General features: G+C 20.6%; 4 protein-coding genes across 6 annotated transcripts in view; 3 read left to right on the top strand and 1 right to left on the bottom strand.

The window, feature by feature from the left end:
- Positions 1-1,601, top strand: part of LOC107993192 (forkhead box protein O) — a 342,583-nt gene extending 340,982 nt beyond the window's left edge. The window contains exon 9 of the transcript XR_009830489.1: positions 1-1,601. This exon is cut by the window's left edge and continues 9,453 nt beyond it. The gene's annotated coding sequence lies outside the window, so the exon portion shown is untranslated.
- Positions 1,602-19,915: 18,314 nt separating this feature from the next.
- On the top strand, positions 19,916-20,826 carry LOC133666381 (uncharacterized). The gene is made up of 2 exons (XM_062076925.1): positions 19,916-20,262; positions 20,556-20,826. Exons 1-2 carry the CDS (start codon positions 19,975-19,977, stop codon positions 20,691-20,693), a joined length of 426 nt encoding a protein of 141 aa, XP_061932909.1. The 5' UTR covers positions 19,916-19,974; the 3' UTR covers positions 20,694-20,826.
- Positions 20,827-52,600: 31,774 nt separating this feature from the next.
- LOC107993155 (sorting nexin-4) lies at positions 52,601-58,160 on the top strand. Of its 2 annotated transcripts, none has more exons than XM_017049425.3 (10): positions 52,601-52,769; positions 53,755-53,861; positions 54,262-54,478; positions 54,558-54,663; positions 54,740-54,849; positions 54,913-55,050; positions 55,207-55,417; positions 55,491-55,623; positions 56,643-56,757; positions 56,841-58,160. In XM_017049425.3, the coding sequence occupies exons 1-10, from the start codon at positions 52,692-52,694 to the stop codon at positions 56,889-56,891; spliced, it is 1,266 nt and encodes a 421-aa protein (XP_016904914.1). In that variant the 5' UTR covers positions 52,601-52,691; the 3' UTR covers positions 56,892-58,160. The 2 variants fall into 2 exon arrangements, with proteins under 2 accessions (XP_016904914.1, XP_061932940.1); XM_062076956.1 differs by lacking the exon at positions 52,601-52,769 and adding an exon at positions 53,450-53,468.
- Positions 58,161-59,066: 906 nt separating this feature from the next.
- On the bottom strand, positions 59,067-121,950 carry LOC107993137 (insulin gene enhancer protein ISL-1). Of its 2 annotated transcripts, XM_062076954.1 has the most exons (7): positions 121,055-121,950; positions 120,277-120,652; positions 76,229-76,415; positions 71,661-71,965; positions 64,478-64,779; positions 63,839-64,045; positions 59,067-62,837 (listed from the first exon to the last, which is right to left on the bottom strand). In XM_062076954.1, the coding sequence occupies exons 2-7, from the start codon at positions 120,413-120,415 to the stop codon at positions 62,601-62,603; spliced, it is 1,377 nt and encodes a 458-aa protein (XP_061932938.1). In that variant the 5' UTR covers positions 120,416-120,652; positions 121,055-121,950; the 3' UTR covers positions 59,067-62,600. The 2 variants fall into 2 exon arrangements, with proteins under 2 accessions (XP_061932938.1, XP_061932939.1); XM_062076955.1 differs by lacking the exons at positions 120,277-120,652; positions 121,055-121,950 and adding an exon at positions 91,857-91,890.
- Between the last annotated feature and the right edge of the window lie 22,229 nt (positions 121,951-144,179).

The raw sequence follows: 144,179 nt of genomic DNA, 5'->3' as shown, positions 1-144,179 counted from the left end.
ACGTATGTTTATAAATAGAATTCAATAATATAGTACTAAATGATTTTTTGCAAATAATTCGATTATGTATAAAGAAAAAAGTCTAAAATGATATCATTCATATTTCAAACTTATTAAAATCGAAGAAATTAATTTGTAAATTGATTTTTATTCAATCTCTATATTTGTAATATTATTTGCATAAATTTAAAGATTTTGAAATAATTTAATAAATTACTAACAAAAATATTCGAAAAATATTTATAGATAATCCTAATATAGATTGAATTTGATACCAGAAAGATTTAACCATCTAACAGAAAGTTGTGCTTATTTGATTGTTTCACCAAATTATTTTTTAATAAACTTTTTATAAATTTCTTAAGTATTCGACTATTCATCTAGTGCCGATCAATCGATGTCCTTATACAAAACGCAATCGATCCGAAGGTGTGAATGATCATCGATGACGCAAAACGCAACGATGCCTGTGGAACGATCCTTAAAGAAACAAAATCAAGTATATACATACTTTTCTTCACCGTGATTCAGCACACGTAAGCAAAGCGTTTGCTTAGTGAAATATCTTAAATATGTTACTATCAAAAGATACAATGAAAATATATTACGTAGTCAATGTTATTAACGCAATGGAGCAAAGTGTGGGAGAGAAATTGAATGTAAGGGGAAAAAAGTGTGAACGATAAAATGATGAAAAATGTATGAATACGATGAAAAACGTGAAATGCAGATCGTATTGAAATATAATTTACGCTTAAAATGATTACATTCTTCTCATTTTTTTCGTCTACACAAGCTGCAAACCGCGACCAGGAATGTTTTTTTTTTGTACAAAGGATAAACGTGCATTTGTTTCCTTAACGCAGACCGATCAATCGATCGATTTCTACCATCGATATTAACGTTTCGAAACGTTTCAGAAATACGATTAATACGCATCGTTCTTATGAATTAAAAACAGGAAAATTTAACATTTCTCCCTTCGTAAGCGATTTATCGAGCTTCTTTGGGTAAAACTTCCGGGTCCATTTCATGTATCGCAGTCGTAAATTTTACTTTGGTTATCGAAAATCGTATGTGTATACATGTGGATCGTGATTTTTCGATACCGATTTTGCGCTTAATGTTATGTGTCGATTGAGTCACGCTTTCTGTTGACAAGAATAATCTCGATGCAGAAAGCGTGAATATGTTAAGAAGAGAGAACGAAAGTATGCGTGTGCTTTGTGAGAGTGAGAGTATGGCTTTCTCATTGAGACATGGAGTCCATTTTCTTTCCTTCATGCGAGAATATCCTTTATTTTACAAAGAAATGTTACCGCAACAGGTCTTAAGACCACCGATTGTAACTCCTTTAATACTTTGTATCCCATTATAGTGTTATTTCTTTTCTTCCTTTTCTTCTTCTTTTTCTTTTGTTTCTTCTATTTCTGTTTTCTTTATCTTCTTTTTTGTTTTTCTTTATACGTGAGTAAGCACAAACTGTTTGAAAAAATTGTATAAGATATGTAGACACATACTTGAAGAACTTGAGTTATATATTTAACATGAATACTATTTAATATATGATTCAAGCTTATAATAAACGGGTTGTATAGAAATATTGTTATTAATGATTTTTTTTGCTCATTGATCAATAATCCTATCCTATATATTCCTATATTACTTTTAATACATATTTATAATTGTATTATTTTATAATTATAAGAAAACAATATCTTCTTCTTCATATAATAATATCTTAATAAGATAGATATAATGCAAAACTATATGATATCTATTAAAGAAAAAGATCGATGTTTTAGAAATTATTAGTTTGCATTTTTGATTTGCATTTTTATTCTTTAAAATGAGAAACAACAAGTCTAACATGAAATAAAAAAAAAAAATTTATAAATATTTAAAAATTGAATTATTTCCCGATATGAAATATATTTATTAAAAGTATCCAAAGTATTTAATTTGAAAAAATAATAATATATTTTATATATTAATAAAAATACATTTTAGAAAATAGATGATTCTCCTCTATAGAGAAATTATACTATATATATATATATATATATATATATATATATAAAATATTAATTATATATTATACATAATAATTATATATAATAATTCTCAATAAAATTTTTATTTTTTATGAACAACAATAACATGAGAAAGATATCATACTAAATAACTATATCTAATCCAACTATATCCAACATCTAATATTAATAAACAAATTTGATCTTAAAATTAAAAAATCTCAAATCTCATTACGAAAATAAATCATATATGTATGTATTAAACTACCTGATTATATACTTATAATCTTAAATTTTAATTAAAATAATATATTTTAATCGATAAAAAAAGTTAATTCTCGAAATATTTTAACTGAATAATAATCAATTACATTATATATCATATGATAAAATTGAAAACAAGAAATCATTTTTTCTAGAGAAAATATTCTTTTAAAATAGAATTGAACATATTTTATTTAAATAAAAACAATACAAAGAAATGATAATTATATAGGGTGTTAATATATTCATGATATATAATAATTACATAGGATTAGTGTATTCATGAAATATCTTTGGAAAACTTATCATATAAAAATATCATTAAATGTTATAATATAGAAGCTTATTTTTGAATTAAGTAATTAAAGTTTACATTAAACACAAATAAAATAAGACATCTTTATCTCCATATCGTCTTATATCGTCCTTCATTATATTGTCCCGTTCTCTTTTCATCTTATTTCATCTAAAAAACTTGAATTTATAATTTAATAAATAATAATAATTTAATCGATAATTTTCTATTCAAGTTTCATGTTCGTTTCAACTTCTAAAATTGATGATTCTCCAGTAATGTTCTATACTTACATTTATGTATATAAATATATAAAAATATTTTCTGAAAAAGATTACAATTAAATTTTAATGTTCACATAATATGTTTAATGTTCACTGTCTTTATTATTATAATGCTTGTTTTCTTATTCTATATATATTTTTTTTTCTATCTATTTTTGATGTCATTCGATTACATAATCGATACAACAACATGGAAAACAAACATTATACCGATCGATAATCGATCGATATGCATTTTCGATTGAACAAAGAAAAGCAGACGATGTGAAAAGACTTTTATTAAATTCTCTGTTTACAATAAAAAAAAGAGATAATCAAGGCAAATAATAGAGAATATAAAAATGACACGCGCTTGATATCAAGCGCTGACAAGTATTTCGCATCAAGTGTAGACAAGCATAAGATTTCTATTTCTTAGGTAGCGGGATATATCCGAGTTACGTTTCAAACTTTCAAGATTCTTCGCAACTTTCGAAATCTTTAAAGATCTTCACGTTTCTAGTAATATTCAGAACGATCTAGAAACTTTCCGAATCGACGATTTGCTCGAAAACTTTATTCTTATTTTTGCTTTTATCGTACTCGATTTCGACGATCGTGAACCAACTTGGTTTATCACTGATGATTATCTATAAGTTTCTCTATTTCATCAATGACACATTATCGCTGATTTATTATTTATATTAAAATAAAATAGAAAAATCAAAATTAATTAACTATTTTTTTAAAAAGAAAGAAATTTTTTTTGGTTTTTCAGAAGCATACATAAGTTAGTTTTTATACAAAAAATTTTCGCAAATATTTTAAATTTTTAATTATTATATTATTTTTTTTTATAAATATTTTTTATTTTTTTGATCTTTTTTACTAATATTATTATTAATATAAAATATTAATTATATTAACATTAATTATAATAATATTAATTTATTAATATTTTTTAATATTTTTTTTCTATTGTTAATTATTGTGCGTTTTCACAAATAATTTGTAAATAGTTTACAAACTAATTTTTTGTAAACATTGTTTCTATAACAATTTTCAATTACTAATTTATTGTAATTTTTTTAATTTCTCGAAAAAAATCGATTCATTATTTATGTTTGCTGTACTTGTTATTTTTAAAAAATCAAGATTTATAAAAAAATAATTCGCGAACAGCTTCTACATAAATCATATAAGTTCTTTAAAAAATTCTATTTCATTCTCATTTATTACTTATAATTTATATATTATAATTTATTAATTATAAATAATTAAACTATATACTGTATTTGGCTTATTTCACTCAATTCTAAAAAATCTTAACAATGAGAATTTCACTATAAATATGAATTAATCAAGTGTTTACGGAAAGATTGGATGGTAATTAAGTATTATAAAATATGAATGTTCGTTGATGAGGACATCTCTTATAACTCTGCATTAAGAACATTTGCAAATAAATGTACTGCAAATAGATATGCAAACAGACGATTTCTAGAAAATTTAATTTCTATAAATTATTATAATTCTATAATTTATAGAATATAATTATTCTATAAATTTAAGTTATATTGTACAAGTTATATTATATACGATGATAATCTTTATATTATAGAATATGCATCTTTCTTTTTTTCATATCTGAAAAAAATTTTAGAAAAACATCTAGGATTTCTGAGATAGATAATCTGGGTAATATGAAATTTCTATTCATTGCCATATTTATTTTGCTAAGAATCAAATTTAAAATATTTCAAAACTGTGAATGAATATATTAAATGATAAATTTAAATCATTTCGAATCTGATTCTTAAATCTAAAAATTATTGAAAGTTTTGAAAGTTATGAAATTTTTGATTGTCTTAGAAGATTTAAAAGTCTTTATCGTTTTATAAATCTGGAAAATCTTATTCTATCTTACTACATTATTTATTTCATACTCACTTCGAACTTGATTTTTAAAACGTGAAAATTCTTGAAAAATTTGAGAATCCAAACTATCTTGATTATTTTCTAAACTCTTGAAACTCAAAGAATATTCTATTTTATTTATATTATCTATTTTTCATTCTTCTTCTTCATTCTCTTTTACTCTCTTCTTTTAATCGGGATCAAATAATATCAATTTTCGAAATAAGTAAGAATGAAAAATAGGTAATAAAAAAAAATAACTTTCAAAAATCTTAAATTAGAATCTTTCGAGATATTCAAAATAATTAAGATTTTAAAGACTATCAACAATTTTAAAGACTTTCAACAAATTTTGAATTAGATTTTGAAAATTCGAATTATTTTACTTATTATTATTTTATATATTCAAAGTAATTCAAAAGCATTCCAAATATAATTGAAAAATAAAATATATATATTTTATTCTTTTTGTGCAATATCCAAATTGATTTTGTAAAATATATACTTACATAAAATAATATGAAATATTTATTAATCTAAAATTTCAAATTCCTTCCAAAATTATTAGAATATAAAAAACATTATTTATTAAAAATAAAACCAAATTATTATAAAATTTAGCAAAAAATTATAATTGTAATCTTTAACAATTTTTGATCAATAACAAATTTTAATAGATTAGATATAATAATTCAAAACAAGTTTCAGTTATTCATATTCATTAATAATTCATATATATCATTTTTTGTTCCTATATTAATAGTGATCAATAATTACTCCCAACAATTTTTTTTATCTGAGATTTTTAAAATCTATACTAATGTTCAAATTTCATTAAATATAGTTAGATGAAACAGGAAATGGATAGCAATGCTTTCTTCCACATATATGTATGTATATTTGGTTGGAAAGTCGTTAATCAGTGTCAAAGAAAGAGTGGAGGGGAAGAATAGTGCATTGTGGTATCAACCAAAGAAAGGTAAAATGTCGAGGGTCGAGAGACAGGAAGGAAGACTTAAAATGGAACTCTTAAGTGCAAGTGTTCTCTTCTCTCTTCATCTCTTTCATTCTATACTTCTATAGAATGCTGAATATAAGCTTTTCATAGATTTTTTTACATATTTCCTTCATATTTATCTATGAATTTCTATTAAATTTTTATAAGTAGAGTATAAAATTAAAAATCTAGCAGTGTTAATCTAAAAATATCATTTTGCATGGTAACAAAATCAATAATTAAAATAATATATCTTAAATGTTAATATGAAAGATACTTATTATAAAAATATTAAACTAAATTAATTAATATATTCAATTGTTATAAAAACAATTGTTATTATGTTTGAAATATAAAAAATAAATATATAAATTAAATATATAAATATAGTATACACTATAAATATCTTTTTATTTATATATATAAATATTTCAATTTTGAAACTTCAGAATATATATTCAGAATATATATTGAAACTTCAGAATGAACATAAAAAATTGTAAATTTTTTTTTTGTTTATTATTGTTATGTAATTCAAATTATATTGATATATATCTATATCTTATATATTCTAAATAATATATATTTCTAATTAAGAATTTAATAAAATTGTAAAATTGTAAAAAAGAAAGATATTATAACTTACAATATATATATTTCTTATATACATTTACTATATATATATATATATATATATATATATATATATATATATACTTAAAAGTTTTAGAACAGCAATTTTGATACATAAAATTTAAAAAAATTAAAAGATACAGAAATTAAAAATGTGCATATAATTGATAATTTATTTACGTATTGAATTAAAAAATAAAAATATCTTAAGATTTTTAGTGATAATGTAACTTCATTAATATTATTAGTGAAATATTTTATAAGAGTCCTAATACATAATATAAAAAATATATTAATCAATTAATAAATTATTATATATATATATTATAACATTTTATAACAAAGATATAAACATTATAATATAACTTAACTTATATTTACTTAATATTATATAAATTAATTTTTTTAATGTATATTCTTTGTATATACTTTCTACATAGCATTTTATTAGATATGATTTTCTAATTGAAGCATTTGAAATACAAAAAATATTAAATAAAATGTTTATAATGAGACTTTTCCTTGCAATAGTAAAAATTGTAAAAATTTTCTTTCAAGGGATGGAAGGAATGTTGAAAGGAGAAAGAATAAAATAAAAAATAAAATATTCTTCCAATAACAAACAATTCTTAAAATGAAAAAAAATTTTTCTCTTTTCTTAAATGATATAATATCATATTAATCTTTTTTTACCCATTTTATATACATAAAGTCAAACGATATAAGATATCGTAGTTAAAGAGATTTATGATAAAATATATTGAATTACATCAATATATTAATATATTTAAAGAATTGATTTTAGAAGTCAAAATATAAAATATAAAAGTTGATATATAAAAATATCAATTAAATCATATTTATTAATTCATAAATAATCGAAGTTTGTATTAAATGAAGCAAAACAAAGATATTTTTATCTTCATTTATTTTCTTCTCGTTCTACCTTCATCTCATTTCATCAAGAGAAAAATTTAAATTGCTTTTAACTTAATAAATAAATAATCCTCAACTGATATAACTTTTGTCTTTGTTTTGACCTCTAGAAACAATCTTTCGAAGATACCAGAAATACATTAACATTTGGTATCCATGAAGTAAGAAACCGACTGGTCGAGAAACAGTGAGATTTCTTTCAATTAAGTAGGCGCGTAGAAAAGTCGCGTGATTCGCGGAACAACGAAGCGTATGTGCCATAGCAATATAGCACTCTCCTCCATGGTAAAATTTTTAATTAAATTCTCGCTGTTTTCTCAACCATACCGCGGACTCGGTGCAGCTCCATCGGAGTTTTTTCATTCTCCGTGTCGGAGTCCAGGTTATTCAGGAAGATCTCCATTCCCCGCGTTTCTTCAGTTTCTTTTTTCCTTTCTATGAATCTCTTTCTAGTTCTCTTTGTAACCTTCCTTCGTCTACCGCCAAGCCGAATCCATCCAACTCGAGATTGCGTTTAAGTTTCTTGAGTATCGTTGCAACGAGCTTCATTCTAATCTGCCATCCTCTTTGGCCGCAAAACAATTAAGGGCCAGCGTTCTCACGACTTGCAGATTTTTCTCGTTTTTCACAACCACCACTGTTTTTTGCTCATTTTTTTCTTTCTTTCGATTGCTACTCCATACTGTGTCTAGCTTATCTAGATAATTGAACGGTGAAATTAAACGAACCACACGATAGCTGACAATATAGTGTTTTGATACGATGTTCTTTAAAGAAAAATATAATATATTTTGCTTTTCGAAGAAAAATTTTAATTCATTGTATGATGTTTGAAACACATCTTTTTTTTTTTTTTATTTGATATTTTGTAGTTCCGTTAAAAGATATTTTCTGATTCAAAAGTAAAGAAAATTGATTTTTATTTTTCTCGGAAGATTTCATATTATGGCAATAATATAATAATTCAATTACTATTCGTATTTATAATTTTCTAACAGCCTTAAATATTTATATATATATCAATCGTTTATATATATATATATATATATATATATATATATATATATATATATATATATATATATATAAACGATTGATTACTAAGATTCGATTTCGATTTAAAATAATATTTATTTAATTAAAATAGAATTTATTTAGAATTTAAATTATTGCAATCTTTTTATTTTGTATTTCTTCTTTTTTCAATTAATTATATTTTTAATTATTTATATTATACTTATAATTTTGAATTATTCTTGCAACTTAAAAATAACGAATATATGTAAAAAGAATATAATAAAATATTATTGAAAATTTTGTAAATAATTTTTTGCAAAGAATAACTGTTGATTATATCAAGAAAAAAATTACTTTAAAAAATGGTATTTTTATAAATATCAAGAAAAAAACCTTAAAAAGAAGCAATCATTGATAATCATCATTAAAATAATTAATAAAATTGTTCTTATATATATATATATTAAAAAAATCAAAAAATATGAACTTTTTTTGTCATTCGATAACGGATAGATTTAAAAATATTATTTTTAACTCTGAAAAAACTTTACATCATACAAAATTTCACGCACATTCCAATAAATGGTATATTCTGTAATTTTTTATATTTCTAACTAATAAAAATTGTTAAAAAAACAATCAGTTTTCGATTTCAATAGTTTTTAAATATATTATAGAAATCAACATATTAAATAATTTTTTCTTATATATATAATCTTAATTAGTTTTAATTTTCGAATTCGCAAAAAAAGATTACAAAGACATATGCATTCATTAGTATGCCATTTATCAATATTTAATACATATAGTAAGGATATCATGAGTTCATCACACTTATTTATTTATAGAGAATTTGAGCGAATCCGATAATAAAATATGAAATAATTTTTGAATCAAAATTATGATGATAGAAATTAAAAACGGTGATGCTAATATTTCTATCATAACTTCATATTAATTTTAATAATTATTTTATACGTAAAAAGAACTAAATTTCTGAAAAATCTTACAAACGTGAAAACTATGATCGATGAAAATTTAATAAAATTAGATAGAAAAAAGATACATATATATATATATATATATATATATATATATATATATATATATATATATATATACAATATATAATTCAGAAAATTTAATAATTTCAAAAAAATATCAATATGAACTACGAACAATCGAAGCCGAATTTTCAAAAAGTCGATCTCAATTATAGAGAAAAGGGATAAAAATAAAAAATAAAAATCATTTACTACGAATAAATGAAACTACGATTTATAAAACGAATTTACAAATATACAAAATTTAAATCAGATGAATCAGTAAATGATAGGATCTTGTTATATTTTAAATTCTATATATTCACATAGAATATGAATATAATAGTATTACATATTCGAAGGATGCTTAAATTGGATTGAGACATTTCAAGCTCAACCATTTAAAAAATCCATTAAAAAGTAACTTTATGATCGATTCATATGTTGTACATTTTGGACAATATAATATTTTATTTATAGAAATAGTAAGCAATTAATCGTATGTAATGAACATATATGTAAACGACATATATGTAAACGAAATTCAATAATAGTAATCTTTTTTTACAAATATTTCAAATATTTCAATATATATATATATATATATATTGTAAAATATTTGTTCAAAATATTGATTTTAATAGCCTATAATTATCATATATATTTAAATTTATGTAAATATTATATAAAATATTTTTTCATTAATAATATAGAAAATGATAAACTGCATTTTACATTTTTTCTTATAAAGATTGATCTCTTTATAAAATGAATGCAACTAGAATGATATACATTCAATAAATCAATGAAATATTGTTCTTTAACAATGGAAAGATTTCTTATATATTTTTATATATTCTGAATTTGTATTTACAAAATATGTAGCTAAAAAATATCGATTTTTCGCTCGAAATATTAACGAGAATATTCATAGTAATTTTTTTCGAATATTATCAATGTATAGCATAATGTTATTTCTTTTCTGTATCAAATTTTATTTATTACCATTAAAATATTTATATCAAGATATATAAATTTAAAATTATTCCTTTCAATTTATTGATGACAATGAAGGAATATATGAAGATTCATATTAATTTTCTTCAAATCGAAGATTAATAAAGTGATGATGTACGCTTATTGTTCTTTGAAAATAAAATACCGTAATAGTAAGTTTTTATGTTTAAAAATATATTTAAAAATAAAATAACTTCAAAAAAGTATATCTTAGCAAAAAAAATTCTATGATTAAAAATCAAATTTAATTCCATAGAAATATATTATATGATAATTAAAAAAAATATATTAAAAAAATAGTCTCTTTGGAATGTTCTTGATAAATATTAATTCGATATTTTTTATTCATTTATCTCCTAACCTAACATGATTTGGTAATTTTTACAGTTAGATACGGATTCACACAAAATATAAAAAATATTATCAGATAATATTTCATTAATGTGTTTTATCGAATGTGTTCTTTTAATTATATCTATGTGTTCTTTTTAATTATATTTATCATTCACATAAATCAAATTTATAAGAAATTTATCATTCACATAAATCAAATTTATAGATCAAATTTATAAGAAAAACTGTAATGAACTTTTATACTATTATACTGTATACTTTTATACTATTGAGAAAAATACTTTATACACTAAATAGTATGCAGAAATATTAAAACTTATAAAGTGTATTATGATTTTGTTGCAAATTATAATTCAAAAATTATACATATATAGAACTTAATATAATAGTATTAATATGCGAACTTATCTTAGTTACGCATATGTAAACTTAATAATTTCAGTATATTATGCAAGAAATATTACGAAATATACAAATGTTTCCATTTGATTTTTATAAAAAAGTTTATTGAAATAGATTCATTTACAATTATTCAAATGGAACAAATGCAGCGCAGACGGTATAATTATGTATAAAATATAATTGAACTCAAAAATATAATGAATTTTATTGATTTCTTTGCGGATTAAACACAGACAATATCTTATTAAATTTTTCTTTTTATATTAACTATTTAATCGGTCTTTCATATACATGTATGCTATCACTTTTCTCTTGTCGCTTCATGAAAATATAATGATTGACAATAAATGTTCGCGAGATAGAATTGAATTTCCAATGTTAATCATTCCTTAAATGATATCAATCATTTCTTTCGATTCTACAAATATTTTTTTCACAATGTATGTGTCAACGTTTACAGAATAAGTAACATTATATCACTGTTTCCACATTCCAGAATTAAATTCGTTTCCAAATGTCATTTCAATGTTACAATTTGATGAATTGCCCTACTTTTGGAATTTCTAGCGAGAGAATCACTATATTTCTTTTAGAACAAAACAAAGTATGTGTGGAGAGAGGGAAACGTTAACGGGTAAAGGTAGCTTACTTATAGACATACCTAAGTAAATATCTCCAAAATTCAAATTAGTCGTTAATTATTCATTTCTCATTGTCAAGTCTTCTGCGAATAATTATAAGTACGAGTTAGGTGGATGAAGTCCAAAATATATTTTACGCGGGAAGAAAAACATATGAAACGCGAGTTCACGAATTGTTGAACATTATAAGCATCTGTAAAGTGTGTAATGATAATAAATAGAGAGTAAGCGTGCTAACATTTTGTCGGAAGAAGACGTTTAATTGCCTAAGAAAACGTATTCCGCCTTGACTTCCGTGCAGAAAAGATATCAATATGCATAATGGTTTGAAGGGGTTGAATGCTCGAAACTCTAGCCAGATACTCCGCAAGTAAGCGAGCTATAACGAACTATGAATTATGAATTAAGTCGGAACGAAGAAACGTCTCTCTCCCTTTGTGTACCCTAGTCTACTTCTTACGACTGTTCAATTTAACGGACGATTCTCATGCTCGTATGAAAATAACAAATGTTATTCTTATTACAGTTATAACTGTAAATATTTTGCACTTGTGAAAACTATACTTTAATATCTATTAAATCAGCTCACTTTGGATGAATTATATTGAAATTGCAACTAACGCTCAATTCGCAATTCCGTGATTTTTGAAATAACATCGAATCACTGCGTACAGTAAACTTTCAGCAGTAGAATTCTTTTTTTTTATTTGTTCTTTCTTTTTTTCTCTCGTTTCTTCTTTCTTTTTTCTTTACGTTTTCAATATGAAACTATGTAATTTCTTCAAACCAGAAATTTATACGGATATTTTTTGATAATAATTCGTAAAATCTCTTGGAACATTTGATTTGATGATAAATATTGAGTGCTAATAATTAAATATATAAAATATAAAATAGATATAAAATTTAAATTGAAAATTATTTTTATTATTTATTTTTTATATATTGTTATACTAATAAAAAATTTAATATAATATAAAACTATTTTTGCTGCATATAAATATTTGCTATAATATTTCTATTAATTAAGAATAATTTGAACAATAATTGCAACAGAAATTAATTTTTTAAACAAAATTAAAGATAATTCGAAAATTAATGAATCTGAATTATTACACTTTATTATAATTTTTCAAATTTCGTGATAAAATAGTCTTGAAACATGACTATATAATTATATATAATTTATTAAAATATATTAGTAATATATATTAATATATTAATAAAATAAATTAAATATAGTAAATTAAATTAAAAATATAAAAGTAAATTTAAGTAAATACTTCATTTATAACTTTAAATGTCATTTTCTTTTATATTTCGCAAATAAACGGAAAATTACATTGTTTATAAAATTCTTTTTTAATTTTATTTAATATTTAATATTTTATATTATATGTAATATGTATTTTATTTAATTTTTAATTTTATTTTATTTTTAATATATTTTTTGAAAAATATTTTATCATGATATACTCTAAACAATTGACATAATATTAATAGAATTTTAATATTAAAATTATTTTTAATTTCTTTAACAATTTTTATTGCAATTATTTTTAAATATATTTTATTTAATATTTAAATTTAATATTTAATATTTAAAAATTCTTATGCATTTTTATTTATTGCATTATTTCTTAATATTTCCATTCATAATTATAAATAGTTCAATAATTCTATATTTTTATGATATATGATATTTTAAATAAAATTTTGTCCCTTTTTTATTTCAATAATATTTATATATATTTCGTATTTGATGAAATATTATATAAATAAATGATTATATATAAATAAATGATTAATTGTGTTTATATCATAAATATTATAAATATTTATTAATGTTTCTATAAGTTTTTTCTGAGTTATTCTGTAAATTTTTAAAGATATATATATATTTATTTCTTAAAATTTTACTAATGAATCATTTTGTTTAAAAATTAATTACTATACGATAATTTCTGTATAAACAAAGATATAGATTTTTTCCATTCATTATGTATCAAAAGAAGATAAAACATAGTTACATATTATTTTTAACATTCGTTTTCTAATATATCGAGACTTGATAAAGTAGAGATCTCTCTATGATAATAACAGACTATATGATAAATAGAATAAAATACAATACGCAATTTTTTTTGTATATATATATTATAGAAATATCAGTATATATAAATTCTAATAAGATAAATATATTAACAACAAATCAAATATAAATTTCCATTTATAAGAAGATATATTTTCATATTAATTTTAATGAAATAATTAATTAAATTAATTAATAAATTTATGCACAAAATAAAATATTACTTACATAATTAAAATGTTAATTGTATAGATATATTACAGATATGTTTTATTTCTCTGATAATCCGTATAATATATTTAATAATATAATTATAATGATTATTCAAATTGATTCAATAATTGAAATAAAAATAATTTATCAAAATAATAATCATTATTAGCATTATCGCTCACCTATAGAAATTAAAAAATAAATCTACATTAAAAAAATTCAATAAACTTTAAAGATATTATTTTATAGATTTAATTTAAAATGATTTGATTGATATTTTTATTTATCTATTATAGCAAATTATATATGTAATTGTTTATTATATATTATTTAAAAAAATAAATTATATATTAATTATATATTATTATATATTATATAATTATATATTATATTTAATAATTATATATTAATTATTTTAAAAAAATAAAGAAAATTGGAGATAAAATTATTGGGAGAAAATTGATGATTATATTTTCAAAATAAAAACTTTTACGTCCTGCTTTTAATTATCGATATACGAATTTATCATGCCATTTTATTATTTATTTTAATGATATCTGTGAAAATAAATGATATATAAATAATCTTATACCAAATAAATAAATATTTTTGATTATTATTTCGATTATTTAGCAGATAACATAGATTTTTTTGTTTATGAATCAGGTAATTATTAATATTTAATAATAACACTGATTCATTCTTTTATAATAACTTTATTTATATACTTTATACTAATTATAATTTAATATTAATTTATGATTATTTATGCAATAATTATTAATTTATCATATAATATTCTTAAGAAGAGTAACATCTCTTTTTTGATGACCGATACATGATAATAATTTTTGATTTCAAATGAATCGATATTATCATTTCCTGTATTACGGTTCATATTAGTCATGATGTTTCACACTAAGATAGCTTGTTACGTAATAATATAATATATAATAATATATAATAAATTAATATAATAATTAGTTAATAAAATATTCTTACAAATTGCATGTGCCGATGAAAGCTTGTTGAACCTACTTCTATTGCAAATGTACAAATTGTTCTGTAATACTATAATTTTAACGATCTAATGTTAAGGATCTAACGATCTAATTTTTATATAATTAACGATATAATTAACGATATAATTAACGATAAAATTCTATAAATTTCATTTCATTTTAAATTTTATATTTTTATACATTTTAACATTTCTATAATTCTATAAATTTCATTTCATTTTAGATTTTTTTTTATACATTTATTCAAAAACTGAATTTCTTATAAGTATATAAAAAAATAAATATCATATCCGAATTATGATTCTCAAATCGTATGATAATTTTGATTTTGTTTCTTTAGAAGATTTCATTATATATATATAATTAACTATATTAATTATTTAATATTATTGATGATTTGTGTAATGATTTATGTAATTATTAAGTTATTATTATTATTAAATTATATTTTTATAATTTAATAGAATTTTATTATTAATAGAATGTAATTCTAATCAATTTCTGTTTTTATACCAAAGATAATGTTCATGATTTTTATATTATTTTTATTTTTTTTTAAAAATAATACGATTTTGCTGATCTAAAACTTAAAAGATAGCATGTTGTTATTGATAACATTTTTTATATTATATATTTTTTTATTATATTTTTTTTTATATTATTAGAAAATGTAATTCATTAAAAAGATATTTTTTTAATAACAACTTATCTCAATATAGTAATCCAACTAAGATTAATTCTGCTTGAAGTGACAAATAAATGATTTCTTATAGAAAAATCTATTCTATATATATTTAATATAATATATTAAATATAAAATTTAAAATATAACATAAAATTTAACATTAAAATAGTCAATAATGAAAAGAATGTATTATTTTTCATATATTTTTTATGTTTTTTCAAAATCGAAATTCTTAGTTTCTTCGATTTTTTTAATCAAATATTTTATATTTTATATTAAATTGATCTTAAATAATTTAAAATCTTAAATAAATGTATACACTAACAATAAAATAAATATACATTATCACATTTATTATGCTTTTACTAAATATATGTATATATATTATATCTTTTAATAATTGGATTTCTGTTTTATAGATAGAAATATTTATACATATTAAGATTAAGATATTAAAGCCAATCCTTAATATCTATTCATAGAAAACATTAATCGATTATGGAATACAAAAATAAAACATAAAATGATTCTTAAACAAAGATTAAAATGATGGTAATAAATATGATAATAAGTATGATGCTAATTATCATTTATTAATATTGTTATTATTGTAATTTTGATTATTATAATTTCAGAATTGAATACAGATAGAAAATATAAAAAAAAACGTGAAAAGTTTAAATGCAATGTAGCATAAAAATTTTGATTCATATTAATAATTTAAATAGTTTTTTAAGAGAATCTTAAAAAAATATTTTAAATTTTAAAAAGATTCAGAGATTCTTATTTTACTCAATGGATTATTATAGTCTTATCTTATGTTGTATCGATAATGCAGAAAAATAACATTACTAATTTTTTTTAAATTTAAAATTTTTTTCACAAAATTTTTAATCTTAATTTTCAAAAACATAATTCTTCTCGCAAATATTGTTTTTCTGTAAAATAAAATTATTTATAAAATTTCAGGCACAAAATAACTGTAATAAATTTTTGGAAATACAATCTTTTATTGCGTAATAAAAACATCATCGAATTTTCAAATTTGTTTTATATAAATTTATTTAAACATAGTAATGAATTATAATCCTGATTAAATAAAAATAGATATTTTTATTTAAAAAAATGAAGATTATCTTGAGATTTTGAATGCTTTCATTTAGACAAATCTGTGATTATCATAAAACTTATAAAATTCTTGAATCACAAGTTTTAAAATATAATATAAATATATATATACATAAAATATATATAAGTTTCAAAAATGAATCCTAAATTGAGATATTTTCAATAATGCATAAATAATGCATAGTTTAAAATAATTAGATAGATTAAAATGAAATATTCTGTATATATATGTATACATATATCCTGTATATATGTAAGAATAACTGATTATCGACAATCATTAAAAATCAATCAAAATAAATGAATTCTGAAAACAATCAAATAAAATTTCGAACTTTGTGATCTGCATTTGTTATTGGACTTCTTCCAAAAAGAAAAAATAAATTCCATTCGAAGTATTAATTAAATTATTTAGTTTATACATTTCGTGTTTTTTCTTATTATCAATCTATTATCTCATTCTATTATCTCAAGATTTGTCTATAATTATTTAAAAAGAAAATATTATTGACTTCGATGATTTTTGAATATATTATAGAAATCCCTTAAATTTCAAAATATTTGCAAAAAATAATAATAATTATTTAAAAAAAAGAATCTTCTGATTTCGATTATCTTAAAATATGTTATTAATATTCTGTACAATTATATTGTTTTCTTTATATGTTATCATCTCTTCGACTTAGTTTCTGAAATACTTGTAAAAACTGCAATTCTACCTATATTATAACAATATATATCTTATTGTATATAAATTCATATTGATTGTTTTCCACACGATAATTAGATCCCGTGAGAAATAATAATAAATTATATAATAATAAATTAATCTAAATTTAACTTGAATTTTTTAATTTATAGTATCTATAAATTTGTAAAAGAGAATGCAGATTCTTCAAATGAAAATTTAATAAATAAATTAATTAAATAAATGTAATATTTATATTTTGGATTAGTATAATCTATCCAAATTACCATCTGATTTAACTTTAATTTCATATAAATATATCAAAAGTATACCAAAAAATTGAATATCAGAATCATACTTTTATATTTCAAATGATTTTGTAAATAATTAATTAATATTAAAAAATGATTATTATTATTACATTGAATTTTATATATATAAAAATAAATATAAATAATTAAAATGCATAATATAATATAAATAATTGATAAATGATAATTATAATCATGTGTGTGTAGAAAATGTATATATAAATGTATATATAAATAATATATAGGAGAAATAAAAAAATTAAAAAATAGCAATTTTTGCAAATGTCTCGAAAATTAAGGCAAAACAATTTGTTATTTACATAGAAAAAAGTTGTTCAAAATCTTATCCTCTATTCAAAAATATAGAAATCGATGAAATTCTTTTTCTAAATAATTACTTTTCTTCTTCTTATCTCTTAATTTATGAGTTGTAAAATTAAGTAGAATTTTCAAAAAATTAATTTTTATTTAAAATGAATTTGCATTACATATTCATATATATTTTATATATTCTCAAAATTTTGTAAATTTTAACTTTTTAAGTTTGCTGACTTTTTTTATTAGATTCTTTATAAAAATCAAATAAATATATTGGTTCTATTAAAATTTTTTTAAATAATATTTATTTATAAAGACTTAGCAATTATTTGTAAAGACTTTATTATAATAAAAATATAATATAATATAAATAGATATAAATATAATATAATATAATATAAATAGAAATTAAATATTAATAATATTAATAAAAAAAATATATCATATATAAAGTATATAATAAAATTAATAAAAATATAAAAAATTCTGTTAAAATAACTTTTTTATTCATATGTTAATTGATTCATATTATATTTATCAATCATTTCATTTTCTATTGTTTTAGCATTTATTAAAGTAAGTTTTCTACTTTTTTCAGCATTTATAAAGAAAATCAAATGATTTACAATATATTATTATAAATTAAAAAAAACTAAAATTTATTAGATTAACAATTGATAACTTATATCTAATGTGTCATTCTAGTATCATTCTTATCAAGACATTATATCTTCTGCATAAATGTTTTTTTTTTTGATACTTTGTAGTTTTATATTATTTAAAACAATAAATAAATGCAAAAATATTGTGATTATTCAATAATTGTGATTATTATACAAATTATTAAAATGTTTTTATTTCTTCTTCTATTTTGTTTTTCAAATAATAAAATAAAACAAATAAAACCAGATTTGTTCATAAAAAATTAGATAATTCTACATTATGCACAATACAAAAACATTACATATAAATAATAACAAATAGAAATAAAGAAAATTTAATTCATTTCGATTGATTAGAATTTTAAATTTTCTTTACATTTTTCTTTCTTTTATTTCAGTTTCACAATCTCATTCAAATACAGCCTTGAATAAATATCAGTATAGATTATTTTATATTTTTCTTTTTCTTCTTTAAGTTTTTCTAAGTCATAAAATTCATTTATATTAAATATATTTAATAAGATTTAAATCTTATTTTATTGAAATTGTAATGGAAATGTAATAATCAGATTTTGTTATTAGATAAACAAAATCTAACAGATATATGCTAACATATATATATATATATATATAAACAATAATATATTTATTATTTATAAATTAAATTAAAACTATTATAATTTTTCCAAAAAATTTTATTTTATTTTTCACTTATAATTCTATTTTAATAATAATTATATTCTGATTAAAATATATTAGATGATATATTATATTAAACATAATTATATTAGTTAATATAAAATAATATATTAAACATAAGTGTAAATAACATATTATCTCAGAATAATATCCTATTTCATTGTTATCACTATATAAAATAAAAAAAAAAGAGATAGAGAAAAAATTATTCAACAATGTCAATCACAATGATATATGATACGGAAGTATTATCACGGCGATAACTATTTATATACGCTAGCATCGAAAGTCATTAAGAATAAGTTGTTGAAACTTTATGTGTTCTATCCAGAAAATTGATCACGATGTATTTCATCACGGTGTCATTCATTGTGGTTTGTTCTATGCCAGGAATTTTGGCCAATATGTTATATTATGATAAACGCTTTTTAAACGCAACCATTGAAGCTTTGGTAATGACCAATGGACCTCTAAGTGGAATCAACGAAGGGTCCGATCGTTCAAATTTCTGGCTCGAATTCGATAATGGCTTACATATCATAGTTCCATGCGATTACGATCATCATTATTATAGCAAACTTAATGCTTGCGTCGACACATCCAAAATGGGAATAATCTATGATCATTGTCAGGTAATAAATGAAATTTATTATATATATAATTGTAATAAATTATAATTTGCAAAAAAAATAAAAATTATATATTTATACATCGCATAAATGAATTATTTATATAAAATGAATTTATAAATATGAATATAAAATTTTCTATATAATTAAATTAATTCAAATTATTAATAATTACATAGATTAATTTTATATATTATAATTATTTATAATATTTATTATAAAATTTATATTTATATTATATATTTGATCATTCATTTTCGATTGTAATTATTTATTTTTTTTTTATATATTTATAGTTTTCGAGAAATCCAGATTGTTGGAATGAAATGCCTTTCTGCTTTTTCAATAATGAAAATGGCAAATACAAGTATGATAACTGTCTACCTTATTTTAAACGCAACGAAGAAGAATGTCGATGTGAACTCGTAGAATAAAATAAATGAAATAGAGATATATGAAATATATAAAACAATAGAATATAATTATTATAAAAATTATTAAAAAAAAATAAATATTTCTAATTATTTGGATTAATATTCGGATATTAGAATTATTTTAAAACATTAATGCGTTCTATGTTTATTTATTGTAATTTCATTGATTATTTTTTAAAGTATTATTATTAAAGCATATTTTTTATATTTAATAAAAATATAAATTTTAATAATTATTAATAGTAATTTATTAAATTATTAAATTATAATATTTAATAATTAAATTTATTATATTTGTAATTATATTTAATTATATATATTTAATACATAATAAATAATAAATTAAATAATGGCGAAATTTAATATCGAAAAAATATATGGATATATATATTAACAAATTAAATTGAAAAAATGGATATAAAAATAGATATTTTTAAAAGATAAGAATTGTTGGTGTTTGATATTATGTTTCCTTTCTTCAGTGATACATTTTAAGCACTCATTAAAAATAACTTATTAAAAATTAATAAATAATGGATTTTATTGATAAATTTCATATCCTTTTTCTATTATTTCTATTTTAAACAAATTTATTATTTTTATTTAATAATGTATAACATTAGTTTTTTTCAATCATTTGATAATCAATTTTTGGCTTAAGAATATTTTTATGTGTTTATCATAAATTTACAATGTGCCTAATTATTCATCTATGTAAAAGATGATTTTTTAAGAGTTTTCTTTCCTTTTATTTGTAATATTCAAATAATAAATTATATAGTAGATTTAATAATTAATAAAAATAGTAGATTTTTCATTTTTGGCATTTAATAAATCGACAAATTTTTTATTTTTCTATTATCTATATATTCTATTATAAAATCACATGTAATATACTTTTATTATAAAGTATCGTAAAGTAAAGTTGAAAAATTTGCTGATTCATTATCCAAGCATTATAAAATAAACAGAAGAGAAATTTTTAATACTTAATTTGTAAATGTCTGATAATAAACATTTATTACATTTTTACTCTTTCAAATGTAAAGAATAACATCATTATTATTTTGATGATATTTTATTTTTTCAAGATTATGAAAATTCTATACAAGTTAAAATAAATTAAATGTAATTCATTGATTTATTTTGTATCTAAAATAAAGACAAATAAAAATTCTTAGAAACTCTCTTGAACATTAAATAAAATTCTTTTCTTAAGCATTATATACAATACACACACACGCGCGCGCGCACACACACATACAAATACATACAATATGTACAATACATGGACTAGATTTTAGATATGGATTAGACATTTTAACCAATTTTATTCAAATGTATTATTAAGCAATTTTTGATGTTTTATTTCTTATGATATTGCTATTAAAGTACCACTGCTCAAAGAACTATCTATTGCTGTAGGACTATATAATCATTTATATTACGAACTTTTAGTGAATGAATGATGTAACTTTAAATCTTTGCGGCTAACTGTAATGTGTATTTTGATGCAAATTATATCGTCGCTGAATTCTATCTGCTCTGTATTCTATTTCTATTGTGATTCAACTACAAGATAGTTGAGAGCCTTTGTTTTTCCTCCAATCCTTGCTTTTCGTGAAAATTGAGAGGGGGGTAAAGGAACCAATCATCGTGTTGTAGGGCGGTTTCGAAGGATGGGCCCTCGCAGAGTAGTGTCGTAGCGCGTGGGGGCCAAGACCTTTGCATTTCCACGTTCCGTCGCAAGGCGTGATGTGATATGATGATTTGTGAAGTAGTCGTGCTGTAATATCATTGTTTAAATTAAAGATTTGAAAAGAATTAGAAAAATTATAGCCGCTCATAAATTATTACTCTATTGATATGCTTGAGCTATTGAAAATAAAAACCAAGGCTATTCGACTGCTTTATAAGCCCTGAATCTGTCCTTAACAATTACTTTATTTTGACATTTTAGTATTTTCTTATTTATGCGAATAACATGATTGCAACATAATTTGATGAAAGATCATTTTCTCATTCTCATAACTTCGAAATATGATTATTATTAAAATCATTTTGAACAAAATAGAATCACACTAAGTTCAGAATAAAATACTAGAATACTAGATTTATATAAATATAGATAAGTATAAACTAGACACGATTATCCAACCTACTTTACTGTTCAAACAATTCGAATAAATAAAATTTTACTGTATTTTTATAAATATATTTATTTTCTCTAACATATTAATTTTGCTTTTATTCCATTAAATAAAATATTTTTATATTCGAATGCATTTCTATTTTTAAATTACTTTTTACACTATTTAATTTCTTATTCAATATAAGTTTTGTACTTTATTTTAAATCAGTTTTATTATTATATAATTTTTTATATGGTACATCTATCGTAAAAATCCAGATGTATATAACGTATTCTATATAATTATTATTCTGTATATTAATATGTATAGAATAATATACATAATATAATTCATAAAATAATATATACAATAAGAGTTCTTAACTCTAAATTTTTCTAAATTCTTTCTTTTTAATATCTTTTTTTTTAATTTAAAAATTGTTAAAAATATTTTAACAATTTATTTTAAATATTTTATATCTTAGAAGTACATGATGATGAATTAAGAACTATTAATATAAATCATTTAACTTTGCCATTCAAAATTATTTATCAGTTATTTCTATAAAAGATTTTAAACAAAAGTTGTTTAATATTAAAATAAGTAATAATATAATATAATAATTAGTATTACTATTATATTTATAATAATTCATAATTATATGCGCGCATATATATTAATATAATATAATAATTAGTTTATAATAAATAGTATAATATATAGTTTATAATAATTAGTTTATAATTATGTATACATATATATATATATATATATATATATATATATACACACACACATATTATATATAACTTTGTTAATGATTTATTAACAAAAAACATTAACCAATCCCTGAACGCATAATATAGTCAAACCGCTATAATACTAGGTGCCTCCTATCGAATATGCAATTATATATATATATATATATATGTGTGTATATAATTATGAACTATTATAAACTATTATAAACTATTATGAATTATTATGAACTATTATAAACTAATTATTACATTCATTAATATCCATTTTAGTACCAATTAAAAATATAAATATTATATACATGTATTATATATATATATAATATAAATATTATATTTATTCATTCGTATATAATCCGATATAATTTTTATCAATAAAAAAATATTTGTTATATTCACTTTCTTTAACATGTTGCTTAGATTTCGTGCTCAGTAATATTATTATCGGGATTCGATTAAGCTCCGTGATTTAGTATTTTTTATTAATAACACGTTCACTAAACCATAATGAAAGTTCTTGCAAGGAAAATGTTGCTTGAAATTACCTCAAGATTTTCAGTTTATGAATCTTCAACATTTTTGAAACACTGTATATATGTGTAATGTACAATTAATAAAGTAAATATAGTAATAAAGTAAATATAGTTAAAATACTCGCAAGATATCTTTAAAAAATTTAGTTTTAGTTAAAATAAACATAAAAATTAGTATATTTGTATTAGTATACAAAAATATAGGTTAAAATTTATTTATTAAATTATAAGTAATTTGTAATAAATAAGGGACAGAAAAAAGTGAAACTGTTCTTTTTTTGTTTCACCATTGTCGCATTTCGTTTCTCGCCTCATCTAATTGGAAATAAAATATCAAATTAAAATTAAGCAAATATCGATCAACGAAAAACAGAAAATATATTTCTTTTATCGAATAATCTGTCGGAAACATTTAATATACTTTCGTAAAGGTAGGAGATAGTGTATTATTTCGCCGCTATTTGCTGAAAACTGAAATAATATCAATCTGATCCAATATTATATTCATCCATGTAAATATTTTGATTTGTACGGAAAAAAAAGAAGCTGTTTGACCAGATTTATGAAATATATTGTAGAATTTATATTCTATTTGTTTTACTTACGAAAATATTTTTCGAAGTAGAGCATATTATAAGATAAAAGAATACATTTCTTATAATTATACAATGTAGTTTCATTTATCTTCTTGTATTGTTTAATTGGAAACTTTATTTTTTCTTTTTTTTTTTTAGATTTCATTTGATCAATTATGTTATTATTTAAAGAAATTTAGATTTTTATGCATTATTGAAATTATATCTTAAAAATTCTATTTATTTTTTTTTTTACATTGAAATAAATATCAGTAAATATACTATATACAAAATATTAATATATTCGTGATTTTTGGAGGATCGATTTTAAAAATTAAAATAAACATAAAATTTGGTATAAAAAATGTTGCTCAAGGCTTATTTATTTATTAAGTTATAAGCAATTAAAATTTGCATTAGATAAAATGAAATAGATCAACAGATAATAATTAAAATGAAACAGTTCTATTTTCATCATTGAAATATAATCTTCAATTACTTAATAATTTAATTCAATGTTTGCGTTCATTTTTTTTTATAATCCACTTTTCAAAAGTTAATTAATATTCTGTAATATAATACAGCTTCCTAGTTTTTAGAATATTTAACATAATTATTATTTTTTATTATAACATTTATTTTTTCCAAGTGTAACCATAATATTGTTAATTCTATCATATTAAATTTCTTCAAAAATTTTTTAAACACATGCTGTTTGATCAATAAAAATGGATAAATAATTATCCAGTGATTCGATACTAGATTATTAGAAATAAGCAAAAATCGGCAATATTGTATTATTCTTTTCTACAAACTTTAAACCAAAACATTCAGCATTTCAAATACATCAAGAATATTTACTTCAATCATAACACTTTTTTACTATATTTCAGTATATTTTTCATACTTATACTTCAATCTATATATTTCTCAATTTCATTGGTTCTCATGTATACAATTTTTTCTACAATTTTTTATATAATCATTTTAATATCGAATTATATTAATTTCATTTTTTTTAAATTACTCTTATCATTATTCTAATAATATCAAATTTAGTTATTGCATTAAAAGTTTTATGATAATCGATTTCTTTTCGTTAATATGATGGTATTTTTTTTATTAGATGATACATCTGCTTTGGTTTTGATTTTGAGCATTGCTCGTTTGTTAATAAATATAATATTGTTAGTTGCAGTTTGACTTAAAAATTCTTAAAAATACAATTTTTATTCAACGATAAGATCTTCACGGCTCTTTTCCATTTATTAACTTCTTTATAACATTCTTATATAATTCTAAAAAAATTTCGACAACATTAGCATGATAAATTGAAAATTTTTTTATCAATTCAATGTAGATTTTTTTAAATTCTAAGTTTCTAAGTAATTCTAAGATGTGAATATTCTGAATATTTGAACTATTTTCTTTATAACCACAGAAGAAAATATATAATAAATAAAATTTAATTTAATTAAATTTTAATGTTACATATATATATACATTAACATCAACATGTAGATATATATTTATATTTAAATTATTGAAACAAAATCGTATATTGAAAATATTGAAAAAATTAAAAATAAAGAGCTAAAAAATTTACAAAAATATATTGTAATATTGGAAAATCTATAATCATTAGCAAAAATGGAATAAAATAAAAAATTATTTATAATTAATTATATTATTTATAACTATTTTTTTATATATTAGAAAATTTGGCAGCTAAGAAAATGTAAAATTTTTAATTTTATAATAAAAGCTATTTCTTATCATTATCCAAATTATATTAAATAAATTTTTATTTTCTAACAATTTATTTTCTATTATTAACTTTCTAGTTTTAATAAAAATATAGAATAATTATCATTTAAAAAAAATCTATATTAACAAAAATTATTATTATATTGAATTTTATTTACATATTCATGACAATATCGACTCAATATTAATCTATTATTTTTATAAATCGTAATATTCAACATATAAAATGTACTTACTGATCTAATATAACTTACTGTTAGTATTTATTCATACAAAGTTTGAATATGGAATGAGAAAATATAAAATAAATTTTAGGAAATATTACAATCATAATTATAATATATAATAAATAATATACAATTATAATAATTATAGTGATTAAAATTATAATTATGATAATTAAAATCATAATAGCGATAGTCCAATTCTCAGCACCTATCGTTGCAACTTTGGTTATTTGATTATTTAAGAACTGTTTTATATTTTATTTTCACAGATTTGAAGAAACTTTCTATGGATACTAGTAAGTATTAATAAATATTATTAATTCATTGATAATACTAATATTCATCCATGATGAACTGTTTTCTAAAACTGAGAGTATATATTTTGATTTATTTTAATTTTTATAAAAAATTTTATACGAAACGAGTTAGCAGTTGTATTTATTATTATAAAATATGAAAATTCCTCCTCTAAAAACTAACATAAAGATTTTTAATAACAAGATTCCGATATAAAAAAATCAAAAAATAAAAAATAAGATTGCAATAATGAGAGACAATAACTAAAAAAAGAATAATCAAACTAGAATAAACTAAGTTGAATTAAAAATCATTTTATAATTCTAATCTAATCTAATCGAAAACATTTGAAAATTTTTCAAATTTAATTATTTAAAAAAGAAAATTTTATTCTATATTTTCTTATTTTAAATCATAAAATCCTAATCTTTACAAATTACAGATCACATACTATATATATATATAATATATATAATATATAGTATATAGTATATAGTATAGTGTAATATATGGTATAATTGATATGTTTAAAGATAATTATGTAATAATTAAATTGTTAATTAAATAATTTTTATGAAAATCAAACAAAATAAAATCGATTTATCATTCTCGGAATAAAATATTTTGAAAATGAAAAAATCCATGAAAAAAATCTTTACATAGTTATGAGGAATTTTATTATAGTTTATTGTCTCTAACCTATCCTTTTTAAAAAATCTCCTTAAAAAATCTATATTCCTAAATAAATAATTGAATTCCTTTCCTTCAATACAATCGATCCCTATATATTTTTTATCTATTTCGTATTTATTTGTTTAAGCAAAATAAACATCTATTCCAATTACTAATTTTAAAGTCTACAAAATTTCATTCATTATTTGATATAAATTCAATGCAACAATATATAAATTATATTAATTAATAATAATTAAATTATATTAACTGTTTGTGCTTTATATTTAATTTTCAATTGTTTTTATATTATGATTTTAATTTTATTCTATTTTCAATTATAATATTAAATAATATACAAATATTATATATTTATTACTCATTTCAAAAAGAAATCTCGCGAAACAAGATAAGAAATCCTTCGGTATATAATAGGCGGACTGCCTATTTTCACTTAAGCTTTGATGATATTAAATTCTGACACTACATAGTAGTAGAAAAGCTAATTTGAATATTTCAAATCGTAAAAATTATTTTCATTTATGAAATTATTTTAGGATAATCATTTAAGAGTAGAAGCTAAAATATTTTTAGAAACTATTAATTATTTTGATATAATATTAATATATTTATAGTATCTCTAGTTTAATATAGGTATACATACAATAATTATCTTAATTAACTTATCTTAATTATCTTAACTTGAATAAAAAATTATACTTATAAATTAAACAAATGTTACAAACAATTGTTACAAATCATAATTATAGTCTATAGATATTATAAGAAATAAAACAATTTTTATATCATATTGATGCATTAGAATACTGTGGATTTTATGTCTTTTATGTATTATTTTATTATTGTATTTTATGATATTATTGTATTAAAATTTAAATATAGATCGTCGTTTTGAATTAGTATATACGATAAATACCATGATAGAAATAAAAATGCTTATAAAAATAAGCGTTTCCTTCCACATTAATTAATTAGACTCGCATTCCTTTCGCAAAACTTCTTTTCAGTAGTGATACATATTAATTATATGTATATATTATATTCTATTATTTAATTTTTTAATCATTGAATGATATGTATTATACATATACATATATATATTACGTATTCTTGATGTAATTATATTGAATTTTATCAAAATATATCATTCAAACTTTATATTGGATTATTTAACATATATAACATAAAACATATATAACATATATAACATATATAACATAAAATATTGCAGTCAATTTTAAGAAAAGTCTAATTTAAAATAATAACATTACTCATTCATGTTTTAATAATAATGTTAAAAATAACTATAATATTAATAACAATAACAATTTAACACATTATTAATTTATTCAAACTCTATTACTCTTTTACTCTATAATTCTTTACATCATCACGACGCGTCGCGTCGCGTTGCGTCGTCTAATTCTATTTCCGCTGTATTTAACAAACTTAAATTGCTTATATATTTATTATCATATTTTAACTATAATTTATTAAAAATCAAAAATTATAAATATATAATTAGTTTTAATTGATAAAAATATCCTTAATAAAATAACTATCAGTGATTATATATTTTATGTTATATTTCAAATATCATTTTATCGATTTTTAAAAAAATCTCTAGATAATAATAATTATATAACAATATATTTCTAATATCATTTGATCTATTTTTAAAAATTTTTTCTAGACAATGACATTTTTTAAATTTAAAAAAATTACATTACGAAGCTAAATTTTGACGTTTTTTATAACCTGTCCATGTGTGATATTTTTTTTACGATATATTTGTATTTTAACAATGTTTCCATTTATAAGTAACATATAAAAAGTTATTTAATATTTATGCATCTGTTTTTATTTATCATATATTTCTATTTCTATATAGTTAAAAAAATTTTTTGATCATTTATGTATAGAACAAAATACTATATAACAAGATTTAATAGAAATACAAATAAAATAAAATGGATCAATAATTCTAGTTATATAATCAACATTTTTGTTTGTAAGAAATTATTTAATATACATTTGTTTATTATTATCAATTAATAGTTTTGCTATTGTCATCATAATTATTAAAATATTCGATAAATTTTATATATATATATGATTATTATTTTTTTTTAGTAAAAATATAAAAATATAATAATTAATATATACTTACCTATAATTAATATAAAAATATTTAAAACTTGTAAAAAGATTTATAATAAATTATAATTTATTAAAGTAAATTACAATTATAATATATGTACATTTAAAAAAAATATATAAATAAACAACTTTTTTTATAAATAAATATGCAATATGTACATTTTAAATGCATACATGTGGTTATTTTTATAAATATCGGAAATAGAATAAAATATTCTAAATAAAATATTCTAAAAAAAAGTTATATATATCGAGATATTGTGAAGATAAATGTTTGATTCAGTGATGATATATAGAGTTTCATTTAAAAAATTTAAATATAATCTTCAGAATAATTCAAGATTTGCAAAAATCAAAACTTATGATTTCAATATGTATTTCTTGATACTATACAATCTTTATCTGAAACACTTTTTCATATTTTGATTATTCAGAAATAATTGCATTTATACATTTATAATGTATTATAATATTATAATGTCTTATTGCATTTTTATATAATAAATTGTATATACATACATATATATATATATAATATATATATTATAAATATATAATAAAAATATTTTTATATAGTATCTGAATAATATTTTTATTCTATATTTATATAATATAATTATATATTATATATTTTATATATTTTTTATTACTTTATATACTTAATTATAACAAACGTTACATTTTCATTTATTTATTAATTTATTCAATATTATTAAATGAATTTTTTCTTAAATTCATGTATATTTAATGAATATGTTATTTCAATAAATTATAATGTATTATATACTTTTTTGTATAATAATATTTCTTTTTATATCTATTATTTTTTTCTACATTCGAATACTTTTGTTATTCATTGTATATTTATTATGAAATTATGAAATTAATTCTCTTAGAATTAATTTTTTTTTCATTAATATTTTATTAAAGATTGCTTGATATTTTTAATTTTGCTTACTTTGATTATATTAGTAATGAAATATATTATATACTAAATATAATATTTTTTAATTAATTCAAATTTATTAAATTTTTGAAATAATAAAAAAAGAATTTTTTCTGATTATTTTAAATAGTAATATATAACAACATTAATTCGAGTATTGAAAATTGTTTTTAAATTTTAGATTTTGCAATTTTTGTATTTTTTACTTTGTGCTTTTTAAGTTCTGTAATATTGAATCTGATGATATCTTTAAACGAATCTCATATTAATTTCATTATGTATTTAACAATGTTTTCCGATGATCGAACTATGTGTGTTTATATGGTATAATTAGCATTCATATTGATTATATTCTTCGGATTATTATCTCTAACATGCACGGAATCATTATTCAATATTCTTAATCAATTATGCGGATTGTTTAATATCATGAGGTAAATTATATTACTTCGTTGTATAAATTTACATTTATACTATATATAATATATTTATATTTATTAATTTTACATGTATACAATGTGATTTACGTAAAAAAAAAAATCACATAAATATCTCCTTCAATTGTGATATAAAAAATATTTTTCATGCAATTTATATGGCATCTCAATATCAATATTCTATGCGAATACTTCTTCTAGAAGTCATTTTTTCGAAATTTTCAATGGTGTAATAATCGTAATCTATGTATCGCTAATTTTTTAAGTTATAATTATCAAATTTATTATAATATCTTTCCATAAATGCATTGTTTGAAACGATTAATGACAGATTTTAATGATTTTTCGATTATTTCCAAGTTTACGATTGCAATTATTCTTTTTTTTATTTATTCTTTATTTTTTCTTTTTTTATTCTATTTTCAAGGATTATAGATTCATTATTTTGTTTTCTTCGTAAAAATAACTCTATATACAAAAAACATCGATGATCTTCAAATGTGAATTTGAATCAAAAATCAAAAATGAATTTGAGAAAAATATATTTTATAGGACATTCGTTTTACGAATGCGAAAAATATATTTTTCAATATTATAATTGAAGAAAATATTTATATTTATATGTATGACACATGTGATTTAGAAATTCAGGAAATATAAAAATATAAAAATATAAAATATTATTTATATGATTAAAAAATTAGAAATGAAGATTTAATGTATAAAATAATATTATTAATATTTTAATAAAATTTTAGTGAATTCGTATTTTTGAAATCTAATTTAAATAATTGTTGATTTATTTTCTTTTTGGTTCTTTTAAAGATATTTGGAAAATAAAAATAATGAATGACATAATTATAATTATTTTATAATGATATTTAAGCTTAGAATTTTTCTTTTTTGTGGTCACAATATATATATATATATGTATATTGATATATATATATATATATATATATGTATATTGATATCACAAAATATATATATGTACATATAAAGTTATGTTCAATGTTCATAGAAAAAAATATTTTTTTTTAAAATTATGAATGAAAAACCAAATCAATTTGGAAAATCAAATTAATTTAAACAACTTAAATTAAATAATCAAGTTTTTTCTTAAGTCACATTTATTTATAAATATTATATTATATTTTATATTTTATATTTTTATATTTTTAGTTATCGAATACGAAAAACTATTCAAAAACTGAATATATCTATTTTTTCATTAAAGCAGATCGAATTGAAACTTAAGAACTTTCACCAATAGCAATGTATATAATCAAACTATCAAGTTAGTAAATTAATAAAATGATAAGTAAATCATAAATGCTTTAAATAATTTTTTATTTTCAACTTGTCCTACATTATTGACTCATTTAGAATTCATTTATCAATGAAAGATTTGCATATGTGTCCGCAAGTAAAATGACAATATCTAATAATAATTCTTGTAACTACAATCTCACTTACTATAAATTTACATCGAGTAAATATTTTTTATTAATGCACACATATATATAATATTATAATGATATATAAAAAAGTGTTGTACTTAATTTTAAAGACTTTTTTAATAATATAAAAAGTAAAAATCAATCAAGACTCTTAAGTAATAGCAGGAGTGTAATAAAGACTTGCTATTCAAATTCCAATAGTTTTCATTCTTTTCATAACATGATTTCATGAAGAAAAAGTTTTGTTTTTTTTTTGTTTTATTGCAGTTGCTTTGCAACTAATATTTTTTTTAATTTGTTTAATTATTACATATAATATTCAGCTGAATCAATTTGATAACAATTTTTAATAACTTATGATAAACAGTAAATTTATAATTCCATTATAAATTTGTAGAATATATTTCCATATGGAATATATTTTTTAGTTTTTTTTCATAAATTTTGCCTTTATTATATCTTGATATTAAAAGTAATTGTTTTACGAGTTTCTTTATTTTGTATATACTATAGTATAAGCATTTTTCATCTTCTATTATTATTTAGTACATGAATTTATTTATTTAGTATATGAATTATTTTTTCCTATAGTTTTTTTCCTATAGTGAGAGTAGCAGAAAACTTTAGTATTGCTTTTGCATTAATAATTCATTCAGAATCCATTCTTATTTTTAAATTTTTTAAATTTTAAATATTTAAAAATAATTATTTATAATTCTTTTAATGTTCCTGTTGAATTTTTTATTCAAAATTTTTTTATAATTTCTCGAACTTTATCAATTGTCCTATTTTTTGTTTATCTTTTAAATTAAAATCTTCAAGTTTTGAATTGTCTAAATTAATATTCGTATGTTTCAATAGATGGACAAGTATCAAGATATATTTCATTAATAATAAATAAGTTTGAGCGATTATTTTCTTTTTTTTTTAGAAAAAAAATATGTTAAGTGTCGAAAATAACGCTTGGTATATTCTATTTTTACACGTATATTCTATTTTAAAAATATATTAATTATAATATACTAATATATATGTACTAATTATAATATACTAATATATTAATAAATATATTTATATTAGTAACAATTAAGTAACACTCAAATTCAAAAATGTTAACATAAAACAATTGCAATTGAAATAATTTATAGAATTAATAAATACTATAATATATATTAATATAATTATATTAATGATCATAAAGTAACAATATCATAAATTAAATTATTAAAATATGACATTTATTATCAATGATGCAAATGCAAAAATATGTTTGTATATGTTATTTTAAATTTCAGAAGTTCTAAATTCTTAATTGATCATATCAAAATATTGCTTTTGATATTTATTACATTTAAATAACTAATAATATTATTTATATTAAACATATTACGATTTATCAAATTAATTAATACAAATTAATACAAATTTTAATACAATCGTACTTATAGAATATTTTAAAATAAAGTTTTAAAATATAATAATGTAAAAATTTTAAACAAAATTATATATCTTATTATTAAAAAATATTATTAATAAAATAATATTATCTTATTATTAAAAAATAAATAAATGATTTATTTTCAAAATATTTTTTCAAATATAGCACACAGACTAGAAGACAAAAAAAAAAGACAAAAGACAAGAAAAAAAAAAGAAAAAAGTTAATTGCAAAAACAAATTATGAATATAAGAAGTAAAGAATATTTAAAGAAACGAAAAATTTACATAAACATTGTATATTATTAACATATTCGAGACTGCAAGAAAAATCGAAAAAGAATTCTAAATATTGATTTTCAATAAGCATAAGAAATAATTTTTAAATGATGAAAAATACAATGAAATCCTTATTAAAGATAATAATTGAATATTATAAAATAACAACTGCTAGGAATCGTTTTAAAATATAGAATACAAATATTCTGCAATTCCATGTACATAATTGAATTTAGTCAGAAATTATTTACTTCTAGCCTACATATATTTTCCAATTCCCATTGAATGATTTTTCATAGATATTTGTCTGCATAGGTCAAAATAATTATATAATTTTATCTTACATATTTCTATTAAATCGAACAGACAAGCATAGATCAATAGATTATTTACATTGCAATGTTTTAAAATTTTTTTCTCTGTAAATATATTATTTATTAATTATTAAATATAATTATAATTAATTACTGTATAAGGAATTGAAAATATCTTTTAAATTATATGTTTTTATTGATATATTAAACTAAATTTAACTAAATAAAATTAAATATTTTATAGTTATATTTGATAATTAATCAAAATAATAAGATCTATGGATGATCCATTAGAAACTTTTACTTGTATCATTGCATCATTGATTATTTACCATTTGATATTCATATTTTTCAATAATTAAAATGGACAATTGGTTATAGATAGTAGACTCAACATATTTAATGAGATATAAATTTAAATAATTATTTATTATATCAATATTTTATATATTTGAAATAATTTGAAATAATTTTCTTAATTTATTTTTTAATTGCATTATTAATACAACGATTATTGAAATAAATTGAATGATATTATAATGTGCAGATATATCAACATAGTATTGTATTCCATTAAAAGGGCAAAAAAACTAGTGCTGTTTATCATGTTGAGGAGTTCGATGGAATGTCTTTCTAATTTATTACTTCATCTTATATTCGTGTTTTTCAACGGTAATTTGTTTTCTGCTTTATCTACAATTTTTGCTAAAATCATTTTAATTTTAGACTTTTAAAAATAATGGCATTTCAGATGATAAACACATCATTTCAATATTTTATCATGGTGTTCTTTATTCAACATATAAAACATGGTTTTATATTGAATAATGTTAGTATTGAAATAAATTATTAATGCTTTATTTTAAAATAATTAATATTATTTCTTGTTATTTTTTCTCTATTTACATAATTAAATATTTTATATATATTTTCTTAAATTGCAAATTAATTAATTCATATTATTTATATTGAGTTGAAGAATGAAGAATTTTATTCTAAATTCTACTTTAAATTTTATTTTATGCTTTATCAGATAACTGATATAAAAGGCATAATAATATTTGAAACATCAAATAGAAATGTATATCATGTCAATTAAAAACTTATGATAGCAATAAATAAAGATAAGAATAATAATGATTCGAAATTCATTAAATTCAAAATATTTATTCTAATTTAAAATATATTATTATTAATACTCTATTGTATTTTATCTATACATAATTAGATTTACAGAATATAAATACGAACGTGATGCAGACATGCCGTAAAATGCAAAAATAAAATATAAAATAATTTTGTAACCGAAATTATATAATCATATATAAATAACAAAATGAAATCACATGTATTATTTATACATTCTATAATATAATATTACATATAATTTAAATTCTATAATATAATAATATAAGTATTTATTAATATTTTGGAAACTAGTAATAATAATATATTTTTATTATTATCTAGAAAACTATAAATTTATAACAATAAGACTATTATAATTCTTATTTCATAAAATTTCGATCAATACATTTTTCTAATAGATATGTCAAAGTTATGTCTTTTAAAATATTAATTTCAATCTCTTATCATTATTCTGTTGATTATACTTTCACGAATAATATTTATTGCAACAATACCATTCTATTATTTTTACACATTTAATTATGAAAAAATGATCGAAATTATTTATACAGAAAAAATAATGTCGTAATTATTATAATATAACTATTGTTCTATATCTCTGGATATAGAAGTTAAAAAAAGTTTGCTTCAAAATTGATTTTGAAATTTCAAATTTTTTTTTTGCACAATATAGTATTCACAATAAGAAACAAAAATCTTAAAAAATATTGTAGCTTGCAAATGAATCATTCTCTTAAGAAATAATTTTAAAGTTTAAAAAATTTTCATTATTAAGTTATTATTTTTAATAATATAGTTTTATGTTATAATGAAATACAAAATAAATAACAATGTCATGCTTCAAGTAAAAAATTCACTCAAATTTCAGCGAATTTTTACAACAATGTCGTGTAGAGACAGGACATCTATTACTGCTTTTTAAAGAAAAATCAATGCTCTCATATCTAAAGAAAGTCAAGTGAAATAAGTATGAATCATCATAATTCAATATATTTTTTTTTTAAATAATAAACTAATTGGTTGAGACATCTTTATCTATATCGTAATATAAATTAACGAAATTCACTTATCATCTTATCATTTATCACTTATTATATGAGACGAATATTATAAGTTTAAAGATTTCTACTAAAATATTGAGATCAAAATATATTTAAATTCAAAAATCAAAAACAAATTATTATCAAACAGAAATTATAGTATTTTTGTTATCATAAAACAATTATAGAAAAAAATCAAAAGATTAGATATAGATGGCAATAATCGGAAATGTAAAAAAGAATAAAGCAATCAATGAAAAAAAAGTGTTTAGTCATTAATTGATTAAAAGTCTTTTTAAAATTGGTATTGAAAAATTTTAGTATTTTATCTTATTTATAAAGTTATATTATTATTATATTATATTATTATAATAAAACAATAAATATTCAAAAATACAACTATTCAAATGTTACATAAAATAAAGCGAAAAAATTATAATTATAGAATAGAAATATAGCGATTTTATTTCATTTCATCTAATGCAAATTTAAGTTCTTTTATATTTGTTTTGGTTTCTCAATCTGCCAAAAATATCGCACGAATATATTAAGATTTAATATATAAGACAAAATTAGAACAATTAAATAACAATCGTGTATATCGATATGCAATTAATTCGATTCTTTATTTTCATCAATAAATGTATATTTATTGCCCAATTCAAATAATAAATTTTATTATAAATAATAATTAATTTTGAAAATTTATTTTATAATATTATTTTATAACATTATAACATTATGTACAATAATTAAAAATTGGATAAAATTATTTATAACTAATACATATAAACCGATTATTATTATAAACGTATAAACCTATCAATTTATTTATAAAAGTATTTCCATCATATTATACAAATATCTCATTCGAAAAATACGATAAATAAAATAATATAATTTCTTTCTATATTATTCTTAAATATAATTTCTTTTTTCATTTCTAAATAATATCTTCTAAATGTCATAAAATGATTGTAGTGCTTTCTGTTTGTCGAAAAAATTAATTTTATTAAAATGTTATTAAAATTAATAACAATATCTAATAAAAAAAAACAACAATAGAGATATTTTCTTTAGTAAAGAAAAGAAATACTTTTCTGTTTTTTAGAAAAAACTTTTCTTTCAGCTGCACTTCATATTATATATAGCTATATAAATATGACAATAATCGCATTTAACAATTTTACAATTTAAAATGTATATAATATCTAATAACTTGTTTTAGTTTTTGTAAAAAAAAATTTATAATAGAATTCAAATTCTGTGTTATGAAATAATAAAATAATAACTAAGAATATTGAAAATGCTTTGTTTTTGAATAAATCAAATTTTAAAATTTTTCAAAATTTTACAAGTGAAGTTAACTAATTTCTTATTGGATATGAATGATTTGTTGATAGAAAGTTATTCTACATATATGAAAATAAACAAAAAATGTATAAATTTTTTTTTTTTCATTTAAAAATTATCTATCAAAGAAATTGAATTTAAAAATTTATTGATTATATGAATTTTTGATTAATATATAATCTTGATTTTCTTAAAAACGAAGATTTAAGTGATAAAATTTTATTTCATATTTTTTGTTTATTTTTATGTATAGAGTAATCATCTATAGATAATTTATATCCAATCGAGAATTAGTTACATTTGAATAATGTTCAAATTTATTCAAAAACGAAGTCAGAATAAAAGAAAAAATTTTATTATATATTATACAATGTATATATATATAATTTTAAATTACATATATTTTCATCTTATTGTGATAAAAATTTCTTTGTAAAATAAACATTTATACAAATTATGGATTACAATATTATATAAATGTTCCAAAATATAAGGATATCTGTTAATTGGAGATTCTTAAGATTTCAAGAAACATTTTCTTTTGTAAAAACTTTCCTTAACGAGTTATATATTTTTAATTATATTAATGTTCATATATATTTTTAATATTCGTAAATTCTTAATTATATTCAATTCTATTAATATCCAAAATATGTTAAATTTTTTAAAAATAAATACAAATTTGAATAAAAATTATAATTGTAATCAATTTTAAAAAATTTTAATTCTTAAAATTTAAAAATAATACTTTATATCTTATTATATTACTTTATAAATATTATCTTATATTTTAATAATATCTTAAATATCTTTTCTTATTTGATGATCACATTTAATTCTTCTTTATCATTTCTTTTGATAAAATAAAAACACAAAGAGTACACGAAATCGTTTTGTCACAAACTTTTACCATTTTTTAATAATTAAAAAGAAAGAAAATAAAGGAAAATAAAAAAAACAAGTGAAACTTACTAAAGAGAAAAAAATATTTTGAAGATTGTTTTCTCAACATCAAAATCAATTGAAAAACTTCTGACAAATTTAAACTGAGATAGCAAAAAGTTCATAAAATCAATCGATTGCAATTTCTGTACATTAATTTCTCTATATTATAGTCTATTATTATAGACATAGGAAACATTATAAAAAAACGAGAACGAAAAATAAAAATATGAATAATATATAAAATGGAAGTGTAATAGAATGATTCTTCAAGTTTTACACAACAATTATTTTTTGATTTGTACATTTGAATTTGTATTGAACATTTGATTAGTAAAATGGACATATTTCATAAACATATATCATATTGTATCATATTTCATATTGTACTTATTGTATTTTAAATATTTTAAATTTACTGATGATGATTCGATTTATACATGGATTTAAAGATTATTATTATTAATGCTTCTTCTTTATAGTATAATGTTTTAGGTGAAAATTTTTATTATTTAATATTTCAGGTGAAAATTTTTATTATTCTTTGTTGATGTAATTTTATTCTAAAAATATTGTTATATACTATTAGGAACTTATTTATTAAAAATTATGATTTTATTTTTTTATTAATTGTATTAAAATATGTATTAAAATATGCATGTGTATTAAAATATTTTAATTTTGCATTACATTTATCTAATCTTAAAATTTTTAAATATAGTTTATTATATATATAAAATAATATAAATATAATATAAGTATAATATAATATAATTTTCTATAAAGAAAGAAAGAAAGAAAAAAAGAAATACAATATTTTATTTTTCATATCAAGAAAATATATCTAAGTATTATATGTAGTATTATATAATAGTATTATAATAGTATATAAAAGTATTATATAATATATAATATATAATAGCTAAGTATTAATATATATATTTAAGAAACATGTTTGTATTCTAGAAACATGTTTCTAGATTTAAAAAAACATATACAATTTATTAAATTATAAATAAATGAATTTGAACTAGATGAAGTGAAACAGAAGATTAAGATACAGTTTTATTATTCTATTTACATCATATCGTGTCGTCTCACTACATTTTCATTTCACTTTGTTACACACGAATTTAAATTGTTTAATATAATAAATAAATCTCAATCAACATTTTTATATAGCAACTTTTTATAACTTGAAGAAAAATAAAAAAAACAAAAACAATTTTGAAATATTTTTAAAAAGTATAATTTCATCACTCATTTTTTTTGTTATAAACTATTTCTTACTGTTTTTTTTATTATTTTTCAATTACTTATCACTTACTTATAAATTAACTATTTATAAATTATTATTTTAATAAATCAATTACTTCAAATTCATTCATCATCAGAAGCAGATCGGGATTAATTATGTATAAAGATAGATTGAATTAAATCTAAATAAAAACATTGTTAATAATATTCATTGTTAATAATATTTAATATGTGCTATATTGTAGAAAAAAATAACTTTTGTGATGTCAATTATTTATCATTGACAATATGATATAAATATTGTTATTTTTTATTCATAAATAATTTAAAATTACATTAAAATCAAAATGAGCATTTAAATTATAAGTTTCTATATGTCTTTTTATAATCTAAATTTTGTATTTAAATTTTATTTCATATTTAAATTTTAATTATTTCTATAAAGATTCAAATTGTTTTTAATATTTCTTTTAAACTTATTATAATTTATTAAATAAATATGTTTTTTATATTAATTAAAAAATGTTTAGTTTATTAAAATATGAAAAAATGATTATTAATGTTTTAATATTTTATAATAACAATTTTCTTAATATTGTATTATTTTATTATCATTAAAATAAATTGCTAATATTATAATAATAATAATATTTTTTTAATTGATTATTAATTTCTATAAAGTTAGTTAATATGTTATTATAGTTAATATAGAAAACTATAATAATATATAATTCGACTACAATAATATATAATTATATTAAATCATTTTTAATTAATTATTGAATATGCAATAATTTTTACAATTCATATTTTGTCTATAATTTTCAAAAATCAAGAATTTAAAAATTGATCTATTAATTCTCTCCTAGAATAAAATACAAATCCATATACCTATATATATTATTTCTTACACTATTTAAATTAAAAAATATCTTATTATAATATCATTTTTTTATTTTATTATTTATTTTTTTGGTATCTAATCATAAAACATATTTATTATTTATTTTATCATATTTAAGAAACTTATACGTTATAATTATTTCACTAAAAATATTCTTATTTTTACCATTTAATTGATTAATTTTTATCAACATTTTTTATTGATCGATATGTTAAAATCACTAAAATTTTTATTTTCAACACTCATCGATATTGACTTTATATTTATTTACGTAGATATTATATATCGTTATGAATAATAATTTTTTAAATATATTAATTTTATATGAAATAATGAAAATAATAATAATATGCAAAGTAAATTCAATGAAATCTTTGTTGCTGATTTCAATATGTCAATATGAATAAATAATATTGTTTTAATTAGTGTATCAATATTGTTAGTATATTATTTTATCAAATAATGATAAAAATATCTTCAATGAAATAATTATTAGCGATCGTATATTATATATAATTTCTAATATTATTTGATCCATTCTTAAAAATTCTTTTTAAATAATAGTTATTATAATTTTAGTTATTATAATAGATTTTATAAAATAGAAGTTTATAAAATCTGAAATTATATTACAAAGTTATATTTTATCTAATCAATTGTGATATTTTACAATATGTTTGTGTTTTAACAATATTTCCTTTTGTAAGTAATGTACAAAAATCAAAGTTATTCAACATTTATATATATGTTTTCATTTATCTAAATATATTTTTATTTTTGTATAGATAAAGAAATTTTTTAATTTTTTGATATCTTACGTAAAGAAAAAAATACTATACAAGATTTAATAGAAACACAAATACAAATAAAATGCATTAATGATTCCACTTATATGATTAACATTTTTCTTTGTAAGAAATTATTTAATATATATGTGTTTATGAATGAATGTTATTAATGAATAATTCTTATCATGATTAGTTATCATGATTACTAAAATATTCAATAAATTATATATATTTATATATATTTAAAATAATTTATATACAATATGTATATTTATTTTTTTTTATAAAAATATAATAATTAATATACGCGTATTTATAATAAATATCGAAAATATTCGAACACAATAAAAAATAATTCATCGTGTAAAAAGACTTATAATAAATTACAATAAATTACAATTTATTAAGACAAATTACAATTATAATATATATTATTACATTTAAAAAAATACAATAAACAATTTTTTTTATAACTAAATATACACATTTATGTATACAAATATGTACATTTTAAATGCATATACACAACTATTTCGGTAAATATCAGAAATATGAAAAAATATTTTAGATAAAATATTTGTGAAATATCGAAGCGTACATAATGATGATAATTCAAGAATAATTCAAGAATATCTCAAAATCAAATATTTATCATCTCAATATATGCTTTTCAATATCATGTAATTTTTATTTGAAATTTTTTCATATTTCTAATATTTATAGAAATAACCATGTACTAATATATTAATAATAATATGATTAATATTAATTATAATGTATTATAGGATCTTGTTATTATAGTGTTATTATAGTAGTAGGCCATTTTTAGTTTTATATGATAAATTATAAATTCTAATAACACATATGTTATGTCACGAATTATGTTTTTATTTTATATATTATATATACTCAATTGTGATAAATGTAATTTATATTTACATTGTTGTTAAATTTTTTCTTAAGTTTGCAAATATTTAATGAATGTAAATATATATATATTGTTTTAATAAATTGTAATCCACTATATATTTTCTATATCATAATTATTTTTTTTTATATCATTGGAATATTTTTATTGCACATTGTATATCTATTATAAAATTAATTTTATTTTTTTATTATAGATTGCTTGTAATTTTATTCGAGAATATATTATCGAGTACATATCGAGTATATTTGTAATGAAATATTAGATATGTTTTTTTTTAATTAATAAAATTTTGTTAAATTTTTAAATTAATTAACAAAAAAATTTTTTTGCAGAACATAAATAATAATAATATAAGAAATAATAATAATTCGAGTATTGAAAACTCTTTTTAAATTTTAAGAACATGTTCTATTAATTTTTTATTTTGACCGTACAAAATCAAAATAATTATCCAGTTCGATATATGTTCTAAGTCTGATTAAATAGATATATGCAACTAAAGATAACAAGCTATTCAAAGATTAATCATAATATTTAGGATGCTCTAAAAATTGTCTTCTCATCTGTGAATCACTTATTAACATTAATTGGAAACGTCTTTTATATCATATGTATTAAATTAAATATATATTTTTAGTTGCTATTCAAAGTAATAAAAATTATGGATGATTCATTAGAAATCTTCACTTATAATCTATTATTTGATCATATTTATCAATAATTACAATGGACAGTTGGTTATAAATAGCAATATCTCAATATGTTCAATGAGACATAAATATTTAAATAATTATTTATAATATCAATATTTTATATATTTCAGATTATTAATTCTCTCAGAATTTTCTTAGTTTATCTTTTTATTAATAATACATTATATATCTTTTTATTAATAATATATTAATAATAGAACGAAATTATCAAAATAATATATTAAGTGACATTATAATATGTAGATATATTTCATTATATTCTTTTCCGTTAGAAAACTATTACTATTTATCATGTTGAGAAGTTCAATGGAATGTGCATTTCATCTTTCTAATTTATTCACTCCGTATTATGTAAGTTTTTTTAATGGTAATTTATCTTCTGTTTTACCATAATTATTTTAATTCACATTTTTAAAAATTATGGCATTTCAGATGATAAGCATGTTATTTTAATATTTTGTTATGATATATTCTATTCAGTGAAATATCTATGGTTTCACATTAAATGTTGTATTGTATATATTAAAATAAATTATTAATATTATTTTATTTTTAGATTCAAATAATATATACTATTGATTATTTTATCTTTTTTTTTTATTTATACAATCGAATATTTTTAGAATTTTTATTTTCTCAAATTGAAAATTAATTTATTCACATATAAAATTGAAGGACGAGAAAGAATTAAATTCTATTCTGAATCTATGTTTATGTATCTATCTATGTTTCATCGTATACATACAAGGCATTTAGTATTTGAGATATTGATTAAAAATACATATTATACATTTATTAAAAACTAATGAAATATTAACATTACAATAATAATGTTGTAACAATACAATAATATAGCATTATAACAATACAATACAATATTTATAACAATACAATAGCATTTCCGCAAATTTATAATTTCTAAAATATCAATAAAAATTACTGCATTCTATCTAAATAAATTCTGCATTTATTCATTAATATTGCATTCTGTTTATACAATATACTTGGTGATACAGATGCAAACATTCAAATCTGAAGAATATGAAAATAAAATGTACAATAACCTTTGACAATCAAAGTTAAAAAATAAATAACAAAGAGAAAAAATCGTACATATTACTTTTACGGATTGTTCATTTGTTTTATTCGCGTGTAAAAATTTAATATAACCGTAATATCAATGCCATAAAAAAACGCGAACAAAAAATTTTTGGCTAAAAATTTAAACTAAATTAACTTTTAATTCTCAGATATGCATTACGGTTTTTTCAATTGTTATTTATTTCTTAAATATTTCTTTCAAATAAGCACTTAGAATAATTTACTATACTTACTATTTACATATATAATAATTTACTATCCTTCATTATAAGAAAATGTATAAATATACTGATATATAAATATATAATAAAATGAATAATTGTATAATTATACTGTATAATTATGAATAAAATGGATAATTATGCTGAATTTATTTATTATATTATATTAAAATTTTATCTAATAAATATTTTTATAAAATACCATATTAACCATAATGTTAAAATCATTTCATTTGTTTTCTGATGCAAATATGCATATAAATATTATTATATATTCATATTATTATATATATTATTATATATATTATTATATATTTATAGAATATTTCTGGAGGATTAATTTTAGAAACAAAAAATATAAAAAAATGGTTTATTTATTAAATTATTTATTAAGTAATTGAAATTGGTCTTTGTTTCTATTATATCGTCATCGCATCATTATTCCTGCTTCGCTTCATGAGAAGTAAATTTAATAAAAAAATCCCAATCAATATTTTTATTAAATAATTTTTGTATTTATTTTAGTTACTAAAATTGAAATCTTATAATTTTATTTTATTTTATCTTATAATTATCTTATAAATTTATTAAAATTTACTAATAATTATTTTTAGTTAAAATATTAAAGATTTACTAAAATTTATATGATAATTATTTTTGTTATCTTAGAAATATATTGAATTAATTGAATATCATATAAACACATATGACTATCACATTATATTGATTATAATATAAGTCATAAATATATATATTGAAATCATAAAATCAATTAAATATAAAATAATAAATGTAAAAAAATTAAAAATAATTGAACTTCTAGCCAATATATTCAGTATGATAAATACTACATAGATACTATATATAACAATCATATGACAAATATGAAATTATTTTAATAAAAGATGTAGTCAATTTGCAGATTAATTCTTTTCTCACTGATTTTAGTAAGCTAGAAATATATTATTAAAATATTATTTTATATTATTTTTTTTGCGCAAATTAGCTTTAATTTTCGAAAAATTTTTAATATTATTAAATTTTATGCTATTAAATCGAATCTATATGTCCTCATATATCCTTATACATGACAATGAACGAATATTGGAATACCATATTACTTACTTACATTTTTGAAAACCTATCATTTACGATTTAGCTGAAATTTTCCAAATATTTTCATTTTATATAAAAATAATATATTAAATTTTATTTGCAAAAAGGATTTTTGATGAAAAATTGAGATCCAAAATTTTACAAAAAATGTTTTATTTTACTCTTTATTTTAAAAACTTTTCGAATATTTTAATTTGACTTAATTGTAAAAATAAATTTTAGATAAAATCAATATTTGCAAGGATTTTTGATGACTTGAAAATTAAGACTATTAAAATTTTATAAAAAGTGTTTTATTATTACAATATCAAATATTAAAGATTTAGTCAATCCTGCATTACCTATATAAAATAAAATTATTTATAAAAATAAAATAAAAAAAGAATCTCTATAAAGACATTCTAAGATCCATCTAAGGAACTATTTACTAACTTATTAATATATATTATAAATTATTAAAAATATTCAAACTATTTATATTATATTGTGTTCAATTTTTATGTATTTTCTATTTTCTATCTGCATTTAATTTTGATTAAAAATAATTATTATATATATTTTTAGAAATATTATATATATTTTTTAATCAATCATTTTAATATATATTTTAACATATATTTCTAACATATATTTTAATTAATATATGTTAATTAAAATATAATTTTAATTAAAAAAAGAAATTAATTTCTATTTTCTAAATTTTTTGAAATTAATTATTTTTTTAAAAAATTAAAAATTAATTTTTTTTCTTTAACAATTACATTTTTATAATTAATGCATTATTTAAAAAAAAAAAATAAGAAAATTGCAGTTTCTTTTTCTTTCATCTTTTTCTTTATTTTTACCTTCCAAAAGATAATTTTTAATTGTTAATATAATATATTAATATAATATTTCATATAATAAAATATTAAAAAAATAAAACTCGTTGTAAAAAATATTCTTATTGCAATTTTTTTATAACAATTTATTATTTTATTATTTTTATTATTTTAGACGGTTATAATTTTTATTCAGATTTTAATATTAATAGATTTGTAATATAGATTTTAGATAGATGATTGACTTGAAATGATAATTTGGATTAAAAAATTATTTTATTTATAAGTATTTTCCGAAATTTATATGCTTTCGAGAGATTAAAAAATATGCTATTTTTTTTACATTTAGATTTAGATTATGATATAAAAAAAAAATAGATATTTCAAAAATAGATTTAAAAAATGATTAAAAAATATAGAAACTTGAAATGATTTGAAGCGATAAAAAAATAAAAATAAGAAATATTTTTCGATTATAATTTCAAATGAAATAAATAAAAATATAAAAAAGATATTTTTTTACATAATATTAATATATGAATGGTTAAAAAAGTAATTATATAAATAAATATTTTATTATATATTGATACAATTATTTTTAATAAAAAAAAAGTAATTATTCTACATAGAAATAATATAAATAAATAAATAAACAATTGCATATAATTATATTTCGTTTTTTTTGTACAATAAAATATATTAAATAAATTATCAGATATATTAGATAATCTTTTAAATATTTTGGATGATATAAGTTTGAAAATTGTCATTTGTAATCAAGGAATAATATAAATATAGCAGAAAGAAGATAAATTAATATTCAAAATTTTTATTATTAGAAATAATATAAAAATTTATTTTTTATTATTTATTTATTATTATTTCTATTTATATTTATTATTATATTATATTTTATTTATTACATTTTTATTTACTTATTTATTATTTAAATAAAAGAAGTATTAAGAATAATCTATTAAATGATTTCTAAATTAATAGTATGAATATTTTAGTATTTATTTAATCTATTTTATGAAATGTGAAATGTTGTTTATATATATATAAGTAATATCATTTCATATAGGAATAACATATAGGAATAAATAATAACAAGATAAAATATTTTATTATGATGACTTGAAGAATAGAATCTCAGCTTTGAATCCTGAAGATTGCGAGTTCGAAATTCGCTGATCGGTGGTATTTCCCTTATTTTTTTTCTTTCACATAAATTGAAATTTCAAATAACATGAAAAATATGTAAAGTCATATAATTTTAACAAAATGAAATATTATACACTTGCATTGTAAATATTTACAGAATTTCTTCCGCTTTATATGTTATCTCTAATACAATTATATAAAATATTATATAAATATAAAAATAATACACATTTTTTATCCTATTTTTGAGATCTTTGATAATCTAAATAATCCAATCTTTGATAATTTAAACACGTTCATGATCTTAACCTACATAAATGCGTCATTTTTAATTTATATCTTAAATTATATATTTAATTAAAATTAATTCATTGTACTAATTAGAAAGCATATTGTTTTGAAATAATTTTTTTTTATTTAAAAACTTTGTTTTATTTGAATAATCAATAAATCAAATAACTTTGATAAGATTTAATAAGACACGATGTCATATTTCTGATGACTTCTCATTTAAATGTAGATATAAAAAAAAAAATATTTATTTAAAAAATATTTTTTCAATTCTTCAAATATACAGTATTGCAATCTATTTATAAAAATGGTGAATTTAGTTAAGAAAAATATGATATTGAATTTAAATAGAATTTCCTTAGTAGTAATTGTTAATCTGACAATTATGCAACATTATTATAAGAGGATGATGTTATATAAAATAGAAGAAAAAAATTTTTAATATTGAAAATGAAGTTATGCAATTAGAAATTAATATTTATAATATTAATATTTTTATTGCATATAGCATTAATATTTTCAATATTAAAATTCTTATATATATATGTGCAATAGAATATTTTATATTGCTAAAAAAAAACAGAAAAATCTAAATGTAAAAAATATTCTAAATATTTTATTAATAAAAGTAAAAAACTTCAGTTCGACAAATAGTGCACATGTCCATTATGTGTTGACGTAGTTTACTTTCGGATATTTATTAATATCTTTTATTAATATTATATATAATATAATATAAATTTCTAATATTTTTAATATTAAAAATATATATTTAATCATTTTTATCTAACATTATATAGCAAGATATTTATTTTAGATAAATTATTTTGAATTACATTTAAAGTTATAATAAAATATATTTTATATAAATTTAAATATACCAATTTAAATATATATTAGTTTATCGAAAACAAATATGTTGCACATCATAAGAATATAATTTATTTATTAATAATAGTCAAAATTTATAAAACAATGTGGTTAACAATTGAAATGTTTTATTTATAAAAATTATAAAAATTGATAAATTTATAAAATTGATAAATATTAATATGTATATTATTATGTACATATGTGTTTTTTTTTAAGAATTTTATAGTAAAATAAAAATGTAGGATTTTGGATTAGTGATATTTATGCAAATTTATATTTATTATAAAATTCTTTATTTTGATATATAATTTTATATTTTTAAATATTTTCATATTTGAGAATGAAAATAGAATTAAATAATGGATGATTCAATTGTTTATAATTCATATCATCCAAGTTGAAAGAAGATATGGGAAATTTCGCAAATAAATAATGAGATTACTATACATATAAAAAAATTGATATTATTATATATATGACTACTCACTATTTAAAAAACTGTTAAAAAAAATTAATTCAATTATTATATATATAATATATCAATGGATTATCAACGAATATTATTACAATCAAAAATCGATATCTATTGTCATCTAGTCGAAAATCACATTGACTGATTTGATGAAATTTTATATTAGCTTCAATTTCTTTTATTAAATGCCCATATATGAGAATATCTCTATTCTATATAATTATCAATAACTTTTGTTATTCTGATAATAACTACAAATTTTTTTGAATATGAATTTCTTTCGAACTAACGAATCCGACTACATTATTTTAAAGATTTATAAACATTGTGCTAATGAAATGTATAAAATACAAAAGAATTATTTTCTCATATAATCATTAATAATTATTAACTATTTATTGAACAATATTTCGAATGTCTCAGTATATAAAAGTTTTCTGAATTTATAATTATTATAAGTTATTATTATTATTATATGTTACTTCCATTGGAAATAACATAAGTTACATTCTATAAAGAAAATTCTCTATTGTATTTATACTTTACATTGATCATGTAAGGAAGATAGAATGATTCTATCTATATGTCATTTAGTTAATTTCGATTAGACTTATAATTTAATAAATAAGTCTCAACCAGCTTTTTTTGATATCTAAAATCGATTTTCCATAAGACTTTACATTCTTCCAAAAAGATATGTTTCTGATTGAAATTTAGATAGATGAGAGGAAGAAAAGAGTTCTGATATAAAATTTTAGTTTCAGATTTTCATTAGTTTCCGAAATATTAATAAAAAACTTTTCATATAACATTAAATTCTATCTATATGTGCATACTTTTGGCAATATACGTTAGTATCAGTATGCAATCGCTTACCTATTCTTTCTATAAACATATTGCAATGGCATTTAAAATGTATAATAAATAAATCAATCAAAAAACTATTTTCTTATAAATTATGATGATAATTCCTTATAGATTACAATTAAAATAAACACTAAATAAAAATGTTAATATTCATTATAATTTTAATTATTGATTTCTGTCTAATGATTGTTTTATATTTTATGTTATTTTTTTTCCGATTCGCGAAATATCCAAGCTCAGCATTGGATTTGAGATATTTTAAGTTCATTTTTTAATTTAAATTCATAGTCATAATCTATAAATCTTTTTAACTGTTTCATTCGTTATATATTTCGAATTTTATTTGTTGCAATAGAAACAATAGATAAGCTATGATACTATACTGACACATACATTTCCAAGTTCCAAAGGCATATAGTACTATGTAATTCAATATATTATACCAAACTAATAAAAACTGGAAGTTAAAGTTTATTCAAATTTTATTATAAATATTTTATCATAAATAAATTTTATTATAAATTTTATTATAAATATTATTATAAATATTCAAGATTCCTTTTTCTCTTTCTCCTCTCACTCCTTAAAATTTTAACTCATTTAGTCAAAAATGCATATTTTATCTTTCTTTTTATATCCATTTATTTATATCATATTAAGGATATAAAAAAAAGAATTTATGTGCATATATTTTAATAACTGTACAGCGGATTTTCTCATTTTAATTTATTTTTTGGTTCCTCTTTAAATTAAACTTAAAAAAATTTAATGACTTAAAAAAAAATCAAACAAAAAAAATTGAAAAAGTTTATTTTAAAGAAAAAGATAAAACTGCTATTATTATATAAAATTTTACTTATGTATGATAGTTCGTGATAGCGTCCATTTATCTTCATTAATATTAACACATTGCGAGAGATAACTAATATGGATGTCAAAAAGCTATTTCTTCATGAATTGTAATAATTCTTAAAATATCTCATATATTTTCGACATTCCAAAAAATCATCGCACATTTTTTATCAATACACACAGTATCTATAGAGAACTTGAGAATTTTATGAATCTCTCGAATTAAGATACAATCATTTACAGAACATGATATATATATACAATCTGTTACTAAAAATATGTAAGTTTTTTTTTATACTCTCTTATATAAAATAAAATATATATTCTTCACTATAAATCATTAATTATATAGAATAAATGTTATTAAGTAATTATCAATATAATATCATTATAATATTAATTATAATATCAATAATAATTATCTAAATAATTAATATGCAATTTCATTTTAAAAGTAAAAATATCATTTTTATTATTTATCATTCCTAAAAATCGTTTCATCCTATCATTCCTAAAAAATAATTATTGAATTCTTTATACTTATCGTTTAATTATCGTTTAATATCATTTAACCCATGTAATATATATTAAAAAAAAATTATATTATCGATATCTGTAATAACATAAAAAAAAGTTTCTAACTATAAAATAGTTTATAATATTTTATATAATATATATTTGTATTAGTATTAAAATAATAAATATTAATATTAGTCTTCTGAAAGATGATTTTGCATATGAATATTTATAACATATAAAAAATATAAAAATGTGTATTCCATCCTTTATAATCAATTATTCAATTTGAAAGTTTATAATTTCTTAAAATTCCCTAGCATATAATCGAGAAATTTTAAAATATTATATTTTTTACAGAATGTAATTATATTTTAAATGTATTCTTTATATTTAATCAATAATTATAATCGAATATGTTAATTAAACTAATATAAAATATAAAAAAATTAGAGATAGAATAATTTATCAAATATTTCAAAGGGAATTTAACTTGGTACAATGTACAATACTCTAGAATAAAATACTGACAGTAATGGAGAAAGTGGACGTGATGTGAAAAGTTTCGAAGTTCCTTTGCCGCTTCGTAGATTTTTAGGCCAGTATAGAATCATGGAAGAATTATTTCAGAACGGAAATTATCAGAGGGAGGCGAATGCGAATATAACCACTATGGAAACACAAAAGGAAGTAAGAATTCTTTGATTATTTGAGCATTTTAATTCATCCGCCAAATCAATACATCACTCGACGCTCATCGTACGGTTATATTAAACACATATTCATTGAAACAGTTTTCTATGCATTACAGTTATTATCATTTCTATGAATAATGAAATTATATTTATTTAAATTAAAGAAGTGATGAATAATAATATTGAAAATTTATGTATTTATTTTATGACTCGAAATGGACGCAGTGATTCTCATGTTTTGTTATTGTCAATTTAAATTTTTCATTTTTTGTTCGATACTATTATATATTCTTATTCTTAATAAATTACCTATATATTTATTGACATTTAATTTTTTTTATCTTCCAGAGCATTGTACAAAAGATATTAAATCTAATACAAATTTTTTACTATTTCGATTACTTATATATGATCAATATAAAATCAATCGTACAAATAAAAAATAAATAAAATATTTTTTTTAAAGAAAATTAGATACATCATTAAAATAAAAAATATGAATTTTTCTATTATTATTTAAACTTTTTCTAATTTATTACCAAAATAGGTCATGATTTTACAATTGAGCACCATTACACAAGTGTTGTTAGAAGTATAATATTATGTATGCACTTATAAAAAATATCTAAATCTATATCTTAAAAGTGGTCGAATTTCAATATTATTATTGAAAATCATTTCAGTAAATCATTAAGTAATTTTCTTTTAGTAATATAAATTGAAAATATTTTTACTTTTAAAATTCAATAAATACAAAATCATTGTTATATATTGAATATAATTTAATATTAATATATAATCTTAAAAATAATAATAATATAAATAATATTGATATTAACTTTTTAATAATTATTTGTTTATTTATTATAATAAATATATAAAATTATTAATTTCAAATATTAAATGTACTTTTTATATTTTAATATTTAAATATACTTTTTATTATTAATATCATATTTTATATAAATATCATATATTAGGATTCATTGCTTGATCACATGGAAATCTCAATAGTTGAAACTGAAAAGCGAGCAAATGGAGCATTGAACTTAAGAGAGTTTTATACAGTCTACCTCATTGAGACTAAGTAAGTAAATATATTTTTTTTGTATAATATGAATAATAAAAAGAAAAAATAAAAAATGTCATAAAGCAATTTTATTAGAAAATTATTTTAATATTTGTTTATAAAATAAAATTAATTTTATTTTTTCATAGATAAGTGAAAAAACAATATGTAATGAATTTAATTGTATTATTTATAAAATGTATATATTTTAATTAAAAATAATAACTTAAATATAATAAAATAATTATTTTACAATAATTTTAATTTTTGCTTAATAGATTATCATAAAAGTGGACATTCTTTATTTTTTCTTTTTATATGATAAAAATAAAAACATTTTCAAATGAATTTAATTTTCATTTTTTAAAAATAAAAATTATTTTAACATGAATATATTAACATATATCATTACATATAGAGTTACAGATCCAGATTTTAAAGGTGCACTTACCAAAGTAAGTTCTCTCTGGCGTCGATATACGGAATTTGAACTGCTCCGAACTTATTTAGAAATTTCTTATCCATATATTGTACTGCCTCCATTACCAGAAAAAAAAGTTTTATATGCATGGCAAAAAGTTACCACTGATACATTTGATCCAGATTTTGTTGATAGACGAAGAATTGGTCTTGAGGTATGTCATTTGATATATATATATTTATTTATTTATTTTAAAATATAAATTTAACAATTATGATAAATTTGTTTCTAAGAATTTTCTATTAAGAGTAGCGACACATCCTATATTGTCAGGTGATGAACATTTTATGGGATTTTTACAACAAAAGGATGGATGGAGGGAAAGTATTAAAGAGACTGGTAAATTATATATTCTCTCATAGAAACATCACTTAAATTGTTTATATATATTGTTATAATTATTATTTTGTAATAGGTTATTTGCAATTAGTAGAATCAAAATTAAAAGCATTGAGTGTAGCAGTACGATTAAGAAAACCAGATAAAAGATTTGAAGCAATAAAAAATTATGGAATTGAACTTCAGGTATATGTATTATTGGCAAATAATTAAAATGTAAATCTTCATATTATTTTTTCATTATTTTAGAATAATTTATGTAATCTTCTTCGAGTACGTGCACGTCTTGTAGAAAAACAACATAGTTTGTATAAATTACATGCAAATTATGGTCGTGTATTTAGTGAATGGAGTGCCATAGAAAGGGAAATGGGTGATGGATTACAGGTATTTTAAACTTAATGTATATATTTTTTAACATTTTTTCTTAATAAGATTAAAATGATCAATTTTGTGAAAAAATTCTAAATAATATAACATAATTAAGATATATTATAAGTATATATATTGCAAAGCCCACTGCATTACAGCCTATTTTCTTAGAAATCGGGTCACTACTTGGATTCATTAGCAGCGACAATAGATACAACTCTTGAAGAAGAGGAATTAATAGCAGATCAATTAAAAGAATGGTTGTTTGGTGCTTCTGCATTACAAGCTGTTATCAAACGAAGAGAAGCTTTACAATTAGCCAAAGATGAAACTCATGATGCTCTAACTGCAGCATTTGAGCAAAAAGAAAAAGTCATACAAGGTTTTAGATTAAAAGTATTACTAGTATTAAATAATAAATATACTTGTTAATGTAACATACTTTATTAATATAGGTAAATCAGGTTTAATGTCAAGATTATTTGTATCTGTTGATACAGAAGAAGTTCGTGAATTAAAAATGTTACAATTAGAACAAAGGATTGTACAACATGAAGAAGCTGTTAAACGAGCAGATGAAGATTTAAAGTAATGTATTTTGATTAAATATTATACTTAATGGATAAATTGATTGAATAGAAAATTAAAACAAAAATTTATATTAATGTTTTTCTTAAACAAAAAATACGAATGAAAAATATTATATGATGAATTTAGATGATCATTAAAATATTTCCTAATTAATTATAGTACATACATTTCTTATATATGTAAATATAAAAAATTATGAAATTATGAAAAATATGAAAATAAAGCATTGCATTCTATAATTTTTGCAATATTTTGATAATTTAATTGATTCTTTATCTCAAATTAAAATGTAAATATGAAATTTTTTTTTAATGTATTTATCTTATTTGGGATAAACTTTAGAGAATGTAAAGTATATGTAGAAAAATTGTTTTTTTTTTTTATTTTTTTTTTTTAATCATTAGATTAAATAGTAATATTTGATTGAACATCAAGTCATGAAGATTGTAATCGATAAATATATAACAGAAAAAGAAAATAATTTATATATTTATGATTATTGTTTATAAAAAAATTTACCTATTTCTGGTTTTTTAATATTTTCTATATTATATTTTTAATTATATGTGTTACTCTGTTATTTACAGTTATTTTATATAGATTAATAGTTTCTAATTTAAAAAAATAAAAATTTTGCAATTTTAAACAATTTTAAGTAAATGTTTCACTTTTCACTATACTATAACTATAGCAAAAATAAAATTTTATTATTTTAGAAATATTTTTTTTTCTAAATTTCTGATATTTAGAGGTCCATTTAAAACAAAATAAATTAAAATATTACTTTGATTATTAATTTTTGCTTATTTCTTTTTTAAATACTATCATGTGATTAAATTTGTTGAAGAAATTGTATCGTTATCAAAATATTATTGATATTATTAATATAGTATATATTATTATATAATATTATATATATCATGTATTATTAATATTATTGAATTTATATAAAATAATTTGATAAAATATTTTTATAAAAATATAATATGTTTATAATTTATATATAATATTTCTAGATCTTTCTCTATCAAAGCAATGATGGATATAGAGAGATTTCAACATCAGAAAGTCGTAGATTTGAAAGAAATTCTGGCAGCTTACTGTATTTTACAATTTAAGCTTGCTAGAAAGGTAAAATTTTACCTTTTTACCTAGTATTTAATATTCTTATTGTACTTTCATACATAAATTGATATTGTTGTAAATAATTACAGGGATTGCAAGCTTGGGAGCATATCAAGAGTTGTCTGGAAAGTATGCCATAAAAATTTTTTCTTATTAAAAATTGACAGAACAATAATTGTTCCACATCTTTCGTGCGATATACATTCCTATAATTATAAACTCATATTACGCTTATTCTTACGTCAATGTACAAGATTGTTTTTATTATTTAATGTTAGATTAGGTAATATTAAATGATATATACGTATACATATGTCATATATATATATATATATATATATATATATTATATATATATATATATACGCATACATATACATATATATACATACATATATATACACAATTCATGTTGAATATAGTTATATGAAACATTATTTATTATTTAATATTTATATATTTAGTATGTTCTTGTAAGATTCAATTAATCAATTGATGAGAATATTCTGACAGTACTTAAAGTCAGAAAACAAAATTTGTGTGGTTTATATGTAATATAAATCATCAAGCAAAATTTTTCTAGAATATTAATTATTAAAGTTAGAAATATTATTGCTGTAATTTTTTATTTATTGTTTTTTATCTGCTCAATAAGCTTCAATTTCTTCATCATCGATTAAATTCTTTAATTGTATCTTACTTTTCAATGCAATTGTTGCATTTATTTTTTGTAATGCTAGAAATCTTAGTATTATTAATAATTGATAAAATTTAAGATTTAATTTAATTATTTTCTAATTTTTTTTACGTATATATATGAATAGTTATGATTTTCTATGTATATACCTGGTTAAATATATAACTTGGTATAAACTTAAAAAATGTACATATGTTAGTTTCTTTCTTTTATTTTTTATTAGAATTTTTATTTAATTAGAATATATTAGAATATATCATATTATATTATTAATTAGAATATTTTTTAAATCATATATTTTACAATATATTGTATGTAAAGTCAGTGTCTACTATATCAATCTTACAATTTTTCTATAGTAATGACAATTTTTTGAATTCTTTATTTTATTTGATTTGAATATAAAATAGATCTATATTTTTTTTTATAAATCTTTATTTGATTTCTTAAATTTTGTTTTAATATAGATATTATTTTTAAAAACATGTTATACATATGTATATGTTAAATATATTTATTTATTAATATTCTTTATAATTAATAATATAATTTAATTATGTTATATTTTTTCAATAAATATATAATATTTATAGTATAAGTAATTAATATTATTTGTAATGAATAATTAATTTGAAAAATTTATTGAATATTTTTAAATTTAATTGTAAAAAAAGTTCAAAATCATTTAATAATAAATAAAATATAGAACATATTCTATGTTTCATTTAATTATTACAAAAAATTCTAATAAAAATATTTATTGGTTTTATTGATTACATAACTTGAATGTATTGCATATGATCAAATTCCTTTAAAATTCTTTTATTATATCACAAAAGTAATTAAAATTTCGGCTATGAAATTAAATTATAATTATTGATGTTGAAATGAAACTTAATAGTTATTAATAATTATAAAATAATTTTTTTAATACAATTAATATTAAAAAATTAGCATATTGTTTTCTTAATTAGCTTACCAATTTTTATGAAATTCTAAGATTAAAAATAAAATAAAAGGAAGAAATCAATTACAATTCAATTTCATTAAAAAATTCTGAATCATATATGTCAATATAAATCTATCTATTCTAGTATATATATATCTATCTATATTCTAGTATATATCTAATATATATTCAATATCATAAATATATATCCTAGAAATTTATAAAGATTTAATATAGAGATTTAATAGAGATTTCTGAAAATAAATATGATTTAAAAATAACTTTTTCCTTTGTAAAAATTTTCGCCTTTATTAATGAGTTATTAATTATGAAAAACATTGACCAATCATAAACCATGTAAATTTGTGACGCAAGGATATATTTTGTTGACTTTGATATATTTACTTTATTATTTATTCCAATTTTATATAATATATATTATAGCATAGCTTAAAAACAATTCGATAATGTTACATAAAGAATTATTCTATTTTGATATGCTAATGGTTGATATGATTATTATTATGAATTATATAATATTCATTATTCAATTAAAATCAATTGTAATAAACTAAACAAGAAAAGAAGTAATTAAATAAGAAAAAGATGAGAAAAAATATTGAAAACATTTAAGTAATAAGGTTTTGTTATAAATTAATAAACAAGTAGTTTAATTGGATAGTTTATTATGTGCGCGCCGGTATAGAAATATTATACAAATTCGAAGACGATTCGAATAGATTACGAAAACGTTAGCTCTACGGTGTTCTCCCTTTTGAAATATACATTACAAAAGGAACAGTGGTAGAACGATTGTATACAAATATTTAAACAAATCATCACTAAAACGAACCATTAATTAGCGACAATGAGGATAGAAGCAGGAAGAAGGGAAGGATTAGTGAAGATATTTACAATTCAATGCGTTTCTGTATTCGCATGAAACTTCGCACACTTTGGTATTAATTGAATGTACATACCTGCGTTTACAATATGATTTGTTCCAACATAATTCGGAAGATAATGTGCTATCATCAATATTATTTGTATTTTTTATGTTTTTTTAAATTCTTTATATGTGACTCGGCTATTCGTGTATTCGACATTATGAATTAGCTGCATCTGGCGGTACATTGTGATTCGAAGTTTATACTGGACACATATTTACAATATGAAATGGTCACTTTCTTGTTTACAACGATGCAGTCAAGAACAGAGTTGAATATTTTTTTATTCTTTAGTATTTATTTATGTATTTATAGTATACATAATAAAACAAGTAATTTATATTTTTGACATGATAAGTATTAAGATTAATTTTAAATTCTATTATTGAAGATCTGATATAATTGAAAATAATTAATTAAAATAATTGATAAATAATATAATAATAATTAATGAATTATCAAGTTTAAGATAAATAAATCACATTATCTTTAAAACAGTAAGAAATTAAAATTTAATCATTTTTATATTATATTTATATAGAAATATATTTTTCCAGATAGTAATTTTTTATTAAAACGCGTTTCCGTACATATATACGAAAAATAATTTTGAAAGCGATAAAACAAATTTTATAAATCTTATTTAGCTAATTAAAATAAATTGCATTTAATCACATTCAGATTATGTCTCATATGTTAATTATTTTTTGCATTTAAAATGCAAAATAAATTTCTTAGATTTATTTTATAATTTTTTTTTCACAATTTGTGATAATTTCAAATTTTTATAATAATATTAATAAATATAATTAGAATTACTAGAATTATTAAAATATATATATAATACAGTTTTAAAATAAAAATTAGTAATTAAAAACAATATTTTTCAAATAAAAATATTTCATATCTTTTAGTTGTTTTAATTCGAAGGGAATAAAGATTGTATTGTAAAAGAAAAAAATCAAAATAAACATTTTATTTATTATAATAAATATTTATTTTTTTTATTTAAGTTTTTATTCTTTATTTATGCAGATTTATAAATGTGTTCAACTCTGTCGATGACTCTTATCGTTCTTTCTTTCTTTTTGTCTTTTTCTGATAAAAACATTCTTCGATCATTCGAACTGGCTGCAATAAAAATTTAGAAAAAAGAATCATCAAAACTTCACAAGTACAAAAATTGAATTATTATTTTCTAATGCAATTACTTCATTTTTCGCTGTAAAACAGAATTTCAGATACAATATTGATGAATTATGATCACATTAAATTAATTCATTCAATGTCGAAACATTAATATCTTTCGATGTTAACGTAACACTTTGACCTAAGAAAATTTTTTTATATTTATTGCACCCCTTCACCCATAAACAATACACTGAAATTGCATAAATAATGAAAAAATGAATTAATTGTTTTTCTAATTTATTAAATAATTAAATAATTAATTTTCACATATCTAATGATAAGTAATATTTAATTCTCATTCATATTGAAATTATTTATAATCACAATTTTATCAATTTACAATTCCAGTGCATAAGGATGATTTAGAAACATTAATACAGTGGTAAATTAATTTGATATATTTATAATCAACTTACAACCTTAATTCATAATTTGTTCTTAATTTGTCACGATTATTCGATTACTCAATTTGGCAGAGGATCGATTTATAGGGGTGTATTTCATTTGAAAATATTAGCGCGTTGTTTTATATAATTTTTTCGCTTTTTTTTAAATATCATTATCGTTTGCAATAAACGAGTAATTATTAAATCGACAAATTCAATTATCGATATTGTTCATGAATCATTATACATATTCTACCTGAGATTTCTCGTGAACGGATCTACATTCATTATCGAATTTCTCTCATTCACGATAAAAATGTATAATTGTGAAACATCGAGCACAAAAATTATGATCTATAAAATAATGTGTTAAATAATTATTTATTTTATTCATTCATTCTAAAAAATAATCGAAATTTTTTAGATATTTTCTTTTCTTCCGATTATTCAATAATTTTCAATTTTTTTTATTAATTCAATGAATTTCAATCATTTTCAAACTTTTATTATTTTAAGTTTATGTTTTTGCAAATTATATCATACTTATAATTTATTTATTTTTATCAAAAACATTAATGTCTTAACCCTTTTGCGCAGGAATTTTGGTTTGTTTGTTTAATTGAAAATAAATTAAATTAAATTATTATATTCTCATCTGATATTAGAATATTTATATAATTTCAAATTTCTATTTATATATCAATAAATTTTTATCAATATTCATGTTTATTTTAGTTAAACATTATTATGAAAATATAATGAAAATTTTATTTTTGATAGAGATTCAAATATTATTATATTATGATTAATAATTCATTTAATCAATAATCATCAATAATTTTCACATTTAATTTATCGAAAAATTTATTAATCTATGTCTAAAATGTTTAACATATCGCATAATAATTTACACTTTAAAAGGAAAAATTTTCTCTCGAAATGTTCTGTTCATTCATGGTAAGTCAAACAAAGAATTTTTTATGAAAAAGTAAATTGAAAAGGAAAAATAAAATTTAAAAGTTTTTTTTAAGCAAATCAAATATTTTAAATACAAATGAAATTAGTTAATTTCAACTAGATACAAATAAATTATAGATAAGAAGTTATTTTTTATATAAAAATAATAACATACAGCAAATAACATAAAATAATTTTTTTTCATTTAAAAATTAATTTTCAAGAAAAATCATTATACAACTTATGATTATAGATCTTTAATTTCGGTTTTATCAGAAATACAAATTTAAGCCAAAATTTATTTTATATTTTTTTTTATTTTCATCTAATTTTCTATCTATAATTTATTTATATTCAAAATTATTTCACTTGTATTCGAAAAATTTTAAATTTAAAATTTAATTTACAAAAACAAAAACGAAAATTTAAATGAAAAGAATATTATTCTTTCTTTTGATTGATTCATTTATTTATTGCTATCTAATTGTATAATCATCGTGTATAAAATATTTTATTTGTATTTTTTTTCAATGATTAAATTAAGCGCGAAGGGTTAAGATTTTTCAGAAATAATTTTTCAACCAAATTTTATGTTCGTTTTTCGTTTCCAGCCATTTACAATCACTCTATTTGTTCTCGCAGACTACAATTCTCTTTAAGCACTTATTGAAAATGGACCATGAAGAAAGCGGACACTTTCGTTCTGGCCACACTGCACAACACTATGGACTTCCTGTATCATGATGAAGAGAGTCACTGTCACTTTCGAGGTAAGTTACATAGCTATCTGTGCTGTCGGGGTGTTGACCCATGTCTGGACCACCACCACTGGGATGATGTGGACCAGGGGGTGGTAGAGAACCACCACCTCCACCACCTCCACCGTCGTTCATTGGTCCACCGAGCATTCCCGGTGGAGGTAATTGTGGTGGTCCACTATGAAGATCATAACCGTGCATCTGAAATTAAACATTAATATCATTTTTATAAATCATATATAAAAGAAATGATAAAAAAATGAGATGAAATGGAAATATCAGATATCAAAATTTTTTATATATATTTTTTATATATAGTAGTAAGATATTTAAAGTTAAGTTAATTAAAATTCAAGTAAAATGAAAATTATGATTTTATATGATTTTATAACAGCTATTACTATTCATTAATAATTGTTTAACTTAAAGAATTTCCTTTTTATTTGATTTGCTTAAAATCACATACATAATTAAAAGTTATTAGTAATTATAAAAAACAATAACAATTATATAAAATTTTACAATGCTGTTTTACTTATCAACTATTAAGAAAGAAGAAAATGAAATATTAATTTTTAATAATATTGACATTATTTTATTACAGTTATTTTAATCGAATAGAAGTTTTTTATTTTCATCTTATCTAAAAAATATTATATTATAATTACAATTTTAAAAGATTAATATGTATTATATTATGTCTTTGATTGTGATTTAAAAAGATATATTGTGATTTAAAAAATATTAAAAGGATAGCGAATATTAAAAAAAAAAGCTTTAGATTTTAATTAGTAAAGAAGTGAGATTTTTAATTAATCTAAGGAATATGCATCGTATACTATTATAAAGCAAAAATGATGTGCAAAAAGTTAAAACAATGATGAGAAACATAAAGAAACTCTTTTTTAGAAATAAAAAAAAAGAAATTTTTAGAAATGTTTATTTTATCTAAAAAATAATTTTATTTTACCAATTAAATTTATATTTCATAATCAAATTTTTTTATAAGATTTTCCTTACTTATATGTATGCTTAAGATCTAAGATATTATATAAAATATATCTACTAATAATAATATTAAAAATTTTTAATAGTAATATTAAAATTTTTTCTTCTCTAATTGTAAAATATTCAAATATATCAAGTATCCTATCCATTATTCTAGCATTATATATATTATATTGAAAATTTTGATTAATTACCTGTGATACCAAATGATGGAAAGAAGGAGTGTTAGGATCTAGCCTGTCTAAATCAGTGTGCAGAGCAAAATCTGAAAGAGCTTTCCACGGTGGTTGATAAGCTTGCACTTCCAATGGCGTCATTCCTATAGAACTCTCGTGTCTTACAGGACTACTGGCCACCATAGGAATGCCATGCATTCCACCAAAGCCTAATTTACGGCCATCCTGCAACATAAAATACCTTCGTTCGTTAAATTGTATCGTTCAAATGACAATTTTATGAAAATAATATAATGTAAATGATCTAATGAAATTTTCTTTTAGTTTTGTATCAGAGATCAATTCAAAATATAATAATTTCAATAATTTGTTATCCTATAATAAATCCTAAATATATTATATGTACGTAATTATAAATAATATATTTATCTACTTAATGATATGAATATGATATGAATACAAGTACATAAATATTTACGTATAATATAATTACATTTCTGTTTCAATAAAAGTTCGCATTAATTTTATCAAAAATATTTAATTATTGCAATGATAAAAAAATCTATCAATTTGATGAATTTGATAGTTATAATGCTAAAAAAAATAAAATAAATGAAACATATAATGAAAGTAAAATAGCAAAATTCAAATAGTCACCTTTTCTTGCATTTGTTGTTTCATGGCGATCGTTTTCTTTTTATCTTTGCACCGTTTGTTCTGGAACCATACCCTGATTACTCGTGGACTTAAGCCTGTCATCTCGACTAATTGTTCTTTCATCAACGCATCCGGTCGCGGATTCGCGGCATAGCAAGTCCTCAAAGTATGAAGTTGTTTCTCATTTAGAACGGTGCGAACTCTGGTTGGTTTCCCGTCAGAACCGCCGCCGCTTTTATGGCTGCCCGATCCTCGAGTACCACCCATACCAGCTTTGTGAGATCCACTCTCAGATCCGGAGTCTGCAAACAAAGCAACGTCACGATTATTCATGTCAATCTTTTGACCGTCCATTCTTTTAAAACTTTTAATTTCGATCCATTTTTTTCTTTTCGCCTTCTTTGATAACGTAAATGTTAGTTAGATACTTCATTGCTTGAATACATAATTTTTCATAGAAGTATTAATGAATTAAAGAGAAGTAAGAGTAAGTCACTCAAATAAATAAATATTTAAAAATATAACAGCCTATTGTAGAGAAATCTTAAATTAAATTTTGAATCAAAAATACTTATACATAAAAATTATATATTATAATTAATATATAATTAATATATATTAAATTTTAACTTAAATTTACAAAAGTATTTGTATTTAAAAAAAGATGAATAAATAAAAATTGAATTTCCAATTACAGAAATAATTAAAATGATTAAAATAAAAATGCAATAAAGTCTTGATTATTAGAACTTTTATTAATAAAATAATTAGTATTGAAATAATTATTATTGAAATATCGATTAACAGAAAATTTAATTATCAAAAATTTAATTTCAAATGATAAAAGCCTTTATTATTCGTATTATTTCATTTCAAAAAGAGAAATCTCATTTAAAAAAAAGAAAAATAAAATTGAATTAATTAATGATTATTGAATTTGTAAATCAACTATTTGTAATATAAAACAAAAAGAACAGAAGGAATTAAAGAAAAATTGCAATAAAAATTCTAATAAGAGAAATTACTAATAAATATTTAGATATAACAATATTTAAATGATTTTTTATAAAATTGTGTAAGATTACGAGAATAGAATAGATAATAAATAAAATTATTGAAAGCTTTAATATTTATAATTATCTAATATATTTTATAAAAAATAATCTTAATGAAAAAAACAGGTAATTATTTGATTATCTTGATTATGTTTTGATATTGATAATTGAGATTCTATTACAAAATAATATTGTAAAATAATAATATTTTTATATTTCAATCTAATTAAAATAATTATAATATAATAAAGTGTTAGTATATGTATTTATAAGATTAATTTTATCAAAAGAAACATAAAAGTTTGTAGAAAAATATCGATTGATTCAGTTTTATTAAATTATTAGCAACTTAAATATATATTAAATGAAACGAAGCGAAATGTAACAATGAATAATGAAAAACAAGATGGTTTATCTTCATTTTATTTCATTTAAAAACTTAATAAATACAGTATAACTTCGATTATCGCAACTAAACAAATATGTTCGAATAAAAATAGAACAACAGTTTTTTCTAAATTATTAAATTTCGTATATTCTAATCCAAATAATATAAACAAACGATTAAACTGGTGTATTTTTTTATCTATATTGAAAAAAATTTGTAAATATTTAATTATTTTTTGCTAGCTTTAAAATTTTTCAAATATTATTAATATCTGATAAATTAATATTCTCTATATAATTTTCTTTTGCTTATTTTTATATCACTAATTATAGATTTTCCAAATTCTTGTGCTAAATTTGTTATACATTCGCTATTTTTCAATTTCTTAATATCTTGATAATATCACGTTTTGTTTCAACATTACCTGTTTCCGATATTATTAATATATATAGATTTGTGAATACTTTAAACACAAATACTACGATACTAAATATTGTGAAAAGATTCGATTTTGATAATTAGCTTCAATAATTACAATAGAAGAAAGTACATGTAAATATAAATATAGCACGAACTATATATGGATAGTATGAAATATAATGTTCAAATGATAAAACATTTCGATAATATAGCATTTGGATAAATTCGTAAAAATACAAATTCAGATAATCAAAGTTCTACTATACTGTACCATTATTTTCGAATAAATTTTGACTTCTAGAATCAATTCTTCAAAATTATCTTACAAATGAATATATATATATATATATATATATATATATATATATATATATATATATATTGTTCATCATATATTATATTTACATTCCAAAAAAATTAACTCAAATTGGTGAAAATTTTGTATTATTTCTTAAATTACATATTAAAAATCATAAATTGAAAATCAGAAAGAAGAATTGAAAAAGTTGAAGAAAACGAATGATTCCATTGTTTTGCTTTCAGCGGCTATTGCCGATCTGATTGGTTTTGGAAAAAAGCCAACTTCTCGGGAAAGAGTAGTGGAATTAAATGAGTAGAATGCAGAGTAGAATGTCCTGCTGTGACTATCTAACCGGTCCTGCGAAACGTTCTTCGCCAACTAATGGGAGATCCGGATAGTGGTACGACATGGCGGATGGAGAACGTGAAGACGAATGCCTGCTAACTATTCGAGAGGCCAGAGACAATATTGTCGATGGGCAAACTTGGAAGGCGATTCCGTGATCGGTACCAGGTTCAGTAAGGAATATCGTGAAGGTCTTTGGAAACGTTTCAACGAGATCGAGCATGATTGAGAAAAGTTTCGAGTATTGACGCTGTTCGGACGACGGAAGTTTGCATAAAATTATATTTGAATACACTTGGTAAGATTACTATGGTTTAGAATAATTGCTATAGAATTTAAATATATTTAGAAGATTGGAAAAATATTGAAATATTGATTTGAACAATTCCTTGATTTTTTTATCTTAATTAAAAGAAATTAAAAAAGAATTAATAAGAATATTTTATTATTAGAATAATTTTAATGTTCTTTATATATATTCTAATTTTAATATTTTGAAAATGCAGCATATTTAGAATACTGTTAGTAATTTGGAATACAGAAATATTTAAACAAGTATTAATATTTTCTAATTTTTAACATTATAAATAATGACGTATTGTAATAAAAAACAAATGACTTATTAATCAATAATATTTGCACAAAATTTGTGATTTTAATATTTTTAATTTAATCCGCAGAAAAATAAAATGTTAATTTGGAAAACTTTTTTAGCAAATATTCAATCATTGAAATCATAGTCAAAATATTATCAAAACTTTGGAATATATCATTTAACTTATTCATTTACATTTTAATTTTAATTTCATATTTAATATGAATTTTACAAATATTCTAAGAATGCGATACAAGATTGTGAGTTTTAATTTCATTACTAATTTGGAATATTGATAAAAATAATTTGAAATATTTTATATTCCAAATTTAACGTTATTTAGATGAATAGAATGAAGATAAATGATGAGAAGATATAGATTAATTAACCAACTTATAAACAAAAAGATTGATAGTAGACTTGTATTTGATGAAAATTTTGAAAAACAATTGATTATATTAATATAGAAAATATATTTTATAAAAATTAAGATTAATCAATATCTATATTAATGTTATAATTTCATAACATAATATTGTGTTTTATATTTGATTAAATTGCAAGACAAAATAATTTTCAACAATTTTAAATATAATTTTAAACATTTGTTTTTTATCACTATTCCAAATTATTTATAACTTATTTTATGTTATTTTTTAATTAAATCAAAGTTTCAGACATTCTATATTTATTCAAAGTTTGAAATATAGTAATATATTAATTTCTTTATAATTTGTAATTTTATTTATTTTATATTATAATATTATGTTTAAATTATGTAATATTTTATTTAATATTAATTTATATAATATTTTATGTAATATTTCCAATTTATAATAATTTTTTATTTATTTTAAACAAATTAGAATTTCCAAAAAATATTTTCAAACATGCTATATTTTCTTTATTAATTAGAAGAAAGGAAAAGAAATATACTTAAATATATGTAAATATACAAAATATTAATATAATTATGGATATCTTCAGAGAATCGATTTTAGAGATAAAAAAAGATATAAAAAATATTGAAGTTTATTTATTAAGTTATAAGTAATTTAAGTTCATGTTAGATAAAGCGAGACGGAAATAGAGTAAGACCTTCACACGTTCTTGTCACATCCGCCGTCGCATTCTGTTCCCATCTCGTTTCATTTACAAATTTAAATTATTTATAACTTAATAAATAAGTCTTAATCAATATTTTTGTATAATAATTTTTATATTTGTGTCCTCTAAAATTGATTCCTTGAAAATATATATTTCTTGAATATAAATTTAATATCTATATTTTATTACTTGATTTGATGATGCTATAATAATTTCTTTATATGTATAGAAATAACATACATAGAAAAAAAATTACATAACATTATACGACACTAAAATTGTTTAAAAAACGAAGGAATGTTAGAGAAATATCATCGAAGCAATAATAATAACGCTCAAATGTATAGTTATTTAGCTTTTAGCTTTTAACTACATGTTCTATGCGTTGAAAATTCACATCAACACCCCATATCCATGTACTACACACTTTATCTCATCCATTATCATCGGACGAGCAAATAGAAATTATCCGATGTTTATGTCGAATCTCTTTACAAACCGAAGAAAGATGTAAAATAAAAAAGGAATGTTCGAGTTTTCAGGTTCAGCTCCCTTATTAGTCACATCGATCAGAACGAACTTCTCAAGAACGATTCCACTAAGAAGAATAAAAAAAGGAAGAGAAGAAGAAGAAGAAGAAGACGAAGAAAAAGGAAGAGAAGAAGAAGAAGAAGAAGACGAAGAAAAAGAAAAAGAAGAAGAAGAAGAAGAGGAATCTTTTGGACACTTTTTAGCCGACCAAACAGCGAAACCCATATGTAAACGGCTGGACGAGGAACGAGCGTCGAATTTCATTAACTCCCAATTAACGAGTAATAAGTAACTCGTGCCGCGATAAGGATCCAGTTTCCTTGGCGGTGTCCTTCGAAAGGATTTGGTAGTCGCACGAAATCGAATGTTTGCGGACGGTAAGACGAAAAGGCAACCGAGCAAACGAAATCCTGCGCCTATTTTTGTGTCCTAACCAAATAAGCGGTCACAAAGGAAGAACCGCGTTCGAAAAAAAAGACAGAGAGAAAGAAGGAGGAGAAGAAAGAGAAAGAAAGTTAAAATTGTTTGACAAAACTTGTAGTCGAGAAAGTATTAAAAGATGTCGACGGCAAAAATAAAAGCGTTTATTATTAATAAGCACTTTATAGCATTTATTGTTTAATTATTGGTCTTAAATCACGCGATTTAAAGAGTAATGACACATTCGTAATATAATTTACGTAATGAAGGAATTTTTATACTTAAAACCTTCAAGCGAAAAAGATTTTTTGCTCGGAAAGAGACTGGTTAATTTTAATTGAACTAATTTTTGATAGCACAGAAAATTTCTATGTTCAGTAATTTGTTAATGTTTCTAAATTCATAAATTTATATTCATTTAATATGAAATAATATTAAAAATAATATTTTATATGATGTATAATTTCTTTTTTGTTGCTTTTTATACGTGTTTTTTCCTCTTTCGAGAAAATAATCCAAAATAATAAAACTTAAGCAATATTTTCTTTTAGCGAAATAATTCGCAGCATTGTATATTTGATATCATTCAAAGTACGAATAAAATATTTTTTCTTAAGCTATATCTATATACAAGTAATAATACAATAATAAAAATATAATTTCATAAAGAACAATATTATTTTGTACATTTTCAAAAATGATATAAAAATAAAATCGTTACGATATATGAGAAATGATACTTATGATGTACGTGAATTCGTAGACATACTATCCATTAAATAAGTAAAAAGGAAGCGACTTCTGAACGGAGGTGAAAAAAAAAGTTGAATAAACGTCCATAAATAAAAAAAAGAAATGAAGGAGATCGTGCGTAGTTATGTGCCACGGTAGTTGGCAGAGAGGTGCTACATTTGACACCTTGGCTCCTCTGTAAAGAGTTGTCGAACCACTGTCGTCGCCGATGCGTGGCCCTATGGGTTTCGTGCATCGGGAAAAGACGGTTTAGGCGCAATGATTTCCATAAGGAAGCCAAGTGACAAACATCATAGAAAATATGCGGCTCGCGACGATCCTCCATCAAATTGTTTACGCGAGAATTAGGAAAGAACGTTTTAGCTTGGCCCTCTGTGTCCCATACTACACAATTTTCAATTATCATCGATTAGAATGCTCGTCCAAATATAATTTATCGTCAGTTCGTGTAAATAATGAATTAGTAATAGTAGACGTGACCGTGTATAAATAATATATCATCCAAACTTTTGACATTCTCTATGCGATCCTTGTGACTTTCCAGACTTTTTCCAATACATTTTTCAACGATTTTGCTACTTGCTTAGAGATTGTAGTATTCGATATTTGTACACTAAACGGTCACAAATATTCGAAGAATTGTGTTTTCTGTTACGCTAAACGTAATGTTTGTCAACTCGTCGATGTAACGCAATACAAATGACAGAATATGATTAAATTATTGTCTACTCTCGCGAATCTTATTAAATATTTAATCCAATCAATCTAGTCAGTCTATGCTCACATATTAGGACTAGCTCGAGGAACACTAATCCCGTATAATCCTGACGTGTAGGAGGGAAGTGGTCAAGCCTTTTGGGTCTTAAGGGCTTCAATTATCAACACCTAATTATGACCGGTGATCCTAATACAACACTATTATATCAGAACGGCCTTTGAGCTTCCCCTCGAGCGGACTCCCTTTAGCAAATTTGCTCTTTGTACTTTGATAGTCCATGTCCAGACAATGTAATCCTCAAATAAGTTAAGTCATTTGCCAACGTGATAAAAGTCAGGATGCCGTTATTCTATCAAATTGTCATTTATGGAAATAGTCAAGTTAATCTGTTAATGTCATTTTTTTCATGGATAATAATAAGTAGACATATTTTATATTATATATATATATATATATATATATATATATATATGCGAGAATAGGTAAATACTTTTATTACATGTCTTTTATATAATTCATTTCTTTTATATAATTGTAGAAATTTTTTTACCTGATATTGAGCCGTCGTTGGGATGCAGATGATGATTATTATTCATAAGGGATGCGTTGTTGTTGTTTTCACTTCCAGGAACACCACCAGGTCCAGAGCAGAGCTTTCCGCCTTCGAGAACGTCGTGGTCATGTCTGCAGAACAGGCCATCCTGTCTCAAGGCAAATTCATCGCCAGGCACTAACTGTCTCATGCAGGCTGAACATCGGAAGCACTTTATGTGATAAATCTTACTCCTTGCCCTCATTACGTAGTCATCCTTGCTAAAGCACTCACTGCACTTGTCGCATTTTGTCCCAAACAGCCTGAAATCAATTCTGTATATGTTAACGATTCTTTCACGATATTATTTCTTATTGCGTTTTATTCATATCTTTGATACATAGTCATGATCTAATTAAATACAAATTTGATTAAAGTTATAATAAATATTTGTAGTAAAATCAATTATTCAAATAAGAAATTCTTTTTTCTTTTGTTTATAACAATAATACTCATTGAAAATGTAAAAGAGTGCAACAATAGAAACTCTATATTTATTATTAATTTCAAGTTTCTCAAAAGATATAAAATATAAAATATATTTTATATATTATATTGATATATATATATAGATTTTATATATAAAATATAAAATCAACTTTTATAAATTAATAAAAAAAATTAATACAAAAAGAAATAATCAGTTTTCGGTCTCGAAACTGAAGTAAATACAATTTTAAGAAATTTAACTTTTATTGAAAAGTAATTGTAGAAAATAAATCCTAAAATAAATAAAAAACTTTAAACAAAATTTCTAAACGAATTTTAAAGCATTTTCTTATATAGAAAATATGATGAATATTGGATTTGACGAAATTTATTTTTAATTCTAGAACATTGGTTTTTCATTAAATAATATTTATCATAATAAACATTACATAATAAATATTAAGATATTAAATTTTATTATAAATTTTATCGTTTTATAAATTAAGTTTATAATTATTTTAATGTTACAATATATTTATATATTTATATAATTTTACTTTATGATAATAATTCGAATATAATTTTAGTGAATCATTATTAATATTTTTGCAATGTAAATATTGCAAAAATTAATATTTTAAATAATAAATCTAATAAATCATATAATTTATTCTAACTTCGATACAATATAGAACATCTAAAATCCTAAATTTCACAAAGTATAAAAATAAAAATTATTGCTTTTCTTAGACAAATTTAAATTTGTCAAAATTTTAAATAATAACAATGTTAAATAAATATTAATCGTCTCAATTTACATTGATTTCTGAACATATGTTTCCGCGAAATTTCATTTGGATATTGGATCAAATAATTAATTATCGGTTTTTAAATTAATTGCCTGCAGCACTTCGTTCAATTCTTTCAAATTAAATTGTATTTATTAGCTCTCTAAGTGTATTTATTAGGGGCTTTCTAAATTGTTGAGTTTTATCAATAAAAAGCTTCATGGAATATATAATTCTATTCTAGTACAGCAATCAATTAATTATCTATTATTCGACTAATTAATTATATGGTGTAGTTTCATCGATAATTATATCATTTTGCTCGAGAGAATCCATAGAATTATTTTAAGAGCAAATAATACTATTAAAAACATAAAATACTTTAAAATATATATTGAAAATTATAAAATCAGATAAATATTAAACAGTGACAATTGATTATATTAAGTATATATAATAATAGATTACAAATTACAAATTTAATATTCAAAATAGTCATATTATATAAACAAAAAACATATAGATAATTATTTCATAAATATTTTATAAATCATGGAGCTCAGGAAAATTGAGAAAACTATCAAAATTAGTAATATTGTTCCATTTAATTTCAATAGTTCAATTAAAATTTTTTACATTTTATCACTTCCATAAAATAAAATAAAATAAAAATAAAATAATAATAATAAAAATGATGGATAAAAATTTTTTATTCCATTTCAAAATAAATCATAATTACAAAAAATTCTTTTATCACATAATTCTAAGTTCTGTTCCATTGGTCCATTCCATTGGACAACCAAATTTATTCGAGAATGGAAAGCATTGAAGAACACCCAGAAGGAAACGTTTTATCCTACGGTTGTTTCGACTTTTCGTACAAGGCGACAGAAACAACAAACAGGCGTCATCGGTGTCTCTCAGGGCTGGCAAATCCATGTCGACCGGATATGCCAGTCTTCTTCTTCGTTTCGGACGCATTTCAATGTTCGATGGATCAATGCAAATAAACCGCCTGTCCCCGAACCCAAAAATATTTGCCACAACTTTGCAGGGGGAAATTATATCGATCGAGAAGAGTTTTAAAACAGAATTTTTTAACTTTTAGTCACAGTATTGATCGATATGATTTTTTATTTTTGAAAACTTCATTCATTTCAGATTATGTTTCTGCATCATTAAATCGCAAAAAATATGGTTTATATTTTTTATATCTAGATATTCATACCGACTTCTAAATTTAAAATAAAATTATTGATTTTTAATAATTCATTCTTTTCTATTTCAATTTTTAAAAAAATAAATTCGAAAAATAAAATAATCACGTCAATAAATGTGAGAATAACTTCATAGCATTTTTTTTAGCTTCAAATATGATGTAATTATATCTACTTAATAGTTACCTTTATTTATTTTTCTTCAACATATTCATTTTGTTATAATTTTATTACATTTGATTTTTGCATATAATAAATAAATCAACAATTTCTAAAAAATATATTGTTCATGAAATAAATAACAGATTATAAAAAAGAAATTAAAATTCAAATCACAATAATAAGTAACGATTCGAATAAAGATACATTTGTGTATTTTTTTCTTTTATATTGAAAGCAGTAAAATTTGCTTGTTTATACTGTTAGCGTAACTTCAAGTTAAGAATTTCGTCGTGAAATGAAAGGCACGAATTCTGCGTTCAATTCCGCAAGTTCGATTCAACCACGTGTGAAGCATACTTTTTGTTACGGATGCATTTCTCCGCACGCAGACGGATGCATTTCTCCGCACGCAGAAGCTGCTCCGTATATGTTAGATAAAAATACTCCATGAAGAAATGTTTTGTCAGTTCTTGCTTTTTGCTTCTTCCTTTTTCTTTTTTCCATTCGACGCGTTACACTTTTTTTTTCTATTTTTATTTTTCTTCAATCTCGTTTGCAACTCGAAAAGAATTACCTATATCACGTACGTTTTAGCCGTCAATTTTGAATTTTCTATCGCAATAGAAATCGTTTTATCCGTACAAGTAAAAGAGAATGCTTTGGAATACTTGATAAAATCAAGAAATTTTACTACCTATATTTATAGTATATATATTTATAATAAAAATATCTATAACAATCTTGTATGCTTATTTAATATTATTGAATCAAAATTGTTTTATTTTATGAAAAATAAGAACAAAGATATTAATAAAAATTCAAAACTGGAGAAAATATTATTACAATCATTCCAAGATTTACAATCAATTATTTACAATTTCAGTTTTAGAAAATCAAAAGATTTATGGAACTATTGCAGTATTCATATTAACAATATAGATAATATATGAAAATGAAATACCTGTGTTCATACTAATTACAAGTTTTTTTATTAAATTAAGAATTATTTTATATGATAATATAATAATATATACATTATTTTTTAAAAATTTCTTCATATGTCTAAATCTTATATTCAATTCATTGCATCTATTATGTTTATATTTTCATATAGTAAAAAGCAATAATATTGATTACTGAATACTTCTTATTCGTAACATTATTTTTAATTGAAGCTGTTAATATTATTATCGTCATCAATAATACTTTTCAATTTAAATTACTAATTTTTATTAATAAAATACATAATCAATTATATTATATTTAAAAAGATCAGATTAGAGAATAGAAAAAAATGAACATATGTTTGTAAAAAGAATGATTATGAATTTTAAAACATAATTTAAAGTAATTTACAATAATTTAATAAAAATAAAAATTATAAAATCATAATTTACTTTTAAAGTACTAATTTAAAAGTTACTTTCGGACATAGAAAAATTATTTTCTTTTATAGACATATTATTATCGATATTATTAAAATATAGATATATATTTTTTAATTACAATTTTTTTTTACTATATAATTTGAAAAAATTGTGATTTTGATTATTTATTAAGTTATTTTTTTTGAACATATTACTTCTGATCTTAGATTATTTTAAATATGAGTATAATTAACATTAATATAATTGAATAATATAATTGAATATTATTATAATTATTGTTATAATTATATAATTATTTATGTATATATCTATATCATATTTAAATAAACATTACAGTTCTAATATTGTGTAATGGCACATTGGGATCCTTCATTATTCCAATAGAATATTCATTTTCATTATTGTATTATGAAATTCTCTAGATAAAAATAAAATTTTTTTTTAATAATACATAGTACAAATATTCAAGATATAAATATGCCAAACCTAAAAAATCTTAATATGTCATTGCAAATTTAATAATAGGTTAAATAGTTTTTTACCTAACATAATCTCGCTTGCAATAAGTTTTTCCATCTCGTACGAAGCAGGTGCAGTGCTCGTCCAAAAATTGCTGGCATTCTGCACATTTCAAACAAGCAGCGTGCCATTCCAGATTCGGTGCAACTCGCAAAATCCATTGATCATGAATTCGACCACCACATCCTACGCAATGCGAACTTGTGCTTTCTGTAAAAAGAGAAATCTTTTTTAAATATCCATTATTTTTCTTTACCATGCAATTAAATAGAAAAGTATATAAGCAAATATATGTTTCCGAAAAATATGACGATACGCGACTGCAATATTTTTACTTATATACTTAAATAGAAATATTAAAATAATAGTAATATGTGAAATTTCTATTTAAATGTTTTAGAATCTATATCTAAATTTTATTTAATAAATTGTTATATGAAGAAATATTTATGATTTTTTTACAATATGATTTACATGAAATTCAATGTAAATTGAATTTGCTTTCTTTGCATTTTTATTTTTGTGTATTTATCTTTTCTTTAAGTAATAGTGGAAATTTTTCAATATATATGTTTTCTTTTGTTTATGTTTTTTATTAAAATTATCTGAAAATAAGATTCCAAATTTTGTTCGTTTATAAATGCTCGTGATCATTTCATAATTGATTTTAATTAAAAATTATAAGAAATGATTAGAGAAATAGATATATTAATAAATCTTGCTATAATTTTAATGGAATTTCATAAATTTATATTTGTATTTTAATTTTATTTTAAATTAATCTCTACGAATAATTTAACATTAATTAAATATATAATTAACACAACCAAAGCTGTTTCATAAAATAATAACAAATTTAATAAACTATACATATACTATTACATAATCAAATTTACTGTAATATCTCATCTCATGTTCCTGAACCAATTTCATTTTACATGGAATTCATTCTCTGGCGAAATTACTTTACGCTTAATTTTAACTTTATTTTCATTTTTCGCTATCAAATTAGATTTAATCAAATTAAGTAATTATATAAGATATTTAATTTAAGATTATCATGAAGATTTAAAAAAATTTCTAAAAATTCTATTTTAATAATCATATTATATATTATATCTATTCATTATTATTTAATTCTTCTTTTTTAATTGCATTTAATGTAATTTCGTATCAATCATATAAATTTGATTATTATAAATGTTGATAGAAGTATCTAAGTTTAAAAAAAAGAAAAAAGAATTAATATTGAAGCGTTTATTATATAATGTAATATATGTATATATTACTTACAATTATTGCAATGTAGAATGTCATAGATAATATTATATATTTTTCAAAGTAAAAACCCGTTATAACTATAAATTTCTATCTAAAATCAATAAATTCTAATGATGATGATTAAAAAATATATTGATTGATTTAAATAATGAATGACACTGCCTATAAAAAATAATGAAATATTAATTAAAAATGTAGATAAATAATAATTATTCTTCATATATTAGTCGATACTTGTTTAATATTTCAATTATAATAGATTATCCATTAATTATATATTAACTTTATATCAGATTATCAATCATAAATAATCTGATCATGTTGATTAAGTGTAATATTATTCCATTTATTCTTTCCATAAAATATTTACTATGTTTATCCGCTTTTGTTTATGAAGAGATAAGAAGAAATTAAATCTTATAGGATATGAAAAGAATATATTTATTTATGTGGAAAATTGTACAATTAGAATTATGAATTCCTCAATATCAGAAATGATTATAATTGCAATTTAATAAGATATTTTAAATTGAATATATTTATAATTATTTTAAGAGATCACATTAAGATTTTATTGACAAAGTTAATAAGAAAAAAGTATTAATCAGAAAGTAGTAATTATTTATCTATTTAGATAAAAGATTTAATAAATTAATTATATTATTGAATATAAGAACATGAGTGAAATTTCAATTAGTCATGTTAATAAATTTTAATTTAATGATAATTGCTTGTAATTTAAACTTAATTGAAGATTATCTATAATATTATTGGAATTTAAATTTAATTCTGAAAAATGAGCAAAAATAAAAATTAATAAAGAAAACTGATAATTTTTTTATAAATATTATTATTATTGATAATAATATTATTAAATTTTTTATTTTTTTAATTTTTACAATTAATTTATTAATAATTATTTGAAATCTTTAAATTATTTATGATTTCATTTAAAAATTTTCAATATAAATTTTAAAAGAATTATGATTTTCAATTTTTTTGATTGTAATTCGATAGTTCTACCGCTATTTATTTTTATCGCAAACAATTATTCATAAATTACAAACACAACCCACACGCAAATATGATAAAATCTTTTAAAACATATATTATAGAAATGATTCTACGAACGAACATCTATTGTTGAATAGATGTATATTTATAGATATATAGATATATTTATAGAATAGATATATATTTCAAGTAAAGCGTCTATGCAAAACAATCTTCCTCTACTTTCTTTCCATTGTTGCGATACAGAAAATGCGTAGGTTGATGCTATGTCATTTTACTCGTCAATGTAGACATTTCTTCGTGAAAATTATAGTCATCTTTTGTTTCGATGAGTGGAATATGTATAAAAAGCGAACAAACCGAGATTTCGCCGAAAAGCTATTGATAACTTTTAACACGCAAAGGAATACAAAAGGATATCAAGAATCCTATTGCTTGCTTCATCTTATTTACCCTCATTTTCAATGGATTTTCAAATAGCGACGCGATGCTTATGATAAAAATGATAAAAATAAATTGTATAAAATTTGTATAAAAAAAATTTCAAATCATGATTATATCTTTTATTTATGGTTAATTTATCTTTCAATATACAATATCGGACAAAATTATGAACTTACTAAATTTATTTATCTTTTATAGTTATTTTATTCAATAATTACTAAAAATATAAATTCGCAAATACTTATTATGTAATATATTTTTGCCGTTGTTGTAGTTTTAAATTATAATAGAATTATTTTTATAATAAAAATAAACATTTATCAAATATTCAATAATATTTCTTCAATTTTGATTTGATTTTTGAAATACTTTTCTATATTCAATGTTTATTTTTTACATTGTAAGAAAAATTCTATTATATTCTAAGACTATGAACAATAAATATCTTATATGATAAATATTTGTAATTTTTTATCTTAAAAAATAGTTATTTATTGATGAAAATAAATATAATTTTGCATAATAAGCACATAATTCTGCGAGCCATTATATAAAAATATTAAATCTGATTTTTTTGCGGAACTTTCTTGTTTTTAAAATTTTTTTATTCAATACCGTATCATATTAATTAATAAATACAAAAAAATAAAAAGTCTGAAAAATTTTAAGTATTGATTGTAAATATGCGAAATTTTGCTATTAACTTAAAGATGCCCAAATAATCAAGGAAAAATACAACTGCTATTAGCTTTTAGCCAAATTTCTATTCTTCTTTTATCCACAAATATTTACCAAAATACAGAAACATACCAGCTCATCCAAACATTCTAAAAGCACTCGGTATATATACCATGAAACCGAATTCACTCGGATCGGAAGAAAGATGGTAGCAATCATCGAGAAAGAGGAAAAGCAAAAAGAGAGTTGGGTCGAAAAGAACAGGCGTAAATACAACGGCACACGATTGCAACAGTGGCTGTCGGTCTATCTATCTGAAATTGGTGGATGTGCTGGGGCGCGTTTGCGCGCTAGAAATGCAGCTCGCGAAAGAAATCCCACCGAGCAAGGGTGGGAAACAGCGTAGAGGGGAATGGTAAACGCAGAAGGACGAACAGGGGACGAAGCTGGGCGGCGCAGTTTCACCTCGGTAGCTCGAAACTCCGCCCAGATTTCTCTGGATGAAACCATCGAGTCGGCGCGCAACTTCTTTTCTTTCGAGTACCGCGAAACCTAACCCATACTATGCACACGTGAGACGCGTTTCTTCTTCACATTATGCTCGTTGCACTCGAAACGACGTTGCGTTATCGGTGAACGTGGCGAGATATTCGATAATAAATTTTGATCCATCATTCTGTATCATTCCCTTTCGCTCGATACTAAATCCGATGGCTGTCGTAATATTATTTCATCGTGTTCTTTTGTTTAGTTTCTTAACTCGTTTCCATGATAATAAATTCAATTATCTTGTTTTTTTTAACTTTCGTTTCTGGAATTTAAATATTTGTATGCGAGAAATAATTAAGCTAGATAGAAATTACAAAGTTACAAATCGTTATTCCGAAAAATCTTAAAATTTATGATGTGATTTAATTTATTTTCATTTTTGCTGGTTTTGCCTTCTTTTAACATATTATTAATAATTATTTAGAAAATAAGTTTTGATTTCGATGATTGTTTAATATATTGAAATTTTAAGAATTAATTTTATGAAATTTTAAACAACGTTTTTTGCATACAACTGCCTGCTTTAGATTTTTGAATATTTGCAAAAAAATATTATTATTATTATACAGTAATTTTTTATATTAGAATTTCATTTATACATGTCTGTCTTTGATAACTTGATGTTAATATGCGATCATCATTTATATAAACTGATTATAAAAACACGGCAGTTGTCCAAAATGTATATTAGATGATTTAATCATATTTTCTATTCATTCACAAAAAACTTGAACGAAGAATCCATAAAATGTGAAAATAAAGTATAAAATGATTTTTGGGCAATTAAAATTATAATGATTAAATAAAAAGTTAAAATTAAAAATTAAAATTAAAAGTTAAAGTTAACAATGACAAGAGAAAATAGGATCTAATACAATTAATAAAAATCTAATACAATTAATAAAAACGAAATCATGCGTGTATATTTTTTAAACATTATTATTATAAAAATTATTATAATTTTTTATAAATTAATGAATAAAAGGCTTAAATAAAAATAAATATTGCATGAATAGTAAATTTTGGTGTTTAAAGTGTTAAATCGGATATCGCAAAGTTATTTAATATAATTCATTGTTATTTTAACATTAATTTCATTGATATTATTTTGATATTATTTATTCACATAATTTACTACATGAATAAGATGGTGAATTCGCTATCTCTTATAATTTATTCACTTTATAATTAATGCATTTCAAAGTTATCCATTATAATGCCATAAAATTATATTAAAATATCAAACAGACGAGTTTGATCAGACGAAGTTGCTTTGTTATTTGTAAAATATACGATATAAAAGAAGGACAATCTCATATAAATATAAAATTATATTATAAATCTTTCTTTAAAAGAACCGGATGTTTTAAAATAATGAAATAAATTTTGCATTTCGTAAATATCAATGAGTTGAATTATTTATATATCAATTGTATTTGTTAAATTAAAATTATCTTATCTAAAAAATTGACAAAATCACTTATAATTTGTTTTTTATTTATTATTATCTATTAATTATATTTGTATTAATTTTTTTTTTATATATAATTTTGTTGTTATATAAGATTATTATAATAAAATGTTATTTTTTTTATATAGGTAATAAAAAAGTTGCATCTATTTTTGCTGTTTATATCCTAAGTATCTATTCTTAAATCAAATTGTTACAATTTTATTCCTCTATCTATATGTATTATTTAATGATTAACAAAATAAAGAAATAAAAACTTGTTATTAAAATTTGTTATTAAAAAATGACATATTTCAAGTGCATATAGTGTCAAAAAGAAAGTAATTAAAAAAAATTATTCTTTCGTATTCTAATATTTTACATGTGTATTTCTAATATTTTAATATTTTAAAAATAATATCTATAATTATAGAAATTATTATAAAAATTACAATTAAAAATTAGTTACAATCAAATAAAAAATATTGAGTTATGATTTTTTATTATCATTTTTATTATTTATTTTTATTATCATATATGATCATATTATTATATATTTACTTATGTGTTTACTATCTATTCTCCAAAAATTCCAAAATATTTATATAGCAGTTCAAATATAATATTAAGAAATGTATTCATATGTTATGATAGTTTATTTATAATAAACAGAAATTTGACTTTAATATTATGAAAGTATGAATATACGATAGATATCTAAATAAACTATCTATTAAAGAAACTTTATTATATTATTTTTTATCTTTTCAAATTATATAATTTATTTAAATATATTCTTTATATTGCAATTTATATGCAATTTTTTTTATAAAATTAAATAACTTTTCTTAAGATAAAATTATCTATATATTTATTAAAATTTATTAATATTTATATTCTAAGAAATTTATTCCAAAAAATATTAAATCTTTATATTTTATTATTAAATAATCACATGATTGATAAAATTATGTTTTATATAATATAGGTATAATATATAAGTAATATAAAAAAAATTATATTAAAAATAAATTTATATATTTAGATTGTTAATTTTTTCCAATAATATATTTTTATTCATATATCTGTTTCATTTAATGTATTTATAAATCGAATAAAGTAATATGGTATTTTTATGAAATAAGCTTTACAAGTTTATCAATCACCTCGCTTTCAACTTTGCACACAAATTTAAAACGTAGTCTATAATTTACGTTATCTTTTGATAATTTTAAGTACAATATGCAATCTATTATGCACAAGTATATATGATAAAAACTGTACTTGTAGTCCATGATATGGCCTTTTTCTTTTATAATAATAGGTTGAAACGGCAACTGAAACCTTGCATTTTGATAAACAGAAATTTTAATATTTGCAAAAACTAGTAATAAAATCCTATTTTATTATTTTTGCTTTTTAAAGTGAGATTTAATAATCAATATATCTTATGTATAATATATCTTATAAATGCGAATCCATTAATCCAATTTAAAAAAAAAATAATGAAAATATTAATATAATATCAAATAATATCAAATAAATCAATATAAATCATTAATCAATATCAATTTATACTATCTTAAAAACACGAATTTTTATCGAATAAAAATTTTGATATTGATTTAATTTTGATATTCGTTTATCAGCATATATCTACGTAAAAAAGAAACTAAAAGTTATAAAACCTAAAAAAATTTCTTTTTAATAAATTAATGTATACAAACAGCATTTTAAACAAAAGAAAACAAGGAGCGGGAAGAAACAAGATCGGTTGGAGCAACGATCATCGTTAAAATCGTGTATACGATTAGAAAGGAGGAGAAAAATATGGAGAACGATCGCGATACCGTAAGTTTTACGACGAGAACGAGGCGTCTTACTTGGCTTCCGATTTCACGAAATTTTACTTCGAAACCGGTAAAAACACGGGCCCCTCGGAACGTTTCCTAACCGGTTGGAAAATAAGAAGAACATCCACACCGTACACGATAGCGCGGATAAGCTTACAGATGAGCTTTCTTTCTTTTTGCTCTATCCTCGCGCATACGGCCAGATGTAAATACGTACGGAAAAGGGTTGAGATTTACGGCCACCCTGAAGGACCTCAACTGAGTGTGGATAAGATTTAAGAAGAGAGAAAAGGAAAAGGCAAAAGAGAAAGATATAGATATAAGTAAGAATATAAATATAAGCAAGTAAGTATCATCTAGTCGACGGTAAATACCTAAATTAAAATAACAAAATGTAAATTAGTAGTTGAGAGGAAATATAATTATCGTATTTAAATTTTCATTTCTTAACATTGAATAAATTTTGAGAAAAAAAATAAGCTTTTTCATAATTTTTTTAAAGTTATATGTAAGACTTAAAATTTAATTCTTAAAAATAATGAAATTGTTAATTTAACAATATCAGTTTCAAATTATAAATTTGAAAGTTATAAGATAAAGCTTATTTTTTATTATTGAATAATAAATAAATATATTTATATTAAAAAAAATTTTTGTTGCCTTATTTGAAAAACTCTTTTCATTCAAATACAAATGTCTAATAAAAAAATTTTAAAAGATTCGCATTGTTAAAAGAAGTCCAAAATAAAACCATTGAAAACATAAAAGTAAAATTTATGATATATATATTACAAATTCTGTGATATATACCATGGAAGTGTAAAAGGCAAAAGAGTTCTTTGAAAAATAAATGAAAAAGGAAAATAAATTTTTTCTTCAAATGAAGTATTTCAGAGCTTTGTTTTTGAATAAATGAAGTTTAAAAATTTTTCACAAATGAAATTCGTAAAATTTTTGAAATTTAAGTTTTTGAAAAAATCGAAATTGGACATATATAATTAAGCAATTAAGCACTCAAGAATTAGCGAATTTTTAAATTTAATTTTTTCGAAAAATAATTTTTAAATAAAATTTATTTATTTATTTTATTTTCATATATAGAATTAACGTTTTAACAATTATTTCTTACGATATTTTTAATTTATTCAACGATAATTTATATCTAATCAAAAAAAGTCAATTTCACTTGTACTTGAAAATATTTCAAAACTTGATTTACTAGAAAACAAAACCTCAAATAAAAAAAATTTATTTTTTTTTTTCGAGAGAAATCATTCTCTGACATATATATTCACTTTTTGATATGTATTGAAATAAAAAGATGAATACTTAATTATTATGATATACATATTATATAGTTTAAAGAAATATAAAAACTAATTATATTTTTTAAAATTATAATTTTTCATTCAACTGAAAAAACTTTAAGGTTAATGCTATATATATTACTATAAAATTAGAGAAACATAGAATATCTATCAGATTTCTTTCATCTGATCACAGAAATAATCCACGTGATAATAATAATGCATAATAATGCAACAAAATATAAAATAAGTTGAGAAACGACTTCTAAAAGACGTAAAAATCGATCATTTCTACCGGATCTTAACTCTACAAGTTGGGTATACATGCATGAAGCTCGCGACCACCATGAAGATCCCGAGGAGGCTGTGAATAAGGTCAGAACGAGGAGTCGGGGAAGAAGGGAAAGCGGAAAGAGGACAGGAGTCGCAGAGGTAGAGGCAAGGGCAAGTTCGGTCAGGATCAAAGAGATTCGAAAGAGAAGAGAGTGTCGGCGGCGTCCCATTAGCTCCCAGAGACGACAACCAGCTCGTATCTTCGAGAACTCGCTGTGCACTGATACACCGATGCACCGAACGTTGCAACGATCTCTCTTTCTCTTTCTATCTCTTTTACATAAATGTGGAATGTTCGGATTTACGATGCTTGTTTGCGATGATGAATTCACCAGCAATATTGTAATCCCCAATATTTACTTGCTACATTGTTGTCTTATGTAACGAATAGGTGCGGTTCTTTCTTGAATTTTTTGTTTTACTTTTTGCATGATCATCGTTTTTAAAATGATATTGTTTTATTCATAATTTTGTAAATGATATAAAAATAAATACATTTTAGTTAAGTATTTATATACAGTATATATTCAAATATTATATATTCATATTAATATTTGAAAATACACTATCTTTGAACTTATTATATGTGTATATTAGATACTATATGACAATTCTACAAATAATGTATATTTTTCAATGTGTTGATTCGAAGACGTCATGAATTCAATCACTGAATTCAATCAATTACATTCAGGATTCTGATTGCTTTGCTAATTAAGATTCTACAATTCTTAAAATTCTTTCTACATGAAGAAAAGACAATTATTCAAATAAAGTTAAAAAAATATAAAACAAAAAAAAATGAATAAGTTTATTCGATAAATATATAAGATAATATAATATTATATAGTAATATTACATAGTAATATTAGATAATATTTTATAATTTATATTTTATGTATGTAATATCACAGAAATATATATTCTTTTTTTAACAATAGGATAATAATTAAATAATATGTCAAATTACAAGAATACATAATATTATGACTAATAAAAATAAATAGAAACTAAGATTAGCATGTTTAATCTGAAAGAAATTTAAATTCCCTTCTCTACTAAAAATTATTCATACAATTTTTCATTTCACTCTATTGCTCAATATAGGCACTTACATACGACCAACGTTTTAAATTCAAATCGAACAACCTTTGCGATGTTTGAGTAAACTTAACGCGTAAGACGGAAACTTTTCGTATGTTTTGAAAGTCTTATCGACCAACTCGTTGAGAAAGCAAATAAAGAGTTTGCCAATTACTATTCGCATAGGATCGAAACTCATCTATGGGAAAACTAAAATTGTATTTCGAACAAGTTTATAATGTATGTGGTAATAATGAATACTTAATTAAATCTTGTGTTGTATTGCTCAAAATATATAGTTTCGGGAAACTATGAATAATGTATTCGTGCGATTTTAATTTGAATTTAGTTAAGAAAATATTCTTTCTTTTGATTTTTTTTTCATAATAAAAATTTTTATCCCTAATGCTTCTATTTTGAAATAATTGTTTATTTTATTTATATTTATGTTATATTTATGTTGTTTATTATATTATATTATTATCTTGTTGTTTTATCACAATTTATCAATAACATTTTATATATTTTTTTTTAATTTTTATATTTGATGTGAATGTCTGAAAACAATATTAATGAGATTTTGTAGTTGAAAAAAAATTAATCCTCCTGCAATATCTTTCTATATATATAGAATTTTTGTTTATTAAACTTTTTTAATCAAAAATACGAAAAATTAGAAAGTAAAATATAACATATTATTATATTATCTAATAATTTTAAAAAAGAATAAATACATACTAAAAGAAACAATTTCATTTTCATATAGGTATTCTATTTTATCTCAATTTAAAATATATCCATTACCCACACATAAAGTTCTTTAGAAAAAATTTAATACTTGTACTTCAATTTGATATAAAATAATTAATTATTTATATTTATATTTTATTTATATACTATATATTAATTCCCTAATGTAAATGTAAACTAAAATATTACATATTGAAATTTCTCAAACTTTTTATGCTCTGATACGCACAAGAAAACAATTTTCATAAGACTGTAATTAATTATAATATACTTAATGTCTATAATATATTAAAAATTCATATCAATATTCATATATATTTGATATCTTTTTATTCGTATTCTTTATTTAAAATGAATGTTCTGTTTTATCTTACTTTCTCTTACATATATTCTAGTGTTTTAAGAAAAACAAATCAAAAAATAGTGTTGGAAATATCATAATATGCGTATTATCAAATCTATCAATTATTATGAAAAAAAACTGAATGAAGATGAATTTTATGTAATGTGTTTTATCTTATAATAGATTACATTAAATTAAATATAAATTTAATTAAAATTACACGCAACTATTATGCTATTCTCAAGTTATTTTCACATGTATTCAATTTTAAATAGGAAATCTATTACTGAAATATCATACTAAAAATATCATATACATATTAAAATATATAAAAAAATAGATAATTAGATATATTTACTATAATAAATTAACAGCATTTTAATATTTTAAATAGAATTAAATTATTAGATGTTAAAAATGATAATATAATAAATCCAATTTTAAATATTAAATTTATATCGATTATCTACTTTATCTTCTTTCATATGGATCATTATTATAGTAAAATATATAATAAATAAATATTTTAAACAAAGAAAGAAATTTAATAATCATAAAAAAAATTGAATAATTATAATAAAATTTTTTATGTGCATAATTAAAACAATTCCAATATAATGAAACTATATCTTATGAATATTATTAAATCGATTATATTTTATAAATAATTTAAATTTTATAAATTTTTAATGAATTTAACAGCATAAAATTTAATAGATGAAATTTCATAATAATATCTTAATTTTTTTTAACAAATTAATTATACTATCTAATTTTTTTAAAATAGTAGAAGAGATTCTTCAGTTATGAAATGAATGTAGAAATATTATAAATCATAAGGGATTGATTATTGATGACAAAATGGAACCTAAAATATGAATCTAAAAAAGAATAATAAAAATGAATGAAGATACGATCTAGATGGAAAAAAAAATGAAAAAGAAAAGTAGGGATTTTAAAGTAGCTTGCTACTGACAGAATGTGGGTGGCGAAGAATCATCAGTCTTAAGATCCTATTATGTATCCTGCAGAATGTTACCCGGTACTATAGGATATCAGGAGGATTGATCCTAGAAATCAAGACAAATATAAAAATTGCTGTACCTAAAATATCGATTGGAATTTATTCATTAAGTTATAAACAAGTAAAGTTTATATTAGGCAAAGAGAGATGTAAAATGAATCCGCTTTATTTCTATTACTCTATCGTCGCATTTTATTGTTGCATCACTTCATCTAACGCAAACTTAAATTATTTATAATTTTATAAATAAATCTTAACTAAGCACAAATATAATATTGTTATATATTAACTTTTGTTTGTTTTGATTTCTAGAATCAATCTTTTAAAATTGATTCTAGAATCTTCTAGAATCATTCTTATTTATTTGTATCTATATTTGATTACTTTATATTTATATTTATATTTTATATACATATATTTTGACAACTCTGTATATTTAATTATAATGTGCAAAAAATTTGGGAAAATATTAAATATTAACATGATGTAAATGTTATATAATATTGACATTGTATTTGAAACATTAAAAATTTTTAGCAATTATATATTTATAATCTAAAAGTACCTATCCAAATTATTAATATATTATAGTTATATCTACATCATATATATATATTTATAGCTATATTAAACTTAACTAATCTTATACAAAAAATATAACTACAATGATTATTTTTAAATTTTATTTCTAAAAGGTGATTATTTCGATTGCATTTAATATTAATCAAAATTTTGAAGTATTTAAAACACATTTATGCTTTCATTGTTTATATTTTATTATTATATTTGATTATCTAATAGCTAATGAGCCGATTTTTTTCTCTGTCTAATAAATTCCTTAACATGTTAATGAAATTTTATTGCCTACTAACATAACTGTTATAGCAGTATTTCTTTAGTGAAAGTCGATAAGTCTTTACTTTCTATCATCTATTTTAGGTTTCAGAAACATTTTTGTTTTCATGATAAATCAGCACATCTTCGTTTATAGAAGGAATCTCTTCTCCTTTTTTTCTCTTGTTTTCTTTCTTTTTTTTTTTTTTTGTTTTATTTTACTTTAGGACGACGCACGTCAAACCAATCGCGATTGAAACCCATTTTGTCTTATAATCCGCACTTCCGAGAACCGCATACGCGTGTAAAGCGATGGATAACCCTTGACGGTAGGACGATGGGAGCCGTATAAAAAATCCTGAATTTAGAACAGGTAGATAAAACAGTGAAGAGGGGTACGAAAATAAGAAGGCACATAAATAGAGTAAGAGGACTGGACAAGAGCCGGGAAAGATAGAGGAGAAAGAAGGAGAAAAAAAAGAAGGTATCTTAGGATAGCATGTCGAGATGAAAAAATGGAAGTAAAAAAGTACGATTAAAAATATTTGATTAGTTATTTGAAATGTGGAATATCATAATACATGTACCTTCTTAGTAGAATTTTGTGTTTAAGAATTTATAGATAATTAAAAAAAATGACTAAATTATAATTTATAATTTATAATATAAGATTATTACAATTTAAAAGTTATAGGAAAAGATAATAAATGAGTTAATAATTCCAATGAAAATTTACATCAAAAATTACATCAAAATTGAATTACATTAAAAAAAAAAATTATTTGAAATCAATTATTTGAGAATAATTTATATTTAAAAAAAAATTAAATAATAGAAAAAAAATATGTATAACATGTTTAATAATATATTTAATATGGAATTTCTCGCATTTAACAATTCATTAATGTGTATACTTTTTTCCTAATTTATATTTAGCACAAAATATTTAATTTATTCTTACTGTAAAAATTTTGTATTTAATTAACTTTAATTATTTGAACTTTTCTTCAATTTCAAAAAATTACTTTTTCTTAAATAAAATATTATTATTGAAGTATTTTTAAAACAATTTTTTATTTATTATAACAAATTGTTAATTTTTCTTATAATTCATACTGTTTTGGCATAAAAATTTATATATTTAAGAATTTCAGAATAGTTTGTTTACTATTCTACTATTACTATTTTCAATAATTTGATAAAAAAATATTTCGAAGAAAAGTTATTCAGTTTTTAATTGATTATAAATTTCAATAGAAATTAAAAAAGAAATATTTGTTTAAATAATAAATTAATTCATCTTAATCTTTTTAAATGACATTAAATATTTCTAATTTCATATTGTTGTAGCTTATTATAGCTGAAGGCAAATTCAATGTATCATAACATTCAAATAAAAAATTTAAATGAAAAAATAACGAAATTTCCATAGTTAAAGATATTTATGTTATAAAATGTTATAAAATATTTATTATCTTTCTGAACTGCTGTAACTTTATCTATTATTATCTTAGATATTTATCGAATGTAAGTAAAATGAATGTATGTAAAAAAAATAATGTAACCTAACATAACTTAAATTTTGCATTAATGGAATATTTTTCAAAAATAGTTATTAACAAAATATAATGTTTTTATTTTAATTTAATTTTACATACAAATATAATATAAATATATTATACAATGCTTGAATTTCAGGTTTATTTGTGTGTTTAAACTGTACTTTATCTGAATACTTAGAAAGAATTATTCTGAAACAATAACTATTCTAAGCAATAACTTTAATAATGTAAAAAATGTATTTATGTATTTATTATAATTTGGTACCGAGAATATATATAATATTTATTTAAAAATATAAAAAAAATATCAATATAATGTAAAGTGACAAATCAATACTTAAGACAATACTTACAACAATAATCTTTCTCTTATTTACTCAACATTTCTTTGTTCAAGATTATTCGAAAATTATGATATATATATATTTAATAGTTATAATATTAATCAATAAAAATGAATTTTTCTATTATTCTATATATTTATATTATATTTAGATTTACTTTTTACACTATATTTTACAATATATATAAAATGATTAATCAAAGACATTACGTTAGATATTATTATTGATTAAAATTGATATTTAATTAAATTGTAATATTTAATTATAGATTTTTATAATTAATATAATAAAAAATATATATTTATTGCTTAATACCAACTAAACAAAAAATGGTTTTTTCTTGTAATACGAATAAATTCACTAATGGAAAATTTTAATTCATTGAAATATTTCTTACTTTCTTATTTCGTTCTTTTTTTTTAATGTTTTCAAATTTCGATTATTTTTTATTAGCAAATTTTCTATATACTTTCTATAATCTCCATTCAATATTTTGTTTCTCTTCCTATATCGTAAAATATACAACATTTATTTTTTTTTACCTTTATATTACATTCTTAATTTCATAATTCTATTATGCACATTATTTTTAGAAAAAAAAGTTTAATAAATAATTCTTATAATAATACCTAAAAATGTGTTTTTTATATTTTTATAAATAATATATTTTTTATCTTATAAGATTGCTTAATAGTAGATAATAAGAAACTTTTCTTCTTCATTAATAAAACAACTTTTACTTGTTTTTAATAAAACAAGTAATAGTTATTGCAAATTAATTTCATGAATGATCATAACTTACGTAAAGATGATCCACCCATAGTAGCAAGGGAAAGATGACTCACCAGCTTCTGTATTTGCAGTTATTTCTAAAAAATATTATGTTAAAATCTTTACATATTTTAAAAAGGATCACACAAATCCATGAACAGAATATTTAAGATATCTAAAATATTTGATTTTTTAGTAATTTTAAAAATTGGATCCATCCTTTACGGACATTAATTCCAATTATTTTGTCAACAATATTAATTTGGAAGAAATTACATATTTTTATAATAATCAAAAATTAATAATTATTAAATTTTGAATTTATTAAACATTTCTTTTCGTGATGAAAATTGAAATAATTTTTATATATAAATATAGATTTTAAAAAATATTTTTTACATTTATATTCATTTTATAATATATAATTGATTAATTAACTTGATTATTTTTTTATTTTCTTCTTTATACAATAATAGAGAATTTTACAAAAGTACATATCATTTATATTTTTTTGAGATTACTTTTCTATGAATATTATACTTATGAAAATTATGTACTTGTTTATTTTTTTTTACTCATATAAATGAATCAATTTTTAATTTTCTTTCCAAAATATAATTTATAGTTATCTTACAAAAATCTACTATTTCAATTATGTAAGAGTTACACGTGTTCCAGTATTCGAATTACAGAGATACTTTTTTAAAATTCGAATCTCTACTTTCAATTTCGCAATATGTTATGTATTAGAGATACATATATACGAAACTTGCTATTTAAATATCCATGAACGCCATTTCCGGTGGAGAGCATCGATTCGAAAGCAGATCTATGGTAATCAGTTTCCAGGTTTCTTTGGAGTAACAAGAAGATCTTCGAGCGAGCAGACGCATTCTTCTTTGAAAGTCGAAAAATCCGTGAAGGGTTGAGAATGTCGGATGAAACGTACATCGTGGCAAGGCGGAAACACGGAGAAAGGGAGGGCGGGCAGAAACAAGGAGATATGTTAGAGAGTAGCGGTTGCAGCGTTACAGAAGGACGAGGAAAAGAAAACGGCGCCGTGGACTGTGTCGAGGATGTCTGGTTGGCAGTTCAGAGGCGCCGACCTGGTGTCCCACGGCGTTCGTTTGGTATTTCATTAACACCTCCGCTAATTATTTCCCTTTTTTTGTGCGGTCTGGCCGGTTTCGTAGCAGGATTGGGAATGCACCTTACAAGTCGCGAGTCCGGGCTTCGGATACCTCAGACTCAAACTAAGGATGCTGTATATGCTTACGATTCTACGCTCGTTCAATATCATTTATAAACGACGTATCATCATGTATCCTATTCTCACAAAATTCGTCGTTTTTTATTTCAACAAATGGATTTTTTAATATTCTAATTAGAGATATTATAAAAATTGTACTCGTTAAATGGAAAAAAAATTTTGTCAGTAAAAAGGTAAAATGTAACATTAATATTTCGATAAAATGAAATAATATTTCTCTTAAGAAAATATGCAGAAGAAAAGATTTATTCTATGATATTCATTAATGAAGATGATCATAGAAGTTATGTATTTACATATATTTTATGATTAATTCGATGATACATCTTCCGAAGATGTTTTCTTATGTATATCAAAACATGAGAAATTTTATAAAACATGAGTATTTTTATAATTTAGGTATTGAAAAATTATTACGGTAATTAAAGCATTACATTTTATATTTCTTAAATTGTATATTTGATAGTTTAATTGACTCTTTATTTTATGCTGAAATGTAAATATTAAACTTTTTTTGAAGTATTTTATGTGTGAATTGATGAAATATTTAATAATATTATTAAATATAATATTATAACATAATTAAATAATATTTCAATGTTTCCAGAAAATCTTATTATAATAACTTTTTCATAAAATCAATGAAAATGTATATATTTAAATATTTTACATATTATATTTTATTTAATGAATATTCAAAGTAATATAGTATAAAAATATAATATAAGAATAAAAGAATATTATAATATATAATAATATGATATAATAGTGGATATAATAATAATAATGGACAAATTTATGCAATAAAATTATATGTACAAATAAGCGAAAGAGCAATCATTACTTATGATGACTATTTAATTGTTACAACAAAAAAAACGTTTGCACAAATTGAACAAAATAATAATAAAAAAAAATATAAAAAAAAATCAACAATATGATATTATTATACATTTTGTTATTAGATCAAAAATATAATATTATTTTATCCATCATTCATAAGTACCAGATCTTGTATTTTGCATAAGATTTCAATAATAAATTTAAACCGATATTTTTTTTAAACTTAATGATTTCAATAAAAAGTGCTTTTAAAATTCGATAAGATAATAGAAAAATCAATTTTGTTATGGAATAAATTTTTTGAAGTCTTTTTTAATTTTCATTTATAATTTAAAAATGATAAATAAAATTTTAAGACGGACTTTAACATCTTGTTTTTAATACTTTTGTAAATTTTTAAGACTTCAAATAAATGAAAATATTAATATTTTATGGAGAAACGATGTTGGTCACACTTTCTATCTGCTAACTTTTTTTTATACAAACACATTATTTACGCGTATTTGATGATGATAAAAATAAAGTAGGATAATTTTTTTATATCTATTATATAAAGTTTATAACAAGAACAAACATGATGTTTCGGATTACATTTAATAAATGAAAAATATTATTATGAAAAAATTTATTATATTTAGAAATATGATCTAAATTATTAATTACATGTATTATCTTTTTTTTTAATCAAAGAAAACAAATCAAACGAGTTTTATTTTAAAAAAAAGTTAAAAATTAAGACATTTTATCATTATATCATTTATCATTTATTTTGATATGTTTATTTTGTTCATTTAATAACTTTCAATTTTCTTTCTTTTTTATTTATTTTATATTTAAGAAAATGCAAAAGAGAACTTCTCGTCAAATCATAAAAGAATTAAAAATTTTCTCAGTTAAAGCAAAATTTCAGAATGAAATATATATATATTTTTTTATATAAAAACAATAAAAATTTTATTTGTTATGAATTAAAATGAAGATTTTTATTTTATCGCACTCTGTATTAATAATTTTGACGATTCATTCTTTTAAATTAATTCTAAAAATTGATTGGAATAATATTATATTCTATGAGATATTTCAAATTATATTTTTTTAATTATATTAATTATTAGCTAACATTTCTTGGATAAGTTAAAATTTTTTAAGTTCTAAAACAAACTATAATTCATTAAAAAAAACCAATTATATATTATATATTTACAATTATTTACAGCTTAAAGAAAATTATAATTTTTTTATTTTTTACAAAATCTGTATGAAATTAAATGAATTATTCAAAGTTTATAAAAATAATTCTTAACACGATTTTATTTATATTGTTAAATTATATTATTGAAAAAATCATTAAACATTTTGAAAAAATTAAATACAAGAAATATTTATATAAAATTTTATCTATAAAAATATATAAAAATATAATTATATCTTTAGAATTTATAAGATATTCAATATATAAGTATATCTAATTTATATTATTAATTTCATTACTCTTCATTCCATTGAAAAATTAATTAATAGAAAGATTTAGTAATTCAATTGGATACTAATTCTCAAATAAATTGTAAATAAAAATTTGATATTTTTATTAAATAAATTTTAATATATAAATTGGTATAATAATATTTTTTCAAATTTTAATAATGTTTTAATCTTGGTTATATATTTTATTTATAATTTTATAGTATATAATTAAGTTTTAAACATTATTAATATTATAAGTTATGAATTCTACATTGAATCTATATTATCTATATTGAATCAGTAATCATCTTACACAAAAATGATAAGAAGATCATATGATCTCAAAATATAAAAAAGCATTGAATATCATTTATTCTGTACCTCATCTATGATTATCTATGATATGTATTGTCATATAAAATCCATGATATTTTTCATCAATATTCATTTTATAGACTTCAAGTTTGTATTTATTTATATTTATTTATTTTTTATTTATTGAAAAAAATTTTTCTAAGGAATTTATTTCTAATAAGAAATAATAATAATAAGATATAATTATATAAAAATAATAATAACAAAATAGTAGATTATTAATTCGATTTATCAAATTAAATCGAATTAATTAATTATCGAAAATAAATATTATTATTATTTAAATATTTATATAAATTATATCTATGTAGATAAGTATATATACTTACATAGAGTATAGTATCAAATAAAAATATTGGCTCTAATTTTTCCAATAATGTTTTTAATGAATGTCTAAAAAAGATAAAATTGTATTTTAGAAAAAATTATTTTTATTATTATATTATATTATATTATATTATAATTAAATTATTATATTAATTATTTTTATTAAAATATAATTTTAGAGCAAAATTTAAATACATCAATAACGGTATATAATAATAAAATATAATAATATAATATAAAATTCACTATTTTTAGCAAAACATAAATATTATACGATATTTTATAATATAATGTATATACGTTATATGCATAATAATATTTTAAATTTTAGATTTTAGAATTATATTTTAACAAAAAATTAAAGAAAAAATTGTATGTTTTATAAATTCACAAAAACTAAAATGTACTAATAAATATTTAAATTTGATGCATATATTATTTTTTTGATTTAGGACAGAATGGAATGAGAAAAATAATAAATGATTAAAAATAAAATAATATTAAATATCCTCGGTAACATATCAAATAATTATTATAATATAAAATATTATAATCATACAAATTTTGAATATACAGTAAACAATTATAATTAAAATACACATATTTATATGTACAATATAAATGGGCATAAAGAGAATAGATACATATAGAGAAGAAAATCATTTATATTTGAAATAACTTTTTATTAATAACTTTAAAAATTTTAATTTACTTATTATTTGTAAAAGTTTCTTCTTTTTCTTTAATAATCTTTTTTTAAATATAAATAATAGTAGATAGTAACATTACATAATACTATTATGCATCGTTATTAATAAAAAGTGATTTAAAAAATGATTAAAATTCAAGTGAATTATTGGGAATGATAATAACATTTACAATTGGAATTGAAAGTTGTAAAGTTGTAATGATAAATTAAAATGTTATAATCAATAATTACAAAAGAATACTATTGCATTACAATATGTGAAATGGATGCAATGCATTAAGTAATATTATTATTGATATTAAATATTATATAATATAAAGAAATCTAATATAAAGAAAAAATAATTTGTATTATTTATCATATTGTGATATTAAATAATCCTTAATTTCGTAAAAATTTTGTAATTTTTAATCATATTTAATCATGTTATTTATTTATAAATATTAACAATTGCTGTGCAATTATTATATTTATATACAATATTTCATTTTTTATTAATTTTTATCATTTTTTTTTTATTTATTGCTACTTAGAGTTTTACTATATTAATGTAAGTATTATAATAGTTCGATAAATATATTGATTTATTAATATATTAATATATTGATATAAAATTGAAATAATGTTAAATCAATAATAAGATAAATATAGCAGATAAATAATAATATAAAATTGTTATCTAAAAATTTTATAATTTTTAAAATAATATATTAAAAGTCAATTAAAGTCAATTAGTATATTAATATAGTATATTAAAGTCAGTGTTATTTATTTTTTATTTTTCTTTATTTAAATGATTTTTTTTATTTGAATTGATATTTTTCAATATTTAAATTCTCTTTTTTTTTGTTTTATTTTAGCTATTTTCCACATATCTATGAATATATAACTATTATTTATTTACAATTCGGTAATGAATTATAGTAAATATATTATATTATTATATATTATTATATTAAATATTTTATTAATATTAAAAAATTCCTTTTTTAAATTTCTCTTTTTTATTTCAACAAAATTATTTTTATTTATTATTTATTTTCAATTATTATTTTTCTAAATCACATATATCACATATATTTATTTTCCCATTATCAATTTCTTTGAATCTATATAATATCCATTCTAAAATATTCTTAATCTTTAAATATTTAAATAATTTAATAGATAAATATAGATCAATCGTATATTAGAAGTTTATTTTAATAATTAAAAGTGTATCCATAAATTTTATATAATTTTATAACAAAAATGTATCAATGTATTCATCAAATTGTTAATATTTGTGAAATATTTATAAAGAATCGATTCTAGATTCAAGAAGTAAAAAAAGTTGATATATAAAAATATTGATTATTAAAGATTTATTTACTAAATTATAGATAATTTAAGTTCGTTAGATAAAACAAAATCGGAAAATGCGATGTAAAAAGATGGAATAGTTTCACTCTTTTTTCGCTTTTATTCGCTTTATCGAAAGTTAAATTGCTTAACTTAACAAATAAATTTCAATCAACTTTTGTTTAAGTTTTGTTTTATTCTGTAAAACTAAAGACATTCTATGAATATATTAACATTTATTTAGGTTCTTATATAATAATTATATATTTTTTTTATTATATATAATAAAACAAACTTATATAAGATTAGAAATTAAAGAAATTTTTAAAATAAAAAATTTGTAAAATATATCTCTTATGAATTTGTCATTATCTTTAATATCTGTATCTTATATATTATGATGAATTTTTTTATACATTTGGATTTGTAAATAGATTCTTTTAAAAATAAATATAAACTTTCAACTTGTAATAACTTTGAAATATATTATAAAGGATAGCATTTAAAGTAATTTTTTTTTTTACACATGGTTTTTAATCTTTTTAGTTTTCGAGTTATTTATAAAAAACTAGTACTATATTATATTGAATTCTGACTAAACATAGATATGTGTTCGTGATTGCATATGCAGCTGTATGTAATTGCTACAATTATTTATACATATATGTATATATTATTAATTAATTGTACATTTTATATTAAATAATTTTTATTTATTTATAACGATTATGTATATTTGATACAAATATATAATTTTCAAGTTATTCTGTTATGTTAAATGATTATAATTTGAGAAGACTTTTTTTACATTTACAAATTTTATATATTACTATAAATTCTAAAAACAAAATTAGAATAATATTTTAATCCTTACACATAAGATAAAATTATAATACATAAAGATAATACATAAAGATCAAAGTAAATTTGAAATTTATAGACTATTAATTTAATCAAAGTTACAAGATTTTATTCAAGTTTATGAATAATATAATATATAATAATAAGAATAATATAATAATAAGATTCAAGTTTATGAATAAGAGAATAAAATTTTAGTCCAGTTTTTGTCACTTGAAACGAATGTCATAATTTTCATCGCGTGTGCCATTTCTTTCGAATAAATAAGTCAAAGTAGAGTGTGGATAACGATAACATAGCCGAACAGAGAAAGTCGGCGTCGCGACGCGACGGTGTAACTGCTGCACGCAAAGCAGGCGCCTCCCGTATCCATGAAGGCTGATACAGCACACCGTGGCCAGCACTAAATTTAGGATGTATGCTTAAATGAACGAAAGGTCGTCCTTAGATATCCCCGGGGCCGAAATTTATGTAGGTGTTGTTGGTGGGTTTTATCAGTCCGGCTGGCATTCCTTTGCATTCACCCGGCGCCCCGGTGTCGGCCGAGAAGAGGTTCTAATTCGTGTGACTGTGACTTGGTTCCTCGAATCGGCTCCCATCCTATCCGACTGTTCGCTCATCCACTCGCGGAAAGGTTGCACGAAAACGGCGTATTTATACTTTGACGCGCCAACTGGCCAAATTATTCCCCGTTATCTTGATCCGGGGCTGTACTTCGATTTGTTCGAGAAACCATGTGCATAATGTTTGCCTGGTGCGGTGAACGAGTACTACAAGTCTGCGACTCTGAGATTCTCTCGACTCTGAGCGATAGTTCCTCCGCGAAATTTCATCTTCCCTTTTGATTTTTCTTGTGTTGCCAATGCAAATCATATTACATTGCTCTTCTTTATGAAAATTTCATGGAATTAATGTATATAATGTTATTGTGATTTATTTTTGTGTTGGGATTTCTCTTTCAAAGAAATCTATACATCGATTTTTCACTTGAAAGTGATTTATAAATAACATAAGAAGAGGACATTATGAAGTACCTAGATTTGGTAAAGTATTGCATTAATTTGAAATAATTATTATTTAAATTAATAATTAAGTTTATGAATAAGTTTATTCTTTAAATTTTCTTCTTCAATATTTAAAATGATATTCATTTAATGAAATTAATTCTATTTGTAAATTATTTCTATGTATTCTATCATTCATATATTTCAATTTATTATAATATATTGATAACAATATATTGATAACAAAAAAGGAAACTTATAAACATTTAAGCTTATCATCTATAAAATACTACAATAAAGAAGAAAATGTGTACCTAATTATAGTTCTTTATATTGAAGTAAAATATCTTTAAAGTTTTTATTGCATTTTTATGCATTTTTTGCGTTAAAAATGAAATGATTTCGAAACAATATATTTTGACAAAAAAAAACTTATGATTAAATTCGATTTTATAGAGATATATATATTGTTTATTATTAAACAATATAGTCGATATTAAAAACAATAAAAAAATTTCTTTCTTTGAAATATTCTTATAAGTATATTAAAAATCGATATTTTTTATTTATTTACTTTTTAATTTAATATGATAGGCAATTTTTATAATTATTAAAATTCAGATTCAATGTCTATATAGAAATTTTATAAATAAATCATTCTATTTTTTAATCTATTTTTTCATTATCTATTTCTATCATTTTATTCCACAAATTTTTCATATAAATGGGATAAATTTGTTAAAAAAAAATGTTAATTATATATATATTTAATCTTTTTCTATATTATTAATTCTTCTTTAACTAAATATAAATATCATAACTATATATATATATATATATATATATATAGTAATAGATAAAAGTTTTCATATATTCTTTAAATGAAAAATTACGATTTTTGATATTTTTAATCATTTATAATAATAATAGTCAATGAAATTTTGTGCGCATATATATTCATTTAAATTTATAAAAAACGTTATCTTAATCTCGAAAAATCATACAATGTGCTATCATTTTATTCGAGAATACAAGTACATATGTTAAAGGCAAAATTCTTAAAATATATTTTTCTCACTTTATTTGTTGCTGTCTACATAAAAATATATAAAATAAACACTGATACAAGTTTTCTTTTCAATATTTATAAGCGCAACGTAGGTAGACCGAAACGATTTCTTTCCGCTCAAACTGATCTTAATCGTTCGATGTTCCAAATGCTTTTTATCCTTGAACTTTATCCTTGCCACTTCCTTCTTTGTTAAAACTTTTAATAATATATAATGATATACCCAACTTGTTAACCGATAGAAAGAACAAGAAAGTATTCATTTTTGAATTGAATCTCAATTTCTTTCGATCTTAATTTCTGACTAAAGAAATCTTAAAATAAAACTTTGATATTGTAAATTATTTGTTAGAATAAAAATCGCAATTAAAATTTAACAAATGGTTCCTTGTTTCCTTATTAAATAAGTAGAATATGCATCTATCTATATCTTTTGAAAAGAAGTGGATATAAAAACAAAAGTAAAATTTTAATGAGTTATGTATTTGAATTATGTTTTGGATGTTTTCATGTTTTAATAAAAAATAAAAAAATTGTATCGTAAATACTTAAATTTTTTCCAACATCACTTTTCTTTCAAGTTTTTTAAAAAAAGATTATACTTAACATTTATTTAGTGTAAGAAACATTTATGATATTGATAATTTTAATCCAATAAAATTTTATCAAACATTTAATGAAATTTTGCAATAATTATAATTAACATAATTAATTATATATAAATTTGGTTTAAATTTTTACAAAAAGATTACGAATACAATTATTAATTGTCTGCTGTATTAAAGAAATCAATAAAAAGTAATAAAGTAGATTCTACAAATTATATCGTAAATATACGTTTAAAATAATTCTCTGGTTTTCTATATATTCGTTTTCTTAAAATTCTTAAATGATCATAAGTTATAAATATTTATTAAATATATTAAATATATATTATTAAATATATCTTTTTCAAATACGATAGGTACTATTTTATATGATTGGAGCTTCCAAGTATTTTATGACACATAAAATAAAGTAGTTAAAATTCATGTAATTTTATACGCAGTTTGATTAAAATACTTTTGCAATAATAAAAATGACTATTCGAAAGTTACGTTAGGTTATAATTCGTTGGATGCAATGAACTCAATGGAATGTAAAGAAAGTAGCAAAGTGAAAATATCTGCGAAGAAATTTATTTTAAAATATATCTAATATATAGAGAAATATTTTTCTTTTATGCTTCAATCGATTGAGAAATTAAATTTTGCATTATTATAATTGATTTATTACTTATTAATTTATAACTAATTGTTAAAAAGTTCTTTATTGACAATTTTCCATATAATATTTTTAACTTAATTTGTTTATAACAAGTTCAATATTTATTCTTCGAGAAATTTTATTCTTTCATCTTCAACTATCATTATCATTTTCTTTATTTTTTTCAAATAAATATACGTTGAAAGTAATTTTATATAAAATTTTAGCATCGAGAAATTTTTTTAATGAAAAAAGATAACGAAAGGATGTGTGAAGAAATTTATTCAAATGTTCGCGGGGACAAAAATTTGCCGTAATCAGCATCTTGTTCGATCTGCTCGAAGCACCCAACAAATTATCAAGATACACGCACGGCAGCGATAGTAAATGACATTCATATTCGATTCTTGGTTGCATTGCCTTCTCATGTGATTACACAGTAGTATTTTGAAGCGTTAGGGCCAGCTTCTTAATTCTCTCAACGAAATTAGCGTCGATGACAAGACTCAGTCTCTGATGATGGCACATCACCAATATTTCCACACAGCTTATAGTCATTAATGGGTCATTTTACCGTTTTCGAGAGAACGATGTCCAGAAGGGCCTATGGGCCCACGACCTTCTACCGCGGCCATTGTAAACCGAGCTTTCCAGGTTCTAACGCCGGCGCCAAGCTTCGGATTTACGACACGGAATCGATTTGGTCCTGTCATTAGTCCGCTTTAACGAGCACGGACCACTGTCCTTCCGTTTCATTCTCTTTTTCCTCTCTTTCTCTTAGATTTCATATTAATCAATTGCTTTCTTTTTCATTGTATGAAATAGATTTTATGGAATTTAACTAATGAATTTAAAATTGAACTGATAAATTGAAAATAATTATTGTTAAATATAGTTTATGAATATTTATAATTTTAACAAATTCTATTAAAAAAAATTGAAAAAAATAAATTGTATTTATTTTTTAAAAACATTTTCTGAGAATTTTATCATTCAGTCTTAAATGATATTGTATTGAAGTTTGAAATTTGATTGACCATTTATTGATATATATTTTCACTCATAACATTTATTTCAAAAATATAGAAAATGTTTTTTTAGGAGTTGCATTTATATTTTTTTTAAATTCATATAGATTATAACCAATTGAAAAAGACAAAATTATATCCAACTACTATAACTGTTTAATGCATATTAAATTTTAAATTTTAAACTAACATGGAATACCTTTCTTATAATATACATATACATAAATAGTAATAATAGTTATTTAAAATTTTATTGTTTATTGAATCAATTCAAAAATCAATATAATTTCCCCAATATTATAAATATTCGGTATTTTATATTTACTTATGTATCAACATAATTATTCATATAATTAAATTAACAAATTCATTGAAAAATACAAATTTAATTTTTAAATTTTTTAAAAATTTAATTCAAACAAAATTATATTTTAAAAAATTCTAATTTGAATAATTTTTAAAAATCTAGAATATCTAATTCTTAATAAGTCCTTCAATTGATATAAATTGATATAAATTTATAGAAAATCATCTTGATGAAAGTATAAATTCTGTAATAATCGGAATAATAAAACGATGAAATCTAACTTGTTCATATAATCCCTGATATAAAAAAAAAGATATTTCTTGATTTGTAATGTCTAATCGTTCAGTACACAAAGTTATCGATCGTAATCGTACATATCCTTCGCGTATTACTAATATCATAGAGAAATCGATGCTTTCGGCACATCAAAGATGCGCCGCTTCGAAGGAAAAAGTATTTCCACTATCGGAGACTCGATAAAATCGGTGTTATCTGAACGAATTGACTAACTGTCCGATAAGTGAGAAAATCTCATCATTGACTGCGATCCGACGTCACGATTAATTCTCTGTTATTTTTGACGTGTCAAGTACTTTTGGGAGTGTTAAATTTTTGGCTCGTTTCTCGTTTATGTTGTTAACTCGATAATTGTATACTTCAATACACTTAACGTAATTGAACTTTGGAAGTATCGTACGATACTTTTTATACAATTTTTTCTTTTTCAAAATTTTTTTTCTAATGAAATTGAGATGAATTAAGATGAATGTAATAATAAATTGAATAAAATATAAAGTCTAAATTAAAAAATCTAAATATGTGTTATTTAATAAGTTTAAATTAATTAAGGAAATAAAAAATATTTCTTTATATTTTAATATAAGTTTTTATGAATTCTTATATGAATTTTATTTATTATCTAAATATAAATAAAATGAGGAAAAAAATATTTTGAAAAAAACTTTAATTGAAATTAATAATGGTAACTAATTACAAATTTTTTTATTGTAATAAATAATAATTATATATTTATTAAAATATTTGATTAATATATTAATATTTATTAAAATATTTGATATAATTATATTTTTAATATTTCATTTTAACTTTGAAAAGAGTTTAGTTTACTTTGTGCTTGACTTAAAATCTTATCGTTAGTTTCTTTAACCGATTATAAAAATCGTTCAAAGATTATTTTCTTTTTTTTTTTTTTTGTTACATCATTGATCATTGAAGATTATTGAAAATCACATGCATGCAATAATGTATTTCAATAAGATGAATATTATTTATAAATATTTCTTTTCGAAAATTTTATAATCAATTAAAATATTTTTTAATAACAATAACAATTTTTTTATAATTGTTTTCTTCTTTTAATTTCTATGAAAGTAGTTTCATTAATTGACATTCTTAAAATATTAGATATATATTTTATATTAAAAAAATACAGAAATTATATTTAATGAAAATATGTACAAGTAGAAACAATATATTTAGATATGATTCATATTTATGGAAATTTTTTTAAATTAGCAAGAAGAAATTTTGATTTTTACAAAAACTTCATCGCTTTTGAACAAGTTAATCCAATATAAATGTTTAAATAAGAAATTATTTTGCTAAAATAAATTTAATGATATAATTCTAATCATTTTTTATTTAAATCATGAATTAAAATATAATAACTTATATTCTTATTTCAAATATTTATTCAAGAAAGAAAAATTAAATCAACTATATAATTATTTTCAATAATTAAACATAATAACTTGAATAAATTTCTTGAATAAAAAATAATAAATAAACAATAGATATATTATAAAATTATTTTCACGAAGTTTTAAATTATCGAAATATTTAATAATTATTAAATTTTTAATAGATAGAATAGTAAATTTTGAAATATGAATAATATAAATTTCAATTTAATAAATTTCAATTTCAAACTTGACGAATTTATATTAGTCAAATTGTTGTGAAATCACCATTATTTATTTTCTATCTTAATTATATTTAAATTTTGAAAAATTATTGTTTTATATTTTAAAGAGTTGCATTGAAAAAAATATTTTTACGGAAAATTTTCAAATACATTTATATATTTGTAATTACTTTTGCAATATAATTATTAGTTATTCAGTATATTTCTCTTCTTTTATTGCGACTAATTTTTGATAAGAAATAACGTGCCAAACATAACTTTGGATGTAATCCAATAAATCATGTTAAAATTATAATTAAAGTTATAGTTTCGTTTTCCTTTTACAATGATTCTTTTCCTTATCGATAGCTTTGAATAAATCATATAATTTGTAGATGAAAACGATTACGCACAACAAATTATAAAACGAATGATTATTATTTTTTGAAATAAAAAGTTTTTAATTGATAAAAAGCGTTGTCATATATATTAATTTTATTGTTACAAATTTATTTTTGTAAAAATAATTGTATAAATTTTAATACATTTCAACTATATTTAAAATTCAATAATTTGACGAAAAAGAATCATACAAATTTTAAGAAATCATTATAAAGGAAAGATTTCGATCTTCAAATTTATTGTGGATATAAAAAAAGTTTTTTAATTTTTTCATATCCACATGATATAAAATGAAATTCTTTGAAAAGATTTAAAACTATGAAAATAAAGATTTTTGCTTCAAAATAAATTCAGATTGATAATATGATTTTTTTTAATAAAATAAAACAATTTTCAAATATTACATAAAAAATTCAAATATAATTTTCAATATTCATTATTGTAATTTTTAATTGAAATTATAGAAAATTCTAACTAATGCGCTATTTTTATAATTTTGTAAGACATTAATAATATCAGTTACTTTTTATAAGCTAATATAAAATATAATCGTAGAATCGAAAATATGAAAATATAGTTATACAAAATTATGCAGCGTTAATGAAAACATTTATTTAATGTTAATTTATTCAAACAAAATTAATTTCAAACAATTTTTATAAAATAATGACATTCTATGTTTTAAACATAAAATGATAACTATACATAATTTAATCTCTTTACTTTTTTTAATAATTTTTTAATAAGAAATTTTTATAAATTTTTTAATAAGAAATATATAATATAAGAAATAAATATTAATAAATAATTATAATCATAAATAATTAAAAGTCATTTTATTTATTTACTATAAATTTATTTTTATTAAAGAAAAGAAAATTAAAAAACAAAAGCATATATCTACGAACAATCATCGTAAAAAGCTCGTCGAATCATTCATTATTATTTGGAGCATAGACCTATGTCGCACTTCCAAACCTTGCTCGTTTCATAAAACGAGTCGAAGGCATTGATTAACATTAAAAGCAAGGGCTTCTAGCGAGACACTGATAGATGTCTACGTACGCCGATAGAAAAAAGAGCCAGGGTCTAATTCAATTGCAAGCCGCCGTTCCGCAAACACTCATGATAATTCAATCAAGCTCACCCTATTCCTATTCCTCCCTTTGGACCGGCCCCATACGACCAAGAACCCCGGGCACGATCGTTGCTGAGGGTGGAAACGGCTTATAATCTCCGTACGAGAACATCTGCACTCTAATCGGCTGATGATTTCCACCTAAATCTTTCTCTATCCTTCTCTAGCCACCCTTCACGCTCCCGTACACGCACTCTGCCCTTCATCGGTAAATCATGTGGTTGTCTATCAACATTTCTATCGAGTATTCGTCATTTCAAGCCGATTTTATTGTTTGCACGATTGATGAAATTTTTTAAGAGAGCGGTTTAACTTATTATTTGTTATAGAATAATTCTCGTTTTGTAAAGTTTCTTTGTATAATATTCCACATTAATTAAATTTCCACATTAAATATATTTTCCTATTATTTAAAAAAATTGTTTTTCTTTTATGTTTTGAATCATATGAATATAATACGTATTATTATCAATATATGAAATATATTTAGAACTTTGTAGAACTTGTTTTTATAAATATCATAAATATTATAATAATATACGTTGAGATATATCGAAATTTATATTTTATGTATAATTATATGTATAACATGTTAATAGATTTGTGAATGTCTTTAAAGAGTCGATTTTAGAAATCAAAACAAACACGAAATATAATACATAAAAATATCAGTTAATATTTATTAAATTATTAAGTTATAAATAATTTATATTTATAATGAAAACAAAATGAGATGCGATAACGGTATAACAGAAACAGAATAATCTCAGTATGCATTTAATGCAAACTAATTGCTTATGATCTAATAAATGTGCCTTAATCGATATTTTTATTATTAAAACACTATATATATTATTATTAAAACACTAATTTTTGTTTTATTTATTTGCAAAACACAAGAAATTACTGCAAAAGAAATTATCTGTAATATATGTAAATACATCGATATTCTGTATATATTATTAACTATCTATATACTATCTTATGATTAATAAATAATTGAGTTCCATATTTCATAACTCATAAACTTCAATTTAAACTTTTTGGAATGAAATATATTTTAAACTTTTAAACTTTTCAAATATATTTATCTCATCAAAGTTTTAGTTTCATAGATTTCTTGAAGTTTAAAATAGAAGATCTAATTTCTTTATTTAGAATTTTTCATTCATAGATAAAGTTAAATATAATCTTAATTCCATATATTCGGTGTCGCATTGGTTATTTTCATTCTCGTAAAAATAATATAATTTTAAAAAAATACTCTTATAAAGTTAGAAATCAGAATTCATTGTCAGATATAATATAAGTAGTTGCTACACAAGATTGTCGTAATGCTATCATTTAAAGGTTACGACAAATAATTTTATACTAGCAAGAAACCTTTATGTTTTTTAGGAAATTTTATTATTATAATTAACTGTAATTCATTTTAATGAACTATAGGTATTTCTTTTACAGTTTATAATTTATATTTGGTGAAAAATTAAATGAAATAAATAATAAAACGTTCTTTATTTATTAATTTATGTGCGCAACAAAAACTATAATAAACATTATTGCATTATGCAATAGCTTCACGTGGTTCTATTTCATAATATATCTACATATCTAATATTTTATCATAATCTATATATATATTATATATATTGAATTAGATACATTAAAAATCACTATTCACATTTACAATAGTATCTATTTATTATATTTAACGTAATTATTAATATAAAATATTTTTTAGAATTAATTAAAATTGTTCAAAATTTCAATTCTTTTTCTATAATAATGTTTTATTTTAAAAAATTTTTTATCTTAAAAATATTTGAAAAGTGCATATATTAAATATACTTATAATGATAAAAAATTCTAATTATAACTAACTATAACTAAGTAAATATCTATACAATGTATACAAATTTATAAAAATAAGTATGACCATTTTCTTTAAAATAGAAAGATATTTTTTAATTGAAAGATTTAGAAAAATATTGTTTTTTAGTGGCATTTCTCCTATTTCATTTAGAATAGAATTTTGCGAATTTTAAATAAATAATAAGTATAATGGTAAGTATATCTCAATAATATATCAATAAATGGTAAATATAGTATCTCTTCCACAGTTATCCTAATTATATTGAAACCTATTTATGATTATAATGATTATAATGAAAATACAAAAAATACAAAATTCATTGGAAAAAATATAAAGCAGAAATTTGTTATACGAAATTAAATGCTTGCTGTATTATTCAAAATTGGAGTCTTTTAACGTTTGTAAAAAAAAACTTCGATAAATATTAAGATACTATATAAATATTAAATATAAATATTATTATAATATAATCTTAGATATATATTTCAAAGATATTATAATATTATAATATTTTTTATCAGTTTCATGTGCAGACAATGTCAATGCTAGTTTGTCAAAATTACACAAAAGTCTTTGCATTGTAAACAATACAAGGATTATCATGTTTTTAAAATAATTATAAATTTCGAATTTTTGATATTTTTTATCTTTTATATTTTGTTTTCTATTTGCATAAGAATTATATCTATTATTATTATTAACAAATGCAAAACGAATAAACAAATATTTTTTTTAAAATTTGATTTTAAAATGAATTATTGCTATTGAATAAACATTTTTATAATTTTTATGATAATTTATTTAAAAGATAAATAATAATCATAACAATAAAAACTTATATATGGTTATCATAACATATGATAATCATAATAAAAATAACTATATATTCTGTATACATTATTAGAATATTATTATTTATAATAGTATATATATACATATTATTTATAATACCAATTAATAGTAAGTATATTCTTCATAAAAAAAAGTACAGTATTATTTATGTTACAAGCTATAACAATAAAATATATATCCTACTCGATGTTGATCGATAATAAATATGTTATATATGTTACAAAATATATGCAGTTCTTTAAAATACTAAAATACAACATAATGTTCATATCGAACACAAGATAATACACTATTTATACCAAATGCTACGTAATGACATAGGTATTGTTGCGTAGTATACTATCCATACTATGCGCTATATCGATATATTATGTATATATATACATATATTCATATCAAAGATAATATATTTACAATATAATACTTGACATTCTACAATATTGCATTGCACAAATCACTATAATATATATGATCTTTATTTTCTAGTTTTCTTTGTTCGTAATAACTCGTAATTCGTTACAAAAATATAACATTATTTCATTCTTTCAATTATCAGTTGCAATTTATATTATACTTGATACACATCGAATTGATACATAGGATTGGAGATAGGCAGAGAAACAGATATTCTATTTCAATATTTAAAGCTAATGTCAGATAAAGTTATACGCATTGGTGAACAGCAGAGGTAAAGATACCTAGTAATAGGTAGAGATAGACATACATATAGGAAGAAAGAGAAAGAGAGATGAATCTCACTATTAATGTCGTAATCGTTTTCAATGCAATGGAATGCTGATCCTACGTAACTTTCAAGGTCTTATCATGTAAATGTATTAGTCGTTAATTAAAATTAATACAAATATATTTTGTCTAATAGTAAATGAGAAAAAATGCTTTCCATATTTCATCGTTGATGAAATTTCATGACAAATTCATGAAATAAAGTTTATAAAGAATTATTGAATGTAATAACGAAATATTATTTTTATATATTATTTTATTTAAAATAGACATAAGTTAAAGAATAAAACATTATATTGATATAAACATATAAACAAATAAATTTCTATAAATACATAGAATTTGAAAATCCATATTTTCTTAGAATATGATGATTTTTTTTTCGAAACATATTTACATATATAATAATCCAAATTTTTATATCTTATTTTATAATTTTACGTAATTTTTTAGATAGATTAGTTTAATAATCAATTAATAATAATTAATTTATTATCGAATTTTTTCGAATATCTTTTTCGCGAATCCATTATACAAGAAGTTATGTCTATATATATATCGGACTGTTGTTCTTTGTTTCTTTGATATTCTACAATAAACGTTTCAAGATTTTAACTCGGAATTTTAATAGCCACTCTATAATTTCCCCAATCAAAAAATATCTTGAAGAATTTATATCGAAGAAAAAGTCGTGTAAATAGATCAGCTGCTTTCCAGTATTTCGAAAATTGTCTGTAGGAGAATTGGTCGAGGTGACAGACTGAATTCGCTTGAGTTTATTTCTGATTGCATCCGTGCCGACCGATTCGGCGACCGGCTATTCGGTAGTTAAGTAGAAACAAATGAAGTGAATTCAAGGAATTCGAACTAAGACCACGGTTTTCAGGACTGCTCTAAATAGTTATTCGAAATCACCAGATTTCTTTCTCTAATTCTGATTTGATCGATTGATTGAAATAATAAATAAAAGTAATCAAACACAATTATATGTATAGTTTACAAAAATTTGTGAAACAAAAATTTTTTTGCATTTGCCACATTAACTTTATGAAAGATATCTTAATAAACGGCATTATTAATTTCAGTATTTCAAATACTGGTTATTAAAATTGATCAAAACATCAGCATTATACGTTTTTCCTTTGTAATACTTTGAATAACTTAAAAAATTATATTTATAGCAAAAATTTTTATATAACAACATTAATATCAACATAGAAAGAAAATCAAACATTTGAGTTATAGATGGAAATGTAAAAAAATAGATTTAAATATTCAAAAATTTAAAAACTTTTGAACTAAGAACTAGAAGTGAGGAATATGAAATATCTTTTGTATTTTTTGAGAATATTAAAATAACTAAATGATTTAAACAAATAATTTTGAAAATTTTGAAGAAAACAATAATAGATATTATAAATCTTTTATAAGAAACTTATAAATTTTTTATTTTTTTTTAAATTAAAATAAATGATAGATAATATGAAACAGTATAATCTTGAAAAGAAATAAGTTATGAAATTATATAAAAATATTAATAAACAATAGTTTATGATATAAAAATTTTAAATATAATACAATTATAATTTATTTTGTTGTTTTTGAATGATAAAATAGGCAAATTTCAAACACACAATGAAACTATAATATCTATAATAACCATTGATTCAATTAATATAATTTTTTTTTAAGTTTTTTTTCTTTTCTTCAGTTTTTTTTATTGACATCTATATAACAAATAATTGATCTTATTATTTATTAATAAATTCATATTACTATCAACTATTTCATATTTCTACCAGCTTCCTGCCATTAAAATCATAATTAAAAATATATTTCAAATTGCTATTAATATTCTAAAATTAAAATAAACTACGATTATCATACAATACCATGATTGAGTTCTTTGAGAATTGTAAAATAAACCAGAATAAATTTTATCGTAATATGCATATGCAAAAACTTCCTGTTGCAGCGGAAACAAAGAACGTCCATTAAGTAAAAATATTAATGAACAGCAATGACTTTTGTAAAAACTTTTTATATATCTAATTTATATTTTATATCAATATCTAACTTAATTAAGTTCTAATCTTTACTAAAATCTTTGTCTCATTATTATAGTATAAGACATAAACGATTTTATATTGCTACCTTCATATTCATACCTTCTATTCTATTCTGAATCTCGATTATAGCAAATATAATTTAAATAGTAAATCATATTAGATTTTTTATATAATCAAATTTCGATATATTTTCTTTATTTTACTTATAATTTATTTATTATATATATATTTATATTTATACATTTTTTTTTTTCATCAATTATAATGTTACTTTTGACTGTTAATGTTATGATCATTTTTAATCATCTTTTCTAATATAAATAATTTTAATTATAAATTTTCGTTAATGAATGTATACATATATATGCGAATATATCTATTTACATATATTTATATATTCCTATAGAACCTGATGATATATTTATTAAATTCAAAAATTAGAAACATCAATGAAAAAAATAGCTAAAATATATATATTCTTGCAATATATAAAAATTTTAATTTTAACAATCAAATACAATTAGATTTGAGTTTATTGATATTATATTTAACAATGATAAAGATTGTTCTCAATATTATTTATCTCGTATTTTAACTGTTCATTTAAATAATCTTTAATTTACATTTTCAATTTATTTCATATTCCATAAAAATAAATAAAAGTATGAATTATATTTTTTACAAGTTTTCTTGATCAAAATTTAGTTTTAATCGTAAAATAAAGTTTTAAGAAAAAAAAAATCATAGTGATATTGTCAAAATTCAGAAAAATCATTAAATAAGAATCAAAATAATTTAGAATATCGAAAAATAACTTTCTACTTTATATTGCGTATTCATAAAATATACATATATATTAATTATAATTTTCTATTTATAAAAAATTTCAATCTAAATTCAGACAAAAAATGTAAAAAGTTTAAACAGTTTTAGAGATTAAAAGAAATACGAATATATATATGCAAAAATTGGAACTTATCTTTCAGATTATAAGGAACATAACGCTGTACTAGATAAAATAATGATAAAAAACGTATATATATTTTATATATATATTTCTATCTCTATCTTTTCTTATCTAGTACAAAGTTAAATTTTTTATAAATTTTTTGAAAAAAAATATCAACGCATACTTTTTTATAACAATTTTCGTGATTGATTTAAATATTTTAATTCATTTGATTATCTATGGAAGATCCATCTACATATAGAATTTGTGATTGTGGTTATAATACTTTTTGAATTACTAAATATATTATCTTTATTTTTGATTTCTCACTCTACTCTGCATCTTATATTCTTAGCAAACATTTTTACATATTATCAGATTCTTTTTTCCTTTAAATTTAACAGTTTATATTAGCTTTTGTTAAATTCCGTATAAATGGCGAAAAGAAATTGCAATAGAACTTTGTATCGTTGTATTCATAATTATTGTAACATTGCAATAGTGTAATAATTGTGTAAATAGTTGAATGTGAGTGTTCCGCTGGAGTAATTACGATCGACATACGAGATCCATAATCGTTGATGAAACACGGGAAATACATGTTAAACAAGCTGGTGTAACTCGATATAACGTTGAAACGGTAGAAAGTTATCGTGGAATCGTTGTTTGCTACTGAATATTCTGCGGCCATGAGATCGTGTTAGCCAATTATCTGATCCGAGGATGCACATATCGGGTTGACTTTCATCATTGAACGCTTTTAGACTTTTCAATTCATTTAACGCTATAGTTACCCAGTTTTTCTAATCATGTTATAATAAATTATGAATTAAAATAGTATCTAGATATGTATATGATTTCAAAAATTGGCACATTTTTTAACACAATAATTTTAAATTGAACTTAATTTGAATTTTTTTGAAAGGTTAAAAGAATTAATTTAATAAATGACGCGTAAAAAATATCTTAAACAATTTGTAATTTGTTGGAATTATGAAGAAAATAATATACCTTATTTTTTATAATATTTACAAAATTTAAAAAATATATTTTATAGATTTATGTTAGTTATATATCTACATATTAAAAATTTCGAAATCAGTTAATAAATTATGAATTACAAATAGTGAAAATCATTATTGTTGATGATTTTCGACTTAAAAATTTCAAAATTTTTTCGATATCTATTGCTTGTTTCTATATCAATTGATTTCAATTAAATTTGCATGTACTGACATAAATCTTTAGAATATATCTTTCTAATTTTTATTATAAATTCAAATAAAAAATTTGTAAAATTTGTAAAAATAATCTTTAATGATTTTCTTCCGACAAAATGCAATTTTTCAAAATTTTTTTCATACATCATAAAGTAATCCTTTTAACTTTTAAAAATAATTAAACACATTAAAAAATTAAAAAAAAATTATCGTATTTTAAAAAATGTGTTAATATTTTTTAGAACTATCGTATTTATTAATTTTATAATTTAAATAATTTAATGTAGATAAATTAATAACAAAAAATGAAAAAAAACAAGTTCCTATACACGATGATTTTTTAAATATAGCTTCCATATAATATTTAAATTTAATTTTTATATAAAAAAAATTTCAAATAATATTTATTTTTTATTATTGTAAATTTTTATGTTTGAAATTTATCCAATCTTATGTTCTCAATATTCTCAATATATTTACGATATTTATTGATTATTATTTATTGAAATTCTTTCCAAGATTTAAATCTAGGAGATTCTTTTAATATAATAAATAAAATTTTCGAAGAATATAACAATCATTCGAATTGAAGAAAACATGATTGTAGGAAAATCTCGAACCAAATGTATTTCACTAGAACGTGCGTATAATAGAGGTTCTATTGTGACAAAATTAGCAATCGGAACTCTTTGCACGTTCGTGCAAAAATATTTCTTCGAGCAACGAATTTTCCATTATTTTTAACTATTATCCATTCCCTCATATTAAGTTGAAAATGATGAAATAATCAGACTTTAATTCTTCGTTTCGATATCACTTTTCATTATGAAAAATTATAACGTATAAAATTATTTATGGTTTTACTTATCTAAAAACAAAAATTCGCAAACACGATTGCATTATTTACGAAAATCTCTTGATACCTATCTATTTTATTGCATGTGTCCAGTAAATTGTTTTTGACAAATGCATAAGGCTATTATGTGGACATGACAGCCACGTAAAATCGTAGAAAACGACAGGTAAACAAATTTGCATCGGTACATATTTTATACCTACAGCAACGTGGAAAACTGGTAATCGGATTGAACGATACCTGGCTGGGATTCGCGTTGAAATTTCCGGAAATATTCTAATTGATGTGGATTCCCGTTGATCCAATATCATGATATTATACACCGATAACCGGATTGTCATTCAACGACAATAGATATTGATAAAATGAATTGTCCAAAATAATTCTGTCCTCAGATCTGACACGTCATATTTTCGTCAAAATTGAGATAAGACTTACGTGCAATTATTCACAAATATATTGAAATTATAAAATAGTTTCATCTATTCGAAATAAGAAAAATATGATATAAAATAAATCAAATTTTGTTATTTGATCACAAAATTTTTATATAATTTTAATAATTTTCTGATTTTATTGAAATATAATTTTTATTCACTTATTTATATTTGTTATTAATCAATGTGATTTATATTGATATATATTGATATAAAAAAATTTTTATCATCTTTGATTGACTAATTTTTATTTCCGTCTTACATTTTTGTCATTTTTGTGAAATATATATATATATATATAGAGTATGTACACAAAATGAAATAAAGAATACTTATAAAGTATAAAAAAAAAAGATTATTTTCTATTCATTAAATGATTTACACACGGAAATTATTTTAATGAAATTTCTTTATATTTTATGAAACAGATAATTATTGTAAAAATATTTAAGTGAGCAATGTATGAATAAAAATGCTAAATAACTAATACTACAATTATACAAATGTCAATGTCAATTTATGAACAACAACTAAGATATATGAATTATATTATATTTATAATAATATTATATTTATAATAATAAGATATATTGTTAAATATTTACAATAAAATGTTTAAAATTTTATTACTGAATTTTGTTAATGAATTTATTATTTATTATTTTTTATTAACAGTTAGATATCAGAATCAAAATATTATAATAATATCTAAAATTTTTACATGATTAATTATTTTTTACTCGTATCAAGTACAAATTTTTCGCATTTATTTCTTAGACAATTATAAAAAGTCGAATGTATGTCTTGCAAGGCAACCACTGACAGTGCTATTTAAAGTCCAACCACCGACAAGACGAACTTCTAGTCTTTCTACCGAATACTGAAGCATTCCTTGAGTCAGTACCTACTTCCCAAAAATCGTTCAGGATTATTTTGAAAGCGAGCAAAGTAAGAATCGGCTATCTTCAATAAAAAAAATAACTTAGACATATCACGCTATCGACTAAACTTACCAACAACTTATAACTTACCAATAAACTCATCAATAATTATCAACGCAAAAAAAAAAGTCATATTTTAAAATCATTGTTTAGTTTATTTAATTTCATGAAAAATTTATAATAAAAACAAAAAGCATAATGAAATCGATAAAAATTTAATTGATTTCAAATGAATATTGCATGAAATTCTAGCACAATGTTAAAGTTTTCACTTGACGCGACGGCCATTGTATTTCATTCCATTTCATTCGATCTAGTTGAATTTTCAGTCTTTTTTTTCTACAATTTCTATGTACACTATTAAAATGAAAACAAATCAAAACTATTGCGTTTTGTATAATAATGTTTTTGAAATATATATATATATATATATATTAAGGAAAAACGAAATGGAAATAACATTTTGTGACTTGTAATTCAACAGTGTTAATAATTTAATAAAAAAGCATTAAGATTAATTGAACAATGTGGACTTTCCTTCGAATGAAAAATATGCAATTGAAATGTGCATTATATGTGCAACTTATATATAAAATTGCGTGATTTTTATATATATATATATATATATCACCAATAAAGTATAACCACGAAAACAAATTTATTTTCTTTAAATATGGTTTTACAAAAAAATATTTACATATATCCTTTATTCCAATCTTTTTTTTTTATTTTATTCATATATATCATATATTACATTTTATTTTTATAATTATGAAATTTGTATAATCGTACAAAAATAGGAAAAGATATGAATATGAGATATCCTTTTTTATTGTTTTTGTATGAAATTTTATATGAAAAATGAAAAAATTAATAAATATTATAAATTTTAAGAAAATTGAATCTTTAATTTTTCTAAAATAAACATAAAATGGTACAAATAAAAATTCAGGTATCTATAATTGAGATGATTTTCCGATAAATAAATAATAGATAAATTATGAAATAACGTCAGTTTTAATAATACAAAAATCTTAAATATAACGATACAATCACAATTCCTTTATCTTTTTCTTTTTTTTTTTTTAGTCACATATGTAAATTTCAATAATGCATTTTTAAATACGATGGACGTAATGAAATCACAAGTTTTAATTTCTCATGTTTTCTTTTTCTTTTTTTGACTTCATTCTTACCATTTGAATATATTTTATTATTTACGAATATTAAGTATTACTATCAATTCGCAATATTTTTATTTTTTATCATTATATTGCCATTAAAACACAGTAAAATTTTTTTCAAGTGGTCATTAATATTCAGAAATAATACCGTTCTTAACACTGAATAAATGGAATTTTTATGTCATATTTAAGTATTTTCATATATAGAAATTAAATAAATAATAATAATTGTTGAGTTATTAACTTTTTTTATACGTATTTTTCTAACTATATTATTCTTATAGTAAATTTAAATTAGAAACTATATCGATAAAATAATTGAGATGTATAAAAGTTTTTGGAAAATATAGATTTTAAAATTATATGTGTGTATGTAGAATATTAATATTAAAAACAGAAGATTAATATTTCTTTTAAATAGTCAATAAAAAAATATTATATGGCATAAATTTGACATGAATCTACGATTATCGAAACATTTTGTAATTGATCACAGTTCTATGAAGATATTCTCTTGTATCATTTTCTATCATCTTGTATAAAAGCATGAAAAATTCAAAATGTAAAAATTTTTAGTGATAGCATAATGGTTATTTTTTTTTAATTTGACTATTAAAGAATCATTATAATGAGTAAAATATGACATTCTATAGTTCTTATTATTATATTATTGTATTTTAACTGTTAAACCAACTCTTTATTTCAAGCGTAAATATTAAATTATATTTTTTTAAAATATCTGATGTATATAATGTATATAAAATAAAATGAAATACTAATGTAGAATAAATATGTAAGAAAAAACGAAAATGTTTTTTCTAATACATGTTTATTTTTCCTTAAAATTATTAGATCGAATAATAATGTGTGTGAAGATTATAACAATACGAAAAAGGAAGATAATTTATATATTTATTAGAAAGTTTCTTACTTATCATAATTTTAATATTTTTTATATTATATTTTTAATTGAATATTTATAGCTATTTTATATAAATTAGTAATTTTTATATTTTAATTTAAAAAATATTTTATAATTTTAAATAATTTTGTCAAATTTTAAACAATTTTTAATTTATTTATAAATATATTATATGATTCAATATTTTTACAATTATTTTGAAAGTTAATATATAAAAGTACAATACAATATAAAATTAAAACGAATCAATTACATAATTATATCATAAAGAATTTAAACTTTCCAAGTTAAAATGATAATAATATCTATTTATTTTCTAATTTTATTACCGTTTTGATAAAACAAAAAATAACATGATATTTAACTTTAACCTTATCATCACCTTATCATCATAAAACTAAATGATAAATAAAAGAAATATTAATAAATAATGTTAAATATTCATTCTTGTTTTTAAAATGAATATAAAGGATTATTATCATATTTATGAATGGATTTAATAGACTAATATTTACTCTAACTATTAAAACTATAGATGAATTATTCCAATAGAAACATACAACAGATTCTAATATATACACCTATTAGAATCTATATTAATTATAATCAAATATATAATTTTTTTTAATTAATCACAAAAAATAAATTTTCAAATAAAATTTTTAATAAAATTAACAAATTTTCTTTAGATTTTATTAAATTTTTTAATAATTTAACGTAAAAATTAAAATGTTGTTTACATAAATTATTAATACGCATATTTTTTCATATATTATTGTTTATTCATGCGACGATATATAAATTCATTAAACAAAATTGTTCAATTCATATCTCTTCAAATAGCATTTTTAATTAAGAAAATAGTAAAGACTTACCTATCGTCAAAAATAGCTATATAATAATTTTATATTTTATCATTTTTATAGTAATATCAAATTATATTAAATAAAAATTTCTGAACATATTAAATAAGTGAAATTTTTATTAATTAAGAATTGAAATTTTTATTATTTAAGAGAAATTTATTCAATAATTAAATGGTATGAATATTTGCAAGAATCAAACAAATAATAAAAATACATTGATGATATACGTACTTTGAGAAGTAAGGTCACCGGGTTCGTCTTGTATATTAACGGGTGAGATTTTCACTGACCTTGGAGGGCCCTGAAGGCTGAGAGGCCCGGGCCCTCCAGTAGCGGCCATCCTTTGCATTGCTGCACCCCCGATTTCCATCGCTCTTCCTGCCCTGCGCACCTCTCTCGACGATTTTCGAGCAATCTTGAAGCCTTACTGCCAAGTACGACCGTCGGCCGTACTTACTTTTTTATACAGAATTTCACTAAAGACTCGAGACGCTTGAACCAACACTTCGACCGTTTTCTTTTTGGGTTTCTTTTTTTTCAAAGAAGTCACTCGAGTCACAAAATAAAATAAAAATCACTGTTTACAGTTTTAAGGTGATGGATTTGCCTGTTGAATAATATACAATTTACGAAAAATTATATACATATACATATATATATGTGTATATATATATATATTATTTTTCGGACCGATTGAATTGGATTGATTGATTTCAATTGTTATAAATATTGGATTAATCCAATAGATTAATTTTATTGCCGAATAATTTTGTTAAATTTTTTTCGTTATTTTTTTGTGTCAAGTTATTGTTACATTGAAAGAATATACACTTCTGGTCCCTTTTCACCGATCAAGTCGTGTTAGTTCATAATTGCACATATTTTCCCTAATAAATATTCGCAATTTCATATTCTACAACTTGCACTCATCTATCGGCTATTTACTGGAAATCACTATTTGTAAATTCAATTCAATCAATAAAATAATTTGCATTATGTGTTAATGTACCGTTTGTTGCATGAATTCCATTCCAGCTCATCGCGAAATTTTAATTTTTCACATTATTCGTTCACACTCGAATCGAAAAATTTGCACGATTTGAAGAAGTTATACATTTTCAACGATAGTTTTACGCCATTTTGCGGTCTTCCGAATCAGCGATTCGTTGATTTTTGCGCACGTTTCTCTCAAAAATGATCGAAAATCACTATTGTTATTATTGGCACAAATTATTTCTTCCACGATTTCTTCAAACATTTGTTAAATTAATTTAACGACAATGTCGATGTTTAATTCTTTGTTTCGTCAATCTAGTTAATTAAATTATTTTGGATCATCTATGCAAATATCTTCACGATATAATATTCAACGTGTAATTTCAATTCAAAAAAATTTCAATGAATTATCTTCCTATCGATCAATCACATTTTTTCAGTATATCTATATTTATCTCGAATCTGAGACAATTGAAAATTTTTTATTTCGTTAAACTCGTCCCAAAGGTGTAAAAAAACATTCTTCGTCAATTTATTTTCCCAATTTTTTCGATTTTTCAGAGAAATGGAACGAATGGACAGGCTATCCGATCAACAAGAATCGTGACTCTGGTCCCCAGACTTGTGGACGCGTAGCATCCATCAACAGTAAATATCGTCGAAAGTGGCACGTGTGCGCGATTATTTCCTTATCACTCGTGGCCGACAGTGACGGTGTCGATTGTGACAACAAGTCAAAAAGAAAAACTGTGTGGAAAAGGGGATAGAAAGGAGAGAGGGAGAGGGCTCAAGAAAGAAAGGGAAGAAAAAGAGAGAAAAAAGAGAGAAAAAGAGGACACGTTACACGACACAACACCAACGAGACTGACGGCGCGGGGCCCTGGGAGGCACTGACTGCCGGTTAGGTTCCTATAGAACCCAACCTAACCACCCGATACCCCCACCTTTGAAGTCGACCTTTCCGACCCCACTTCAATGCCGGTCCCACCACCCAACGCCGCTCCTCCACGTCCTATCCGGTAGCGAGAATTCGTGCCTCGATTCCACGCCGACGTCGAGCTATTCGTTCTCCCGATGGAGTCGACTCAGTTGCTTCCACGCCTTCTGGGGGCAGCTGTAGGATACTTGGCCGGTTCGAGCCGCTAACAAAATGGCCGACAGACCTAATCGATTCGTACCAACCCTCTCCTCTTCTTTCGTCTTGCCTCTTTCTCCCGTTTCATTCCTCCCTTTCTTTCTCTACAGACTTTCCTACGTCGGCTGCCGTTACCGCCACCGTCATCGCCGCCGGCTGGTCCTTCGGCTTACCTCGCGATCGCGTTCCCCGATTCGATGCTTCTCTTAACGATATTCGCTCGAACGGTGATAGAGATACTATGCGCGTCTCTGGGATACTTTTCGTTCGAGCAGTTTTCGTCCCGTCTGTTGATCTGGTACGCGACTTTTTCCTTCTCTTTTACGATCCAGTCACGTTTCTTCCACGACTCTTCCAGACGACCTGTTGTTACCGCTCATTTCTTCTCATTGGTGTATTCTATTCGCTTTCTTTTTCGCACATTTGCTTTTTATACGTTATTTTTTTTTTCTTTTCGCTTTTGTAAATTTCGCTTTGACGTTTATTTATCTATTTTTCAATGATAATGATGGAATGGGATTTCTTTATCTTCAAAGAAGTTTCTTGTTACGCGATTAGAAACGTTTTAACGCTTTATTGATTCGCCGCGTGAAAAGTTACTTTGAATCCGTTGTTTCTTTATGCTGTTCGAATGCTTTGATTTCTCATTTACGTATATTTTAGTTTGTCATATGTTTCGATTTCTACATTTTCGTTCTTCGTGCTTGCTGCTGATTTATTTTTTGAAACGAATATTTTCAGTTTTCAGCAAATAATAAATTTATCAATGTTAAAACTTTAAATATATTTCCTTTTAAATATTTTTCTTTCGACTTAATATTCGTCGAATATTCTTATTTGCGCTGATATAAAATTCATTTGTTTTTTCTTTTTTTTTATTCTATTCATTCAAATTTTATAAATTTTCTAATATCTAAAATATATAAACAACATTTTGATTTTCGTTGAATTTATCATTATTTTTATATTATTATTGTTCCTGAAATTTTAATTATATATTTTAATTATTAATATGACTATATTATTAATAAATATTTTTATTTTTGTTTTTAAATTTTATTTAAATAGTATCTATATTATAATTATATCTAAATTTTTATTTCGTGTTATTTAGATACGATATTTATTTGAAATTCATTTCAACTCTATGCAATCATTTACATATAGATCGAATTGTTAAAAGGGATATATCATTAACATTGGTTAATTTATAGTATGTGAAATGAAATTCATTTTCCGTCATTCTCAAATGTCTATATCATTATTTTACCGAAAAATACTTTGGAATTTGTATGAAATGAAGTTTTCAGAAATTTTAATAATCTATAGTGCAGAATTATTTTCTCGATAATTTTATTTGTTACAAATAATTATTTAATCTATATAATTACATATAATTAATCATTTTATCTATTTTATATGTAATATTTTAAAAGTTAAATAATAATGAATTATACAAATTTGCAGTATGTAAACTAAATGTATGTAAATAATCAACTTTTTCCTTTTTTAATTTTAAATACATTTTTAATTTTTAATTTTCATAAAATATTATTTTTTTTCATAGAGAAATTTATTATCTATTATTAATGTTTTTATTAAAATTAGTGTTCGTGGAAATATTGTTTCTATTCGATTATCTATTTATTATCAAAATTATTAATTATTATTTTAAAGATATGTTAGATTGAAACAGTTTTAAAAATTAACAGTTTTAAAATTAACAAATGGAATGGATCATTGTAAACTACTCTTTTAAATCGATTCAGTCGTTAAATAATCAATCAATTAATTTTTTGACGTACTAAAAATAAATAAAAAGATTGAGTAAAAACAAAAAATGTATTTTTCGACAAAATATCTAAAATTTAATATCTAAAATTTTAGTAATATCTATCTATCTAAATTTATTTGCATTCAAAATATAACTGTTTATTACAAATTCAAATACGAACGAAATCTATGATCTTTTAAAAATTTTGCATCAATAGCTTGAATAGCTAAGTAAATAGATAGTCAGCAAAAAGTATGAAGACAGACGTTAACTCATTAAACATTAAATCTGTTGCGAAGCCAGACGATTTAACGAGCAAGTTCACTAAATTATTGGAAAGAGTGAAAATGAATTGAATTACTGATCTACAAAGTTAAAGTAATTCGATAACACATATTAATTTGTTGTCTCGTATTTTAGTATTGAATGAAAAAATGTTAAATCAAGAATTATATAATTAATTATTTATTTATTTAATAAACAGTGATATACAGAATAATGGAAAAAAGAATTGGAAATTTTGATTTAATCATCGAGAAGAGTAAAAAATTGTCTAATCGATATCATTAATTCAAGATTGTCAATGAGACTTAATAATTACTAATATCAGTAAAGATTACTTTAGAGATATAAATCAATTCTTGTTTACATTCAATATATCATAAAAAGATTCTTACGGATCAATACGGATCTTACGGATATCAAATATCCGTAAATAACAAAGATTATTTTATGAGATTATTTTATATATTATTTTATATATTATTTTATTATTATATTAAATATAATAAATATAATTTTATATTTGTATTATATTTTTACATTTGTAATTGTAGTATAGTATAGTATAGCAATTATATATTCTTAAACCTTTTAGATATATCTATTAAATAAAAAAAAAGCGGATCTCCTAAATTAGTTTTTCAATTTTTATATAGATTAAAAAAAAAGATAGATTAGAAAATATGGAATTACTATTGACTATAGATGAATTTTTAAATCAATTAAGAAACATTACATTAATTTATTTTAATGATAATGAAATAAATGTCTTAAAAAGTTGTGTAAAAGATTATAAAAAATATTTTATTATTATATAAATATTAATTTTTTTTTCATTTTAATAATATAATTTTATAATTTATATTTTCATAATATAAAATTATAGATTTTCAAGTAATTAAATATAAATTATAATATATTTATTTATAAAAAGAATATAAAAATTGTTCTTAACACAATAACGTTTTTAATTTTTATAGAAATATAAAAATTAAATATAGAAATATAATATTTTCTTATAGAATCTTAGATTTTTATATAAAAACTTAAAATTTTTATCTTACTTAATTATTATATCTTTATATTAGATTTGAATATTATTAGCCAACCAACTTCTGAATGATGTTTGACTTTGTAACTTAAATTATTTACGTTTAAAAAAATATAAATAGTATCAATAAATTATAAAATTTGTCAATAAATAAAAACTTTAAAATTATATTTGATATTCGTTTTATTCTATTATGTATATATAATATTTATTCTATTGTAATTGTATAATAAAATATAAAAATATAAAATCTTCAAGAAAAAATATTTATTTACATAATTAATTTTTCAGAAGTTGATAACTTTTTAACAATATGCAATTACAGCATCAAAAAAACAGAAAAAAATAACTGATATAGTAAAAAGTATTTGTTTTTACATTAAATACTATGTCTCTGCAGTTAACATATTAGAATAGCACATTAGATACAATATTTTTAATTAATTAGTTAATCTACTCTTATTTTTAATATATAAGTATAAATAATTAGCTAAATATAATTAAAATAATATTGTTACTTATATAATTATAATTTAAATTTCTCTTAATAAATAAAAATAGATTATTAGTAAAATTAGTAGATGAAAATGGAATATCAATATTCTTTTAAAAAAATTGCGAATAAAAAAAATATTGTGCAACATAAATCTAAATGTTTGAAAGTACAATATTTTAAAATTTTAATTAATTATAAAATTAATTAATTTAATATTATTTATAAAATAATTATAATTAATTATATAATTAATTTCTGTAAAGATATTTCCTTATGTTTCTTAAAGTGTGAAAAACTTTAAGTAATAAATTTCTTTAATTTAAATATTGTAAAATTTTATATTCTATATTCTATGTATTCTATATTTTTCTGTATTTTTTCTTTCATTATATTCCATCCATTATATTTTGGCTTAATTGACATTTTATTTTTTATGAATTGAAATGTAAACATTAAATTTTTTGTAAAATATTTTAAATGTAACAAAATAGAACACTTTAATATAGGGTAAAATGGAATAAAAAAAAATATATAAATATTTCTTTGAATAGATTTTTAAAATCATTAAATTAAATATGTTTATTATTTATTCATGAAAATTGCTGCATAAAAAAACTTACTCATCTTGTTTATTTAATATTTTTTAATATTTATTTTTTAATATTATTTAATATTAATTTTTAATATTTAATATTTAATATTATTTAATATTACATTTTTAATTATATTTATTTATTATTAATCATATTTATAAATATTTTATATAGATTAATAGTTTTAAAATGAATTTAAAAAAAAATTAAGATTTTATAATTTTATATGATTTTAAGTGAATGTTTCATTTTATTCTATTATTCTATTATTTTTAGATAGAGAATGAAATTTCAGCTTGTAAAATTGTACTTTTATAACTAAATATTCTTTTTTAACATTAAATCTTATTTTTTTTATAATCAAAGGACTATATTTTAATTAAAATTTTTACATAGAAAAAATTTTACGGAATAAATGTTATTTTTACTTTTCTTGTTTTCTATCAGCGCGATGAAAAGTTAAGCGTTCGTTTTTATCATACCTTCTTTTATCTAAAATTTCTTTTATCTAAAAATTCAATAAAGTTTAAAATATAAAATATTGAATTATTTATAACATTCATTTTTTTGATCAATAGAATAATATTAATAGAATAATAATAATAATAATCTAGTTAGAAGATTTAATTAATAATAAATTAAAAGATTCTTCTAATTTATTATTAATTAATCTTTCATATTATTCCATATATATATATATATATATATCTATTTATTCTATATGTATATATATACATATAAAATTATGATAATTGTATTTATTATTTATTATTTTTAATAAATACCAATTGCTGATATATAATCTTGGAATATGAACTTTGTAAATAATAAAATGAATGTAAATAATAAAATGGTATGTATAGTATAATTATTAATTGATATAATAATGAATAATAATCTTCTTTTCAACAAATTATTAATTATTAATTTCATAAATAAATTTTAGTTTTGATATTGTAACCATTTAGAATATATTTGTGTAATTTAATTAATCTACTCTCTTTTATGCAATATTTTATATATTGTACAATATGTATTTATTAATTATAATAATAATATATAATAATAATTAAGGTAAAATTGATTTAAGAATTGAAATTGAAATTAATAATTAAAAATACTTTCAACTTTATCACTTTTTTAATTTGCATTTTATTCTAAAATTTATATATTTATATATATGTTTGTTTATCGCTATAATTTTGAATTTAACATATTTATTTAGATATCTATTGATTTCATTTATTATTTATATATATTATATTATATTATATATATAAATATATATATGAAAAATCTTAGATAATGATTTTTATTTTAATAATAATTATTTAAGTTGATATTTTTTAATCAAAATAAAAAATGATTTCTAATTATAATAAAACAAATCAACAAATCAATTATTTTAAAATTCTACATTTATTACAAAGGAAATATCACGAAGATTTACAAATTGATATTTTTAAATATTTCAATTAAATTGCAAAAATAATAAAATTTTAATTTTGAATTTCTTATATATCTATATAAATAAATATTATAAATATTATAGTCTTAAAAATATTTTTTATTCAATGATTCTAAAGTAATAATTGGTTTGAAAATCAATTTTTTATTAAGAAATTTAAAAGATATTATAAGAAGAAAATATAATAAATCAGAATTATATAAATTCACTTTTAAATATTTTTAAATATTGCAAACTGATCGTCATTAAATTATTTGGATATATTATCAGGTTTCTTTTCAAATGAAATGTTGTGAGAGAACCATGACAGTTCTCAAGTATACATTGTGACATTGGTGGAGATCAACATTTTATGTGCGATTGGAATGTGTTTCATGTTCGTGTTTAATCTCTGATCACCATCGCAGAAGCATGTTCTCTTTATATTATTTTTTTTATTTATATTTGAAATTTTTTTCTTTTACAACAAAAGATTATATTGATCATTAGATATATATATTCATATTTTCCATTTATTTTAAATATTTTAAATATTTAAAAAAATTATGTATTTATCGATTTTAATGATCTTGAAATATATTAGAAAGAACATGATCAGTAACTTTTCTATAAACATTAAGTAACTTTTTCTTATATAAATATATAATATATAATAAAAATATAAATATATAATATGTAAATATTTATTCGATCGGCTTTAGTTCTCGAGTTTTAAAATTATTTTTTATTTTTCACATTATCAAATGACAATATATATATATATATATTTATAAGAAAAAGTTATTCAAAATATTTTTAATAATATATTTCAAGAAATTAAAAAGAGGCTAGTTTTTCGAAAAATTGTTCATAATTTTTAATTTTTAATTATATTTATATTTAATTAATACAAAACCGCATTAACTTTTTTGATTTTTATAATACATTTTGATCTAGATACTAATTATGTTTCTGCAACACTATAATTTTTGAGATGAAAATTTATATTTACATGATTTAAAAATATATTTTGAACATATTATTCTAGTTTATTATTTATTTAAAAAAATTTTTTTAAAAATATCACTAAATATAAAAATATTTATTGTATTAATAAAAGATCTGTATTTCAATTTAGCTAATATAGCTAATAGGACCAATAACTTTATATCGATTAATTTATTATATTTCTCAATATTATTTTATACTTATCTATATTAAATCTTAATAAATATATTGAATATGTGTGTATGATAAAAGTATAAAAATATATTTAATAAATTTTTAATAAAAGATTATCTTTCTCATTTTCTAATAAAAAGAGAAATATTATCTATATATCCATCAAATTTCAACATTCTACGGTTTCGTAGAGATAAGCATGAAATGGTTGAAACATTTTTGCAAGTGAAAAATATTTTGTATCATGCGATAAATGCTTCTTCATGACATTTTACAGAATCAGAGAAGAATAAATGAAAATCGAAAGAAAAGAAACGAGAAGTTCCCAACAATGAACAGACTCAACGCATCGAGATCTATTTACGGTTGAATGTACTGGTGCAATGTGGATTAGTTAATGCACGCGGTCGGTGAACCGCAAAAGATTGTCCTTTTTTTCGCAGGACAAATCACGCTTGGCCACTTCGAGGCTGCTCTTTTTGCGTAACCATCTTTCGTGTCGCGTTTACGGAGGAATTTCCGCCTGAATGCCGTGGAGATCCATGTTGAATACAGTTGAATACGCATGTTGATACTTTAAAAACAAAGTTTTCACGCCCTGTTTTTATAGTTCAAAACATCTAATCATTTTGTTAGAAATATCAAAAATTATTTGTATATCATCTATTTATCTTATTATTTTTTTAATTTAGCTTGAGCTTTTTAGTAAAGTTATTTATCTTATTAATAGAACAATTCATGTTTAATATTAGAATAATTCCGAATTAGATTACATTTTTGCAAAATAATTTAAAAATAATTTAAATATTTTGTCTATTATTTAACATTTTGTAATTGAAAATCGACTATTACTGTCCAACGATAATAAAATAAAACTTTTATAAAGTTCATATTTTTTAAAAATCGTAGAACTATTTTTACAATCAATGAAATTTCAAATGAATTTTCAACGACACCTATAAATTTATATATAAATAAATACATCAAAATATTTCTTTTTCTGTAGAGTTGCAATGCAATATGTTTTATTTTTATGAAAAAAATTTTATAAAAGTTATATATATTTTTATTATAAAAATTTTAATGAAATAAAGCAACAGATAATATTCTTTCTATTAATATTATTATTAATAATATTATAATTAAAATTTATTTATATTTCAAAAGCTTTTGTCATTTTTATAAGAAATATATATTAATAAATATAAATAGATCAAATGGTTAAAGTCATTACAGTTACATCATCAATGTAAGTTAAATTAAAATTATTTATTTAATTATTTAAAAATCTAAAAATTTCCATTTGGAATTCGAATTAAAACAAGAAATATTAATCTTTTCCTTCATTATATTTTTAAGAACGAACTTAAAAAAAAAGTCTCTTTTATTTAACATTTTTCTCTTTTTCCAAGTTATTCCCAATAATTAATTAATAGCCATTGCATAAGAGATCTATACCTTATCCATATCTACATTATTTCTACGCGTAAGATCCACCCTTATTTCCCAAATTTGCGACCACTTATTCGATCACATTATATCCAGTATATATATATTTATAAGTATACGTATTTACCTCACCCATATAGAATGCTCCTTTGTGATGTGTTACCATCGTCGGCGAAGAAGGAAGAGGATGAAGAGGAGGCCTCTTAAGCGGCTCAGCGCGTACGAGCGTGTACGAGCGAGAAGCCGACAAAGCTATCAGCGCCGAATGCATCCCGGGCAGATGCTCCCTTTGCTCTGTGCTTTCGTTCTCTCACTCTCTTTCCTCCCTCCTGACTATCGTTCTCTTTCAAGCTGGTTCGAGTGTCGAAGCCATGTGAACCTTGTGTAATAATTCACTAGTCCCTCGTATACATATATAAACTCTAAAACGTTCGAAGCGGAGGAACAAGCATTTCACCGGCCTCGTTCGATGGAGTAATTTTCGCCGCGTTGAAAAATGCGAAGAGCTTGTTGTTCGTCACTTTAGGCTCAGGATTGTTTCCAACCGGAAAGAATCTCGAATAGGGCGAAACTTCGCTCAAAAAGGGTGGCGAGCCGAAATTTTGTTCGAATGGCACTCGAAGAACAATGATATATATTGCAAATGCATGCATATGTGGATCATGATGCAAATGTTTCTAAATACAGTGTTTAGATTAATATCATATTGATAGAGTAAAAACTTTGATTATTTTTGAATACTGAATGGAATTTTTGGAATTTTTAATGAAACTCTGTTCAAGTATTGATTGGTTTTATATACATTTTAAAGAATTTTTTTAGCTAAATTTTGTCTCAGAGATCTTTTTCTAGATTTAGTATTTTATTATTATTTAAAATATATCGAGTTGTTATTTTAATTGAAATAAATTCAATTTTAAGTATTTATTTTATTTTGTATATTCTTAGCTATTATATATCTAGCTATCAAAAATAATTTTTTTTATTTTAAGAATCAAATATTATTTAGAATCAAATAAAATACATACTTAAATAAAATAAAATAAAATAAAATAAAATAATTATAACTCAAATAAAATAATTAAAAATATATATTTATATTTTATATTACTTATCTTATGAAGAAAAATAAAATTGTTATTATGTATAAAATATCGATGATTATTTATTTAAAAATATTTGAAATACTTATCATAGAATTTTTTAGAATTCATAAAATTTTTTAGTATGTAATTATATTTGTTTTCTTCTTGAAGTTGTTTTTTCAAAAATCTATGAAGTCAACCTACACTTACCTCGAGGATGTTTGATCTCGTCTTTGAGTCGCTTTGAAGAAGTCGATCTTTCCATAAAGTGTGAAAGGAAAGGAAGCAAAAGAATCAAAAGCAATCTATACGAGTATGATAAAGAATGTTTCCTCAATTTTAAGCAAAGTCATGCTATAAATGGTGACTGTTATAAAGAAATATACACATGTGTATACAAGCGTCGACATATGTAATATTTAGCTGTTTCGATATTTCTTGAGATTCGAATCGTCAATCCTCCTTTATTATGTAGATGAAATGATTAGTAAATTGGCTGTTCGCTGTTTATAATATAAGTATTTAGCATTCCAGAGAAGCTCGAAGGACTTTTATTCCTATGTAAAAATCGAAATGATTGATACAAGTTTCGAGAATCCTTCGAAACGTTCAAATTTGCATATTTCTGTCTTTAAATTCTCGTAAAAAATTCGATTTCATGCTCTTGATCATTTCAAAATGGTCGAGTTGTAGATAAAGAAAAATGAAATTACGAGGATGCGTAGAGATATAAATTTCAAATTTCAGAATTTTCATGCATGTCTGTAAAATTACGATGCGATTTAATGAAATTTATTGGCAGGCGGCTTGAATAATTAAATTCTTGAGGCTCATACTTCATTAGATTACATTGATAATTGAATATTTGGTTTTTGCCATTCTTTTTCTTTTTTAAATTTATATAAATTTATTATAAATATATGTAAATATTGATTATGTCCATTGAAAATAAATACAAACGTCGATAAAAATATTTTATATTTTTATATTTTTATAAATTATTTACGTTGAGCATAAACTTAAAAATCAATAAATAAATTATCTTCAAAACATATGCCTAATAGTATCGATTTAGCATCAATTTAAAACATTACTAATTAAGAATCATAATTTCAAAAACCACTTTTTCAAATCCAGAATTCATTTTATTTCATTTTATGGCTAGATATTACATAATAAGATAAGTTCAGAATGTAAAGTGTTTTTTAATTCAAATTTATCATAAGTGCTTTTTTTTTAAAATTATTGATTAAAATAAGAATTAATAATTAAATTTATTTATTCCGCAATTTCAAAAATTTTTAAATTCCAAAATTCGTTTCATTTTATATCATAATAAGATAAGTTTCAAAATGCAAAGTGATTTTTAATTTAAATTTATCATAAATGCTTCTTTCTTTAAAGTTATTCAGTAAAATAAAAATTTATTCTGTAACATTAATCAATATTTTTATAATAATATCAAATTACAATTAAAAAAACGAATAAAAAGAAAAATATATTGAAAGTTAATTTTTTTATAAAAATCGCTTTAAATACGTTGCATAAACTCTAAACTATAATGCTTAAAAGCAAGCAACTTTAGTCGCGCTATTTTTTAAATCGTCGATAACATGGACGAATAAAATCGGAGAAGCGTCGAGTGAACCCGTAAGCGATTATACGCGAGAGAAAACAGGAAAAAACATCGGATGGCGCCTTCTGCCCGCGTAAAAGAGCTCACCGAGGCACTCGTCGATGCAGGAAACCAAATCCTACCTACTTAAGCGGCTCAGAACTGCTCCTGGTTCAGGCAGTTGGAAATATGGAGGTCAATCGGTTGCTTCGGGCGCCTGAGCGCGGAAGAAAGCCTTAATCCCTAGTAGGTTCTCTGCCTTCTTTCCCCTCCGCTTTCCTTAGGCTCGGTCCCAAACATTCTTCTTTTTTCTTCTCACCCTTGCTACTGTCTCGTTGCCGCGAGAATTCTGTTGTATCACTTTGGCTGCTCCACTTGTTAATTCGGTCAACGATGGATTTCCCCGGATTACGCGTGCCTGACGAATCGCGAAATTCTCCGAAATTTTTCTTTCAACGTAACTGAGAGGCTTCGACTTATCGAGCGAAATCGAAAGTCTGAAGTTGCATTGGATGATTAATAATGGATTACTTATCTTGATTGAGGATTCCTTCGAAGATAATAAAAGTTTTAAATTTATCTCACTTTTCTTTTAAGATGAATAAAAACTAGATATATAAAAAAATTATATATATTTTTAAAATATTTATGAATTTTATTTGAAAGTACGTACGAAAAAGTACCAAGAGTTTTTAATTTAGAATAGTTTGTAATTTGTGTGATTAGCTAAAATTAATTTTTAAAAAATTAGCTTTTAAATTACATGTTTTATTTAATATTTATTATTAACATTAGTTTTTAAATTATGTTATTTTTTACATGTTCATATATTTTATAAATATATAAATAGATTCAAGTTTATAAAAAGATGAGAAAAAATAAAGAAGAAAATAGAAAATTAAAAGGAAAAATTGAATGAAATTTTAATGTCTATTTTTTTACGACTTAATTTTATTCATAATTTTATTTAAAATTTTATTCATATTTATGCAACGATACATGAAAAAATGTAAATATGCTTTTTTTTTAACGAAACTGCATATTTCTTTGTATTCAAATTAATTTTTCATTTTACATAAATAAATATTAAATTAAAATCAAAGATATTTGGAATTTTTCGAGATATATTAAGTCCGTTTACAATAATAATAAGTTAATATCCAGAAAATCAAATTTTAATGCATATAATTTTGTGTTAATTTTTTAACACAAGTATGATAAAATTTTTTTTATAAGTATAAATAAATGAATAATATTACTGAATAATATTTATTTGATGCCATATTTTAGATATCTAATATTCCACTTTTCGTCCGTATTTCTTTACAAATTACATTCTATATAGTGAAATTTATATTTTTATATTTATACTTTTTAAAGTTTATAATTTCATTTTATTCATATTTCTTAAATATGATTTATTACGATACGATAAATTTAAAACATTATTATTAAATGCATATAACAACATATCAATTATAATCAATTAACTGTAATAAATTTATTTTAATATTACATAGCAAAATAGCGTAATCAAAAATAAAGCATATTCGCGTCTATTTTTTCTGAAAAAAATTTCTGAAGAAGAAAACAAATTATTCTATAAAAATTATTCAAATATATAAACAATATATAATATATAATATAATATATAATATACAATATAAAATATATAAACAATAATCATATTAATTTTATTATGTAAAATATATATTATGTGAAATAGTGAATAAAAAATTTATATAAAGATGAAATTTGAATATTTTTAAATTATAGTAAATAAATTCTTATCTTAAAAATAAAAAATATCTTATAAAATATATAAGTTTTTAAAGTTATAGTCTAATATTTTTTCATGCAGAATATTTTAAAAAACTCAGTAAAAAAAAATATATATAATTTTAGTAATTTTATTTAAAAAAAAATGCACTTATATTTTTCAAATTCATTATATTTGTAAAAAAAAGTAATCATAGAAATTAAAAAAATGAAATCATTGCATTTATAATACATTCAATGTTTTTCTCTTTATAATTTTTTCTGTTTCTTATTAAATTTAAAATATAATTTGTTCTAATTATGTGATTATTCTATGTATCTTTAAAATTACTTTGAGATTTTAACATTAAAAGTTCGAGTTTTTCATTAAAAATTTAATTTGTATTAAAGACATTCCTTTCTATCAATTTTAAATGATTTTATTTCTCTTATTCAATTGCTTGTAATAAAAAATAAATTTTAATGTTCTTAATTGAATAAATTACTTCTAAAAAAGAAATATCTATATATTATTTTATTTTATTATTTTATTACAAATACATTAATTTATTTTATTACTTTTTAAAATTTATTCTAGTCGTAAATTTATACAAAATATATTCGATTTTTAATCCTGTTTCATGTTCTAGTTCATATTATAATTAATCATTTTCATTTTCTTCTTACATTATAACATTTATCAAATTATTAAGTAATTAATTGAATGGATTGAAGTGAAATTTATAGATAGATAATATATTTACTTAATAATAAAATTTCAATTGTATTACATTAAAATAATAATTTTTAAAATGTGACATAGGAAATGCGCATGTCAAATCAAATGGATTGGAAGAAGAAATGTTCTATTTGACGAATGAACTTGTAATTCTCTTTACTAGTAATTTATACATTCTACGTTACGTGAAATTAAATATCAATTCAATCACATCAAAAATGCATACCTATCATTTTACTCATTGCACTTGTAAATGTAGAAATACTTTAACATGCATAATTTAATATATATGAAAATGTAATTATATATTATAATTAGAATAGAATTTCAAATTAAAAAAGAATTAGTTCATATTAAAAAAAATAATGTAACTACTATTATTAATTAATAACAATTATTAGAATAATTTAAATTATAATTTAATATAAGTATAATAATTTAATTACTATTATTTAATTATTATGACTCATTATTTATGAAAAAATTATTTTCATATTATATTATATACATTTCTCATACTATCAATTATTAATCAATGATCAAATATTAATATTAATTATAAATTATATATATTATTATAAATTAAGAATTATATATAACCATTAAAAAATCTGAAATTAAAAAAATATTTCTTCTTATCAAATAATATGATCTCAATATTTTAATAATAATAGATAGATAATATATAAAGCTATTTATTTTTTAATTAATAGAGAAAGAGAGAGAGAGAGAAAGTATAAATTTAATATTTATTTACGATATTATATATATTATAATATATCATTGAAAAAAATAATATATCTTGAAAAAATTGAGTAATATTTTTATGCAATTTCAAGTGAAAGGTACAGTAACTTCCGGATTCTTGGGTGCCGGAAACGATCTCAATCCTCGAGGATTAGGCGCACACGAAGAAAGAAAGAATGAAAGAGGTCTGTGCCGTGAAAAAATTATCGATAAATCCGTACTAATGAGGGTAACCGTAGAAGAGCTAGAAGGTCAGGTAATGCTGTAAATTTCAAAATAGCCTGAAGTGTATCCTCAATATTTTGATCTTGAAATGTATCGTGCTTGAGTAATTATTGCATGAATCTTCGTCACAGGAAGAACAGCATTGTGATTGCGAACGTTGAATGATGGCTTTTCGATATTTCGTTCAAACATCGAGATTTGTGGTGTTAATAATGTCGCGACAAATAATATTAATCGTTGGGTAAATTTAATAATTATCGAAATGTAGTATTTTCTCTATATTCACAGCTATCGGTGCTCATTTGGGTTATTTAATCATTCATTTGATCATTTAAGGCTCCTTCCATAAGGGAGAATTGCAAATATTTGTTTATAATATCGAAATATTCGCAAATATTAATACTATTTTAAGATGATTTTAATAGATGTTAGTTTTTAAATAAAAATTTTTTAATATTTTATTTTAATTTATCTAGCACTTTTATCTAAAATTCTTAAAAACTTAAGATATTAAAAACTTAAAAATTTTATGACATTATTATTTCTTAAATTTATTTATTAATATTGAAAAACTAATTATAGATTTTTAAAAAATATATCTATTAAAATCTATTTGTTAAATTCTTAAGATTTTAATGATTAATGTCATAATTATTCTTATTTATTTATTTATTTTTATTAATTAAAAAGTTTCAATTTAGGAAAGAAATAATATATCTTTATTGTTATAAACAATTTTAAAATATTATTATTTTAATTATATAAATAATGGCATATTGAAAATAATAAGTTTCTTTTTATTTAATATTTCATAAATATTTCATAAATATTTCATAAAATATTAAATGTGATTATTAAAATTCTTAAATAAAGATTTCAATTTTATGTTATTTTTCATGCAATAAATTAATAGATATGTTTAACAATTACAGGAAAAAAAAATATTATTTTATTTAAAATTTTATTTATTTAAAAAAATGCAAGATAATGATTTATTTAAAAATTAAAGATTATCATCATTAAAAAATTAAATTTAAAAATTATTATTATTTATTTCCTGTATTTATTTTCTCTAATATTTTTTTATATTATCTTTATATAAATTTAATAACTAAAACTTAAATGTTTTAAGTATTTTCATAAAAATTTTTAATCCTAAAAATTATGCCTATCGGTTATTGTTCTCGGTAAAGAAGAGCTGCCTTTGGAACTATTATCACTCCGAAAGAAGCTTTCCTTCGGTCACTTTCCACGTGATCACGGCAAAAAGCGACATAGCCAAGAGGATTTGTGATCTTATTTACGATTGACATTCGGTATAGTTTAACGTCCTTCCCGTGGGTGCAGTGTCGGAAAAATCGGTGACTACCTGAACCTCGAACATGAGAACAGGATACGCGTCATAAAGCGTGGCGCCAGACGCAATGACGCGCACTTAAACGTTTACCCATAGTAGCAGGCATCAATACTTATTGCCCTGGGCTTATTCCGACCTGTCGCAATTTTCATTGCTTGGGCAATTGCCATCAGAGACACAGACAAAGAAGACTTACAGTCAATCGGACAATTTTTCTAGGATTGTTTGGGACGATCTTGTTGTAAATCTGAAAATATTCCGTTGCCTGTCGTAAAATGCGGCTAATTAGGTAGGGTTTCAGGATTCTGACAGTCTGCAAATATAACAAAGATTCTCTTATCACGAAGGAAATCATTGGAGAATATTGACATTCTTTGGATAATTGGCTAAAATAATGTACAATATAATTTAATGAGAAGAATTAAGAAAAATTTTTGTTGTAAGAATTTACATAGAAAAAAAAGATATTATTTTAATGAAGTTAATTTTATAATAGAAATTTCGTTTTATTTTTTGATTATTCACCAAAGTTGATTGAATAAAATAATAGCAACTTGATACAATTCAATTTATTTATTAATGAAAATCTTATTTAAATATTTTATATATAAATATGAACAGTAAATAAAAATGGTAATACATAATTAGAATAAATGTATTAAACAAATTTAAATAATTATGATAAATTAAATTATTTTTGTGCTATTTTTATTCATTTAAATGATATTTATTATATTTAATCGAATTTAGTCTTCGATTTAGTTTTCGAAACACTTAATAGTTCCTTAATGCAATAGTTAAGTGCAATTTTAGATAAAATCACAATTAAATTTTAACAATTAGAGAAAGATTGCATAAAACTAGGAATTTAATGTTAAATATAACTTTTGTAAAATTTGGTGTTTAAAATAACAATTTAATTTTTTTTAAAATAGAAATTTAATAAAAAATTACTGAACTTTTCTTGATTAATATTTTTAGATATATATTTTTAGATATTTTTAGATGCGATATTTTTACAATAATATAATGATAGTAATAAAAATATAAATGTTTTTATATAATAATTAAAATATATTCATATGAAAAATTCATATATATATAATAAATCAATAAAAATTTTATTAGAATTCATGAATTGCAATTTTTTAAAAAATTTTCATCATTACATTTCATCAATACAGTAAATAATAGATCATATTATTTGTAAATTCAATATTATATCTCTTTTCCTATCTAGTTTCCTATCTATTTCAAGAACGTAGATAATTAAAGTAGAACAATTACGAATGAATGGATTAAAATAGAAAGTGCTTAAAGCTTATTACTTAATAGTAAAAGCTTAAATAGATTGGTAAATTATCGTAATGATATTTCAGTTTTTATGTATAAATTTTATGTATTATATTAATTGCATTCTTCAGTACATATCTATGATCTATGTATAATATATATTTACAAATTAAAAATTCATTCGAATAGATGTATAATAAAAAAAATTATCTTAAAAATAGGAAAAAATTAATTTAAAAAAAAAAATTAAAATATTAAAATATATTATAAAATTAAAAAATATTAAAATATATTTCCTTTAACATTTTTAATTCTTTAATAAAGTTACAAGATATCTTTTTTATAAAATTAAATTTTATTTTTTACATATTTACATATTTTAATTATATTTTTATGCATATATATTATTATATATTTTATAATTATTGAAATGTATTTTCTTCTCTTGAAATGTTTCTATTATTTTATAAAATTTATAGGTGTTATCGACATATAAGTAAGTATTATCTAATATTAACGATCGATAATATAAACTATAATAATAATAAACCATTATAATCAAAATCGAGTAATGGCGAATATCTCATCTAAATATAGCGAATCTGATATTAAATTTCCTATTAATTTATTTTAAAATCTTTCGATAATAATAAAATAACGTTCATTTCTGATCTATCAGTATTCGATATTTGAATAATAAAAAAACTTATATATGATTTGTCAATAATTGCATTTCTTACGTTTCTCGAATTGTTTCTATTGTTTTCAGAATACTTAAATTATTTGTAATTGTATTTATTGTAAAAATTGAGAAATTATATATATATAATAAAATAATAAAAGAGAAAAAAAATCGATCAAAATAAGCACATCTATTGTTTTAACATGTTAAAAACTGTTTTCAATTATCCCTCATCTTAAAATATCGAATTATAATTCATTGGAATTTTATCAGCATCATTCGATGAACAGTCAATGATTAAACCGAACACCTTACAACCAATACAACCTTCCAATCAACCTGATCGAGCGTCACGAATCGTTTAAGGGCCGATTTAACTGCGAAGATCGGTCACATTCGAAGCTCAGCGCAGCCGAGATCTCGCTGGCGCGCGTTATTGTCAAAATTATAACAGACGCGATGCCGAACCATGCTCAAAGTGGAGCAATATAGTTGATGTGTGCGTGTGTGTATGTGCACGTGGAGAGGCACACCGATTTTAGCGTGGTACACACACAAGTGTCGAGGGAGTGGCGGAGCAACGGCGCACTCTGCACTTCGCCGTGCCGTTATCTCGGCACCATCTAGCCGGGCTAAAAGCTTCTCCCCATCAACTGGTCCGTGCCTCCTGGCTCCCTTCCTACGGACCCGCGCCCACCTTCCTCTTCTTTCGTCTTCTCGTCGACGACGACCGCGTGTCCCAATTTTTTTACAGCCCGCCCGCCGACGAACCTCCTAAAAACGCTACGACCGACTACTTAACATCTTGTTATACCCATGTCTCCCGCCATTTTATACAGGGTGTTAATATATTCGTGGAACACCTTCGGAGATTCGATTCAAGATGACAAAACGGACACAAAAGTTGGTGTACAATAATATCGATTAAAGTTATAGTTATTTAAATTATAGACAATCTGAGATTGTTTAAAGAAACAAAATAGAATAAGACGATTATTTTGTGTCGATTTTGCCTCGCTTCGTATAATGTAAATTTAAATTGCCTATAACTTAATAACATTTTTTAATAATTGAACGTTTATATTTGTTTTGGTCTTTAGAATCGATACTCTAAAGATTATCCACGAATAGATATATTAATATCTTGTATAAATTCTTCCACTAGCCTCACCTATTCGCTGCTTCTTCCCGATCGATTCCTTTTCCATACTTCAGCTCGTGTTTCTTTCGCCCGATGCGAATAAATGATCTTCGATTGCAATTACAATATGCGAGTTGACGATTTCATATTTTCAAAATTATTTGCTTGTTTGTATGTTTTACATTATATTTATACATCGTTAAAAATTGAAAATTGTTAAACATATAGATACTATGACATCATTACAGTCTAATTGAAATCATGAAGAAACTAAAATAACGTTAAAAGATTAAATCTGAAATTGAAACAAAATTCCTTTCATTTTTCTCTTTTTCATTAAAAAATAATTAAGCAAATATTTAGCAAAAAACAGAGTGTTTAACAATTGCCATGATATTGTATTTTCGCAGATATTTTTTAATACTAAAGGAAAAATTTGAATTTTCAGAATTTAACAATAGAAATTATGACATCCTGAAAATATTATTCCAAGTCTTTTCATTATTTAAAATTCAAAACGATTCATAAATAACTATTGTCCTATTCTATCTATTTATGCATGTAATACATATAACTTTGTTGTTCATTAAAGTTCTTTCAATCATAATATTTATTATCACGACATTGTTTCAAAAATTCAGTTTCTAAGTAATTCACATTATTTCGAACCATATGTTGTGATTGAAAATAGAACTTTCTCCCTTTTGATACGCGTGTAAAATGAAGGATTGACAGAAGAAGGCGGTCGTAGGGAAAGATGATCAGTCGAAGGACTTTGGTCGGATCGAATCCTGTGGCCACAGGGGATGGGCCTCCCCCGAAGTCACCGAAAATGCCGCAGGTGTGTATCGAGGTATACGCGTGTACACGCGTGCGTACTTCGAAATTCTACGCGGAGGTGGATTGGTATTTACCGTAAAAGCGACAGACTTGCGCGGACGGAGTTTATCGATCGGTCGTTTCCAGGGCCGCTTAAACCTGCGACTCATGCCCGAGAATAATAAATTCATGGCTCAAATGGCGATCGCAGAAAGAGAATTCCGATGAAAGCGTTATGATTCTGCAACTCCATCATCCTATGACCACCGTGTACATTGTTCTACTACTGCTGATTTTTACATTGGCTTTTTTATATCATGATTGATATAATAAAAATGCAAATTTGGTTTTAATGCAGTGAATTTAATATTAAGAGTAATTTTTACGAGAATGATATTTATTTTAAGAAAGATTGAAAAATTGAAAAATTGAAAGAAAAATTTATAAGTTATGAATATTTGTTATCAGATATTATTTAAATAATAAAAGGCTTTTAATTTTTTTTAATAATTTTCAGACTATAATTTTTTATAAATATTTTAAGATTAAATATGAATACTTTACATATTTGTAATTTTGTATTTTTTAGAAAAATGAAAATATAATTTCAAAAAGAAACAATATTATTCTTTAATTTTAAAAGTAATTAATTTTGAAATTTTATTAAAATAATAAGTAGATATATTTTCACTTTTAATAATTATATATGTGTAATAATATAATCTTTATATATTTTTGTACTATTTTTTTATACTTCAATTATTAGATAGGATATTAAAAACATAATTATAAATTAAAAACTATTAATTATAAGTAAAATATCTTATCTTATCTGTATTTATATGTACATGTATATGTACTAAAAATACAAAATTATTAAAACAAAAAAAATGTTATTCCATCTATAATAAAATTTCAAATTTATTTATTTTTAATAATATTGCATCTAAAACATAATTCGGAATAAAATTGATATTTTTTATTATCTTTTTTTCTTTTTGGTTATTACAATAAATTGAATAATTCGTTGAAATCGTAAAAAAAATACATACCTAATCCTTTTATGTGTGATAATATATTCATATCGTTTCATCGTAAAATTTAAAAATTTCATTATTTTTTAAAACTAATAAACTTCATCGCAAAATAATTTAAGAACGTATTTGAAATTAACAACGAAATTTCAATCGAAATTTATATTCGTAATAATTTACATTCCAGTTATTGTTAGCTTTATTATAACAAAATTACATTTACATCAGTTAAAATTTTAAAACATTTTAAAATTTAAAGTGAACTTTCAATTCAAATTTTCATGTATTTTTTAACAATTATATCAATAAGATTTTTAAAAAAAATTTAATCCTAAATATATAGAAGAAATATTAATAAATAAATTGTATTCTTTAAGTAGATATATATATATATATATATATATCTATATTATATATATATATTAAGTAGATATATATATATATATATATATATATATATATCTATATTATATATATATATGATAGATATATATATATATATATATATATATAAATTTTTCTTCATATCTTTGTTAATTTGTAAGTAGTATTAATATGTAGTAATATTAATAATAATATTAATTTCTAAATTATATTAAAGCTTATATATTATATTATATATTAATAAAAAATGAGAAGCCAAAAAAGAACTTGGATATCACTAAAAATTTTAAATAAGTTTTAGATAATTACAATAAAAAATTTTTTCTTTTTAAATTTGAAACATTATTGTCTGTTATAAATTTTATTTATAATAGAAAATATACATGAATTTTATTATTTTATTGTTAATTATTATACTAAAGAATATAATTTTAATAATAAATAAATATTAGATATTAATAAAAAATATAACGATATTATTAAAATCTACCAATAGAATAGATACCAATAAAAATTTCATTATCACGAATAATTAAAATAGTCTTCTATTTTTAGTCTTGTAAAATTAATTTGTATAAATTTAAATTTAAAAACAAAAAATTTCTAGTTGTAAAGAATTATATATTATTTATAGATATAAAAATGCGATACATAATTCCACATTGCGTAGATATTTATAAAATGCAAAACTAACTTCTTTCATCAAAAAATGAAATATATATATAAAAGAGAAAAATCGAAAAATTTTATCAATATTTCAAAAAGTATTACTGAAAATAATCCAAATAAAGAGCAGTAAAAGTAATACTTCGTGCAAAGGTATCATTTTTCGTCATTTCACTTAATAAGA

Source organism: Apis cerana, linkage group LG7 (genome assembly GCF_029169275.1).
Source record: "Apis cerana isolate GH-2021 linkage group LG7, AcerK_1.0, whole genome shotgun sequence".
Taxonomy (NCBI): domain Eukaryota; kingdom Metazoa; phylum Arthropoda; class Insecta; order Hymenoptera; family Apidae; genus Apis; species Apis cerana.
The sequence above is the reverse complement of the archived record's forward strand: the minus strand, read 5'-3'. Positions and strand labels throughout refer to the sequence as shown.

Coding starts and splice junctions, on each gene's coding strand:
- LOC133666381 (XM_062076925.1), top strand. CDS start 19,975: ATGTATTTCATCACGGTGTCATTCATTGTGGTTTGTTCTATGCCAGGA. Junction 20,263..20,555: donor TAATCTATGATCATTGTCAG/GTAATAAATGAA, acceptor ATATATTTATAG/TTTTCGAGAAATCCAGATTG.
- LOC107993155 (XM_017049425.3), top strand. CDS start 52,692: ATGGAAGAATTATTTCAGAACGGAAATTATCAGAGGGAGGCGAATGCG. Junction 54,664..54,739: donor GGAAAGTATTAAAGAGACTG/GTAAATTATATA, acceptor ATTTTGTAATAG/GTTATTTGCAATTAGTAGAA. Junction 54,850..54,912: donor ATTATGGAATTGAACTTCAG/GTATATGTATTA, acceptor TCATTATTTTAG/AATAATTTATGTAATCTTCT.
- LOC107993137 (XM_062076954.1), bottom strand. CDS start 120,415: ATGGAAATCGGGGGTGCAGCAATGCAAAGGATGGCCGCTACTGGAGGG. Junction 71,966..76,228: donor TGCAAGCGAGATTATGTTAG/GTAAAAAACTAT, acceptor AATTGATTTCAG/GCTGTTTGGGACAAAATGCG. Junction 62,838..63,838: donor TCCATCATTTGGTATCACAG/GTAATTAATCAA, acceptor GTTTAATTTCAG/ATGCACGGTTATGATCTTCA.